Below are 144,179 nucleotides of genomic sequence, written 5' to 3' on the forward strand. Positions count from 1 at the left end.
TTGTGACTGAAAATTTGCAATTTATGTAGAAGCTATATATTGTTTTGTATAAGGTTTTATTTACCGTATGCAGATTTAATGTGAGATGTAAATAAATTTTTCCGATGCACTAAATTGTTTTTAATGCTTATTTAAAAATCAGTGGTAGCTAAGTAAAGATCTTCCTATTGCCTTTCAAACAAGAATTTTAAAAATTCGCTAACGTTCATTTATGAATACGGAAGGGAAAAACCTTGAAGTGCATTAATGAAATTCTTCTCGAATTCTCACATTCAGTTTTATCTCTCTTTTTACAGACGCTATGAGAGTTTTCTTCCAGTCATCTGGAATTCGACTTTATGAGCAAGCACTTTGAATTATGCAGACTAAAATCACTGTCAAACTTTTATACTTTCATATCTTCCATCTACCTTTCCACATTTCCGAATTCCATCTCCAGTACTGATACTTATTCATAACGACATCTCTCCTTCATATTTTCTGCAACTGCCAATCTTATCCTATTTAATAATATTCCAAAATAATTACTCCAGACATTTAGCATATCTTATTCTTCATTTTCGTGTCACCTTTATCATCTTTGATTCCTTTTTACAGTCTTCCAAAGTCTTCTTATGAGTTTTGTTTAGTAACTTAGCTTTTTTTCTCCTCTGCATTCTCTCAAGAACACATAGTATCTTGCCAAGAACTTACGATATGCTTTCTTCTTTTCCTTGACTGCCTCTTTAACTTCCTGTGTCAACCACGGAGTTCTGATTTTTCTATCCTTGCAGACAACCTCACCACATGCTTCTCTGGCTGAATCAATCCATGTTTTCTTTAGGATTTGCCACTGAATCTGAAAGATTTAATTCTTTTTTCAAACTCATTCCTTCAATGATGTTCGTGTATTTGAGGCGACGTTCACCTCTGAAAGCTGCTCAACTTTCATTCGCTTAATACCCTTCTTTTTAATATGAAATTCAATTTTATTCTGCTCCAAACTAAACAGTGATCACTTCCTATTTCAAATCCTCTGTATACGCTCGTGTCCTGACATAGCCGCTGAGACTTTTCTTATTTCTTGCATCTTCTCTCCACGTAAAACTGTACGCATCTATGTTGGAACATATTAAGAATGACTAGGTCCTTGTGCTGAACAGAAATCCAATACTTACATACCGGTATTGTTCGCTTTTCTTTTGCTCCACATCTTCCCAATCCATTTCCTACCCCGTTGTGATTAGATCTCCAACAATATCCGTCTTTTCCTTTGTCAACTGTCCTCTAATGACTTCAAAAATTCCTCAAATGCTTGTTTAGTTGATCCTTCTGTGGGACGATGGACAGAAATAAGTTTCATCCCATTTTGATGTCTGCCCACATCACTCTGCTTGAAATGTTCTGCCAAAACAATTTTATCTTCAGGGAAAAACCTTAACACTGACATACGAGACAAGCTCACAATTAGCTTTTTTTCATTAATATTTTTAATCATGTCACTTAAGAAATCTCGTAGCTCATTTAGGTTGGCTAATAGTAAGATAATCTGGAAACACTGCTGTAGCAAAGTCGAACTTTTTCAAACCACTTCATGTACGACTAGATTTAATATTTTCCAACTTTCCAATTATTGATAAGTGTTTCGAATAGTGAATAGTGAATCTTGTCCGTAATTTTTCACTCATTAATTTTAACCCTGTATACAGTTTACCAGAATGCAAGTTTCAACAAAAAGCCTCCTGAATAGAACCACAATAACAGCTGGGACTATATATAAACACAGAAAAATAAGTGGATTATTCTCTTTCGTTCGGTTAATTATACGGACGGCGTCACCATTTACTAAATAAGTCCCTGATAATAACATCTGTTTTGACTCAGTGCAGTCGAATATTTTCCACAGACAAACATCCTGGAAGGGTTAGTTAGCTGCATACAAATTGGTGTGTTATTAAGTGTTTGCTAGATTTATCTCCTATTCACCTGTTCAAGTCGGTTCTCTTTCAAGCCATCTGCTGGCATCGTTGCTTTCATATTCACCTCATTACTTATTCTGAAATGGGGTAAAACACCATTTGTTTATTTGAACTGTTCCGGTTATATTTCGTTATAACCAGGATAGTGTTAAAACGATTAATTTGAATTTGGGGAGGGAATGAAATCATTTTGATAAACTTAAGACTTACAGCCTGCTTAGAAATCTAACAAGTATATATATATTCTTTTAAATATAAGAATTGATTCGATCTATGCAGGGGCGGTTGACGAAGAGGTTTCGAAGGAAATAGCTGTGTTTGAATCCAGCCGTGATTCCGTTAGCATTTGGCCTTCTCTTTCACGCATGCGTGAAACCTTTCTAGCTACGGCCCATCGACAACTTAGCCACCAAAAAAAAATTTTTTTTCCCCCAACAAATGGTCTTTCCACGACAACCGTAACCGGGGCTTAGTGTTGAAAGAGACGCTAGAGGTCAAAGGTTATAAAGTGGTACACGCATTCTTGCACCTGTTTCACTGGAAACTGGAGTTTTGCTTTTGTTACTAATCCCCCCCTCCATTCACCTCCGTAAAGGGACCGACGTTGACTGGAAAAAGGGAGTACGGCGTTCACGCTATTAACGTTCTGAAGTTTGGGATTGTGTTACATTGGAGAAAGCGTCGGATGTTGAAGTGTGTAACAGAGTTTCTTTGTAACGAAAATCACGTGATGGAGCAATAGAAAAGGTGAAGTTTTCAAATATGCACATCTACCGATTGCTGAGAATAATTATTATTCTAATTTATGATGGTTGTTCTGGGCTATTTAATCAATGCTTCGTCAATTTAACGAATTATACATTCAGTAACTTGCTTTACCCAATTTAGACCATTGCAATGTCACCTGACTAATGGTTGTGAATTTCTTGCTTGAATTATACTGTTTTAGCATTGTGTTGATTGCTTTGTTGTTCGTATCATGCCTTGTTTTGCATTTAATGCCATATCAATCGAGAGATTCGTGCCGAGTTGGAAATGAGAGTTGAGACAAATCACCGATCGGTGAATTTCGTTTAATTTGGATAATATTTTCTGGTTCATTCATTGTGCACCTAGTTGAATGTGTAGTTCTATGATTGTAAACGCAGCACTCTCTGATTGGGTTTAGGTGAAAGTTGCTATGTTATAAACATCCACAGGTAATTTACAATAAGACAATGTCTTGACTAGCATTCAAGACTTCATACACACAATTAGTTTTTTTTACCCCCTTGAATGTTAGTGATCGTAATTATTAATTGGTAGAGTACAAATTCGTCGTAATCCGAAGCTTATGAGTATTAACGTAAATGTAATCTCTTCAGATGATGAAACAACTCAGTTAGTATGATAAATTCTACCTATGAACGAAATATAACAGTTACCCGCATATCTTACTTCATAATGTGTGTATATAATCTTACGTCATGGGTATTCTGTGATATTTAACAGGTCTTTATTTCCAAGAAAATATCATTTATTACGTGTACAGTATTAAAAAATAAAATCGATTAACTCCTGATTTTTTTAAACAAAGAAATAACATTCATTGAACCATTGTTATATCCTTAGTATAATTAACATATCAAGGGATCACGTGTGACCTCTAACTAATTACATCACAAACTTTGTTTATTGCTGAAAAATTGCTGATTTCAATATATTAATACGAAGGCTAACAATAGTGAAATAAAAGCTTAAAGACAGTCACGTGGGATCTCTAACCAATTGCGTGAATGCAATTGGTTAGAGCTGTCTTTATTGTTGAAAAACTGCTTATTTCAATAATTATATTGAAAGCTTAATGTACGAAGGCTTAATGTACGCTTCAATAATATAGATATTGTTTGTATAAGAAAAAAATACCTGAATGAAAAAAAAAACTTTTTTTTTATTGTAATTTCATTGCAATTTTTTTCATTTTAACTTTGTTCTTCTGACGGACGTTATATGATCCTTTCTTCTTTCCAAACATGTTATACTTCTCATCAGTAACTACATATCTTGCGTTACTTTTTTGTATATCCCGCTGTCTGTTGTCGCAATTAACTACGCGACACTGGCGGTGTAAATTGCATCTGCCGTTCTTTGAATTTGTTGAGAAGCTTGCTGCACAAAATACCTTCATGAATAATGCAAAACATGCATCCGTGCTAACTTCGTTCCAAAACCCCTTTGCGATTTGAAGGAGAACCCTCCGTAACTATCACACTTACTTCGAAGAAGTCGAGTGCATGTTTGCCTTGAAAAATCACTTCACTTACAGAGTTTTTTTTTTTCTTTTTTTCAGAAGAATTAATGTTAAATAAATGGTTAAATATCTGTCAACCGGTAATTTTTTTTGGTGAATTTTCTGAAGGGTTTTAAGAAATGCACTTCTTTCGGCCAGTGTTTGTGAATCAGTCGTTGGAGGAATACGATCTCCACCCGGGCTCTTTCGCGGGCCGAATACGGCCTTCGAATGGGGGAGCTTTGCTGAGTTTTATTCGAGATTACATTCTGAGCCTATGAGTGTGACGTAGTTTGTATATTTATTCTTGTTTTCCTTTTTTAGATAAATGTGTTAATATTATGATATAAACTGTATGCACCAATCAAAAGACGACGTTTTAATTTAGGTACTGTTTTTTTCTTTCTTGTTCTTATTCAGAAATATAGTATAATATGTTCAAAAGTGATGAAAATCCCGTTTCATACAGGTAGGTAGTGGCAAGTGGTAAAAGTGTCTGCAATGCTGCTTTTGCCAGCTGTGGATAAGGTTCTAACTGTGTACACCAGAATTGTTCTAAGTCCAGTTGTTCAATTTCCACTTGAATGCGTGCATTGGTTCGTATTTCAATAAGATCGTCTTTTATTAAATAGCTGTCGTCCATCGAATCTGGATCAAAATTTAGAAACTTCTCTCGCATTCCTGGAAATACTTTCTCGCACCCCCAGGGGTGCACAAACCCCAGGTTAAGAACCACTGTTCTAAACAAATGTTCAATATTCTTATAAAAATTTAAGCACTGTCTATTTAGATTTCTGTATGTGTTTATGTTGTTTTCTCCTTTCGTATTAAGAACGGTAAGCCATCGAAAATTTTTAGAGCCAAAGAGATGTAGGGTTTGTGTATTATTTCTTTAACATTGCGCTTTAGTGATAAAATATTTTAAGCCCGGTTTTCGGCAGAAGTATCTCTTCTAATGCTTACTACTGATTATCAATCTGTAGGAAAAGTAGCATCCTGTAAATATATAGTTGTCTAAGTGGTAGGATATTCAATATAGTATATTTATCGTTCACTGTAGTGTTTCTATGTTTAATGTTGTTTAAAATGCGTGTTAATTTATTTTGTAAAGAGATTAATGGTGCCAGTGTGGTGTGATATGTTCCTCCCCAGCTTAGTAGACCATGCTGTATAACAGTTTCTATCCAGATGAAATATAATGTTCTTAACATTGTCAGAGTTAAGAATCTCTTGAAGAAAAAAACTCGAGATAGCATAAATCTTATTTTGTTGCATACTTCTGTAATATATGGTTTCCAGCTTAAGTTGCTGTCTATTTTTAGTCCTAAATAGATTCGATTACAGTATTCACGTTTTCTATCTCCATAGTTATAATTTTGGTTAATTTTACAATTCCAGTTATGTAGGAAATATATGGATTAAAAACTTGGTTTTACTATTAGGTGTATTTTTGAGTTTAAAAATTATTAATTTTGTTTTTACAGCATTGAGAGTGAGTTTGTTCAGATAAAACCAATATTTGTCATTATTTACAAATCTGTGTTGACCATATTTGACATTTCATTTACAGAATTTGCAGTGAATATCAATATCACAGAAGTCGTTGATGTAGATTACAAATAGTACCGGCCCAAGCCCAGATGGCTTGGGGAACTCCACATTTTACTTGAACGAAATTTCTATAACTTTTGTAGATTTTTACTGCTTGTGATATAGACGTTAAATAACTACTAAACCAGTTATGTGCACAGCCTATAATTCCTATATTCTCCAGTTTTTGTTTTTGCTTTTTTTTTAAATAAAATATCGTGGGGTACTGTCAAAAAGTTTGTGTTAGTCATGTGATGAATAAATCAAGTTTGTGAAGTTCAGCAGTGCGTGCTCAGCATTTAGTTTCTGTTTAAACCTATATTGGTTCTTAGAGAAGTGTTTTTTTTTCTAAAAAAAAGTTACTAATCTATTTTTTACTAATTTCTCTACTATTTTGGAGAAAACCGGGAGTAGGGAGATTGGCCTGTAGTATTTAAGATCATTTTTGCATCCTTGTTTATATATTGGTATTGCCACAGCTTTCGTAAATTCTGTTGGACCAGTCATCAGTGATAAATTGAAGACAGTCATCAAAGGAGATAGTCATGAATCAGATATTCCTGACACTCCCACACAATTCTGACATTAATACTATCGTGATCCGGAGCAGAAGAGTTTTTAAGTTTCATACGTCGTAATAATATTTTTGATTTCATTCTCACAGGAGGGGAAAATGTACATTAAATTCTCATTTAAGTCTACAATTTACTGATGGATTATTAGGACCATTTACAAGTTTTTCATTGACTGTTACGAAGTAATTATTAAATCTGTCTGCTAATGTTCTTTCACTGTTTAAATCTATATGATTGCTGTCCTCATTACTAAGTCTTGGAAGTGTTGGTTCTCGCATATTGTTGCCCAGTATATTGTTAACACAAAAGACAAATTGAAAACTAAACACAAAGGATATCTTACAGAAGCTACAGACATCAAAGAAAGATAGAAAGAGTATACAGAAGCCCTTTACAGAAAGGACTCGAAAATTACTGACAAATTTGAAGAGCAGGATTATACACAGGAGCCAGTACCACTGGAGAGTGAAGTGAGGTGAGCACTGCAACAGCTATCCAGTAAGAAAGCACCAGGAGGAGATGGAATACCTTTTGAGCTGCTCAAAGCCCTGGGAGAAGAGACAGTTAAAATTTTAACAGCTCTATGTCAGCGAATTTGGATCACAACTACATGGCCCAGGGAATGGAAAAAATCAGTTTATATACCTTTATTGAAGAAAGGCGATGCAAGTGAGAGAGTGCGAAAATTACAGAACTATAGCACTGATTTCTCATGCAAGTAAAGTCTTACTTAAGATCATTCAGAAAAAATGGAACCATTCATGAAGAGAGAAATGCCAGATGAACAGGCAGGATTTCGGAAAGGCAGAGGAGCAAGAGATCAAATCGCCAATGTGAGATGGATAATAGAAAGAGCACATGAATATCACAAGAATGTCTACCTTTATTTCCTTGACTATAGCAAGGCTTTTGACGCTGTAGATCACGTGAAACTGTGGAATGTGTTAAGAACAATGGGAGTACAAGAGCATTTCATTATCCTTCTGAGGAATCTTTATTATGAACAAGACGCTACTGTCCGAACAGATCTTGGATAAACTGAGTATTTCACAATGGGTAAAGGGGTGCGACAAGGATGTATTTTATCTCCGTGCCTGTTTAACTCGTACAGCGAATACATTTTAAGAATGGCAGGGCTGGAGGAGTCTCCAGTTGGAATTAAAATTGGTGGAAAAAAATATTAATAATTTGACGTATGCAGATCATACCACCTTGCTATCAGAATGCAAAGAAGATTTAAAAGAACTTATGAAAGTTAAAGAAGAAAGTGCTAAATATGGTCTTAACTTAACCTCAAAAAGACAAGTTATGGCAACATGTGAACTTAATGATTCTGAAGTAGATGGGGAGAAAATAGAAGCAGTTAATAATTTTGTGTTCCTAAGTTCCAGAATTGATAAAGATGGTTATTGTACTGAAGAAGTTAGAAGAAGATTATTACTCGGAAAAAAAATCAATGACTAATTTAAGCAAAGATCTTTAAAGATATTAGCCTCACAACAAAAATCAGAATCGTGAAAGCAATGATATTCCCTGTGGTGCTGTATGGATGTGAAAGAGTGAAAGAAGGAAGATAGATGCATTTGAATTATGGGTTTGGAGATGCTTACTAAGAATACCATGGGCTGCAAAGCAGACCAAGAAATCAGTGACAGACAGCATAAAGCCAGATTGCCCCCTTGAAGTTATGATCATCAAGCAAAAATTGTCATACTTCGGACATATTATGCGAGCAAATGACAGTCTGGAGAAGATGACGATGCTTGCTAAAGTTGAGGGAAGCAGGAGGAGAGAGAGAGAGAGACCAAGAATTAGATGGGTGAATGGAGTTAAAGAAGCAACTGGAGTGCGCTTGGAGGTTCTGAAAGACATGGTCAGGGACAGATCGGAATGGCGAGTGTATGTTCGTGGAGTCGGCAGCAGTCGGAAACGACTCGATGGATCATAACACACACACAACAACGAATTTCCATTGTTTTTTTTTTGGCACAACCTTCACATTTCAAAAATTCACTACGGTAATACTCGTTTTTTCCTTCTTTCCATTATTGGCTTACTTGGTTCCTATAATATGTGAAGCTATTCTCATAGTATTCATTGTGAGGGTATTTTGTGTGTTTTTTAATTCATCTTATCTCTGAGTTTTACACATTGTTTTATGTCTTGCGTTGTCCATGACTTCGCCAGTTTCCTTGGAGTATGACAGTGGCGTGTTTTGTTTCAGTATCTAATAAATTGATGAATTTGCAGTAAGCATCGTCAACATTTTCAGATTTTATTTGTTCCGAGGATATGGCTCCAGGATTTATGTTTTAGCACACTCTAGTTTATTCTAGGATACTGAATGCTGACGTATTTTGTGTCTGTAGATGCTGACGGTAGATCGATTCTCACGGCTTTCGGAAAGTGATATGTGATTGGCTGTTTTAACACGTGATTTTAGTCAGACTTTGTGTTCCCACAAAGACATAGTCCAAACACGAAGCACAGCCATTGAAATTCCTCGTCGGGGACATTTACATGTTGCTCAAAGCCATACATGGCTAATAAATCCATAAAATCGAGAGAATAACGGCTGTCGCTTAGCAGATCAATTGTAGTTCTCCAAGTAAATGGTAACATTCTCGGCTGTTTCCATTTTTGTACTGCTAATGTGTTTAATAGTTAAATGTCTTCGAGCAAAGAGCATTAAATCCGCAGATCTGTTATAATCCCTACAGTGATAGTATTTAGTAAACCCTTCTAAATAGGGCTAGCTTCATGCTCCTTTATTCATATTTCTGTTAGTATTAAAATATCCAGGGGTGGCTCGTGCATAGGCACTACAGAACTCCCAATTTTTCTCGATATATATGTGACCGCTAAAGTGCGGAAATCAGTTATTCTGCAGATTATCTAGGTATTGTGCAGATTAACTACGGTGATCCGTTAATGTGCGGAAAATTGTTTCATTTCTCAAATTACCTAGGTAATCTGCACATTACCTACTAGGCACTCGTTAAAGTGAAAATAAGATCTTTGCTGGAACAACAGCAACGTTTCTGTATGTTTAAATTAAGATAATGTTATTTATTTATTTTTTGATATCTAAAGAATCAAGTTAATACAATCAAACAATCAACAAATTAGTTGATAGAATCAATCATCAATCAATTAATATAATACAAGGAATCAAACGGTTTAAAATATTATTACAATTAAGAAAAAAAAACATGATAAAATTATGTTCACTTATTAAAAAACCAAACTAAAAGTGGAGGGAGAGGGGGGAAGGAGTAGGGAAAGGAAATGAGAGAAACAAACTTTTGAACTTTAACGATACGGAAGCCGTTAATGTGCACATTACCTGGGTAAAATGCGGAAAACTCTTGATTCCGCACGTTAACGGAGCAAATCAGTTAATCTTCAGATTAGCTAGGTAATGTGCACATTAATGGTTTTCGCACTTTAGCGGTAACATATATACTGTATTTATTAATTTATTTCTATTTGCTTGTAATATTTAATTTTATCATCAATAATCCTATACAATTCTCTTATTTTGTATAAAAAATAATAAAAATCCATCTTGTAGCACTTAGGAGGGCGAAGCACGCTAGCAGCACTGTGTTTACCACAGTGCCATATTGCTACGCGCGCAAGCATATGCACGTCATAGTGAGATGCGAGCTATTAGCTTAATGCGGCACTGTCCGTCGCGCAGTTCCACTGTCGTTTATATGCAGTTTGTGCCAGTAGTCAAGTGTTCGTAGTGCTTATCGTGTTTACTCCGTCTCTTTAAATATTTGGACATTACAATTAAAGACATAACATTTGTTATAGTTTTTATTTTAGAACATTATTGGGGTTATGATAATGGATTTTATTTTTAAGTAATTTTGAATTATACCAAACTGTATAATTTTATCGATAATAAACAATATTTTTTATGTTTAATTTTTTTTAAATGTTTACCATAATTTTGACATTTTATCCAATACTTACAGTGTGTATGTATATTTCGAAAGTTGCAGCACCCCAACGATTTCAAGCCACGAGCCGCCAATGAAAATATCTATATTATAATCTAGGTCATTAAATATTAGTTTTAGTTCTGGATGTTCCATTTTATCTCTTATACTTGTAATGTTTAAATGCCATATTTTAGAATAGACTCATTATCGAAGTATAAAAATATTCCAAATTCTCTTGTGTCATTGCAAATTATACAATTTTCAAAAGCAGTTATACTAATATCTGTTCTCATTATCCGTCGCAAAGTAATCAAGGATTCTTTCGTTAATTTTAAAGTTTATGGAAGTTATCTTCACACTTTAACCTCCTTGTATGCGAACTGTCATCTTTTCTTATGAAGAGTTTACCGTCCTTGATCTAGAGATACTTACAGTGTTTTTATCTTGTTTATATTTTTTTACTAATTTCTCCAAATCATTGGAGAAATTAGTAAAAAAACAGATTAGTAACTTTTTTAGAAGAAAGGATAAACACTAAGTTTTATCCTATATAAGTAGATGCTTATATCTACTATATAAGTAGATGTTTCATGTTCGCAGCCAAATGTTCATTTAAGTGTATTTTGCCGTCTTTAAAATTATTACTTATATCTCTAGTACTTATTTCGTATTTTATGTTCTTATGTCCTTCTGGTCATCTTCGTCTCCTTAGACCTGAATTTTATAATAATATGTTTTGGCTTTTTTTTTGTGTGTGTGTGTGTGTGGCGGGACTGCTTCGATGTCATTCTTATCAAAATCTGCTTGATATTTTTATGAAATCTTTTTTTTATTATTTCATACACACTTTCATGGGGCTCTTGAGGGACACCTACTATTTCCAAATTTCTGTTGATAGCTTGTTGACTGAGATCATCAACGGTTTGATTAATAAATTTAAGATCGCGTCGTACCTGTAAATTGGTACTTTCCAGTTCTCTATTCTTAGATTTAATTTCTTTGATTTCCTCTGTTAGCCCGACTATCGTGAATAGAAACTCGTCTATTTTTGGTAGATGAATATTCAGGAAGTTTTCAGTGCACTTACCTCCTTCTTTAAGTCGCAGATCACACTCCTTAAGTTAGCAATGGATGTAGCGCAGTGGCATCGGGGCTCAGTGACTCATTTGCCTGCTGGCATTAGTCAGCACTGGAATGCCTACCACAATAGCCTTTATAATATGCCGGATCGCATGATGCTGATTGTCTTTCATTATTTATCAGTTTTTTGTTTGGCATGCTACGCGCACGGCAGCTCTAGTCAAATTTCATACGTTCATAACACTTTCTGACTTAGTGGTAGTATTTACTCTTAATAGTGACGTCACAATGCCCGAAAACATATCATACTATTATTGGCGGAGCGAGTGGTAAACTAATATTCAGAAGATGTAGAGGATTTTTTGAAGGGAGTCGCGAGATAAATATACGGTTCTATTTCTTTATGCGCATTTACAAACACAATTTTACAGTAATCTTAAATAGAGACTAAAACTATTTGAAGTAATTTAAAACACTAAAGACTGAAGGGTAAGACGATTTTTCTGCTGTTTCTACCTTTCTTTCTATCTTTTTTCTCATAACATTCAGAGATATTTTTGAGTAATTTCTGACTTGGGTAGTTCACGCAGCGCGTAAAGTTTATCCAGGTTATCATAATGAATAAAATTATTAAAGCAGAACAGTTTAAACAAGGCTTAATTGAAGTGACTTGGATATCGTGCCATTTTAATGTCTTGGAGAGAGAGAGGGGGGGTATGCTTGGGGGAAATTCTTCCACTATATAATTGATCAATTAACATTGGCCGTTGTTTAAAAAAAATTAAAAAGAAATTAACGTAAATGGTATCATATTTCTTCGGATGTGTCGGCGTGGTTAGGTTGGTGTGTGTCGCCCATCTGCACGTTTTCCCATAACAACCATCACAGTTGCTATCTTTTGAAAGAAGGCAAGGGTACGCTCACCACAAATTGATTAAAATACTTAGCCGGCCACTAATTTACTTAGTGAAATAAAAGAAATGTGATCATTAATTATTGGTTTCGGTAGATGGAGTTAAGAAGATATTTTTATCTTTGAGCGATGGCTTCTTACGCAAAAATGCTTCGTAGATTCTCTATAATTATCATATAGAAGTTGCCTGGAACGGCAAATCCACTTAATTACTTGTCAAAAGTGTGAGGAAAAAAAGAAACCCTGATGATAATGTTAAGCTGGTGATGGACTTGGAGGCCATTCAGTTCGCACGAGCAGCTATTGACACTTCTCTACCGAATAGCAGCTAAGAGGTTTAAATTTGCCGATTCTTGGAATTTGTAAGTAGATTCTTTTGAACCTGCGTACAAATTCCAAACTCCCCAATGAAGCAATTTGAATTATGGACAGCAATTTTCTCCTCCGAATAACCACTTGAATTTTGCGTCCTTATAAGGACTGGCTTAAAGGGGCGAAGCAAAAATGCTTTTTATCTTCCCCATTATCTGTAGAGGACAGTGTAGGGATAAGGTTTTATTCAGCTATTAAAGCTCTGATCATGGCAGGAGGGTAATAGCAATAGCTGAGCTTCAGTCAGAACTTCACTGGCTACAGCATTGCCATCCATTACTCTCCAAGGGTATTAATCACCGCATCTTGCCATACATTTGTTATAATATTATGATATGGAATATTGAAAGGTGTTTACTTTTGTCTTCGAAATTTCAGAAATTGCTGTAAATTACTTAAAAATTTAACTTAATTTAAAATATAAATATTAGTTACATTCTAATATCTAACAAGAAATAAAAATATTACATTGATAAACCATTAAAATATTATGCATTATATCATATACTTCTCAAATAACATGTATTGAGACAAAAAATAACTTTTTTTGTCTCAATATATTATTTTCAACTTTTTTTTGGCAGTACCAATACTGCCAAAAAAAAGTTGAAAATAATTTTGCATTGTTGGGGTTCACCAATGCTGATCAGTTACGATCTGACATCGTGTTCAACGAAAGATAATCATGGATACGATAGAAATATTAATATCACCATCGGGATGAGAAGTTTAGAATTTTTCTGACTATAGAAACTTCCATAGGGTGTTTGAACTAAATGCAGCGTATGAAAAACAAAACAAAAAAGGCAATAAATACCCCAATTCGTATTACTTGACTTATTTAGTACTTCAGTATTAGGTAAGAAAAATTGGTAATTAATCTATAAGAAGATAGTTTTAAATCGTTTTAATTATGAGCTACTGTACGCTATGTGATCCAGAGCTGAGCCGTGTTGTTCGACTGAAAATCCGCACTGCGAATATTATTAATCATTGCCTTTTTTCTTTTTTTTTTTTGTCACAATGTTTGAAAATCAGTGAAAGCCAAAAGTCACTGCTGAACATCCGATGTTAACAAATGCTTAAAATGCTGCCATTACTAACAATATAATCAGGCATCAACGGATATTTGGCGGCGAACAACAACAAAACACTGTAGTGAAATATCACGTGAAACAGATGTTCAATAGCAGTTGAATGCAGGTCTAGTTTATGTGTTAAAACATAGTACTGTACTGTACTGTACTGGCTGCAGGCAGGCAGGCACTAACAATGCAAACTTCAATATGCCTTTATTCGATCTATCACACGCAACACATTGTCTTATTATTTTTGCAGGGGAAAAAAACCTTACTTTTCTTCGCAAAATATCCATCCGATTTTTATAATACACCAAAGAAGCGTAGTAATCGCTTCAGTTTTAAAATAAGGCCAAAGATTTTATGACCAATTTTCCACTACGTATATTAAAATCGCATCTAGATCGCTATTGTGACTGAACAGCAGTTACCTTTTTTTAAATATATATATATTAACTTTAATTATTCATATAAGTTTTTTCGTCATTATTATAAAATATTAGGTAGCATGACAAACTCCGGTTAGAAGTTTCAACCATACTCCCATATATAATCTCGGGATATTTCCTATGCAAAACGCAACTCCAATTATGGTTATAATCCCTCCATTACCCGACATTATACAAATGAAAGCCGGTACAGTAGAATCAAAATTGCTGATCTATAATTACGACATTGTAACCATCTTGTGACTTCTACCAATAAATAACGCACATATGTAGCTCCGGTTTTTAGCTATCAATAAGTAGACATTATCCTGCGGTGAACAACAACAAAATTGTAGTGAAATATCACGCGAAACAGATGTACAGTAGCAGTTGAATGCAGGTCTAGTTTATGTGTGTTAAAACATAGTATTGGCTACAGGCAGGCACTAACAAAGCAAACTTCAATATGCCTTTATTCGATTTATCATACGCAACACATTTGTCTTATTATCCTTGCAAGAGAAAGGCATATTTCCTTTACAGTGAAAGGAAGGGGGGGGGGGCGAACACTTCTTAGTGTTTATTTAGTAGTGTACAACTGTTTAAAACACTCTCAAGGTCTCATCCGTCATAAATTTTGACACCATTCCTAATGTTAGTTGTCTTTTTAAATGGATGGTCGCAATTATCTGCCACGTTAGTCAGCGATGTACCTTTATTAATACAGTTGACTGCAGAGATTTCTGTTAATGGTTTAAAAGTTAAATGATTGTGGTTATAGGATCATGTCCTCCCCCCCCCCCACCCTCTCAGGCTACCATTGAGAACATTGTTCTCATGAAACTGGAGCAACAAATTTGAAACCTTTTTTTTTAAAAAAAAATCGTATATAAGGATAACATATGTACATGTGGACTAATTGGATACAACATTTTAGTAACTCGTTACTAAAATTATCTAAAAATCAAATGTTTTATTTTGAATTTGTCGTGAATTTAAATTTATATATATGTAGCTAAATTAGCATTTACGACAGTTAAGTCATATATGTCGCAACTGAGACAGACGTTTATGTTAAAACAAATGGAACTCGTAGAATCCCGGATGTGCTATAGAAATTGCTTTGTATAGTTGGATAAGCCGTTTAAAAATAATGCATTTAATTTTAAAAAGTGACCTTAAAAGTTAGAAGAGTATCCCGTATTTTTTTCTTTTTCTGAAGAGTACTTGAAAATATATATTACCATATATTACCTTGCAAAAGAAGAAAAACAGTATAAAAATTCAAAAATTAACCATAATATATATAGACGGACCCAAATATCACTTATTAGTATATTGAATTAATAAGGGATGGAGCAACGTTTTTCTTTTCTTTTCTTTTTTTTTTTTTTTGGTCATGTCTTGTATAAATACTTTACTCGCATTAGGAGCGAGTCAAATCCGGATCTTTCCATCCAAAGGACGTCGCTGTTACCCATTGCGCTACTGTAGTTCTATAGCCCAATTACAAAATTCAGATATTATCATTATTTCTAATTGCAATCTCTTACTTATGCTTGACTTAAAAATAAATAAATAAAATTATATTAAACTTGTTTTATTTTTTGAAAATTAATAGGGAGAAAATCGTTATTTAGATAACAGTGTTTTATTGGTCTAAACTATCGCAAAAATGGAAATAAAAAAATAATAAAAAAAAAATTGGGGCTATTCTAACATAGTATTGGCAAGACAATCTCATATTTCTTTACACATACAGAGTGGCTGTTCAATACGTAAAACTTATAAGGCTGCAGTCACATCGCATACATCAGCAACGTACATCATCCTCTCATTTCTTCGGCCGCGGAGACAGCACTGGTGGGTGGTAAGGAAACAAGTCAAGTTCCCTTTCAGTAGTCATTTGTTTAAATATCTGGAATTCACAGGGAGAGAGACCACCCTCATTCTAGCCACACATGGAGCTGTTAAAATGAAGGAAATACGGTTGAATATTAGCTTAACATTCTCTTTTTTAGTTAACGCTTTCAACTGTGTTGCTTCTTGAGGGCAGACCCCTGGGAGATGATAAAGTAGGCATAAGAAAAGAGTTATTGAAGTATGTAACAGAGGAATGTCTTAAGTAAGAGCCTTTATACGAGAATAAACGAGTGCAGTGGGTAAGAACGTGTGCATAGGAATAGAGTGAAGAGTGTAAAGTGTAATAAAAATAAATGACTTAATTGCTGGTACATAGGTTTCTAATAACTTTAAAGGCAACAATGAAAACACTCAGAAACTTCAATCATTGTTATACGCATGCGTCATTAGTATTGTTACGTTTATAACGTCTCCAATGGAAATAAGTATTCATTGTTTCATATAAAATACAATTGGCATTGTTTTAGCAATTAACGCCAAATGAATTGATTAGACTGTAAAAACAGTAGCGGAAATAAATAATAAAAAAACGAATTCTTTAACCTGCAATGGCATTTAACTTATGTTTAATGGGACTTTTCAAAAAAGCTCCAAACTCACTTAATTACCGTCAATTCTCTAAGCTTATTTACTTACTCCAGTCTTTGGCTTCCACTCCGATTACAGTCAGATTTTAAGGTTTCCTTCCTATCTGATTATCTCTCCATGCATATGTCATCGCCATCTTCTCTTTCATCCTTACTATCGCTCTTCAAACTACACGTGAACTCCGGCAGCAAACTTAGCTTTCATTCCCTCCCTTAATGACTTGATGGGGTCGTGCGATAAGGGCCTTACACATGATCACTTGCGCAGGAAAACTAAGAGGAAAAAAAAAAGGGGGGGGGGGAATACGCCTCGTTATATACGTGTGGGCAACACATGAAATCTTCCTCTACGCTATGAGTTATTCTCTTTGTATTATAATATCGTTTTCTGTATTTAAGACAGGATCTTCCGTTTTTTTCCTGAAAGGAGGAACAAAGAATACGTTGTTTCTTATCCGCTATTCTTGGTTGTGACTATTTATCACTTTCTTTTAGTTCCTGTAAGAGATCTGGGTCATATTTAAAAGGAATAGTACTTTCTCATACCCCCCCCCCTACATAATAAGAAAATTGTGAAGTTAGCGTTACACAAATTAATGAAACATAAATCTAGTTTAGCTCTGTATATACGCATATTTTAGGAATTCAACAACTCATTCCTCAAATACCCCCCCCCCTTTTTTTTGTAATTTTTTTATTTTGCTTTTATATAATGAAAAAAAGTCGTTTGGGGTGTCCAGTTTCCTAGTATCTACAACGAAAGGAGAGAGATTGAGAGAGAGAGGCATAAAATTGTAAGAGAAAATAGAACATAGGCGTCCTGATTGGATATAAGAAATTTCATTGTTGTTGCTATGACAACTTTCAGAATAAAACTTGTTCCTAGCTACAAAAAAAAAATCTGCAGTAGAATGACAATGAATTTGAACAATACATAATTTTGATCAGATGTTTTAATACAAAATTAGTTTTTTGTTTTGTTAAACAATAACGTAGAACTGATGAATGTTTATATTGCCGAAATGGGTGAAAAATATATGCGATTTTCAACGACTTTTATCAGTATTCCTGATTCTTTTAAAGTTTACTTACTAGGACATATCCACATGATTCCAATCCCATTGGAAATGTGTTCATTTAAATTAAAAACCAATTAAAAAAAAAAGTTTTTAATTCATTTTTATCGCGAGCTTTTTTTCTGATCCCATGATACCAAGAAAGTGTGTAGATGAAACAAAAAGCCTATATTTTAATACGCGCATGAGAAATAGCCGTTGCTAAGCAACAACTTTCTGTTTCAAAAGTTTCACGAGAAGTTAAAAAAAAAAAAAAAACATATCCTGGAAACTAACATAATTGGACAATTGAAGTCTGTAATGTCTTTCATATATGAATTAATACACTACCACAAAATTGTAGATATTGTAACAAATAATAACTAATCTAGTAAATAATTCAAACCATCATAGATCTCAGAGAATGGATTTTAATATCACTACTTCCAACCTATATTTATAAGCTAGTTTTCGAAGTCTCCGAAACGTATTCATTTTGAGCCACATGCGGTTTTATTGTGAATATCGACAGAATGGATTGGAGTAGGGAAGAGTTGTGACGCTATCCTCACCGTAAACACAGGTATGCCTTACAGCGATGTCACTGTAGACAAATTAATGCCAATTCTTTCGTGGATTGATGTTTTATCCTGCTTTTCCTCTACATCAGAGCAAAGAACATTGAGCATTTAATGATAATCATTACAAGTACCATTATAGAGGAAGATTGCCGAAATACTTGGGCGAATATGTATAGTAGGCAACCGATAAAATATTCAAATGGCGTGGGAATTGGAAAGCGATCAGCTGCAACACGAACCAAGCATTAAATAACCACTTTGGTAACCACTGTAGTGGCACAAATGATATTATTGCTATCACTTACTCTTACATGAAATTACTCGTACATGGAAAACGAATTTGTGACCATAAGTTCTTCCTCTATAATAAGGCATTCAAAATTAAACTATTCGTTCACTAATATACAGAATTGCAGGAGATATTGAGTTTGGTTTTACGGTAATATGGCTAAGCATTAAATGCCGTAGAAATCCTGAGCAACGTCATGAAATCTTAATGGTAACGTGGGCTACATTAGCATACACGTAGGCTTTGTCAGCTTCAAAAGTCTTCTTTCAACCTTGTCTCGGCTGTTTTTTTTTTTCTTCTTCCAAACAAGAGGAAAGTACTATGCTTGTTAATTTCGAATGTTTTGAAGACAGCTAATTTTGTTGATTTGTGATTTTTTTTTAATGTATTGTCTTCATTATATTAAATATGTATTATCAGCTGAATCATGATCTAGGAAAGAACGACCTTGCAAAGAAAGTTTTTTTTATATATGCTTCCCACCCACGTAAGGTATTTTGTGTGGGCAAAGTTTTTCTTTTCTATTTTTAATAATGTTATATATTTTTATTTATTTTTTATGTAGTTAGTCCGATAATTTTGCCTCTAGAAACCAAACATGAAACTTTTTTTCAAGCCACTCTCAGGCCTCCGATAAGCGGAGAAGTGGTATCACACCGGGCGATGAAACTCATCTGTTTCATCGCCCGTCTTGGTTTTAAGTCCAACAGCCACAAAATTTGTTCTTTTATGTAATTCTTGAATGTTCTTTAATCTTATGATTAAAATAAGAGATTCTGCTTTTTTAATTACATTTTGTTATAACGTGATTAACGATACATTTCATACATTATTTCAAACCTGCTGCAGCATTAAATGCCACTAGTTATTGATTGTATAAAATGGCGAATTGTTCAGTTGCTATAGCAAACAAAACTATTACTATGACGACAGATTGAACATTTTTAAATAATCTGTTTTGTATTGTTATACCAATTTTTAAGAGCACGACTACGACCGTAGGATGGAACAGCTATTATTCACCACTATATCCCCATCTACCTTCATGCTGTTTTGCTTAAATACTTCCAGAATGATTGGCAACCAGCTACTATATGTCATCTTCTCCCTCCTAAGAAATCACGTTACGAAACCTTAAAGGAGAGAATTTCTTACCTCGGAGTCAAAATAATTAGATCATCTTTTAAATGCAAATTGTGTCTCTCCCAAACAATTTTTTTTTAATTGTATACCAGAGATAAATACACCACGTTCCCACTATAAAAACTAAGCGAATTGATAACAGCAAACGATTCTTGAATTTTATTTCGTCATTTATTTTTGCTTCACTGTGAAACCGAATTCTTCAATAGATTGACAATACAATCCGATCAGTAATCATTAATTAATTATTTTTGTTTATTGGTCTGTTTCGTTATGTACAGTACTTAATAATTATAAGTCAGAATATTAATCTAACTCCGCTAGCTCGAACACAATCCCATAAGGGAGTTTACATCATCCATTCCATCTTTCATATCCCGCGAAGAACGAAAACCCAAAATAGAATTGTGAACTTGCAACAAGTTTGTACTTGCTCATGACGAGCAAAAAATGTAAACGTATTCGATGTGTGGCTCCGTAAAAGAAAAAAAAAATGCAAGCAAGCCATTTGTATCTGGTACATATTTCACCGTTTTTCTATATTCTACATCGGCTGTCAGCACCTCTGAAAATATCCTGCGCCTGGGATAAAGGTGGCCAACCCCACTTTATAACAATCGCTTACAGACCACGTGACCTATTGTAAAAACGCGATATGACTATTCATATGTTTTCAATTTTGCATTTATTTCCCTATAGCAGCACCTGTGAATGCATATCATCGCTTGAACTTGTAACGGGGGGTTGGGGGAAGAGAGTGAGGGAGGAAGAAGAGAGCGAGGCAATGGAAAGATTTTCCAATCCACTATAATCTTTGATGGTAAAGCAATAAAAAATTGATAACTTGCAAGTCACTACCAAAGTTTACAAAACGTGACATACGTCTGGATTGTATTAAGTCAACTCTAGCGAGATGAGATTCCCTCTCTTTTCCCCATCGTTTTTTCCCCCGTACATGGAAGGACCAAAGAAACAAGGGTGGTCATTTCTATCTTGTAATGACTTAAAATCGGCCTCACACGTCTTATAAGTATATTTTCGGATGATATGTCTGCGCACACACGAACGTACAGGTTTATCCACATCACCTCCTAACTTTAGCAGAGGTTTGACGTAAGGGGGAGGCAGAGAGGGGAAAGACAAAAAAGAAGGCAGGGGGTTAGGAAAATTCAATAAAAAAAAACTTCCAGTCGCTGTATGGGAAAAGTTTAGGGTGTCGGATTCTGTTTTTATGACTTACTATAAATGGTGCTCGATAAAAGCCAAAACTTCATATTCTTCTTCTGTCTAAGCTCGTGCATCGGGAAAGGACTAACCCCCCCCCCCCCATCGCAACTCTGTGTGTGTGTGAGTCTTGCTACGTGAAAAAGCGGCTTATGTTTTTAGAGGTCAACACTTAATGACCGCCATCCATTGTCACGTGGTCCAGCGTGACGCTGTTGGTTGAATCCGGTGGCTTCTGCTTTTTAAGACGAGAAAGAGAGATTCAGGGGATGAGAGAGCGCCATGCAAGAAACGACCCGCATGCAATGACGGGGAGCGGCGAACCGCAAAAATATTCGCATGAATTTTTTACGGGCGTGAAGTAGGCACATCCATCAGTAAGTTCGGTGGAGAATCAATTATTCACAACCGAATGTAAATTGCTCCGAATCTTGTGGGGGTAATCTCTCAACGTTCTCGGCACTACACCTTCTCTCCGGGAAAGGCTCCGGCGGGAACGGTCGTCGTTATGGCTCGCCGTCTACCACCGTTCGGCTCTTCCCCCGTTGAATTTTACATTTTCACCAAAATTTTGCCATCATAACGCAATAAAACAGTCAGTAAAAAACGTGAATCACTTCGGTAAATGTCCGTCAAGGCACGTTCTCCCGCCACCTCTCTCCTGGCTACGGCTTTGCCGTTAATGTCATATCGCCAAGGCACGTGGTCCAGTGAATGCAAAATTTTAGTACGTGCTGAAGCTTACGGCCCACATACAATTGTATTCCCCATTCTACCGCGGGCTTTTACCAAGATGAAACCTGTGCAGCTTCGGCAGAATGATATTCTTTTAAGAAAGAGACGCATTCTTCCGGATAGCTTGTGGCTCCTCCAGTGGTTGAAAGTGTCTAGAGGACGCTCCAGTGTTTAGCGAACGCTTCTGCAAGGTCCACCTTCTTTCTTGGTTTTAGCACGACTGCATTTTATGTAGAAGCGAAGCAGATTTCATTGTTTTGGCACTCAGTTGACGATTGTAAAGCAAGCCCTAACTAGACGGATGAAGCCTAAATGTTGGGCGTATTTGTTAAGTCTCATTCGCAACTAATCTAAAAGATGACTCGTCGTTAGGCTTATGACATACTCGGAGAATTGGAGCAGTTCACAAATTAAAATATAAAACCTTCTTATGGAAAAAATAAATAAATATGGTTAAATCGAAAGATGTATAGACTTAAAAGCCGAAACAGTTAACATTTCAAATACACATTCCTTTAAGTATATTTATATATTTTATTTATTTAGGTGTATTTCGTTTTCATTTTATTTTATAATTTCATTTAGTGGAATTGTTAATTTCTTTTATTTTACTTTAGTTTATTTACTTTACTTTATGTTTGTATTATTTCACATATTTAATTCTTTTTTTTTTTTAAGTTCAATAATGAAAAGAACATTAGTAAGCCAATGATACATTTTCCCATTAATCTTAGAATTTCTCCATTGTTATTGTTAAATTTTATTTATTTATTTTTATTTAAAAAAAAAAAAAAAGGCTTATCGGAACACCACGTGTGTTTTTCTCGAAAAACCTTTGAACTGAAAATACATGCAGAAGTTACTTATCAAAACGAATGATCGTAAAATGACCAGAGTCTAAATGAACAGCCAAATAAATAAACTTTAAAAAGTCAAATTGTAACGGTTTGTTTGCCATTATTTTTCCACTCAATATTCAAGAATACCTTTTTAAACAATCGAAAAGTGTTCGGAAACAATGGAAATTATTATTACTTTCAACAAATGAAATTTCAACAATGTAACATGTATTTTAGATTGTTTTTATTTACACGTACAATCAGCAACTGTCTAATTACCGTTGAGCTTTTAATGTCATTTTACATGGAAGGTCTGCGCTACAATTCTTCTTTGCCGAAATATGTCTGCGAATGCCGACTCCATTCCGTATCAGAACGAAACTTCCAAAGATCATTCAGAATAGGAGGAATCAGGAATCGATAAAGGATTCAGCAAAGGATCATCTATACTTCATTTCAATTAAAAGTTTTTGTAGCTTCGGTAGCAATGATGTCCTTTGGTTGGATTCGGGTTCGACACTCATCATAGCATACAAGAAAGCTATTCGCGCGCACACATTCGATAAAAATCACTTATTTAATTATTTTAATAAATCAATCGTATTTAGTTATTTAATGAATATAGCTTCTTGTCCTCTGACACGCGTAGCATCCCCTCCTAAGCTTTGGAAAACACTATTAGGCTCGATGAAGGCTTTTAACGTGAAAAGTAGATATAAAATTAGCGAACAAAATTATTTAAATAAGTATTAATAATGTTTATTATTTACTTAATCACGCTTTTGACAATGCTAGAATATTCTTCAAGAAGTTTAATAAATGAAGTTCATTTCACTCAATACTGTTTCCAAACAGTGGTTTTTCTCATGATATTTTATGTTATGTAACGAAATTTAAATGATAATTCTTTGGCAGGTAATTCAATAAAGAGTAACTTAAAATTAAAATACGTTGTGTAGTTTACGGGTACATTCTTTCGGGTTTATTATAAACACAGTTGTACGACGTGGTTACTATTTCAATTGAAAATAAAGTTTCACATTTTTGGCTTTAAAGTGTCTCATTTCAGAGAGTTTGATGCGATCCGTTGTTAATGAGAGGAAGAAGAGGAAAAAAGCAAAGAAAGTAAGCGAGAGAGAGAGAGAGAGAGGTGAGAACCTTTAAGTGAAGGGAGAAAAATCCCTTATTAAGACAACCCTGGCGGCTGTTTTTAATTAGTATCAAATTTAGCCCACACACATGGATTCTGTCATCTCGAATGAGATCACGTGATACATGCGTCCTGTCCGATGTGAGCTTAATAAACACGGAGCTTATTTTATGAGTTCTATTTATAGAATCCAAAGTCCTTATTAAACAAGGTCGAAGAATAAGAGATACTTCAGCTTAAACCGATTTTTTGTTTCATTCGATGTGTCAAAAAATTGTACAGTTAAAAAAATGTGATGAACAATTTTTTTTTTTTTATTTGCGAAGCCATTGTTGTGTCAATAGACTTGGGAGATTTCTTCATTTGTTTACACTTTCCTTTCTCGCTGCCTCCCCCTTACAACATTGACGCATTAATATATGAAAATTTTGCACAAATGTTTTCTGTATCCTCCCACAGCGTTAATGTGTCTCTTGAATACCAAAACTACTCATTAATATCATTCTAAACTTGTTTGGAAATAGCTGATGCATGATATGACTTTGTGAAAATCGGACGATTTTTCAACCACATCTATTCCATGCAGAAAAAAAATTCTGAAGTGGTTGAGTCAACAGCTTCAGTTTCTGTAAAAGGGATTTCTTTGGCTGGCATGCATGCCACTGTATTTCACTCGCTGTCTTCTTGTGCTCCCCTCCCCCCCACCACCTTTTAATGTAATGAAGAAATCTACAGACAGTTTAAACTTTCACCTTACCTGAAATCCTATCCAGTTCTGGAATAGCTAAAACTGATGACGTAATATGTGGAAGAAAAAAAAAGGCCTCTGCCTGAATTTCTGCTAAACATCAATAATAGAATATTATTTAAGAGTTTAGCAGAAATTCAGGCAGAAGCCTTTTTTTTTTAATATTAAAATAAAATTGGATTAGAATTGGAATACAAGCATAGGCCTTAAGCAATGTCAGTATCAATTTGTTGCTTTTTTGTCTTTGAAATTTATTAAAAAAAAAAAGAAAGAAAGAAAAATCGAAAATACAAAAAATGCACTTTATCATAACTTAGTCCCACCACTTCGATTCTCTTTCACTCTGGGTGTTTAAAAACCATGCATAGATTTGAAGATACAATTATTGAATCCAGTAACTTTCGAAGGTTCGAGTGTATATCATGGAAATATGGCCTCACTTTCGTCTTAGTCAACAACAAACAAACAAATGCGTTTTATTAGTAAATCAGATATGCGTTTTCGTGTACAGTGATTCGAATTCCCATCTTTTTAATTTAATCATTGTATTTTATCATTTTATTCTGATACACTTAGCCCAGTAGGCTGTAGAATTGCCATTATATATATATAAAGTCCAGTTTAATCAAGATAATCCCAAAACAATATAAGATCTAAAAGCATCAATAATTTAATATCAATTTCTTAAAATAATATTTGGCTAGGGAAAAACGATATATAAAAATAGTTTTAAAAATGTTTACACAAATAGAAATATTTAGATAAGATCAAATTAAAATTTTTAACATATCGCATCCATCATATTTTTTAAAAGAGAATTTAAAAAATTTTTTAAAGAATTTTTTAAAAATTCTGTACATATCGTACAGAATTTACATATTTGAGCTCTTTTTCACAATAAATAATTTGATTTCATGGCAACAATTTATAAAAAATAATAAATTAAAAAATCAACAATAGATTCCAAAAGATATCAACAATGGAGACAAAGCATTATTGCAAACGATGAAAGCCACTTGTTATTACAGAAGTCAGAACAAACAATATTATGTATATATACATATATTTTTTTTCTTAGTTTTGATTTTTATGGCTAAATAGCACTTGAATCAGGAATGATTACAAATCTATCACTTATCTCTTAATAAAATCATCTAAAATTGACCCTTTCAGTTACTCTACGAAGTGATCGCTTTACTATTAAGGCTTACCAAAGGATAATTTTCATAATTTTACTAGCAATTAGAAATATTTTTTTTTTTTTTTATGTACGATGTAAAGTGGATATTGCCAGCTTGCAAAAAATACTGTAATGGATTGATTCATTATTAATAACTGCTAGAAAAAGCGTCAATATAAACATAATACGGTTATCTTTGTTTTTATTGCATACGGCAATATTCTAAACATTAGAATGGCTTACGAGACACCAAAGCAGTTTCGTCTAAATGTGCGTAATATGATTGGTAAACACGGCTGGTTTTTATGTCCGCCATTTAATTGCCGTAGTAAAAAAAAAAAAAAAAAAAAAAAAAAAAAAAAAAAAAAAAATCCTTCGTAAGCGGTACGGATTATAAAGAGCTCATCACCGTACTGCTAGATATACTAACTGGTGAAGTGGCTTGCGTTAAATAAAGAAATAAAAGGATCGTGCCCAACATACATCTCTTCTAATGACGCACCTAATAGGCACATCCGAATGAATAAATAATCATCTTTGTATGTCTGATGCTTTAATAAGCAAAAAGATCCGTAAAAAAAAAAAAAAAATTCCTGGGCTCAAGTATGATGGCGAACATGGTTTACGATACAATTAAAAAAAAAAAAAAAGCCTTTTTAAGAGGCTTCAGAATCCGTGACGTACTAAAAGTAGAGTCTGCGTATACCCTACGAGACTGACTAATAATTTGTTAAATAAGTTTTCTCCGATGAGGCTCGAGTTGATTTTTTTTTATTTATTTCATACCGAGTTCTGGTGATAGTTATTGTGTGTTTTTGTGACAAACTGATAAAACTTATAAAACTTTAAAAAAATTGTTTGCAAAAAATATTTGCTAACGTAATATGTTTTAGTAGATTTACTAAAAAAAATAAAGGAAAAAACGAGATAAAAAAATAATAATAGACACCAGTGATAACGTAACAATTGCACTGATCAACTTTATTTTTATTTTATTTTTTCTTTGTTTTGGTATCCTAATGATTCTAAAGTATTCTGAGATATCACCTAAGGATTAAACAAAAACATATCTACACTTTTGATGGATTTATTTTTGTACTATATCACAATTAATCAATAATAATACAAAAAATTTTATATAAAAAATTTTGATACAAAATTTTTATTCTCTATGCAGATATCATAAGATATCTGAAATTTCTCTTGAAATTTACCGAAAAGCTTGTGACAATATAACTTTCGCCATTCAAGAAGATTATATTAGCATAAGCTTTCGGGTAAATTTCGGAAATTTTAATTTTTTTTTTCTTTATTTGACTATAAAATATGAATGGATCTATAATATCCTTCATTTCACTATCTGAAATTTTAAATGATCACTTAATTATCCTCTTATAGTTATGTGTCTAAAAGACATTTACAAGTAATTTGCAAATGAATGGAGAAATGGTCGGAACATGTCTGAACACGTCTGGAACTGTTTTCACTTGATCTCACACGTCTTTGATTTTCTGATTTATTTATTTGATCAATTTTTGACTCTATGGATTCAGATATTTACCTCCAATGGGATCCTTTTAGTTTCAAAGAACCAAAGGATCTTGTAACACATCCTTATTTCAATTTAACTACGATATTTTGATTTTCTATGAAAAAATATACCCAACCGAATCTTCGATAAGAACAGTGTCTCAATCTTTAGATCTTCCATCATTATCATCAATGCTAGATATTGCGGTAATAACGGATGATGAACCTGCTCCGCTTTTGCTGTGGAAGAAGTCATCTTCATCAGATGAAAGCATTTATGGAAGCTCATCTGATTGACTAGAAGTTAAACGATTCTGTTAGAGGTTGGAACAACTAGGGAGGATAGAATGATGATATGATAGCAGATAACTGATTTTTTGTCATTGAACGATACTTAGCTAAGCCTAAGTTTTGGCATGTTTGGAACAAAGAATTCTAACATGCCGGGAAAAAAAAAAAGTTATTAAAATTTACTTCCTGAACTACAGATATCGTACTTATTACCAAATCCTTGTTGACTTCGTGTTATTAAATATTCATTAATACTTCAAGAATACAATTATATTTGTTTAACTGCATGCATTTATCACCTGGTTTTTCTATTTTTAAAGTTGGAAGTACAGAATACTGAGACTGGTCAACCAAGATTCATTAAGGGGGGTGGGTATTTATATCGGAGTAGACATTTACTGTTGGGATTCTTAAATTCATACGTAAAACTTAATATAACTGAAATGAAATGGATTGAAAGTAAACATTTCCATTTTCTTTTTCCACCTCTTTGAATATTTCGAAAGTAGGGTCGGGGGGAGGGGGGGAATGAACTAACGGATTTTTGAAGGTGAATAAGAATTCGGTAGGGTAGGCCGAATGGTTCTAGTGAAAACAGTTACGTGTTACTGGCAGTTGTAGATGTTCGAAACCATTTTTTATTTCTTGGCTGCTGAAGAAATAGCGTCTTTATAGGTTTGCTGTTTGACGATTATAATTATCATAACCATTGCCATTGAAAAAAAAAAAAAAAAAGGAAAGCCGTTTAGGCAAAATAAAATTTATAATCTGACGTTCGACATTTAGCCCATAGGCGGCGTTGTTGTTCTAGATGCTGTAATGGCATTTAGTTATTTTGTAATAATTGTAGAAGTTGACTGTCTTTTCTCTCCCATTTATCACGAACTACTACGAAGTAAGTGTCCTGGAAAGAGAGAGCGAGACTAAAGTGCATTTTTCTCTCCACATCATCATCTAATCTCGTAAACGTCTGAAGAAATTCGTTCATCGCAATGACAAGTTGATCTTCAACAATACGACAAAACATGGCAGTCCGACCATTCACACAGAAGTATCTTTGCAGACGTAGCGAGAGAGACAGAAAGAAACAGAGAAGAACAGGATGTGGGAGCTTTCCGTAGACAGAAATTAGCGACATGACAGAGGGCGACTGACATCTCTCTGGAACTCCGCCACCCACGGACATAGTTGTGACACTGTGAAAGCCTACCATCGACGGGGAATGAGGTGAACTGCTTGGTGACGGATGGGATGGAATATGAGACGGCAGGATGTCTCCATGCCGCTTCGATTTGGAATGTGTGCTGTTAGGAACAACGTCCGGGTGCTTACTATACTCGTTTCAATGCAATAAAAAAAAAAAAAAAAAAAAAAAGACTTTTCTTGTATGGAAGGTTAAAATACATTTGCGGTGTGGACATTGCTGTCCCATCCAAGGAATCCGTTCTAGATGACTTGAGTAGGTAATAACGTAGAATAAGGGTGAATACCCTTAGGGAATTCACCTTACGTTACCTACTAAAATGAAGTTCACAAACGAAGTAGTCCCCCTAAAGGGGGAGGCTTCATTTGGGGTTAGTCTACAGTGGTATAAAACCTCTCAAAAACATGGCGACTTCAAACAGGAATTTTTCTTTTTGTTCCTCTAAACTACGACTTTCTGTTATGTATTGTTTTAGATTCTTCCTTTCCTTATCTCCCTACCCCTTCGCTCAAAAAAAACAAAGAAAGAAAAAAAAAGAGATACGGATCTGTAAAGAGCCATAACCAGATTTCTTACATTCTACATACACCGCTTCTATTGGCTAAATATTATTCATTTATGCAGACACAACGGACACCAGATGTTTTGGGCCTGAGGATTTCAAGGACAGCTACCAATTTCCACATGTACTGACAGCATGTCGAGGATGTTTGGGGTGTTATCCGTGGATCTAGTCTGATTTGCAAGTGTGTGGTGACACCTCCAGGTCGATTTCTTGTTGTGTTCGCAGACGTGTGTCTAGCGGTAAAACGCTAATATAACAAAAATGCTTATCGAAAGACAGAAGAGTAAAGAAAAGCATTGGGGTATCGTTGTTGATCAGTTTAGTGTTGATAATCACAAGATAATGATGAAGTTTAGAGATATCTGTGTTGATCACATCGTATCAGAATCACAAATAAGGTTAACTCGATCCATTGGATATCATCTGGGAGAAAATTGGTTTAGTAAAGCATATCCCAATCTATTTTTCCAACACAATTTAAAAAAAAAAAAAAAAAAAAAAAAAAAAAAAAAAGACGTCACAGATATCGGTTCTCTGATTGGCTTAAACAGCCACTGATAAAAGGTAATCCTAACAATTGAGTTTTTCTTATGCGAAAGGCAGAAGGAATAAAGTAAAGAAGAAAAGAAAAAAAAAAAGAAGCTGAACATGATTTTAAAAAGAGGGAAGATTAACAGAAAAAGGAGAAAGAGAGAGACGTAGAAAGATTGTCACTCCGGGACTGAAGCTACAGGAAGAAATAACTACTCCATACTGTAGGTGGCAGCAGTAGCCTATGGAGATTGTACGCGTGTGAGTGTGCGTGCGCGCAGTTAGTTGCTATATTCTTCTATGAAAGTTTATTGATCTATAAATTTAACTCTCCGACCTTGTGCATCTGCGACCGACCGTTACAACTATTGTGGTAGTCGAAGTAAATGTTACACTCTCGGAGAGGCGGCACTTCTGCTTCACAGTCGTACGGACTGAATGAGGGAAAATAAAACTTTACTGCCGCACGCGTCACTCAAGCACACACACACACACACACACACACACACACTGAACCCGAGAAAACTGGTTTCCTTAGTATTGTGGCAGATATTGCTAGGTGGCTCCGAAGATGTTGGACCGTTAGCTGCGGGAATGGGTACCAATTCTCGTTTGCATGACACGAATCTCGAGCAAGAAGGGGGCCGTAACTGCTACTTTGCTACTGTAAAAAACAAGTGGCCGTATCGACGGTAAGGCGAGGATGAGCGAGACCTACTCTGCACCCATACTTATGGGAACGTTTATTTGCATCTTAAACATTTATCGTCTCGTGTGAAAGGATGCTGGGGGGGGGGAATATGTTATATGATAGGCATTTTTTTTTCGCCGAAAATTTCAGAAGATACTTAACTCCTATGGCGTTGCAGCCTCTCACCATTAAACTTTAAATTCCCCATATGTTAACATTCAAATACCTGCACTTCGCTAGCTCACATACTGCCTTATTGACAAAACCTTTAGCTCCGGATATATACGCTATCTGTCATATCACGAAAGGGGGGGGGGATAAAAAAAACGGAAATAAAGAACAGAAAAGTTAAATAAATAGCCATACAGACATGCATTACTTGTCTGAACCCACGAATTCCATCGAACCCCATTGTCTAAATTCAGTTATATGTCTATTCATGTGTACAACTTTATTTTTATGCATATATCATGTACATGTTGCTTTGTGTCACTCCACCAATAGGAGACAATGTAGATCGCGAAGTTTCTGATAATGATTCGTGAAAATCTGTTACACACCCTTTAAATATTCTACATTTATTCTCCATTCTTTATTTTTTACATAATAGATTTCTGGATAAAATAGGTTTGTACGAATTGTTGATTAGAAACGATACGAATTGACTTCCTTGTTTCCATGGTGACGGTAGGTTCTGCTGGTGTATACCATGCAGTAACAATAGGTGAAATAGAAACTGTCCCCGTTTTAAGAATAAAATATGAAATATTTTAGCGTGATAGAAACTTGTAAATGCGCTTTTCAATAACACTTAGAGAAAGGATTATTCTTAAAGATAAAAGAGCGAGTTACCTATGACCAATTAAATAGAAACAGTTTGAAGTTTAATTTGATACTATTTTAGCCTTGCTTTTTAATAATACTTGATGCTTTTCTGACTAATCCGACTTGTATTTATTTCCCATTTAAAATAATATAACGTTCTTTTTTTGAAATTTAATTATGTTCCAGTTTTAATCTCACAATAAACAATGCAGTATTCCCAAATAAAAGAGTTAATTGTTAAACAGAAAATCAGAATGAGCTTTCATTTTTAAAACAATGTTTCTTCAACAATAAAAACCACCTTAGTTTGGGTAATTGTTGAAACATTCAATTGTTTGAATAGCGAGATATTACATTATTTTTCCATTGTTTTTCTTTTAATTAAAATAATAAAAATAATTTTATTATTTTAATTAAAAAATACTTGAATTATTACACTAACTTTATATACATATGAATCAATTCCGTGCAGTCTGTAGCGGTGTTCTTTTTTATATACTGTAGATACGGACGATGGAATTAAAAACTATGACCTTTTCGGTTGTGGAGCAGTCTTCTTAATCGGTACTTACCCGCGACGGCTCTGTTTACGGGGTTCATGGATACTTTTTTTTTTTTTTAATTTTTATTTTTACTTGCAGCACGAGATTTCTTCTTTAATGCCTTTGCCGATCTGTTTTTATGGCACAAACAAAGTCTTTGAGGCATCCTACCTCCCTCACACTCAACGATACCAATAGAAATGTTTGTCTTAAGCAAATATTTCGAAAGTAGTAATGAAAACCAGCGCAGAAAATTGTGGCTCGCGTTAATGGAGCGTATGATATCTAAGACAATGTTGATCGCCCAAGTGCTAGATGGAGTGCTTGGCAAAATCGTAAGGGATTGTTTGTTCAGGTAAAGTCAAAGAACGCTGCTAGTTGTAAAAAAAATACTATTCGCTTTGGAAAGAGCGGGGTTGGGGGTGGGAGGAAAAGGGGAAGGTAAGAACACAGATACGATAACTGGAGATTTGGTGGTTTCGGCGTTTACCTATATATCAAAGAGTTGGGAAAAGTAAGAGAGAATAAATATGTTGGGACGGTAATCGCAAGAAGAATAAAATAAAAATAAAGATGATTGTTAAAACAGAGAACAAACATTGAAGTCTGTAATGAATAAACTCCGTCTGTAAAAATGGACTTGGCAGGGAGGGTTTTATGCATATTAAGTATCTCTTTCTCTCTCTCTGTCGCTATGACTCGCTCTTTCTCACTTTTAACTTCATATACCCCCCCCCCCCCGAGTTCAATTCCGGTCATGGATGAGATGATTTTTTTTTTTTTTTTTTTTAGCTCCAGGAAACTCTGTTTTCCTTCAGTTAAAGAAACAAGTTAGTATGGTACATGCACGGTGTATACTAGTGATTAATAGGAGATGAAAAACATCGAGAAACTATACTAAGAAATGATATCCTAAGAACAGATTGAGTTGCATACATAATTGCTTCATAGTGTAGACTGTTCCTTGTTTATTAGTTCGTGAACATTAATGTACCTGTAAACACTTATTATTTTTGTGGTTCTTTACCAAAATTTCATTAACATAAGTTCTGAAATAACACGTATCTTATTTTAGATCCTGGGTATTCATAATATTTAGAGAAAGCGTACACGAGCATCCAGAAATTTTTCCAACGTTTCTGGATCTTCCTGTAATATTTTTATTTTTTTCTTCAAGACTTTAAAATTGGTTGTTACGGTCAAAGCAACTAAAGCTTGGGAGATCAGTGTATTCTGTGTCTGTTAATTGTACTGATGTGATCTTTGGCTGGTTTGTCAGGGGAAAAATGCGTGTCCAGTTAGGAAAAAATCGTCATTTCCGTTTAAGACCAGATATATCACTTTTAATTGGAGAAAAAAAGATAAGAAATTATAGAAATGCCAGTTAAGTTCGAAAACGACGTCCCTCAGAAAAGAGAGAAGGTTTTTGTTTCTTGTTCGGGAGTGAAGCTTTTAACTCCCGTAGCGAGTAGAATATTCACTTTGTTATATCGTCCTTAAAGGAATGTTAATAAATGTTTTTCGGCTTATATTATTAGGGATAAACATTATTAACTTGACGATATTGGATTTGATTACATTCGATTGAGAAATCTTTTCTGAATTACAATTAAAGAAAAACTTATAATGTTACGTAGCTACATTACGAGATTTAATCAAGTAAACGTCCGCGAAGTTAGCTAGGCTATGCGCTTCGCAACCATATGCCTGGTGAAGGAGTGTCCTAGGTTCGATTCCCGTCGCCGGCGTGAGATGCTGAAGGATCTTTCTCAGCCATAGCCAAGTTAGCCGGTCTTGGGCGTGGACAGCAGGGTTTTTCATCCCGCAAGCAGACAAACCGTCTCCGTGAACACACGCATCTACAGGCGTAGGACACACCGAGAGGCATAGGGCTAGCCACCTTATCCTCGGGACGGGTACTCCTCAGAAGGGCTAAAGATAGCTCAGTAACAGGCCACTAGGCCTAATACGTGAAGGGAAGAAGAAGATCAAGTAAACTTGAAAGGAGTTTAGTACAAGTTACAAAATCATCTTCTAATAGGATTCCTTTACCAACTGCCATAGACGTGAAGAAAAAAAAAAACTTCACCCTAATGGCAATCTATAAGAAACAGCATGGTCCTGATTAAATTTTAGTGCTCACGTGAAAAAAGTCCATTAAGATGGATCTTGGCATTATGGACTAATTTTTGTATTAAAATTTAACCACTGATCACTTTGATTATATAGTTTGCTTGGCCGTATATCATACAATCCTTTATATGCAGTCCCGATCATATTTTATGGCTTAGAAGTGAAAATAGACAAATACCTGTAATCGGTTTCTTGTTTTAAAGTAACACTGTTGAGGGGGGGTCACTTTCAGTTACAACCGAGGCTATTAATTTCTGCCTATTTCGTAGAATGATGCATGTAAGCAGACATAATTAGTGGCTGTATAATTTATATTCGTTAAATATTTAGGAATTTATAAGTCGTACGTGTAACTTATGTAAATATCTGACCTCCAGACATCCGAATACTTATTATATCTTATAGCTGTGCTATGCGGGGTCTGGGAGATCAGAGGACCCTATGGCATCTTTCAATAGGAACTAAAAACATTTCAAAAATTTCTTGTGAAGAAATCAAAAACTTGTAATTATCTCGTTTCAGTCTTTGAAACTAGTCACATGACTACTAGGTCTAAAATTAGTGGTTTCGAATTTTGAAATATGATGACCCTGGAAGTCGATATTCAACCTTCCTATCGCTTTATATCAAGTACTGTTGAGTCGCTTACAGTTACACGTTTTACTTTCTAGAAAACAATTTTTTTTTTTTTTTAAAGAAGGAATAAAAAGCAGTTATTGGTTTTCTTTGTTTAATCCAAATTTCATTTGGCAGTCTGGTTAGCGAGAGTGTTTTCTTTCAAACTAAACAGACTGCGGGTTTGAATCCCGCGTGAGTGGGATTCGAACGTTGAAAACGTTTCATGTTTAATCTCTAGAGAAGGGTTTCTGGATTATTTAAAATAAATAAAATCCTCTGCTCATCCGTTGTACTAATGTACAATAGGCTTACGACCTTTTGTAGGTGGGAGTTACATTTAAAAAAATGAATTAGCTCCTTATGGGTCACAAAACATGACAGCATTCTTTGCAAAGGAACACCAGTCTTTTTTCTTTTCTTTTTTTCCAGAATTAAATTCAGTAACTTTAATGACAATTCGTTGTAAAATATGAATGAAATCAATCCCTATTTCATAATTTAAATTACTGCATAAATGAGAATGTATGCAGTAATATCAGATCAATACCTGGACAAATATGCCTAAATATATATTCTACTATATTCTTGTGTTTTAGCTTAGAAACGCTGCAAAACCTCTCAATAGAAACAGGATCCACTTATGGATATATCTTAGAGAATGTCCACACTATAATAGTTTGAAATAAGTCAGAATAGCTCGTGATTGAAGACGAAATTGAGCAGTTAGGTTACTTAATAAAAATTGTAGAGGGACTTGTAGAAGAGGAAGGTCTAAACCGGCTGGTAATTCGTGAAAGAGTAAAGGGAGAGATTTCAAAAATATCCTTAAAAATAAAACATTTAAGAATAATCCCTAAATTCAAATCAAAATTTTGTCATTTTATGGTTCAAAACCCTTTTTTTTTATTTAACTGCAATTAATAGTAAAAAAAAGGTTTTTGATTGCATCGTACACCATATTACTTATTTCATATGTTTATGATGTATTGCTGCAAAACAAACTTCATGATCTAGCAGAAACGTTCTTCACCAAGACAAGCAAGCTTCAGATTACAATGAAGCAGAATTCTACATATACAAAAGACCCCAGTCAATTCTATGCTCAGTTGAACACAGCTAATCTCACTGCCCTTCCAGGGCGAGCTTAAAGCTCAATAACTCTCCACTCAAAGAACTTTCCTCTCAGACAAAGGGAAATATGAAAAGCATTTATGCTTCACCCATCAAATCAGTAACTTTCTGCGTTGAGTGTTATTACCAAAATCAAATTGCTCTTCTACCAGTTGATGATTCGTCCCATTATTACTTACGCGTCCCCCACCTAGAGCCACACTTCAAGCACAAATATCCTTAAACTACAGAGAGTGTAAAACAAATGCTTACGCATGATTCTAAATGCGCCATGGTATATCAGAGCTGTTCAACTGCATCGGGACACAAATATCCCTTATATCTACTCTTTCCTGCAATCTTTAGCAGTAAAGTTCTTCCCCAAATCGTCCTCGCATCCAAATGAATTAGTTCAACAAGCAGAAAACTATGATGAATCCAACTATAGGAGACCGAAGCCCATCCTAGTTCCTAACAACGATCTATAACTCGCACCCACTCAGAGCACTTAGCTCATAAACTTTCCCCTACACAGAAACTTGATCAGATAGCAGGGATTATAAAAGCATTAGGCTTCACCCTTATAGACATTAATGTTCTGCGTGAGTGTTATTATTATTAAGTATTGTTTTAACTGTACATGACGAGTATTTCATTTCAATAGGTTCAAAATGACAATAATTGTTATGAATCGTGTAATATTGAATATTTTAAAGAACTCAATAAACCAATTCCGTATCATCGAAGTCACCCATTTATTTTTATTGAATATTTTTCGGTATTTTACACAGAACGCTACTTAGAATAATAATATACAAGACTTTTGTTTTACAGAGTGTCGTCTGCACTAGATTTGGAAACATGTATTTGCACCTGAAACATTAAATGCATAATAACGCATGTTCTTCTACGAGAATAAAATAGAGAATATCACATTACAACTATACTTTCATCTTTTTTTTTTTTTTAGGAAACACAAACCGGAAATAACACAGGGAATAGGACTGACCAGACAATGATGTCATCATTTGTTTTTCCCTCATCAACCAGGACATCATTATCCCTGTTATTTTTCGAGGAATAAAAAAAATCAAAAAAATTCAAAAACAAAAAAAGTCGTAGGAATATTTAGTTCGAACTCGTAAGAGTTGAATCAATGACATCACAGGTTAAAGCAATTCTTCACTCTTTTAAATCTGAACAAAGAATGTGTATATATGTACATCTCAAGTTTAAGGTAATTTTCTTAGAAATATTTCTTCCCATCAATTTTTTTTTTCTTTTTCGGGAGGTCCATTAGTTTGTAGGAGTTCCTATCCCGGGAAAAGGTTGGGATTCAAGAACATCTATAAACAGTATTCTTTGGGCCACGGAGATATTTCTACTAGAGGAATCTTTGGTTGTTATTGTCTCAGAATACTGGAGACCGGGAGAGAAAAAAATCACACAGAACCCATTGGCCATTTCTGGAGGACTTGCGGTGTCCATTGTCTAGTTGCACCTGGTTGACGAATTTCACCTGAGGGAACTAGATGAGAGTTCGCTGCCTATGTCCATCCCGTTACTATCTTTCTTAGGATAGAAGTAAGGCATGTATCTATGGAGTCCTCCAAAACTTTGGGAGTTATCACTGGCGCTCATGACTGGCCGTAGAGATCCAATGGGTGGTGGACACGAGCTGCTGGAAGTGACATTGTTCATGAGCATAGTGTACTGACTTAGACTCGGCAGTCCTGTTGGGTTTGAAGCCCACTGTTGCCACAAGTGAGGGGAGATTACCACCGAGGGGTGGTTGTTAGATCGAGATGCGTTCACTGAATATAACGATGGAGGCAGACAGTTAGTCTGAGGTGATAGCATCGAAGAATAACCGTCGTTTTGAGAAAAGATCGGAGGAAGTCCACTTGATGGTCTCCATAGAAACGGAGGTCGGGGAGGAAATCCAAACAGTTCGGCTTTTTCCCTCAGAAGTGCACAGTTTAGTTCGTCTCTCTCGATGTCCAAGAATGGCCTTAAAGGAGATCTTGCGTAGGTGTGCTCGGAAATGAGCGTCTCCATGGTTTCCCTGGTAATGAAAATAAGAGGATTAATATTCATGCTGAGAAAAACAACCAAAATGGTGTTAAATTACAAGTGGTTATTGAAGAGTTCTATACCTTTTAGTACTGAAGTGTGGGAAAAGGATTGATAAACTAAGATAAAAAGAAAGCACAAGTAAGTAATTCTAAGAAAAAAGTAAGATGGTTTTCTTAGAACTACTTATTCTCATGCATTTTGGTTCAGTTAAGTTTCTATCAGTTTATATAAAATGAAATAAAATTTAATAATAATATAGTAAATCTAATCTATTATGCAAATGACGTTGTGTGTGTGAGAGAGAGAAAGAGAGAGCCGTTACAACCCCTTCTATCGAAGCGAAGTTCCTGTTTACAATAAGAGACATCATTATAATAAAGTTTTTAGAATGACCACCATTTGACAATATGAGTTAACTAGAGCTTCGGCACACACCACGTCTAAAACATCATTGTTTCCTTCCCTATGATAAAGCATTTATTTTACTGCTGATAGTAGAAACATACGATATGTACTCAGCTACGTAATATATGCAAGCATAAACGGTATTGTTGCCATGGGAACTATGTTGAGAAATATCTCGCATCCGTCTTTTTCTTTTTACGTTGCTTCCACCCACGAATGGTTATTTTACAACCCTTAGTACATTGGTATACCTGGGTGGGCTAAGGATTTGTTTATTATCAATTATATATATTTTTAATTTTTTTTTAATTTATTTTTTACATAGTCCGTAAACCCTGTTCTAGAGACCAAACATGAAACTTTTTCAAGTCATTTTGGCCCCCAATAAGTGGGGCGGTGGTGGTCTCACACCGGGCGTTGAAATTCATCTCCCAGCTAATTTCCTTCGTAGTATGTTAGATGCGAAGTGAGGAAGTAACGTTTTCAGACACCTTATCCCCCCCCCCCCATCTATATAGAAAAGTAATTACAGTTGGTGGTATCCAAATGCTGTTTACAGCGTAATTATAATGGTGGAATTCTTGCTCATACCGAGATATTAAGCTGAAGGATGCAAATACAAGTAACACTCGTATAACGCGGATGTTAGGTTCCATAGAAATGCCGCGTTATATAAATCGCGTTATGCGAGACTCACATCACATAGAAAAAGTAGGGTTAGGTTCCGAAATCGTTTCTTTTTTTTTTTTTAAATTATATAAACAACAATGACATATCCAACAAAAATATATTTTTATTTAATTCAGGTAATTCATGCAAGCTATGAAAATATATAAATTATGAAACAAATACATAGTATAAATTAAGTTAAGGGGATAATAAATCCCTCATTATTTTAAAACTGGATACGAAACTCGGAGATCGAAATCTATCAATCGAAATCGAAATGCATAGTATAAAAGTATAAAAATTACAAGTTGTAATTAAGCTTCATTGCACGTAATGCATAAATGTTTTAGGAAAAATAAAACAGTGTATATTTTAATCTTTCATAGCACGAGGATTTGAAGATCGGTTAATAAACATTGGTTTTGTCATGTGATCACCTGATGCATTACTACAAACCGGTAGAGTAATTCTATCTTTAGAAACTTTGAATCCAGGAGCTCACTTTCATTTTTCGAAATATAGGTGCATTTTTGCATCCCCCCCTCCCCAATATAACCCGGATTCATCCGCATTGAAAAATAGAGATTTCTCTATTTTTCCAATTAGAATATCGCGTACACAAGCAACGTGCTTTGCACTTACCATTAACCCAGCAATAGACACTTTCTCGGATTTTTTGTTCGAATTGTTGATTCGTTTAAATTCAAAGTCCTTGCAACAGCTCCTGGTTTTTCTCCATTTTTCAACCGATCCAAGATTTTAATTTTTTCTTCGAGCGAAATAAATTTTCTTTTCCATGTTGGTTTTACCCTTTCGTTGCAGTTTGTGGCCATTACTATCAAAAAATTTTTTTACATAAAAAAAATCATTACATATTGTACGTAACTCACCAGAAAATGAAATGCTCAGCTTGAGATTAACACACTTATGATTTTTAATGCGCTTTCCTGGCATAAAACGAAGACAATTTTCAACAATAAACACTTTATGCGGTAAACAATTGACGTACATACGTGCTGAAGGGAATTTTCCCCTAATATAAATTCGCTACTTATTTACTACATGCGCGACGCAAATTTAACGAAGAAAAAATTTGATTTTTAAGTCCCACGGTGAAAAATATATGAAAAGATAAAGGGTTACTACAATTTGTAGACCGTCTTATATCGAAACCGCATTGTATAAGGCGTTATACGAGGGTAGCCTCTATTGCATATCAGATAAGAATTTAAGGAATGTATGAAGAAATAAATATGATCGAAAAATTATAGTAATAACTGTCACTATCATCATACTTAACTTCGTAATAACTAACATCTGGACTGTTGTCGCGCAACAAACACCTTGCATGTTGAAGGGGAACAAAACAATACATGCAATAACTCGAAGATTTTGCCAGCTCATCCGGCTTGCAACATATCCTCGATCGTATAAAACTCTAAGACAAAGTCAATTAACACCAATGATTTTCTCTTGCAGATTACTTGACGCTTTCTTATCCCAATGGTAAGGACGATGATGATGCGATATTTACTTCTTACTAGGAAATCGAATTTTGTCTTAGATTCAACAACCTTTGTGGGGATTTTCCACTCTTCCACTCACGAGGAATCCTTCCCCTATCTCCAACACCACGTGTTATTTCTACAGTTTAGGAAACATCCAGGTGTTTCATATACATAATCAATTTTATCATTTCACGAAACACCCCCGAAAAAAAAATCAAAATGCAAGCTTTCTATAAGTATTAACTTCACTAGAAGGATGAGGGACTGCAGGCTTCTGTGTCGCAAGTGGAAGAACACGATAAATGTCCTCTGATCGAAAAGACGGGTTCGTATTTTGTTAAAAACACCCTTAACCCTTTTTTAAGGGCTTTTCAACTGTAAGTTAGTCTGGAACTCGGATTTTCGTAAAAACAAATCTTAGTAAAACCTCTCCGTATACAAATTTTCATCAAAATTTGTCAAATGGTACTTTATACCGACAGTGAAATAATGGCATTTATATAACTGCATACTCAGCATACCCTGTTGATCTTAAAACATATTATAAATAATCGGCTGAGTTTTGACATTGTACAAAAGTTAATACTAATATGATTATATTAAGGCCACAGGGAGAGGATGTTATATCTCAGACTGTTTTTTTTCTCTTCTGAGGAAAAACCGGTTTATTACTATCCGAGACAAGATAAGTCGACATTTAAAAATGAACAACAAAAAAGATGCTTCCTTAAATCACAGAATTTGAACCCAGGTCTTTTTTCTTTTTCTGAATGCTTAGATTATTATTATTATTACAACGAGTGAAGAACAAAGGACGTTGTCATCTTTACAATCACGCCATATTGCTCTAGGGAAGAAAGGTGAGTCATGAAGTGTATCAAATGCCTGGAGGATTTATCGTCCGACGGAAATCAAATAACCTGTACGAAACGCAGTAGGATTCTACACTTAAAATGCTTTTCAGAAACAACCTGGCAACATAAAACCAATGCAACACGCGAGGAATGGAAGTGTGTAATCTGCAGGAGGAACAAAGAAACGCACCTAAGGCAGCCGATTATACCGGAGGCAAAATCAGATGACGAACCGAACAGACAAAAAAATGCAGGTGAGTCCTATAATTTCAACTCTTTAAATATACTAATAGGAAACGGTCTAGAGACCATAAAAGCCAGCTTAGTAGATTTTGTGCTAGAACTCTTCGACAAACAGAACGAACAAGTAACAAAAAATCTAGCGAATATGAAGATTTGGTCAAACATAATAATTTAGCAGTTCTAGAAGTGTTGCAAACGGTAAACGACATCAAAATCAGCATTAACGCACTAAATGACAAGCAACACAATTTGATGAAAGAAACATCCGAAATCCGTCAAGAACTTCATTCTCTAAAACTACAATACGAAGGTTTAAATCTGCAACAACATAAAGAAGATCTTATCATAAACGGTCTTCCCGAAACTGTACCTACAGAAAACCTCAGAGACGTAGTTTTAAAATAAGGCCATGCAATTGACACCCCCCCCTACAATTGAACGACATTCAGACCGTAAATCGGATTCCTAGGAAGAGCAAAAAACAAGCCTTGCCATGACCTGCACCAGTCATAGTTCGTCTTACAAGCAAGTCCACAAGAGACAATCTCATAAAAGCCAGCAGACAGAAAAAAACCAGTTGCCAAGGACTTGAACGCATTGCAAGACAACACACCCATCTTCCTATCCGAATATTTAACACCATTCAACCAGAATCTGTTGCACCAAGCAAGAAAAGCAAAAACAGAAAAAAATTACCAATTTTTGTGGATCAGAGATGCCAAGATATTCTTCAGGAAGTCACAAACTTCAAAACCGATACAAATTAAAAGCTCAGAAGACAAAGAAAGGCTGCCACAGTGAAATAAAAAGTCACCTAATTAGTTTAAAAAGAAGACCACAATAAAAATGAATGTCAACCATCAAGACAGATGCAATAACACCAGAACATACCGGCAATTTCACTTTGATCAGACCTTTCAGATCATTCATTTGACCTCCCAAACATCAGCCTACTTCCAACACAGCAATCAAATCAATAAAATAAAAAATATATACATATATCTAACCAGTGTCATCCTCAGATAAGCTCATTAAAAAGCTTCAAGGATGCAAGCTAAGACATTACATCTCAATCAAGATCAACAACAACAACAAAAAAAAATAATCATTTATTATATTGAAGTGGTGTAGTTACAGCGGTTAAAAACATTAAAAAGCAAAAATTGTAAAAAATATATAACTTACTGTTATACTATAATTGCTGTTAAAAATGTAACCTTATCCAATTGCAAACTATAAATTACCATCCTTAGTAACTATTAGTAACGCATTTTAGAATAAAAAAAACGGAATAAATTGTATGAAATTCACTGTAAAAAAAAATGTAATATGTAAATATGTACATATATGTAAATGCTCTGTAAGATGATAAATCAAATATTATTACAGGAAAAAAATTATTATTATTATTATTATTATTATTACGTAGCACCTCTAAGAAGTCCAAGGATTCATCTCTGGATGGTGCTCTACCCAGTACGCCCCCCCCCCCACACACACACAAAATGCACCGTTTACACTATTTCATTCTCCATCTAATGCTACAGTCTCCCACCTGTACCTACTAAATAGTATTTTATTTGTTAATTGAGTGTGTTCTCTGGCCGATTCTTGCCTGTATGCGAGATGAAAAACCTCAAGTTCAACGAAAATAAAACTCTATTCCCATATGAGGCCGACCATAGTTAGAACAGTCACCCACAATTAGAAAAATCGTAGCAATCACTCATAATTATAACAATCAGTGACATTGTTATGATCGTGTTCGTTACGACGTGATTGATATCTGTGGGAATTTTTATGTTTCTTTGAGATATTCAACATGCATCGTAGAGAAATCATATGAATTCAAAATAATATGAATAACGTCCATTATTATTGCTCTGATTTTCCCGAAAGTTGCAGTTTGTTTTTTTTTCCAGCTATAAAATCGAATGATTTAAAATGTTATTTTGATATAGAAATTCTTCGTGTTATTAAGTAGATGACTGATTTGAAGTAATACTTTTAATATCTTCTTCCAATCCTTAGTGTGTTAGCTTCAATTGCCTGCTACGGCGAAAGTAACTTGGCATCACAGAAACCTAATTAACAATGCGATAAGGGGAGGGCACTTAGTCCTGTGTGCAAAGTCTGTTTGCATGTATGCTTGCCGATTTATCTGTTTTTCCCGGAGACCAAAGACTCCGGCATTCTATTATAAAGGTACTTTACCCTGTAGACGGGATTTGAACCCAAGTATTTCCAAGTTTTTGATCCTGCATATTTTGCAAGAGGATTCGAGGGGGGATGATAACTATAAATTTACTAATAATATTTATTACCATATATGAAAGGCTTAAGTATGGCTTTGACATTGTTTCAGTTGCACTTAAAAACCTGATTAAAACTGAGGGGGGGGGGAGACGCCATATCTCTTGCGTTAATGGAAGACAATTTGGAATTTTTAATTTTTTTCCCCGTTTTAAATAAGAGTCTTCTCTCATTGCACGAGAAGGTCAAGTGATTGGTGTGTGTTGACGCCAGCTAACATACCGCAGGCCCATCACGTTCGCATTTACCAGGTGTAGATAAGGGTCGAGGGGGGGGAGGTAATCGACAGCCCTCTCCGTACAGCACCTCGGCCGTGCAGATTGAATTTAGTCATCAATCACACGTGACAAACGTTTAGCGCCAAACCATCGGACCTTGCGTCCACAACAGGCGGCGGCATCGAGATTAGAGACCCCCTGAAATGGATAATGCCTTGGCGTTTGTCCCTTTCTGGAGGGAGATCTCCGCCACTGCTATTATGTCACGATAGCGACGGGTCAAGACGGAGCTCGAGAGACCACAGATTACATTCTACACTAAAACTGACCCCTCCGTCTTCCCCGAGTCTTGAAGGTCTGTACGGAAGAGGCGATCTAATAATCACTTAGTGGAGGCTGCTTAGTGGAAGAGCGGTCATTAAATCGCTACACGAACCGACTAGGCAGCCCCTCGAACAAGAGCCGGAGTTCAACATAAGAGGCGGTGCGCTGCCAGAAACAAGTATACAACGACGCCAAAACATTCTGGCAGTGACGTTACAAAGACTATTGTACCAGTGACGTCAACAATGAAAATAGCGGAAATACGTGGAGATGTTGGTTAAAATAATAGAACGAAGTATTGAAGAAAAGCACAAAATGTCGTAATCACAACAAAGGCAAACATTCAAACTATTAAGCTATAAAGATGGGATTCGAACCCAAGTCTTTCCAAACGAAGGACCCCCCCCCCAGACACCAAGCTACGGATGACTTCATAACGAACTGCTGTTAGCAAATATTATTTTAACCATTATAATTATGCTTACAAAATATAGATTTTTATTCTATAATAGAATAAACGACTTCAGTCGAGATTTGTGTTTAACGAAATACCGTTAGTGGGTTTTAACGAAACCCACTAACGGTATTAAAGGCTAATAGCCTTTAATTCAGAGTTTACTTGCAGTACCAAAGGCTAATAGCCTTTAATACCCTTAGTACTGTGAGTAAACTAAAGATTAGGTAGACTGGGAAGAATGTCTGCTCTAGAGATCAAGCCGTTTCTGATCTCCAGATAATAGTTGCGCTATCGTCTTCTCACAGTCTTGGAGCTACTCGGCTAAGACGATAAGAAATAGACGCTCTAAACTCAAAAGAACACAAGAAAAATACATGTGCATAAACACAAAATCTACACCGAAGCAATACGAGAATTATTATGAAGTCGCGATGGTGCAAAATAAACAACCCCAATAAAAGAGGCCAATTGAGTAGGGTGTTGCCGCCCTCAGTGGTCACGCTAAGCAGCGCTGATTTCTTCTACGACTTCCATCTGTTCTGTAGATTCTCATAAAGAGCTGACATACTCTCTTAAAAAGGGAACTGTGTGTGTGTGTGTTTTTTTGTAGGATCATGTACAAGCGTGCGGCCGGTATTTACGGTATGTTAAAAAAGTTCCACGGAGGTCGAGGCGGGGTAGTGGCGTTCGGGCTTGGGTAAGGGGGGGGGATCCATTCGGCAAAGTTAACAGGGGAAAACTCTGTCCCCGTTTCGGTAGAGAAGCGTTTGGGTACTGTTTAAAGTGTCACATTTCGTAGAGCGGTGAGAGTAGTCCCTTGTTGCTGTCAGCGGGCCTTCACCGAGACCGTGCTCTTGCCAGGACCTCCCGCGTCGACATGGGACGCCTGGGATGTTAGGATTGGGAGTAAGTTCGCCTGGTCTCGGTGGCAAAACCTCCCTTCGCTGTGAGCACACTAAAGTCATTACCGACTCCTGCTAATTGCTGCCTTCGACCCGGGCGGTAACAGATACTGTTACACCCCTTCTTGATGAAAATCGGCAATAGTGCGTATCGTGTCATATGGCGTTCTGCCACGGGCTTCCTAGGCGACCTCCGCCACCCACATACCGGAAAGCAGTCAGTCATATTGCTTTAGCTACCATGTCCACACTTTTAGGCTACTGCAAGTATCTCAAGTTCTCTTTGTTCGACTTTTGAAAATAATTAAACTACTTAATTTGGGAAATCCTGGAAGGAAAATGTGAGACTGGATGGCCACCCCTTTTTCCATCAACTGGGCGCTTTTTTTTTTTTTTTTTTCCAACTTCGACGGCAAGAGTAATGGAAAAAGGGCAAAATAAACATATGTCAAGTGTTAGATGACAGTAATGATGTGTTGGGAGTATTTCATGGTATAATTAGCCGGGTGTGAGGTTTGCTAATAACGATATCAGACTTCTTGTTTTTCCTTTTAATCTTCTTGCTACTTCTTTCTTTAATATGGTAGCGTGGCTATCATCGGACCAAAGCTTTCTTTGAACAATGAAGTCTTAGACGCAATCCTTAAATACACTAAAAAAAATAGAAGAAAAACATGAAACTAAATGTATTAAGGCCAACAAAGATTGAACGACTTTTGTAAACAAATCCTGAGTGGTTTCAATGATAATGATAGGGTTTATCTTTCCTTTTCTATTGCGGTTCCATTCCCGTACAAGATAACCCCTGAGTTTTCCATTCCTGTACAGTACACCTCCTAATGATGACAAAGAATCTAAATTGCTATATTTTTGTGTATAATATAATATAATATAATAAAAAAAAAGCTTTCAGACGTGTACAAATCTCATGTTTTTTTTTTGTTTTGGAATCGATCAATCCCAACTTACCGTTCAAGTTCTGTGAGACGGGATGAATCTCTAAAACCTTTGGCGAAAGGATTGCTGTCTATTTTGAGTTTGGTAATCTAAAGAAAGACAAACAGGAAAAAAAGTATCTTTTAATCAATTAGCTCAAAACACCTCATCCTTGTTAGATTGTTAGATTTGCTTCTACAAGAGTCAATTCTATATAATAACTACATATTATAAGAGTAGGTGTATGAACAAACAATGTTTTTATAAATAATTAATATGCGTTTCTAATACGAAATTGACGACATAAAATGTCATAATTAATTTTCCATATAATAATATAGAAATTAATGCTTTTCTTTGTTTATTTGTTAAAACAAACCATTTGATTATATACAGAATTATAAACTACATACCTTTAAAAAAATGAAATTCATAAATATGTCATTTTCCAGTTCACCAATAGATGGCCTCTTTAATATTCTGATTTAGAATAGATTATCGTAAATGCAAACGGTCGACATCACATTTTATATGGCATAGATGGGTTTTAAATGATGTTGTTGTTGCAATAATCTTGGACAAAAGAACAATTTTTTATTCTGTATTCAGATAAGGAATAGAAATATTAAAGGAAAAAACGATGGGAGAAACTCATGATTGCCACAACCTGTAACAATTGATTCTCTCGTTTACGGTGTTATCATATATTTAATTTGACAGGTGGATGATTACATACGCTCCGTAGTAATATTAAGCATGAGTCTAGTCATGTTAATATATACAATACATTTCTACCGCATAAAAAATCAATATTTATATAAAAATGCATTATTTATATAACTCGCGCCTATTTTTTTCAAACATAGATTAAGTTCTGCCTTGCATTTATTTCTGCAATATATAATAAATATTTATTTATTAAAAATATTGTTTATGTCAAAAACTGTTCTGTTTTTTGTCTAACTCTACTTGAAATATCTGTTGCGATCAAATTCCAATCATTATAAGAGTACCGCCACCTATTGCTTTTAATCATAATACATACCGTCCTTCAATATGTACAGAGCTTGGGTATTACATGGTAGATGAACATGAATCAATCGACCGTGAGATGCGATGATTGATTGATTCAATCCAAATACCCTTGGAGGGTAATGGATGGCAATGCTGTAGCCAATGAAGTTCTAACTGAGGCTCGGCTATTGCTGTTACTCTCCTGCCATGATCAGAGCTTTAATTTAATTTAATAGATCAATAACACCTTATCCCTACACTGTCCTCTACAGATAACGGGGAAGATGAAAAGCATTCTTGTTTCGCCCCTTTAAGCTAGTCCTTATAAGGACTTGCGTATTATATGGAAATACTGCACAGCTATTTTTATTCCTTCTAGGACCGGCCATTAAAGATCAAATACGCACTCTCAAAAGCTTCGTATCTATCATAAATTTCAATGTAATATCGATGGTATTACAATTTTAATATGCTTACTATGCACTTCGCATCCATGGAAATGTGGACGTATATATATATATGTACGTCCTTGCCGGTAGCGTAATTAAGACCTGACCTGAATTAAATTTTAAATTGTAAAAAAACTCAATTTTCATTAACCTTATGCAAATCTTAAATCTAGTTAAACCATAGAATTTCAATCTCACATTTTTGGTGATTCCTCTAATATTTCCTACAGAATTTTTACCTTCTTGCACACAGAAAACGACAATTATGTTGATTATTGATCTCTCTCTCTCTAGCAATATCTCGTTGCTCATCTGAATTACCATCTAGACTGTCCTTTCTAATTAACATTTCCGGAATATTTCCTTCGTGTATATTTGTTTGTTTTCCCAACCTTCTCTCATTCAGGAAGATTGGAGGATTCCAGTCGGATTGGGAAGTGAAAGGAGAACATACCTTTTTTTTTTTAAACGAATCGTTCAGTTACATTAATGTCAGCCCTAATCGATTTTTAATAATATAAACAAAATTCACTGCATATATATTTTCAAATTTATAATTGTTTCTCAATTACTGAATAGGAATAGTAACAATTAAATTTTTTTCTCCACATCTTAAAAAGAAACAGCACACACAGATCTGATATAACGCCAACAGACACGCATGCGGATGCAATGCCTAATACATCTCATAATAGAAATTTCTGTGGTTTTTAATGTTTGAAAAACAGAAGTAAACTATGTTAACCAAACTCCGTTAGTTTATCCATTCTCCCTTTTCTTGATGTCTACGGGAGGGCAGGGAGGGAGTTAAAAAACTTATTCCGCTTTGTTTGCGTCTCCGAGTGTTAAAGGTACGCATCGTATCCTACGTATTTGCAAATTTTCTGCAACTTTTTTTAATGTCTGATAAACACAGAAACCTTAGTTAATCTCCTGACTTCTTAATATAAAAGTCCTGTGGGTATATTTGAAGAAAACGAATTTGGAAAAGGCCTTTCTGTACCGCAAGGTGGCATAAATAATATAAAACAGTGGACCGCTGGCTAAATGTCACAAAAAAAAAGTGATCATCTCGCTCCATTTTGAACAGTACGTAATTTATATACGACCCCTAATTTGGGAATAATAAATAAAAACAGAGAAATCTATAGTTGATATTACGAATATTGGTTGAAAAGTTAGTAGATTTTCTTCCTACTCATGCTACGATGTCCCTAACTTATTTTATAGGGGAATTAAGGGCAATCTTTAAACTACTTACTCCCTACTATGTGAAGGGGTATATTGTTTCTCTAAACTACTACTAGCGAAGTATTAAAAAAATAATAAGCAAATGCGTCCGTAGCACTTGTAGAAGAACAACACATACATCTGGCTAAAAGGATATAGGTTCAAGTCTGTCCTGGGACTCTCGAATAACATTTTAAGGGTTGGTTTATTTCGGCAAAATAGACACTCAATTATATCAAGGGAAAAAATGCTTGACAGAACTGAGATGGGAGAGCGATGTCCAAAACATATGCTTATATTTATCTGCGTAAGTTGAAAGCCTTTGAGAAGTCCTTCAATTATGTTACATAAATAATACACATGACAGTATCGAATTAATAAATTCTTAATATTAAAACATTTCCTTACTAATTGGTTCTGGTAGGCCGTTACAGCAGTAAAGACAGTCTCTGGAAACACGTATGTCCTGAATTCTTCGGACTCAAGATCCGTCACAGACATTGTCGGAGAGTTGCCAGATTTCCTCACCAGGTGGATACGAGGCTGATACCTGTGCATTGAATTTAGAACAATCTGAAAAAAAAAAAAATACTATATTTAAGATGCTAAATGCTACTAAAATACATAAATTAATTAATATATCCTATTCATTCTATTGTTACTAATCAAGTTAAAAGTTGGCAAGAAAGATTCGCACATGATCGTGTGATCAATAGCAACCATGTTGGCCAACAGTGTCGGGAGATATGGATTTCCCAGAAAGTTAACGTCTTCCAGTCATCGTCTGTTCTTTCCCATTATAGCTACCCAATTCATCACCCTTGTGTTGTGCTGTCGGCAATCCCAATAAACCACGCCAACATACGAGGCACAACGGATTTCAGCAAGTACTGCCCACAACCATCCCCAACCCCCCCTTTATAGAAGTGGTATGTCCTCAATGTACCTCTTGTCAACCATTCTAATGTCTGTAGATAAATCATAAGTCCTAAGTCTCGGCTTTAGCTCAGCTACGCGAGTGTTAACAGATCTGTAAGCTACCGGCTGGAGGCGTGTCGACAGTAGTAGCCAAGTTTTGCGTGACTTGAGCTAATTTTTCACCTTTGCCTGTGCATTGTCGGAGTCCAGTGTGTGTGCGTGACGAAGCAGTACTTGCTCAAGGACAATTAGGGTTAATTTTTTTTTCTTTCTTGCTATGCATTCTAAGTTACAGACACCTTTCTATAAGTAAGAGTTGTGTTCAACATCATTTGCGCTATCCCCTTAAACAACCCTTTAAGACTACACACGAACAGTTTACACGCGTGGATACAATGAAATTAATTTCTTTTTTTTTTATATTTCCGAGGTTTCTTGATAAGTGATTGGCTGTTCATCCAAATATCGAAATGTCTTCAGCGGTCAAAAACACTGGCTTGCGTGAGACACACAAGATTGCTGATGACATGTTTAAAATAGCTACCAGGAGCAAGGACAGATTGCAAAAAGGGTAATAAACCTTGTAAAGGGGGATGTTCACCCCCTTTTCAACATGATTAGAACAACTAATGAAAAATAAGCCGAAAACTACAAAAGAAGTGAAAATTAAAAAAAATAATAATAATATAAAATATCGTTAGATGGCGCTGCGACGCGATCTAAAAAAAGTCTAACTTATTTAGCAAATCAGTTTCTGAAACATCATACTTTCCGTGCAGCACTGCTCATAACGTGAACCTATTTAAGGGGAGATTTAAATGCTACATGCGAGATCCGTCCTATTGTCGACGCCTTTTTAGACGTCTGGCTGTGCGCTGGCGGTGGAGACAGTACGCTGTCGTAGAAACTTCCGAAATTGTTCTAACGTTACGTTGTCATTAAAGTCGGAAACAACTTGCTTATTTCCATAATCACAATGTCGGAAGAACAACAATTCCAATATTTTTCTACAGATCAATAAACTGGTAATGATCCATGTGTCGCTTAATACAATACTTGAATAAACGATTAAATAAGAATATAATTTCTTAGCAACTATAATTAACTTTGTAATTAAGTGAAAAACACTTTCTATTACTAATTACAGTCCAAAATGTTTTAACATCGCATAAAACACCTTTTTGTAACTAGTATATAAAAGCTACATGAATCTGCATACTCTTTTTTGTTGAGATAATGTGAATGGAATGAAGCATAATTGACCATGAGATGCAGTGATTAATGATTAATACCCTTGGAGGGTAATGAATGAAGTTCTAACTGAGGCTCAGCTATTGTGTTTACCCTCCTGCCGTGATCAGAGCTTTAATTTAATAGCTCAATAACACCTTATCCCTATACTGTCCTCTACAGATAACGGGGAAGATGAAAAGCATTCTTGCTTCTCCCCATTAAGCCAGTCCTTATAAGGACTTGTTGAGATAATTCGAAGTTAAATTATGTACTTCGTTTTAATAACGTGAATTCAATACTTACGTGTCCTTGTTTGTCCATTTCGTTGTTGGTTAACTTGACCTTCTCAAAAGAAACCACCTGTTTTTTGAGCTGCTCTCCAGTGAATGGAGAATCTGGGTGGAGATAAAGTCTAGCTGGTGAGGGCGGATCAGCCTTGCCGGCTACTAGCCACGAAGATCGGTGATATGCATAGCGATATCGTTTGTTGTCCACGGGTACAATGTCCATTAAAACAGAATACTTGGTTTGGTGTTCAGCTCCAGTAAAAGAAACCCGAACAGTAGGAAACATTCTCCTGAAATAAGATAAAAAAAAATAAAGCATTTCTATTACGAGCACAATATTATTTTCATATTTATTATGTTTTGCTCAGAAACTAAATTTAAATATATTTTTTGTATACTTTTAAAAACACACAAGAAGTATTTTAATTTCGTTTGAGATGTTTTTATAATAATTAATTTCAATCAAATATTTATATATGAAATGCTCTGTTAGGACAACGAAAAAAATTTGAGAAAATAGTTGACAGAAGAGGGGGATAAATACAGCGATTCTTTGCATATAGTTTAACCTCCTGATCGAGACTATCGGCAAGGTTAGGTTTCCTATTCCTGCTTCATATTTGAATGTTTTCCAAATGTCAATTGAATCTGTATTTACATTACTTCTACTATAACAATATGTACAAACGGATTAAATGTTCATTTAAATAACCTCTTTGCCCCAAACACACCCAAATATATGGCTTTACTTTTAAGCTACGAAACTAAAAATGAATGACTGTTGACTAAAAGTCAGACCACACGCGGTAGCTAAGATTAGCTCCCGACATGACTATTCCATTATCTTGAACATTATTTCTGTTTCTATGTACAAGCAGACATGGTAGTTGAGTCACGGTGTCTAGCAGATAACAAATTGCCTTCTCTCATTCCAGAACTAGACTTAGCCATTACATCGAGGGCCTTGGGTGAGTCTAAAGATTAAGGAAAAAAGACATGAGATGGCTGTCTATCCAATCTCACACTATAAGGTGGGTCTGTTGACAGCACACGGATGTATAGACACACAGACAGTCGTTATTTCCTGAACACCGCAGTTAACAAACATTACCAATACTAGGGATGGCTATCTTAGTGTCTCCGGTTCTTGGTGACAGGCGTCTAGATAGATATTAAGAGAAAGGTAGGGATGTCATGCAAGAGCTATTTGGCTCATTGGTTATCATCGTTTTGTTTTATCTTTTTATTAGTGTTTTTTCCATTGCGTGATTTTATCTAAATTGTTCATATGAACAATTTAAAATCAACTTTGTCACAAACGCTGTTTTATTTCAGTATGATCAATATCCCGTTTCCATGACAACCTCCTTTTTCCGTAATCATATAAATATACGCCTGTAATAACCACTTGAATTTTAAAGGATAACAATTTCTAAGAAATATTCGACAAATAGTTTTTATATCGAAAGAATCCCCCCCCCCTACACACACTGTTGCTGCTGTGCAACGAATTATGTTAATTCTCCCAATAAATTAAGATTGTCATAGCAACAAACACATTATAATTGTTCTTCCCTTCGTGTGAAGGCATTGTTTACAGATCCCTATTCTTGATCGCTTTCAAAGCTGTTCAACATTCAAATAATCATATCAGACTGTTGAGGGGTTATAATGCTTTACCTCTGTTTATATTCCCGTGTGTGCATTTGAAAACACATCCCTTCTCACAACAATTCCATTTTTATCCTGTTGAAAATGTCCACTGATTATTTTCATAAGCCTTTCGTTTCGCTCCGATCCAAAAAGTAAGATTCATATTCAGCTCTCCATATATATAAGTTAAATATTAGAATTCCGATACTTCTCCGAGCATTGCTATTGATTTCAGATTAATTATTTTGACTCCATTTCATTGGGAATATTACACCCTAACAGATGTTCGTACATTCCCATAATTCCAAGCTCAAACCGACACTAAACTCATGGTATTCTATAAACCAAAAACTGAAGTTCTAGGATTAACCGTATTGGAATTGACTTGATCGATTTCAGTGTCATGAAATAGCCATTGAAGATAGACAGTTGTTCCATGCCACCCCTTACCAGTTCTTTTTTTTTTAGATGTCCTCAGTTTTCATTGATTTTTCAATATTTTATTTCGCTGGGATATATTTAATTTCATGTTTTTTTTTTTTAAATTTGATTTCAGATTCATAAAGCACGACTTCCTTACAAATGTCACAAAGAACTGCATCTAATTAATCGATTTGGTTCCACATCATTCTATAAAACGTTCATCACTGTGTTATTGGCTGGTGAAGGTCCCAGAATATTAGTGAACAGGAGGAGTAGAATTCCGATCTTTAAATTACTAAAACACAATCACCTCTTGATGCATTTAAAAGACAGAACTTTTCTACCGTTCTGTCTCTTCATTGGAAGCTAACAAAGATGAAAAACTTCCCCGAATATTCTTCTATCTATTCCTAAATGAAATCAAAGATCGGTTCCCGAACCCAACAGATTAATACGTAATGTAGGAAGAGTAGACAGATATTAATAAGAGAGATATTTCACTGGCCAATCCCCCGGACAGCAATCAATCTGTCGGTTAATTTCTCATGCATATTTTATTATCCGAAGCATCTCACATTTTAATGCAATATTTTTAAGGCAACGTTGTGTCGCAGCAAACAAAATAAATGGATTAACGGTGTCAGCGTCTCCACTTGTGCCTTCGTCGTATTCAAAGATAAACGACACAGAGGGAGGGATAAGGGGAGAAAAGGAACGCTAAGAGAACTTTTAGGAACTCATCAATAAGTTAAGGAGGAAGTTTAAAAGTAGGTTAAACACAAACAAGAAAAGCAGCCTTGGGTTCTATTATATGATATGGATAATCATTTATCTTCGTATTTCATCATTTTGTAAATGATTGTGAGGGAACAAATCATGTTAAGTCAGTGTTGTTCATTAACATGTACTAAAACTTAAGTCCGAGTCCGGGTTTATTCGTTGAAAAAAAAAATGAATGAAATTACTATTATACAAATATTGTCGTAACACATTTTTATCAATTTATAATAAATGTTATTCGATAAATGCCACTATTTTAACATTTATTATAGATTTATAACGGGTTTAAATTATAGTATATAAGTTTAAAATATTAACCTGTTTCTTTATTATAAAATATTAAAAATTCTAAAATTATTTTTACACCAAAATAAATTTTTAATTGACAATGTATTAATAACACACTATAAAACTGAAAGAATTAATCGACCGTGAGATGCTGTGATTAATGATTAATATCCTTGGAGGGTAATGGACGGCAATGCTGTAGCCAATGAAGTTGTAACTGAGGCTCGGCTGTTGCTGTTACCCCCTTGGGGCGATGAGAATCGAGAGTTTTGAGCTCGTTCTCTTAAGGTTTTTGCCTTAAGGGAACAATTTGAGTCTCTGGGGAAAGTGTTCTCCGGCACGGCCCGCTGAGGGGCTTTGTCGGTGAATGCTTTTCTTCGGAATTTGAGCGGTTCTGCTCGGAGGTTGCATGTGGGTGGAAGGTCTTTCGCCCACGATTGAGTGGCCTAGGGATCGTCCGAATTTTTAGGGACGGGTTTACATTTACATATAGTAATGGAGGGCAGTGCTGTAGCCAATGAAGTTCTAGCTGAGGCTCGGCTATTGCTGTTATCTCTTGCCATGATCAGAGCTTTAATAGCTCAATAACACCTTATCCCTACACTGTCCTCTACAGATAACGGAGAAGATGAAAAGCATTCTTGCTTCGCCCCTTTAAGCCAGTCCTTATAAGGACTATGATATGACATGCGTTATTCAAACAATGTTGTTTATAAAGTTAAAAGTCTTAAACGTTGTGTTCCGACTGATGTCCAAAGTAAGGTTTGCAACAATGGATCCATTTGTTTCTAGGTTGACAACGTTGCTACAGCCTTACATCGAAGTCTGCGATAGCCATAGCTGACATATGAATGGTTAAAACTGGCGACTTTAAATATTCAGAGATCGTACTTCCCATTTAATTAAGTGGTTTTCACAGCAGATCCGATATATAAAGACATCCATACTTAACCGCATTGCCCCAAAGCTATAAGAACACGGCCAATTAAGATAATAATAAGTAGCAAAGTTATACGAGTAGTAATTATCACCTGCACCCTGTCTACACAATACGATGTTTGTGTGAAAGGAAAATTTCACCTGCCTCACGTGGTAGTGTGATAACAAGAATAGTAATTTTTAAAAAATTGCCTTTGGCTGTAATGGATGTGTGTTTACAATTAGGCGAATGGATTTTCATTCCCCCCCCCCCCCAATATTAATGTTGTCGAAAGAGTGTATCATTTTTGTATTAGAGAATAGAAGACAATCCTGCACAGTTGTTGCCGTTTAACATTTTACTGTTCGGCTAAGCATTTGACAGCCTCTCCGTAGAGTGTAGTTCATTTATTATCTCTCAGCAGCTAGAAGACAACAGACTAAATTGATAAATCTTTGTAGCCTCGGCGCTCGTAAAGTAATTGGCTACATTGCAGTTCTCGTGACCGGCCAGAGTCGCAACTCATTTTTTAAACAAATTGACTGCAAGGCTCAAAGTACACTATACACGTTCTGAGGCCTGCTAACAATTGCACAAAATGGGAACATTGTTACCATAGAGAGGCGTGCTTTTATTTTTTCCTTTTTTTTTTTTTTAGTAAGATTAACAATAAGAGCACAAAGTAGACTTGTTAGAAGCGACAAATGAAATGCAATTTAAAATCCGTTCGTTTCTAAAAGGATTCTGTTGAAACAATGTTAAAACATTTAGGTATTAATGGTGGTCATAAAAAATAAATGTAAAAGTTGTTTTAACAAACCACGTTTAGTCACAATTACATTGACGCTTTACACATATACTAGCTACCAGAACCAACTCTTTACTTTCATAAGAAATAAGTAAATTTACAAACCTTATTTGTCACAAAGTTCAATAAAGTGAGGCTAGTTATGTTCTGCTATACGTAAGTTAATGTTTTAGATTTTCCAATGTCCCGGATGTCCGAGGGCCCTTTGAGTGTTTTGTAGTACTTGAACTAGTTTAGAGTTGGTGGTCTGAGTTAGTTAGTGACAGCCTCGTGATTTAGGGGGTTAATCTCCACATGGCCCCACGCTATCTTGGTATTTACAGAACACCCTAATGAACCAGCTTAGCCTGAAGCTTCAATTTCATCTTCCTACGCTTCCACAACTTAAATTTATTCTTTTAAACGTTAGCTTCCAAGCCAATTAAAGCCAGATTACCTTTTAACACCGGCAGATTTATTAGAAGTGGAAAAAAGGGGGAGGATAAATCCCTGGGAAAAAAAAAATGGTAACGATTCGCATACAGTGTTCACACAAGAGTCGAACTACCTTCCCTTGAAAAACCAGTTTAAGATTTGAATTGAAAAAGCCGGAAAAAAATCAGGATATTTGTCTGATAAACAGGCAAATCTCCTGATGAACGCATTCAATTTACAGACATAATACACGCCAAACCTTCCTCCATATCGCTTATAATTATTTAATCCAAATGGATACGCGTATGATGACCTTAGAGTAGTGCTAACAAACATTTAAGGCCTCTGAACTGTTTTTTTCCTCAGGATCTAGTAAAGCAATGAGATGCAAATAAATATGGGGAGTTCGCTAAAGGGTATTCTCCATTCCTAGCTCTATTACACCTGAAAAAAAATCTTATCTCCGTTTGTAAATAATCTTCCAAGTTCTTTGCTAAGTCGCCAATCTTTTTATACTTGCGACATTCAGCGCGATACAGAAGATTCGCCAACACACTCTCCTATAACTTAAGGATCTATTTACGCAGAGGAAAAAAAAAAAGGGAGAAGCGAGTATGGGGGAGAAGGGGGTGTTTGGACGTCTGTGTCTTATGACAGCTTGTTCCTATTATGCTTGCATCATTTTACCACCTTCGCTGGCGCCAAACAAAACAGTAACTTTGCCTATCGTAAGTGTGCCGTGACATCTCCCCCTCCTTTGCCCTTCAGATTTGACGGGAGACTCGTCGAAATTCAGGCGACATCTGTTGAAGCGGTACGCGTTAGTGAAATGAAGACTTTATACGACTGTTTGGGTTCCTTATTTTTGGCTTTAGTCGGCGTTTGCCGATTCCCCCCATCTGTTGTGAATTTTATATTTGTGTGCTGAAGTGAAAAGAATTGACAGATGGAGTGTATTCTGATGATTAAAGACAAATGTGAATTAATAGGGAATTGATTTATTTTCTAATAAAAACTCTTTACTTAATTGGTATTTTTCCAATAACAATTTTGATTTTTTTTTCATATATATAAACGCTTACAACAGTTGTAGCAAAAGGGGAAAAAAAAAGGGAAAAAAAGATATTTTAGAGGGAAGGAATACTAATTCATCAGAGGGCCTTTGGTACAAGCCTCAAGACTTCGGCAACCTTGATTTATCCAACAGCAAATGACTCTACATATTTCTCTACTTAGTTCATTGTTGAAGCCCCACACGTGCTAGTATGTGGTAAATATGCAAGTAGCGTGTGCTGATTGTTGATGATGTATGTACAATAACGTCATATAAGAGTAATATTCTAAATCTTGAGTTAATGAATATTCAATCCTTAACCGGCTCTATTTTTATTTATTTTGTTAAGGAATAGTTTACGACTGAAAATAGAACACCGCATACTTATGTTTCTATTTTCCTGTACTTGTACGCAATCGAGCTGAATGTTAATAGCAATTTAAACTTGAATGTTCAGATTTAAGGGACAGTCGGGGGATGGGGACTGCAACCATTCCATTTTTCAGAAACATTGTTGGGTAGTCCTCTCACGGCTGTGATTCTTATAGCTCCCAGACATAAGTTGTTTTTCTTTTCGTAATTATCGTTAATTAGGTTCCATGTTGATGTCTAATTAGAGGTCGCTGAAAGGCTTACTGTTGATAACAGCTATATTCATATCCTGTAGTCATCTGTTACAGCTGTCTACGTTTGATGGAGAATTTTAACACCTTTCACGTAATCCACGACATAAAATCTTTTGGTTAAATAATAGAAAAAGTGTGGTAATCTTTATAGGAGGAAAAAATGGGGTAAAGTGGAAGGCGCCTTTAATTTTATTTTAAAAAATGGGTCTATTTAAGTCAGAACGCGGCCTTTTTAAATATCAAGTCTATGGATAACTATGCATGACATAACACAGGAGTTGTTTTTTTTAAGGGGGGGTGGGGAGATGGACCGAGTCATTGACTCTTTATCCCTTCATCTGATTGAAAAAAAATCTGTGTGGATGAGGTGTTATTGAGCTAAAGGCTCTAGTCATGGCTGGGTAACGGCAATAACCGAGCCTCAGTTAAAACTTCATTGGCTTCAGCATTGCCATATTTAAAGGTAAAGCCGTCTCTAAAAATTCGGACGATCCCTAGGCCACTCAATTGTGGGCGAAAGACCGTTCATCTCAGCGTTGGCCTTCCACCCACACGCCACCACCGAGCAGAACCGCTCATATTCCGAAGAAAAGCATTCACCGACAAAACCCCTCACCGGGCCGTGCCGGAGAACACTTTCCCCGGAGACTCAAATTGCTCCCTTAAGGCAAAAACCTTAAGAGAGCGAACTCAAACTCTCGAATCTCTGCGCCCCAGGGGTAACAGCAACAGCCGAATCTCAGTTAAACTTCATTGGTACAGCATTACCATCCTTACCCTGGATGGATTTGTTATCCTCCATAACACAGGAGTCCTTATCCTTATAAGGACTTGCTTAAAGGGGCGAAGGAAGAATGCTTTTCATCTTCCCCGTTATCTGTCGAGGACAGTGTAGGGATGAAGTGTTATTGAGCTATTAAAGCTCTGATCACGGCAGGAGGGTAACGGCAATAGCCTAGCCTCAGTTAGAACTTCATTGGCTACAGCATTGCCATCCATTACCCTCCAAGGGTATTGGACTGAATGAATCAATCCACTTCCTTTAATTCCCATTTTGTTCCTAAATTATAAACGGCAATATATTTAAAAAGTTAAAAGGTGTGAGATTTCATATTTGGTAATAACTTGTTTTTTTCAAACGTTACAAGAGATTGTTTTAGATCAAATGTTAAGAATAGTTTTTAAAGAAAAAAACTACGTCATATGAAGTGTCATTTTTTTATGTAATATTTAGTTAAGTATTTTTACATTAAGTTATTTCTTAAGACACAGTGCTGCACCCTACTGGACTACTTCCGCTGAATACTAGAACTGTTCAAAAACCACCAAAAATTGCGACTACTTCTTATCTTTCTTTTACCTGTTTTGCGCAAACGATACTTCTTGTACGCAACCTGGATTCAATAGATCAAAATGGCATCGTTTTGTAGATAAACTCAGCTTAGATTCCTTCAGGGGAATCGGCTAAAATCATCGATAAAAAGGAAAAACCGATTAGCGAGCAACCAGTAGCAAGACGTGACGAACTGTTAAGGATCAACGCTTGAAATGCATGACAAGTAACACCTGCCCATGTCACGTGATCAGTTTAAATCCAATGAAAATTTGCTTTCGGGAATTCGGTATGAAAGTCTATTTCTCTAAGTACATAAACTATATTAATCAGCCTGTAATGAGAAAATACGAGTAATTAATTTACCTTTGTGCGAAAACAAAGGATCCATGCGTTTTAAAATGGAGATATATTAAATGCATTTTAAAAACGTCAACATATTTAAGGAATTTCTACTTTTTCCTGTTTAGGAGTAATTTTTAGTATTTTTAAGCTTTTGTTTCAGAGTAATGTTTACGAAATTATTGCAAACAGAAGAAGAAAGAGACACGTGATTCTATTTGGATTTTGTTTTTGACGTGGGTGTGTGTGTGTGTGTGTGTGTGTGTTTAAGGAATTTAAGTATCTTCATAGAAATTAACCAAGTACTTTTTGAAGTTATACACCTTCGTGATTTATTTTCTGCTAATCGGTATTTCATAATATTTCCAAGGACAACTGTTTAAAACACCGTATGAAAATAAGCAGCATATTTACAAGTATTGGTAATTTTTTGTACGTTGTGTGTACGTGAGCGTGTGTGTGCATTTCCGTCAAAAGGGACATTTTAAAGTAATAAAAATGCTCAAGGACACGAATTGTGGAATTGTAACTCATGTAGAACTCTTAGTCAGGAAATTCTGCTATTACATGCAGAATACACTTTACATGTTAATCGATCCGTAGTCGAAAATATGACTAATATTGTACGTTATTGTTAGCATACAGATGTGTCTCCATGGATTGCTTCCTTTTTAAGGAATTTATAAGGCCTTGTTTTGAACATGAGGGAATCACAAGACCCGTTTTACCCAAGTAGGAATTAGCAACATTTTTTTTTTAACAATCAGGAAATCGACAAGACTGTTTTTAACATGTGTGAATCTGTTCGGAGAGCCTTCGTAGCTCAGTCAGTACAGACGAAGCCCTTTGGTCGGAAAGACCTGGGTTCGATTCCTGTCAGTGACGTGAGGAACCTTTATCATGTCTCTTTCGACGCAAGGTTAGTTAGCCCGTCTCCTACGGAGGTAGGGGGGTGTTTTCACCCGGTAACTGGGATTTTTCGTCCCCCAGAACAGGCAAACCGGCCGCGTGAACGCACATGGATTACATGTCATGAATACGTCCCAGTCTGTCCCGAGCCCGTATAAAATTGGAGGGTTATGGAAAGCAATGGTGAACTATCCTGTAAAAGTCTCACCAGGAATACTTTGTGGGCAATGCCTACAAAGCCACCTACGGATTGAAAGGGAAAACCAGGCAGGCAATCTGTTCGATTGTGCAAGATTTATTATTATTTATTTATTTATTTATTTATTGGTCTTTCAGATTTTGCAACACGTTTTTGAATCTTTTGGGACTTTGAGACTCTGCAAGACTTTTTTTTATTATTATTATTGAGTGTTGGTTGAGCGGTTGACTCTACAAAAGCTTTTTTGAGTTTTTAAGATTTCTGTAATTAAATACAGATCTCTTTTTTTTTTTTTTTTTTTTTTTTTCAAAAAAAAATATTGCACATCAAAAACAGTTGGCCTGGCACTGTAAGGATTACTATATTCAGTAACTTACACATCTAGCATTTGATCAAACGCATCTACTTCTAACTGTACGGTAACAAACACCTGTGGAAGTCCATTATGTATATATTATGCTCCAATAGCTTTGAGCAATATATGTGGTTGCTATTGTGAGACAGTCGTATCAGTTGCGAACTTATGTCGTTTTAATATCACGCACAACACACACACACACACATCCTTGTTTTTGCACTTGCGTTAAATGCTTCATCTTTTATGGTAACAGCCGGTGAATAGAGTGCAATGTTCTTTGAAGCCGGTTCATAATCTTATCACGTACGTTTTCACAGTTCACCTCCAATGTGGATCCGGAAAAAAAAAAAAAATGCACACAGACACCACGTGTCATTCGATATTCCGCCACCTATCGCTAAACACGGTCAATCAGAATATTTAAACGGATCTATATTTTGATACATCACCAGGACATATGCATGTGTTTGATAAGTGATAAAGTCTTCAACATGCTTCAGTCTTTATTCGACGGCTTCTCGTGCATAACGAAAAAGAATTTCCGATTCATGTCAAACAGGATGTCGAAACTAATAAACTTATTCAAGGCCGGTAACTGTCGAATAGCGATACACAATAAACAATATATAGAACGCTTCGTCAGGAAATGCAACACTGGGCAGATTTTTATCGCTCGCAGCGTGTATGTTTATTTAAATAAAAGAAAGGTAGCCCAGTATTCGGTAGAAGATCACATAGCAACACATCAAAATGAACAGTAGTTTTAAAATATGACTGTTGCAGAAGTCTTCTATTTACACAGATGACTCGTGCCGGAACTAAACTATTCACTGTTTTAATAATTAAAAATAAATAAATTTTAAATAAAAAAGTTTATTGTTGTCATTTGATTACAGTAAAATATTTCAAAATTTTAACAACAGAGTGCGCCCCTGTGATGAAATATATATAATTATTTATGATTTTTTTCCCAAAAATCCTGATTTATATTGACATTTACGTAGCTAATTTTATATAATTTATATATGAAATCGTACAAGATATTGTTATATAAAACTTATTATTGATTCGACTAGATATTGTCAAATCTGATCCTTTCTCTGAATATACGTAATATTAATGATATTAACGTTATTACAACAATTATTATTTTTTCAAAAGAATGTTTATTAATATTCATGCTACAGTAAGAATTAAATTCACAGATTATGCGATAAAACTAAAGTGATCTTTCCTAATACATAAGCACAAATGCATCTAATATGACACTAGAATAATTTTCATTCCCTCTTCGTTTCTTGTTTTTGAACCAATTTCTTTTTATAAAGGTATATCTGTATTTTTTATCCTATTTCCTTCTTTTCTGCACTCCTCCTCTCGGGTTTTCCTTATTTTAATTTCCTCTATTTATTCATACCGACCATCACTCATAGTCCAGAGCTGAAGGGTGTTTTTCATATTCTCTGTCTCTCGCCCCCATCCTCCACATTTTCATTTTGAATGGACTGTCAAGATTTAGATTAAATTGCAGAAGGATAAAAGAAAATACAACCGAACTCGTCCATAATGTTCCTTATCACAGCGAACTTCCATTCACTCTGTTTTTATTCTAGTGATCTTTTCCGTCCATGTTTTCGCAGCTGCTAAAATGTTTTGCCGATGTCGAATGACGATACCATCAACACAACACACCTCTAAGATACTATCTGAGATCAAGAAACGCACCTACTTCAGATGGCGTCGCCTATTCTACTTTTCTTTGTAAATGAGAAATATCTGATGGTGGACTCTCCTAGACATTACTATTACCCGCAGGTGTTCTCGCAGTACATGTAGGCGCCTTTTTTTTTTTTTTTTTTTTTTTTTTTTAAAATCTCCGTTCGCATCTATTTAATATGCTTCATCCTAACCCTTATTGATCTATTTCTCCCTCCTCAAGAGTGTGTTTTATTTAACACTGTTAACATTTCAGCACCAAATTCAGACTACAACGGCACTTGTTAAGATTCGGCTCAGGTAATAGCGGTATGTTCCTCGTTAAGAGCGGGCGGATGTTGATTTATATCAGTTGAAAATTGACGTAACATGTTAGACTGTTGTAGCAAATGGAGTATTACGGTAAATAAAATAGTTACTGTTGCATAATGCATGGTTGAAATATAATTATATATTAATACGAGACTTCTTCAACAATTTCTTAATATTTAAACCATTCAGAATATTTACTAAAAGATGAAAGGATTGATAAGGAGAGTCTGTTCGTGTCATCGAATGATGCACATCAGAATTCAGTTTAAATTTGCCTAAAAGAATAATCGTCAGTTATAAACGATGTAATAGGGTAAATGCAATGTAAAATATGTAAATACCAATAGAAAACAGTAAAAAAAAAAATTAATGTTCGTTAAGAATGCTATCACAGATAATACTTGCTCTTCAAGTACTATTCATTTCACTCTTTTTTTAATTGCAATTCATGTAGCAGTAATAGATGTTTTAGGCCTAAAGAAAGGCCTAAAACTTACTACCATTCATATTCAAAAATTCTCGATCTCGGATCTGTCCTTAAGACAAATGTTTTTAAGCTAAACTGCTCGGTCACAGAAGCATATCAAAGATTTTTAAATATTTCAAATAATAGTAATAAATCAATCTCACTGTTCTTTTGTATGTTTTGAAATGTAGAAAAGGTTAATTATTTTTTATAGTTAATTATTTTACTCATTGGGTATTTTCGACTTTCAGAAGTATTCTTCTATCTTATTCATACATTTCGTTATAAAATATCTTTTAAAAGAAGGATGGTGGAATATTTGAAATTGAAGATGAAGATTGCTTCAAAGTGAAATGATGGCATTTCATTCGGAGCTTATATGAACTTCGGCATAGGTTATTTTGAAAATACCAGATCAGCGGAAGGAGCAGTGATAGTGAAAATACCAAAAAAAGGAGACCAAACAAAATGGGAACACTGGAGAGGAATTAGCTTTCTATCTGTGCCAAGAAAGGTATTTAGCAGAATATTAATGGAGAGAATGAAAAATGAAATCCAAGCTATGCTGAGGAAAGAACAAGCATTCTTCAGAACCGGAACTGGAACAAAACAACAGATCTTCATTTTGAGATACATTATAGAACAAACTCCAGAATTTAGTGTCTCCGAATTGTACTCGAATTTTATAGATTTTGCCAAAGCCTTCGATTGCATTAACAGAGAAATCCTCTGGAAAATCTTAAGCATCTGTGGTATACAAGATCATTAATGTTATCAAATAAATGTATGAAAACAGTAGATCCTGAGTTTTGGTGCAGAACTCTGAGAGAGAAGCCTTCCCCATCGTAACTGGAGTTCAACAGGGATGTGTACAGTCCGCCCTACTTTTCAATATAGTGATAGACTATGTTATGACTAAAAAAACCTCGAAAAGCAAATCTGGCTTGTACACATCTGGCTTGGAATTTCACAACATGTCTTGAAGACCTAGATTATGCAGATGACATTGTTTCGATTTCACCTCGTTTCATTGATTTGCAACAGAAAACAGAAAGATTAAGAGAAAATGCATTTTCAGCAGGCTTAAAAGTAAGATAAAACAAAAGTAATAGGGATTAATAATAAAAATAAAGAAACTCTTTCAATATCTTGGAACAATAGTCAGCCAAAATGGTGTCACAGATGAAGATATTAAACAGAGAATAACCAAGGCATGCAATGCTTTCACACATTTACAGCCGATATGGACATCTGCAGCATACAAGATTAAAACAAAACGGAAAATCTTTTTAAGTAATGTTAGATCCATCCTACTCTATGGAGCAGAAACTTCGAAAATAAGTACAAAAGTTGAACAGTTTCCAAACCAAATGTCTTAGAAAATTCTAAAAATGTATTGGCCAAAACAAATATCAAAGAAAGAATTATATAAAATAAGTAACACGAAAAGTATTCAAGAGGAAATCAAACTGCGTGGATGGAAATGGGCAGGACTGTACTCAGGATGAACCACGATGACATCCCAAGGGTGGTTCTGACTTGGATCCCTGAAGGAAGGCCTATGAGAAGAAGACCAAAGCTCACATGAAGGAGAGAAATGAAGCTGGATAGAAGCGAGAACACTGGCTCTGGACAGACAGGATCTTAGCCTTATGTGGCACGGGGCACGAAAAGGATAAATAAGTAACCATCTCTTTTAAAGTTAATCCTGTCCCGAAAGGTTGTAAGCCTATTAGATTAATACTGTGAGTGGACAACCGGAAAGTCTCCTCTAGAAACCAAACATAATTTTTTTTTTTTTAAACCACTTCAAGCTTTTGACTTACAAGATTGTTCGAAACAATATCATCATGTAGCCAAAGCTTCAATTAGACGCCCTCAATGAGGGGATAGCCATACAGGCACTTCACAGTTCATATCTTTTAAGTATCTCAATATCAAGGCAACTCATACCAAACATCGTGTAAAGATAAGCAACGAGTATATCATTATCTACGAAACAGTTTTCAATTTCTTCGCGACAATTTGTCTATGTAGCAAGAATTCGTTTTCCTTTTTTTTTTAATTAAGTTCATTTTATATAAAAAAATTGGTTAGTCTTATGACGAGGTTGATCTGTGATGTTCAGCCAGACTCCATATCTGTTTGGTCTTACGAATGGGAACATTCTGTGTTATCTATCTTTGACCGATGTAAGATGCTTTTCCAAACACCTTCCTTCTAAACAAATACATCTTCTTCTTTCCTCTTTCCTTGGCACTCAGATCATTCTTTTAAGCCCTTAATAGGCCCATTTGTAATTCTTTTACTTGCCAAACACACCCTTGCCTGAATTTTTTTCTTGTTTCATTGTGTTGTTGTTGTTCTTGGGAATTCTCAAATTCAGGATATTTCGCCACCCACCATTTGTCTCTGTCATGTCACTATCTTCATCAATTAGAACCTCTGGAGCTTTCCTATAAGCCCACCCACCCCCCTCGTACTCCCCTTTCTCTTGTCAACTGCCAATTGATGTTAGCTAGTTTAACTCCGATCTCTCTCGAGAACTGGGCTAGTGCTCTGCGTCCATTCCTTGTTTACGGTTCCCCACTGAGATCGGTTGAGGTTCATTAGCAACCATTGTGGGGAAAGTGTCGTCGGCAACCGACACGTTTCTCAAGGCACGCTGCTATCGAGAATATACACTGAAAAATGAGCTGACAGACTAAGCAGACATGGTCAGAGTGAAGCACATCTGTCTCCCGATAGTTGGGTTGCATCAGTGTAGCGAGGCTCCAATCCATTTCTGTTGGAGGTGTATTTGGGTGTATATGTAAATGAGTCAAGACACACGTGTGCAGAGAGAGAAAGGATGAATACAAAACCAAATAGGCCTTATTATAAAAGGGTGGGATAATTGGATGAAGAGAAATAACGAATGAAAGAATATATTTAAAAATGCATGAAAAAATAGGATTCTTATCTCATACATAGGTATTCCGGATGTCTAGTTAGATGAATTTTGGGATATTTCCTAAAATTTTTCGAGTTGTCTCAAGTTTGTTTTCAGTAGGCCATTTTTAGTGGCAAGTTTGAATTATAAAAAAATAAAAATAAATGAAAAAAAAAAAAACCTCTGCAATGATAGTTTAGCTTTGGCTGGATTGAATTTGTCAAGAATGTCGGCTAAAATATCGTTTCATACAATTTTGATTTCAGTTGATCTATTTTTAGTAGTAAAATTAATTTTTTTAAAAAAAAAAGTATTACGTATAAATACTACAAATTATGATTATAAGTTTACTTGTTGTAATGATGATTTCTCTATGCAAGCATGTAATTATTCAATACACCTTTTGCTTATTTTATTTAGTTCCTTATTTAATTTGGGTAATCAGATTAAACCAAAATTAAGTTTTATGGATACGTTAAGTTACTGAATGATTATATATATCAGTGGAAAGAATCCGAACTTAACCATTCGTGTTAGGCTAAAAGAGAAAAACACATGACGTGTGAATTTACAGATCTGTGTGCAATATTTCAGATTTTCGATGAGTATCAAATTGAGTTCAGTACTAATAGATGGACACTAAAATGAACGCATTATATGATATTTTAACCAGAATATGGATGCAGATTTAGTGTCATAAATTAATTTTTTTCTGATGTTAACCCAGTTCAGATAATTGGTAGTTTATGTTCTCATATAACATAGTTTTATTTCATCCCTAGCAGAGATTTTAATTTATGTTCTTTCTGAAATGGAACTCCCACATCAGAAAAAATTACTTTGAGTTTCGTAATTAACAGAATATATTATGTTAAAACATTTGTAAATATAGCATTCTTAAGCTTATACTATTCTTGGGTAAATTCCTCACTGCAAGTGGAGATTACTACAACAATCTGCTTCCATTGATACGAATAGAAAACATAATAATTAGAGCTGCAGCCATTACTGACTTCGCAAATTCAACCAACAATCTGTTTGTCATGCATAATATTCTATCACTACAGAAACTATATCTCTATGGTTGCCTATTACACGTAAAAATGAACGCTGACAGTATATAATGTAGACTATGGTTTACGCTGTGGTGGGAACTTGCTGGTAGTTCCCAAGGCAAACAAAGAAATTTTTCATAAATCCTTTGAATACCAAACAACAAACAGCTACAATAAACTCCCAAATGAAATAAAATCAATGACCTCAGAATGTGCTTTCAGAAAAAGATTGAGAGACTACCTCATGGAACTAAATAATGTTGACCTTTATTTTGAACATATTATTATAAGAGATCGCTATAACCCACATACCATGTCCAATTATGATTCTAATATGTTAACAAGTATATACCGTGTTCTGTGAGCCCTAATAGATACAGTCACTGGATTTTGAGTGACTGCATCGTGTGGCTACGGCCTTGGTTACACATATAAAAAAATATTGCAAAACTCACTAACTTATTCTAAACATGTTTATTAACTACGAAAACTATCTGATAATGTATTTTCCTCTATTTGTATATATAAGGAAAATAATCGGCCAAAAATAAATGTAAAAACCAACAGGAAATACGATAGTAATACTTGAATTGTATATTTATGAATATTATGTATACGTGATGAGAATAATAAACTTTGTATTGTATTGTGTTGATGAATAATAAAATATAAAAAAAGGAAAAGTGATTCTCTCTCTCTCTCTCTCTCTCTCTCTCTCTCTGTGATGTGTTTGCTGTCTCACGTATACATAATATTCATAAATATATAATTATGCAAAAGTGGCCATAATAGATCACTTGGTCATAAAATAGAAACCTGGTTTTAAAAAGTCTGATGTTACGATAAGACGAGTGATTTTATATCACAGCTATTTTGTTAGTAAGTTCTCCGGCTGGTTTGTCTGTTTTTGTAGTAAATTGGAGAGGAACCCCAAATTTTCTTGAATTCAAAACCCTGACCCTGTGAGACCATTTAAGTCAACTTCTGCTGAAAAGCTTTTATAAAGGTGAATAACCTCCTAGACGAGAGTCGAACAGGAGACAAGAGTCCTCCCAGCTGAAGTGCATTGTCACTAGCGACTTCGCTACTGAAACATAACTAAGAAAACACACCCACCCTATTTTTTGGAAAAAAAGAGTGCACATAGCCCAAGATGTTTGTTTTATCTTAACGGATTTTGTAATAAACAAAAATGAAAAATAATTTGCAAATTTTTGTTCCAAATATTCTATCATTGTTGGATAATGTACTTATGATAAACAACAATATGAACAACGATTGACAACAATAAGAACACAGCAACACTTAGTTAATAAGTAACAATGCAATATAGACAACAATAAGAACACATTGGTTCAACAATGTATGTTGGGACGAAATGTTTTTGTCACTAACAGTTGCTTTCTCTAGAATACGGTAGTGACAATAAGCCACAATAGAAAAATATTATTTCGCAGTGTCGTATTCCAAGCAGTCCAGTTTAATCCAAAATTGAATATGATCCATTAGTTTTAGTGACTGTATCGAATAATGGAATTTTAAAATCGGCTCCTGCCATTTGATCGCTGAATATGTGCGCGAACAGGGGGGGGGTATACATTTGATGCTAACGAGGGTGGAGTATAGATTTCAAAACTTTAAAGTTTAGAAATTTAAAAGGTCACACCTCCATTGGATTCTTTTTTGCTCTAGAATACTTTAACTTTGTAGGAAAGAACAAACAAACTTTTCCAGAGAATACTTGTAGTGAGATAAGTGTGACCAATATGTCCAATAGGATCTATTTCTTCCTAATTTTTTTATTTCAAATCCCAGCATTTGTTAGCACCCTAAAACGAATATATTTAAATAATCAAAATCTGTATTGTTGCCATATTTTATTATATCCTTTCATTGTTAATTCACCAATAATGAATGTTTGATTATTGTTGTCATTGACGCTCAACCCAATCTGCCAGGTTGATACAATATATCTGAAAAGTCTTAATTCCATTAATAATATGTGAATTGATTTCCTAGTTAAATGCTTTCCTGTTCTAAACTAAATACATATTTATGACGTCAAAGGCCTATTTGAATGTTAATGTGATTTTTCAAAGATTCTTATTTTTATTCTATTTTATCATTTCAATTAGTCTTTCAAGCAAGCGACACCGAGCCATGCATCCATCTCGCAAACCAGACATTTTTAAATGCAACAAAGAAGTGCTTGTCATCGTATTTTGAATTCACACTGCAATTCTATTTGTCTCTACAGGAAATTAAGTTAAAACTGTTTTTCTTTGCACCGATGAATACGATAAATGCACCATGTAACTCAACATCTGTTTTTTTTTTATTTATTTATTGATATGAACCTTATTCTTTAATAAGTTCGTGGACGTTTCTTTCTGCTAATCTGCAGAACAGGCAACGAAAGTAGAATACATACAGAGTTAAAGAATAGTGCGTCTTTTTTTTTTTTTTTTCCATACAAGAACGCTGTTGCCGAAGCCATTCATACATCAACAGTGATAAGACATTACATACATAGTTTTCTCTGTGTGCGCGAGACTCGTCTACACACACACACACACACACGCGAAGCGCTTGGCCTTTCAAATATAAATATTCAGTACACGTTTTAGCACATTCGACCAAAAGTCTCTTTTAAGTTAACTGAGGGATTAGTATGCATGTTCTGATGTCGTTTGGGAACGTGGAGTTTTGTTGATTACTTCGCCTTCTTTTTTTTTTTTTCGGTCGATAGCATACGGTCATTGTTAGGGAATGACACAAGATTTTTCGCGCTGGTACAACACTATATGGACGAAGTCACATAGAAAATAAACAGTTCGGGTAGATTGAGACCGCAATACATCTCTATAGTTGTTTTGACCAGTGAGAAGAAAAAAAGGGGCCACCGTGTCCATTAAATTAACCATATTCATATATGTTCATAAAATGTTTTGTAAATAAAATATTAATGTACATTATGAAATATTTTTTAAAAATTATGTATTAGTTTTTAATAAAATATTGTAAAGTTCATACACCAAAATTCTTTTTTGATTGCTTTTTTTTAAGTCAAAGAAAAATAAAATTGAATGAATTTGACATGCATAGCTTGATTTGAATGAGTTTGAGGTAAACAAGCTTAAAAGTTAAACATGCATTTATTTTCAAGTGTATGTATGTATATTTATAATAGTTTTATTCTCTCCACGAAAAATATTCTAAAAAAGAGCTCTTACTTGCATTCATAGCCTTTATGATTTCCTGAATGAATTGTGTCTTAGCAAGTTTATAAAATCGCACGCAGTTAATGAAATCTCTAATTAATCTAAAAAAGTAACTAATTATGCACGTGGAGATCTTAATTCTAACTAGTTTTACCACTAACCGAAAATCATTTAAGATTTGTTTTTTTTTTTTAATGATCACGGTTGTTATTGTATTGGCAAGGGTTCTGAATTGGGGAGGAAGACAGCGCTTAATTGTCATATACAGTAAAATTAAAAATACAATAAAAAAATTAAAAAAACGAGAGGCAACAGAAAAGTAGGGTATTCGGTACTCCACACAGAGGAGCACGGACCAACATCCAGTTCTTCAAAACTTTTCCACGGTATCCGTCCAAAGGAGGATGGCAACGCAACAATGGAGATATACCGTCAGAATCAAGGCAGCTTCGATCTACTTTTGCGGTGCATTTTTCTAACACTCTATAGAATGTACATTAAAATAGTACCATATTTCGAAACAAAACCTAAATTACATTTCAGTAGAGTGTGGGGCAAACCCCTTGGCGCAAACTCTATCGAGACGTCACTCGTGTAAGCATATTTCCGATAGGAAGACGCATTTAGAATCTGTTTATGTGCATTCTTCTAGGCACTAAATCAAACGATTGGCTATTAATAAGACATGTACTTCACCTCCCTGCCATCCTCTTTCTAAGTCCGTATGTTCTCCGAGTACCATTTAAGAGTTTGCCGATGTACAGTTGACTTTCCAGCGGTATATCTGCCTTATGTGGCGGTAAAAGCCACGCTTAACGACATACATACATATCAGTCTGTTCTTTTATATCCCAACTTATTTTAATATAGTATTGTAATATAGTAATATAATATGTATATCTTGAGACAAACCAGAGTGTTGAATCTGAAGTAATTGAAATGATAGGAGGACCCTCTCGGATCAATACAGTAGTGTGAAAAGAAGTATGCTGGTATTAAGACAGCTTTATCTGCAGGACCTAGGATTACGTTGTAGCTAATGGGTTCGGTAAGGACTGGAAATTCTGATTATTATTTGAACCTTCATCAAGTTTATCACCTTTGAACTCCGTATGCACTTGAATTCATTGATGACTAGTTTTCATCTATTAGCAAAACGGGATAATACGCATGGATCGAGATCAACAATCGCATGTAAAAAGTCTATTCAGGAAAAGAAAGAGTGAAAGTTACAGAGAAAATGTAAATTTAATTTCTTATAATGCCTAACAACTCGAAACTGAGAAATGATGTCCGAAAATTTTCATAGAGAAGACAAAATATGATTTCAAGATTTTATGTGGGACTTTGGAATTTTAAGTCCCACATGTCTTATAGACCTTTAAAATTTTTATTAAAATTAATCAGATACTAAGAAGTACTTATAAGATTCAAAATGTCCGGAAACGTGGTTATGTTATAATCACGTGATTCCACAAATTAGGAAGACCGTATTCATAAATTCGCATACGATTTAGAGACAAGAAGGTTAATTCTTGGAAAATTGGATCAACTTTGGTATTAGAAAGAAGTTAAGGATTTTTCTTGTTCCATTCAGCTTATTTGGAGGAAATGAGAAAATCAATTAGCCAAGTAGCCGCTTCTAAATTGCAACGAACCGCTTACTTCCTGAGTACTTGGCTCACTTTTTTTTAGCATATGAGATGTCTTTTTTACTATACAATTCATTCCTTCCATTCTCTCTTCGTCCATGTTTTTACTGCCAAGTCTTGCCTTATGCTGATCTATTCAACCCACCTGTGAGTTCTCTACTTATATAGCTGTTATCATTCGAAGTGCAGTCAAGCATTGTGTTGCTTGGTTCTTTCTCTTCTTTATGTAAAGGCGTAGTGGATTATGCCTCGTACGCATTTCACAGTATTACAAAGATCCCCTAGTATCGCTTAAAGGACACATTCTAGCTTTTAAAGTTTTCGCTGACCCAAAAGCACTTTATACATCAGCCATATATCAGACTTTGCAAATAATTTGAGATATAATCGGATACTCTTCCTGGCCGACGATGATGTGTAGTAAACATGAGTAATTTTAGAGATATGGAAGCGAGCTAGAAGTGCAATGAGAAATATCTTAAAAAAAAAAAAAAAAAAAACGCTGTACAGACAGCTTCTATAAAACATGAAATGTAAAGTAAAATGGAAGTGGGATCCAAATAATATAGAAATGAGAAGTTTAGAAAGTTGAATGAGAGAGAGAGAGAGAGAATATTTCAGAAACTAAATTTTATCTTGTGCATACACAGGAAGATGAGAAAACGAGTGAGTAATCAGAAAGACGATGGGAAATATATGGTAGATTGAATAGCCTAGATATTAAGTTCATCAATGCGGATGAAATGAAAAAAATAAATAATAAATAAAGATCTGAACAATGGCAAGGAACGAACTGGGAATATCAATACAAAAATGAATAAAAAAATTCAAGAAAGAAATACTGAAAGAAACGTTTTTTAAATCAGAAGATAAATGACAAATTCATATTTTAAGATAAGAATAAGACACGAGGCTACAGTGTTAATAATCATAATAGATAAAACTGCAATGAAATCTTATGCAAGGATACAAATACAATACTGCAGACAACCTTCTGCAAGCGAAATATGCAAATTAAAAAGCAACTATTGCATTTGGGGATAATAATAATTATTACTTATTGATAAGATCAAGATATTGTTCTTTCCTTATTATTTCCTATTTTCCTATTTCTTATCCTTGTTATTTACTTATTAATGAGATCAAGATATTGTTCTTTCCATGATAAATAGCATGGCAGAAGAGCTATCATAAATGAACGAAGGAATTAAAAGTATACGAGGAGAGAATAGCGAGAAATAATATGTAAACTGGCTAGCAAAATACGATGAGAAATGATAAAATTAGCACCGTTTAGAAACGTTAATGCAATTTGTGGTTAGAAGGGCAGCTGCGTAACAGCATCTCAAGGTCTCTATGACATTTCTCCTTTCGATGGAAAAATCTGGGTTCAAGTCCCGTGTAGCGATCATTACAAGGTTATAATGACATGAGAGACCGGTGAGGGAAGATACTTATAATGTTATAGCAGTTAGCCACTCTCATATGGAAGTGAAAGGTGTTGTCTTTCGGAAACTCCAACTCCCCCTCCCCCCCCCCCAAAAAAAATGTAGGAGAACATATGCAATAACGGACCTAATACTGACCTCATAGCTTCTTCCGTAATCAAAACGAAACCTTGTCGTCATTTGGTTTCAAATTCATACTTGGAGAACAAGCATCAGTTTTGGAAATTGAACATAAAATACTCCGCTTTTTTTTTTTTTTTTTTGTTATACAAAGGTACGCTAGGATATTACATTTTTTTTCGTTGATATTCTTAAAAGAAAGAGAATCCAGAAAAACAATAAGAATAATAAAACGACAGGAAAAACTAAGATTAAAATAACAGAATACTTTGGCATCCTGGTTGAACTCTGCTTGGGATCAACACTGCGCTCATTTGGATCCGTCAACATAATTGATGAGTTTAGTGAGAAAGAGAAGACAAGAGAAAAAAAAACATCTTTTAGGATGCTATTTGTAGATAAATTTACCACATAGGCAATAAGGGGCACTAGAAAGGGGGGGGGGGGGGAAGGGAAAGACTTGAAAAGAAGAGGGCTTAAGATTAATATACGAAAAGTGCTGTTGCTGTCAGTAGGAAAAGGAAACAGGAGATTATGACTTTGATGGATATAATGAAATAGAGACTAAACAGTTTAAATACTTAAATGTTATGGAAACGATAATAAAGAGGGATAAACAGACTATGAGATACAGTAGACAGGAGTTGAATATCAAAGCATTTATAGACTAGAGAAAGATGAGTTGAAATTAAGGACAATGCGTAAGATAGTAGAGGAACAAGAGATAAGAAAGAGAGCAGAAGGAGAAAATTTTCAGATACTTGAAGAAGAATTGAAGACATTGAATAACGTTTCGTTAACAAACTATGAGCTAACTCTCAGATGAGTAAGAAATATTAATCCAGTATTAATGAAGGGATTTACTGAAGTCTTGCCTTCCTTTCTGTTTTAATAACGATAGTTAGTGAGACCTTTTTTTTTTTCTTCAGTACTATGTTACAGTTTCACTCACAGAGAGTTTGTTTCTTCGTTCAATATTAACTAGTGTTGGTTTGTTCATCCTCTCATTGTTAATTAAACATAATTGCCCGTAACACTGAAAATTGAATTCTAGAAAAAAAGTATCACCATTTTGAATTTCACTTTAAGAGAAAATAAATAATTTGGTAGTTGTACCAGCCGTGACTTGGAATCTTGCGAATCGCCATTTACGCCAGTCACGTACAAATACAAAACATGACCATGCCAGAAGATAAGAGGAAAAACAAAGAAAAGAGGGAAAAAAAAGAAAAGAAAGAAAAAAAAAGAAAAAGAAATCGGATTATAGTAAGCCACTGTCGCCTGCAACAACAAATTATCTTCACATATATAAACACACCATTTTAAAGTTTACATAATTTTACTTAAAAAGAGAGATTTCATAGATTCAATTCATTTCCATGGTAGTTTAGAACGCAATTGATTTCTGTTGTCTCCAATAGCGCATCCTTCTTAACCAGTTTCAACTCTGTTTATCCGTTTTTTAGCAGAGGCAAATAAATCCTGACTAGCAGAAGCTAATTATTTCTGATAGCACCACAATTATTACCAGCAATTTTAATGTTAGAGGCGATGGTGCACACGCCTTTAATGCGGACGTAATTGATTTGATAGCCGTGCTCGGAATACAGAATTGTGGCTACCCGGAATTAAGTATACGTAAGTAAAAAAGAGAAAAAGGTGTGTGTGTGATGTTTAAATAAATACGAACTTTCCGTGAAAATTCAATTTAGGGTTACTCTTTGCAGTAACTGAATGTGTTGTGCGTTTTAAAATGTTCACTGAAATGGCATCTTCCATTTGAAGGTGAAACGCAAACCCGATGCGATCGTATCGAACCGAACTTTTGAATAATTTTAATGGATTCTTTGTATTATTACTTTTTTTAATTTTAAACAATGGTAGATGCTTTTACGAAATGTTTGACTCGTTTTTCAAACAATAAAACGTTAAATTATTCCCCAACAGCGATATAATTAAACACAAACATTGAGCTTATTGTTATTCCAAATAATGGTTTGCTATATTTCATTTAACAATGCAAAAAAACGGAAAGGTGAGATTCATTGTCAATAATTGCTATAAATAAAATTTATATAGTTTAATGCATAATTATTTAATTGATAAACAACTTCAGGCTTCTGTTTATTGGATGTTGAATGTCATATCATATCTCTAGAGCAGAGTTCTCCCATTATGTAAAAAAATAAATAAACATCCAAATAATAATAAAAGTTAAAAAAAAAAAAACTTAGTCTATCTACGATACTAATGTCCTATAGGTTTACAGCTTTTCATGAGATGGGAGTCAAATAAAAAAGTAAAACTCAACAAAAAATAAAGATGAATTTTAGCCATCGCTTTCTATCAGATCAATAAACATATAAATGCTATCGTTTTGTAGTTGCCGACCCTGTTTGTAAAGCTTCTCTTTTAAATTGATACATCTCATATATCGTAATGGCTTCCATTCTCTCTCTTACACTAAATAACTCTTCATTCCTAATGCTTTTCAAGCAGTCTTTCAGCAATTACATACGAGGATAAATGAAAGGACCGGGAACCGAGAATAAAAGAAAACTTGAGTGTACATATTGTAGAACAATCTATCAATGTCACAGACTGGCCATACAATAGATATATAGACAGCCTAACGTACCGCTCTGTTTCAGTCTAAACTTACTATTAAATCAAGCAAGATGTCGTTCACCATAGGCGCTATGACAGGAAAATTATGGACCTTTTAACTAAAGTCGAACTGTTTATTTCAATTACGTTCAATATTCTTTCTGACTAAGGATCTGGAATGGCTTTCAGTGGAATGTAAGGCCAGGAAAGAGCACTGACTACGGATTTATAGTTAATTGAGTTAATGCTAAATATAGGTTTAACATAACATAGAATATTATTTGAGTTTATAATTAGTAATAACTTTATTTCATTGTCGGAGGATAATGGATTTTAAAACGCATTAATATTGTTCCGTCATTGGAGGACAACAATCTATTTTAGAGTGACTAGTGACTTTTCATTATTGGAGGATAACAATGGATTTTAGAATGATTTAAATAATTCATTTTGTTATTGGAGGACAACAATGTATTTTTAGAATCCTCCAATAATTATTTTTCCTCGATGGAGGACTGCAATAAATTATTTCCATTAACGGAGGACAATCTTTGACTCGAGATATTTGCTATTATTGGCCGTTGTGGTTCGTCAAATGTGACTGCATTCACTGACTTTGTCCAAGCATTGTTCGCCCAGCAGATTTTGCATTAACCGCCCGCCTTGCCTTACATAGCTCATTTCTATCCCCCTTATAATGAGTTTGCAAACGTCATTTGCCCCTTTTCCAATCCCTTGGGAATATTGTTGCATGCCTTGTGTATAGCAACATTTTACCAACAGTTGCAACAGACCTCCTCTCAGCCAATGAAGCGAGTAAATGGCATCTGTCTGATTAGCGCACTACAGTGTACGGTTTGTGAGCGGTGAGGGAATTGCCGCGTGCGGAGTTCGCCGAAACGGGAGCACACCGTGGATTTGTATTCGATGTCAAGAATAGGGAGGAGGGGGGGAGTTCCGAGTTAAGTTAGCGTCAAGTGTGCTACTTTTGGCCAATACCTTACGGAAGAAATCCGTCATTTGGGTTTGTTTGGCACTTCTAAACCCCGTGGAGCTTTGAAATCTAGGTGGGGAAGGTGAGAGAGTCAGGTTCCCGTATTAATGTTTAATTTTCCGGGTTTGTTTAGTACTTCAAGTTTTTATGTCAACCCAAAGAAAGACCGATTGGTGTCGGACATTGGCAAAATGGGAGAAGGGATATGACCCACGTGCAGGAAACAAGTCGGTGTGAGTACAGAAGGGCGATGGAGTGAGAGAAAGAGAGAGCTCAATCTATAATGTCCTGTCTCCGAAGAATGGCTCTCCTGTCATGCACCAATGGGTCTTGTTCGGGTATAATGGCCTGTCGACTCCCCGAAGATACGGTTGGGTTGAATTGGTGGGTTTGAGTCTCACGGGTGCTTTGACGCTAAGGACGGGTTAGAAGAAAGGGACCGTATGTGAGTTGCAATTCGTTATCTTTATTAGAAAGAAGACATCTACTCCGTCCTGCGTGTTTCTCTGTAGAAGTGCTAACTTTACGCACTGAATTGTATATCACAGCAATAATTATTATTCAGAAGTCGTAAACAGCCTTCATAAAATAGAAATTAGTATCGTATACATTATCCTTGAAATAGTGTAAAATATCATTGACGAGGCTAACAAGAAATGTTTCCATGTTAAACGCATCAACGGTTGACTTCTTTAGATGTTCTAATATAAGTCAACTCTTCTTGATCTTTTACTGTACATTGAGGCATTGTCGAGAAATCTATTAAGATCCATTAGGATAAAATCAAGCAATGTGTCATCATACAAGTGGATGCTTCTTTGTATATTTAGCAACGAAACAGTTACTTATATTAATAATGAAGTTGATTTATTCCTGAAGAAGTAGCAGAAATATGTTTCTCGATTATTTTTACCATTTCTAGATCAATTCCAGCTCTTTTATTTCCCTAAATGTTATTTGTTTTGTATTTCAGTCTGTCTTTTATCGAATGCCTTTCTTCCAAACGTAGATAAGCCCACAATATGCGTATAAACCGAAAATTTACTCATTTATGCGCATAAAAAAAAAAAAAAAAAAAAAAAAAAAACGGACTCAGTTTGGTGTTAGTGGTGCCACCTGGTGTCCTCAGCTGTTAACAGTCGAAACTGCTACCAACTGTCAGGTATCCGACACATCTGCATGCTGAATAATGAGACTCACTAGGCGAGTGAGACAACATACGCGTGCCATGCTCCAAGCCCCAGCTGAGTACTGACAAGAAGGGTGTAGCATAGCTTCAAAGATTTCCGCCCGGTCGTAACCGGTGATACATGAAGCTTTGGGAGAGGCGAGGAGGTCGCCTGTCAACTATGTTACTTCATTTCATGCGCCGTCAGCTCTTGGCTCTATCTCACATCGCACACAGTCTGTGAAACTCGGAATAAAAAAAAACAATTAGACTCGTAATTATTAATGATACATCCTTCTTTAGGAGGCGAAGACTCGCTAAAGATAACTTCAACAACTGCAGTAATTGGTCAGGCAATATCTTTGTGATAGGAATAGCCTTACAGATGACTTGGAATAATTAATTGGGCTAAACAAATGCCCTTATTTGACCTGTACGCTACTATTGCAGCACCTTTTCAACTGATGGTCATTGACCTGAGTATTGCTTATATTTACTTAAAATATAAAATGTTATTATTCTAGGTTCATCAAATATGCTGATATCGTTATTGGCTAGCTTAAATCGCGACCCTAGTTCCAGAAGTTCTACAGGAGTTCACATATTGGGGATATCATTGTTAGCTGACTATATTTTGTGACAAGTTAATAATTCTAGACTTCCCAAAAAATTATATGACATTTATAATATAATTTCTTGGCAAATTTAATTTACTTTGTAACTTGGGAAAAATATTTTTTACAATTTTCTCTTATCCAGAGTATTTTAATAATAAGTTAATACACCGTTTATTCATTTTTTTAAGAGAAAATTATATGAATCTTGTGTGAACCAAACCTTTTATTAGGGAGAAAAGAAACATAATAAGTCATTTTTAGGAGTTCTAGGGTAACAATTAGCAATGCTGAACCGAGGAAGTAAACTGAGGTTCGGCTGTTGCTGTTATCCTGGGTGTGAGTTTTTGAGTTCGCTCCCTTAGGGTTTTTGCCTTAAGGGAGCACCTTGAGTCTCCGGGGAAGGTGTTCTCCGGCAGGGCCCGCTGAGGGGTTCTTGTCGGTGAATTATTTCCTCGGAATTTGAGCGGTTCTGCTCAGGAGTCGGGGAGCCCATCGGGGTGCTAGGATGGGGCGGCCGACACTGAGTGGAACCAACGCTGAGCGGTTCTGCTTAAACGGGGTGCTAGGACAGGGCGGCCGTCACTGAGTGGAACCAACGCTGAGACATGGACGGTCTTTCGCCCACTATGGAGTGGCCTAGAGATCGTCCGATTTTTTTTGAGATTTTACCCTTTACTTACTAACCAGGAGTTCTAGGGTAACAATTAGCAATGCTGAACCAAGGAAGTTAACTGAGGTTCGGCTGTTGCTGTTATCCTGGGTGATGAGTTTTTGAGTTCGCTCCTTAGGGTTTTTGCCTTAAGGGAGCACTTTGAGTCTCCGGGGAAGGTGTTCTCCGGCACGGCCCGCTGAGGGGTTCTTGTCGGTGAATTATTTTCCTTGGAATTTGTGCGGTTCTGCTCAGTGGGCGGGGTGCTAGGACGGGGCGGCCGTCACTGAGTGGAACCAACGCTGAGCGGTTCTGCCAGAACGGGGGAGCCCGACTGGGTGCTAGGTCGGGGAGCCCGTTACTGAGTGGAACCAACGCTGAGATATGGACGGTCTTTCGCCCACTAGGGAGTGGCCTAGAGATCGTCCGATTTTTTGAGATTTTACCCTTTACTTACTAATCAGGAGTTCTAGGGTTACGAATGGCAATGCTGTACCAATGAAGTTTAACTGAGGTTCGGCTGTTGCTGTTACCCTGATGAGTTTCGAGAGTTCGCTCCTTAGGGTTTTTGCCTTAAGGGAGCAATTTGAGTCTCCGGGGAAAGTGTTCTCCATCACGGCCCGCTGAGGGGTTCTTGTCGGTGAATTATTTTCTTCGGAATGAGCGGTTCTTCTCGGTGGTCAGTTTCACTGAGTGGAACCAACGCGGAGATTTAGACGGTCTTTCGCCCACGAATGAGTGGCCTAGAGATCGTCTGATTTTTTGAGATTTTACCCCTTTACTTAAACAGAGGGTTACGAATGGCAATGCTGTAGCCAATGAAGTTTTAACTGAGGCTCGGCTATTGCTTACCCAGTCATGACTAGAGCTTTTAGCTCAATAACATCTCATCCACGCAGATTTTTTTCATTCAGATGACGGGATAAAGAGTCAAGGACTCAGTCCATCTCCCAGTTCTTTTAAGAACTTGAGAACCTTTTAATTTAGTTGGGTTTGAATTTAAGTCTTTTCCCATGACGATCAGCCATTTTCCCATAGCAATCAGCCATATTCGAGTCTTTTCGTATAATGCTTAGCAATATACTTCCGAAAGGAAGTGCACCTCGTATTATGAGCTACTGAGGCAATCGATACGATGTCAACAGTTTCTATCTGCAAGTAATCTACTCGTCCCCCTATTTTTAAATCGTCATCTAGAAATTAAATAATCGCTTTTTAACATAGTTTCATTTGCCTCCATAAATAAGGAAAAAAAATATTGTTTTTACGCTTATTTCATGTCAGTCACGATTTGCAATTACTGTTCATACCTTGTATTAGGAAGATAAATGTGACATGCATTTTCACCGTATTAGGACACGCCAAACGGCGTCTTCATTATTGTTTATGTTTCATATTCAATAATTATCATTTTTAAAAAGGGATACATGAGTTTTTACAAGAACGTGTTCTGAATGTTCATCAACGATCTATGTAACTCAAGGTAAAGGAGGAAATAAATCCAAGTGTCGCAATTTCTATTGTGCTATTGTAAGCAAGGAACAAAAAAGTGGTGATAATGTTTGTCTCTGCATATTAGATTTTACATCCATGCAATAATAATATTCGATCCATTTTTTACTAACTTTATATGTAGACATCAGTTTAAATACTCGTCGTTAATAAGTTTTGCATGAACTAACAACACAAAAAAAAACGCTTTTTATTTATGTAAATGACAGACACTGCATAGCATATTGAGCTTTATGATTTCCGCTTCATTTACAGGTGCATTTAAAGAACCCTAGTGTCGTAGAAAGTTTACTAAAGCCGTATGACAAAAGTACTTAGTTTGAATGACAGTCACGTCTTCTGTGCTAGGTTAGATGACAGCTGGAAGTACCAATATTAACAGGTGGCGCTGATGATGGTTCGTACGATGTGTTTGCAGACTTGTTGACCGGGTAGTAATAAGCAGCCATTGTAAGACAGTAATATTAAACGTTTGGTTGTGAGAAAAGATACATTACATCAGCTTAGAGTAAATGGCTGGTTGATTTTTCAGAAAGTCATCTAGATTATTGACTTACAGTTTTACGAATATAAAAATAAGGGGGTGGTGAATGTATATCAATTTGAACATGTCGCAACCTTTCCTGTATAGCAGCGTTTCTCAATTTTTCTAAGCCCAAGGACCAGTAAAATGCCTAAAACAGTTCTACGGACTATTAAGTTACAGAAGCGTAACTGGGGGGGGATTGCCATACTGTCTATGGCAATAAAGGTATATTGTTGTTCACCCCTCTTTTATTATTCGTAATTTTGCGCTACAAATTTACGGCAGAATGACGAATAATAAAAGAGAGCTGAAGTGAACCACAATATAGTTTTATTGCCTCTGCCTTGGAACACTCTGACGCTATTCGATTTTTTTTTTAAAAGTTACCATTTGATTTCAATAATTTTTACTTATTCAATTTTAATTTGTTTTGTTTGGATAATTAAAAATATATATTTATTTAATTAATTTAAGTCTGCCTGCGGACCACAGGTTGAGAAACACTGCTGTATAGGATCCAGGATTTTGGGCGGGGGGGGTTGATAGGGTAGGGAATAATTGAGATATTACGTATCACCTGCTTATTATTTTAAATTTATTTTTCATGTCTGTTAATTATTTTAATACAAAACTAACAAATTTTTCTTATAATTGATATACATACATATAATGACTGGATTCTTTTTTTATTATTAGAATGAAAGAAATCTAATTTTTTCCGCTCCAATTTCTTAAGGGTGTGGCGATCCCTTGTAGTTCCTCACCTACTGGATTGGTCACTGCACAAGTTTATGCTATCGTCTCTAATGAATTTGTTCTGTTTTTTTTATGTGAATCTTTTCCTGCTCTAGATACACAAATGGAAGATTTGAATGGGATATTGCTATGGATGAGTGTACGCAAAGGGGAAGACATCTAGGAATCCCCCCCCCACCTACTATCGCAGCATAACTCAAATTTTCCTTCCTAAATTGTTATTTGCGTATCCTCCAAAGTAAATTCGTGTGGTGCAATGCCATTCTTACAGCTGTAAGTTTATTGACTACCCATCTCTTCAAAGAGGAGAACAAGACTGCGAAAAATCTGTAAGAGCCGATGGTATTCGTCAGCTGCTGAGATACTTAAACCGTCTGATTTTCAGAGGGCTGTCACAAGAAAAACATCCAGAGGAAGAAAACTTTGATCTCTCTTCTTTACATCTATATATTTCGCCCTTTCAGATATCTCTTTTCTCTCTGTTTGGATAGAAAAGATGCTATAAAAATCTGTAAAAGACTCAGAAGATTGGCACTTTGGAGAAGACATTGAGGTTGAGTTTAAATTCCATATTTCTTCTCCTTATCACACTTCCTGTCGGTCAAGACACGGCACTGTGCACCACCAAACAGCAACATTTCCTTGTTCCGCTTATTATCTCCAAGCCAGTAATAGGAGATGTTGGTATCCCCATTTTCTAAAACAACCCTTGCACCATGTAATTAAAGTGTAAATAAAATTTTGTGGTACGGAACGAAGGCCAGTAAGGGACCACCCAGGTGAGAAACGTGATGCAGAACATGCACCGAAATAGAATTCAGACCACCTGAAAGAAAACTTTTTCAGCGAGGTTGACCTCCAGAAAGTTCTGTTTTATATACTATAACATAAAAGGAAGATGAAATTGATGGTTATACACAGAAAGGCTGGTTAAGCTAAGCCGCATGCAACATATACGATACGATACTAATAAAAAAGAGAAAAACGGGAATTGGTTTAGCCTTATTATGAGTTCAGAACTTTAATTTGGAATCGGATAAACTAATGATCCAGATCGTTACGCGGAATTCGCTTGATAAATGGGGACATCATATAAGTATTATCCACATATAAGCGTCTAAGAGGTGTGTAAGGATTTCTCGCTTTTTCATTTGCAAAATTAATCCTTATTAATAATTCTAACACGTTTATTCGAGTAAATATTTTTGCATTCAGATTTTTTACTTTCTGATAAAATATGTGGTTTGAAAGTGAAAACAGATAGTATTGAACATTGAAGACTGCTTAAACTTTTTTGCAACAACCCTGCATAAAAATATTTATTTTTTTCCCGCAACCCCTACGAAACTTGAACTTCATAATTTAAATTGTGCTATAATTATAAACTACATACAGATATCTAAAACGAACATGCTCCAAAACAGCACGCGAAATGAAACACGCATGCGTCACTTCACCTAACATTTACATGCTTTCAAATCCTGTTTTTTTTTTTTTTTTTTCGTTATTTTCACAAAACTGCATCGAAAAACACACCAAGCTTCAACATGAAGTCAACCCCACTTACACGCCGAGTACAATACGAGCTCGCGCACAGACTGATGTAAAATGCATGCAAGTCTCACGCGAAATACGTGAACAGATAACCGCAACAGCGACAAAAGTTCCATACCCTTTACACTTGATGCATGCTAGCGATGAGTCTTCAAAACGATATGCATGTCCATATTACACGCAAAAGGCATCTTAATTGGAAGTTAAAATTAAGTACTTTTTGTATTGCGTTGAGATAGGTCCTTGTGAAATAAAAGAGCGTGAATATGGCACGAAATAAAACATCATTAATGATCGCTATCCGTGTTTTTAGAGAGCAAAAGTTTTTAACAGTTATTACCAGTCATCTAACAAGTCTAATTTGCTAGGGAAAAACTAAATTTATGTCCGTGAAATAAAAGTACGCAAAGCAATGAAGAAAGTTATCACAAAAGACTCAGAGAAAAAAATCACTGCCTTTTTAGTAAAAAAAGGCAGTAGAAAAGATTCTCAGAAAGCTATTTCTATTGGCTATTTGAGTTTTTTTTTTTTTTTTTTTTTTTTTTTGGTTGGTGTTCAGAGAGATGTTAAAACTCCCGAAAGCAACCTTCCACTAGCAACGAGATAATAGTAATCCTTGGCAGATGCAAAAGGAACAACAAATCGACTCCTACTCTACATGCATTTCTCTGGTAGTAGGGAGGAATGACTCCCATCGGATTTCTTAGTGTTTGTTTGGAGATGTCTACATCAAGATCTGCTCGTTATGTTTGGAAAAGCGCTATTTGAATGCATTCTCCAATGACATCGGAGAAAAGATAATGCAGATATTCAAAGAGCTTACTGGATTAAACAAGAGAGTTTAGAATGCTTAGTATGCAAGAGTTGGTGTAAAGATATTGTAATGGCAAATACGAGATGGGTGAAGGGAGCGTTTTGGATTCACCTGCCGGTTTCAACGATAAGCCTTTGTCAATTTATTTGCGCGTGTTGTATGGAGATCGCGCGCTTTCAGAACAGGCTTTAAGCTGGTGCTGTTTTTAGCGTACTTTGTAAAGTGTAGAAGTCATGTAGGGCTGGCAATACCATTGCTTAATTTCTCTAAAACTTGATATCTTCAAGCCAAACTTTGTAAGTGGGTCTGAATGTAGTAATAATCACTTCTTTTGCTCCGCATCTAAGTGAGGGGTTGCCTTTTCCACTCGGAAATATCGTCGAGTGTTGGCATGCGTCACGATTGTTCTTGTGGTATCAAATGCCAAACTTTCTTAGATCAAATCTGTTTCGAAACAAAATTGATTGGAATACCAAATACTTACGAAACATTTAGAAAAAGTGTTTTTAACTTATTAGAATCATTCTGAGTAACCGCTTTAAGATGTTTGAAAACAGGATTGTGAGCGGGGATTTTTTACGATTATCCCACTAACTAAAGTACCGTGAGTGAGAGATTTCATAAACTGAGTATCATGCTCTATAGAGACCGAATATTCTGGCTTCCATTGAACAGGGTGCTGATCTCATACCGGGTGATAAAAATCAGTACCAATGTTACAGAGGAATTCACGACCCCCCCCCCCCCCAACACGTCGTATTCTGTTGAATTCCTGATCCTTCTTGACGTGCCTGATATCCCCCAGGTATTTAGATACATTAAAAGACGAATAATAAGCCTAATTGTAATAGAGGCATGTTTTCTTGTTTACTCTCCTACATTCGCTTTCATTGGGGTAGACTGACTTTGAATGTGTAGGGTGTAGAAGTGAAGAAGGAAGGTTAAACATCTATGTAACACACACACACGCACGTATTATGGTTAAATAATTATCTGCTTTTTTTAAACCCCTTGATCTAAACCTATTCACTCAGCAGTTGTAGAGAAACAAAAAATTTGAGATAGGCAGAGATTTGGGTTGTCAACTGCCTGAAGCGAGCGTATTGCGTCTGTTAATTACGTCTTTTTTTTTTTTTTTCAGGGGAGGGGGGGGGAGAGCCATTAGAAAAAAGAAAACCAGGACGTCCTCTTAAAAGATTCAACGATGACTTCTAAGGCCGGAACGGGCCACTCTAGGCCTAAATCCTTGATAGGCATGATGATGATGATAATGGGGGGGGGGGGAGGAACTGGTTTATCTGTTTTGCCGGATAGAAAATCTGAGCTGCGGAGGTTTTTTTTTTCTTCTTGATCAACTTCAGATGAATAAAAAATAAATTTATGTTTTAGACAAGATTCGGACGAGGTTATTTCAACCATAGGGCAAATGTCACAACTGCACTAAGAAAAATCGCACACTTAAAACTCAAAAATCAACCCCCCCCCCCTTCATATGAATATTGGTCCGTGGATTACATCAGTATAAAACTCTTTCCCTTAAGTATATTTTTTTTCTGAATAAACATTAATCAAAGAAATCTGTAATTAATTAACCTACAGATATCAGAGGATCTTATACGAACGGCGGATAATCAGATTAAAGAAATCCTCGAGAATCTGCTGTGAACGATCGGACGCGTGAGGCTTTACGAAGCTCCCGAAACCAGTTGAACCTTCTCAGTAACGTATGATACTAACGGATGTCCATCCTCCCAAGTTACGGTAGCGAAAATGATAAGAACATAATCAGTGCTTTGGTCGGTCAATGGAAAATGCTTTCTCCTACTTTTTGAATCGCAGCACGCGCTTGCCAAATGTACTATTTGTATTCCGAAATATCATTATGAGAAGATTATAGCCCTGATGACATGAAACTCGTATCTGCAAACGATAACATTGTATACGAATGAGCCGGTATTTACCTGCATGTTATAACAGTATAGAACGGATCATGTACACGGTTTTGTTCTTAAACCCGTAATACTGTCTGTGATTATACTGATGTAGCAAAGCACACAGCAATGGAAAATACAGACAGTTGTTAAGTCCTTGTCACGCAAAAACGACTATCTAGTTTCTACCAGTTGCCAAACAGGTGTCTGACTACATGGCGTGCGCTATTCCATCTGTAATAGACTTCGGTCAAATGTTTCTCTTTCTCTCTCTCTCTGTTTCACAAACAAAAGAATATGTTGAGAAATGAATACAGATTTGGTGGAAATCAACTCGAGTTCAAAATCTGTAGAATTTAAACTTACAAAACGAAAAAAAAAAAAATTGAATGTAACGAAACAAGTACTTTATATAGTAATTTAGGGATCTGTTTTACAGCCCCTCCATCTTTCTGTCTCTTTCTGTTCCACAATCAGTCAATCAATCTAACAACGACCTAAGTCAGTAAAGGAAATCACGCATAAAATATTTCAAGTCTGCTTGCAGACAGAGGAGTCATTGGGAGCATCTTTAATGCCAGAGTGAATCGGGACAAATGGGTAGTGTGACCTGTTACGACTCCGTAGTGAAATAACGGCGTCAAAGCGATTATGAAAGGGCCATGCAAAGGGGAGGACAATCCGTGAGGGCACATAGCGTTCATTGGAGGGAGATAAAATGAATCCTTTGACATTCCCACAATGTAACGTGTTTTATCCTTACAAGAGACACTTATCTTCAGCATTTGCCCACCCAACAAGTTAAGTTACCCTTCGCTCTATGTAGCGTTCAACCTTCATTTTCTGAAAAGAACGGTTGGCAGCTATTCGCGCTTGCATGCGGATATAAGGGCCATTGGAAACGTCAGGTAGTTCGTAACAATTTGTGGTCTGCAATCAAATGTGAGTTGAAGATGTCAGTCATCCTTTTTGGGGAATTTTCAGACCATGAGATAAGACAGGAAATGTTCACTGTGCAAAGCAACACTAATTAACTAAATTTAGAGAACTAAAATTGTCTTCTTTTTTTTGGGGGGGAGGTATTTCATAATTGTTATATTGCAAACGTGTTCGTTCTATGATTTTTACAGAAAGTTGATTGAATAAAACTGAATACAATATAAACATAACTATCGTAACAAAATCAAGAAAATGTAATTTTATTGTAAGAATATTTTTTATCCTTTGAAAAAATACTTGTTTAAATAATGTTACCAAAAAATCTATATTCTAGTTTTCTGCTACACACAAAATGATATGCACAAGTACTTGAATGCTTGTTAGTCAAGTGGGGTACGCATAAAATCATTTCTATAATTAACCCTTGAGACTTCATTTAGACAAATGTGCAAAAGTAGTAAAAACAGTGGCATGAAGCGAAGATTATGGATGATAAAACTCCCCTAACTAGACATGCAGCTATAATATATGCGGCAGTTATGTTTTTAGAAACTTAACCAACGTAGTTTTTTTTTTAATTTATCTGAAAAACAATGCTTAAACTGTGACCATAGTAACTATGAAGTCAAAATATTGGAAGCATTTCTTGGTGTCTATGAACAATAAAGCTTTACAAATTGTGTTTTAATTTTAATATTTAAATCGGCTGGTTTTATAATGTCGAAATATTGGAAATATTTGATGTTGTCTTAACAGTAAAACCTAGCCAATGAAAGTTTCTTACCTAAATTGAATATGTGAACATAATATAATATAATATAACAGTCGCAGTATAGTTATATAAATAGAAATCATCGTCCGGTATACTTGTATAAGGAATTTGTAGCACTCCTACGCAATTTATGCAATTAGAATTAAACATTTACGCTTACGCTTTGCAGTTTCAATGTCTTAAAGGCATAGTCTATACTTTTATTAAAAGGGTGTACTTAATAATATTATAATTACTTTATAATAATAAGCTTTTGAATAAGTATTCGGGCATTGAAAGGTCGATTATATAACTCAAATAATTATATTATAACTAACAACTTTTTTTTCCAGTTATAACGCATTCTATTTTCTAACGTATACCAGTCTAAGATTTACTAACATAGAATGATACATGATATTCTGATGCTAAATCAAATTATTCCATTTCAACACCACAATAAATATTCTAATATTTGTTTTCCTCTGATATTTATCCTGTAAACAGTGACGTAATCTTGTCAGCGGGACGTAGGTCAGTGGGGGTCACTTACATAAGCGACTGCATACAAATACATTTCCTTCTTTTTTTGTAAGTGACGTTGTGTCGCTAAATCCACATACGCTTGTATACGACAGTTCTTGGAAAGAAAATAAATAATAAAAAAAAAAAGACTTGCGCGCTACAGAAGCCCGCGGTAGTATTTAAACTTTCAACTCACCTGCCAGTCTTGGTGATGATCATCTCGGTGCCGAGTTCGTGAAACTTGTCCCACAAGTCCTTGTTCTCCAGATGACAGTCCACGGTGAGAAGCTCATCACAGTTGCATCGGGGTTTCAACCCACTGGCGAATGGATTTACGGAAGTTTTGCTGGCCGATGATCCCGTCGATGCTAGCGGAGATTCGTTGTCCTCCCTAGCTGCTGTGCTGTCTGAAGTGTCTTCGCTGACCGCTACAGGCTGGCACTCCTCGTCCGTACCGTCCTTCCCACTGGCATGCAGCGGAAGAGGCGGATCAAGAGGCGATGGAGAATGCCCAGGAGATACACTTTCCGTGTCCGATACGATGGGAGATGAAGGCGGCGGCGGCTTGAAGGAGGGAACATCGTCTCGTTTCATCTGCCTCTCTGCGGGGTTGTCAATCAAATTGTCTATTGCTGGAAGGGAAGAGAAAGAGATAATTGTAAAGAGTGGTGGCCATTCTTATAACGTACTGTTGGCATTACCATTGAAATAATTGTTATGAACAGTAAGCTAGTTAATATTTAATGATAATATTTACCTTCGTAAATGGGATGAGTAATTGACAAAAAGTGGCAGAAAAAAGGACCATCTTTTGTAGCATAAACTTTATGAAGTTTCAGGTTAAAACGATAACCCAAAATGAAGCCTTTCGATAATCAGTACTTTAGGGATGTTTCATGACTTGCGGTAAGGATGAAGGGGGATGAACAAACCGTTTATTAAATTCGTAAGTTTTATGCAATAAACATGGGATTGTATCGTATTAAGAAAATAGGTTTTATTCTGTCGTCTGCTTTGGTTTGATCGCTGATAAAATCCATAGTTCGAAGCAGCTGCTTGTCAGGCCAATGAATATTTTAATCAAAGGCAATAATGTAAAAGCAGAATCATTAACAGTATTCTTCGTCTTTTATGGAATTCAATACCAAGGCAACTCTCATGTTGCAGTTTGTATTCTCGTAAGAAGTCACTTTAGAAACTAAGATCTAAAGGCAAATCATTTTTTTTTTATGTGAATTACTTCAAAAGGCGGAGGACATTCAGATATTTCACTTTTGCGATGTTATCGTAACAAATAAGTTTCATTATGCACTTCACTAACTGTTTGCCAAGTAAAGAGCTTTAGTAAAATAAAAATAACGAAACCAATATATGATTAAGCGTGTGTGTGTTATCTGGCTGGTTTGCCTATTTTGCGGGATTAAAAGGCGAAGTATCCTTCAGAAAATGTTCTGCCACCTTCATATGAGAGTGGCTAATTCACTTTCATTTGAAAAGCCTTATCGAACTTCTTCGAATCTTTAGTCGGCATTCGAATCTGCATCTTTCTCACCGAAGGAGAAATGTCGGGATGTCTTCGCGATGGATTTACGGAGATGCATGTGAATGTTGGTGAATTTGCATCTGTTAAAATAGTAAAGAGTTCTAGAGTAATCTTTGGTTTATGTGACGTAATATAAAGTTTTAATTACTGTGGAGTTCATCCACTCCCAGATGCTTGAGTATTTCGTATCTCAATTCCAATAGGTATATTTTGTCAACCAAAGTAATGAGAAAAAATAGGTCATTTATAAGTAAAACAATACGTCATTTATTCAAAATTATATATATATATTTTAGCGAATTTCTATCAAAATCTTATAGTACACTGAGTAAACAATAGTAATCAAACGTGGTTCGACATAATCAAGATCATTGCAGAACATTTTGCAGTATTTGCGTTTACAAAACAGACCGAAATATGACGGAAGATTCTGAGTAGTTAATCAAAATGAATGCAACCCATGGGAATATAAATAAGCTCATTACATTGATCGTCCTTGCAAGCAGAGGTGCCGCGTGTACTCTTTTCTAGTGCGTTTTTATTTTATCGTTAATCACAGTGATATAAAATTGTTATTACGGTAACTAATATCATTGGTCACTAGAGATTATATACGAAGTCACTTAACTTGTAGAAACTTACTTAATATCGAAGATAATTTTTTTTTAAATGTAATAGTGGGTACTACATAGTTACCAATCTGTATTTGTTAAACTGACAAGTAGGTAATTATTAATAAAAGAGTCAGAGGCCTGAAAAAAAGTGTGTATTCGTTTTCGGCGGATAAACACTTAAGCTAGCCGTAGTGCAATCATCATAACATTTGAACTCCCCCCCCTCCATTACCTTCTAAGTCTGTGTTTCTTTTGAATGTCGTTAAATGTGTGTTTTCTTTTAGATGCGTTTCAGTTTTGGAACTAGTTCGTCACATTCTTCCAACAAAGGCTTCGAGTAAATTTAGATTTTAGATTGGATTTTAATCCTGGAGTTTGATAGTTATCTTAAATTATCGAACATGTCTTTGTAACAGAAATTCCTAGTCCGATTTGGTTACGGAACAGGTAAAAGTCTCTTCTATCCCCCTAGCAATTGTTACTTCACAGCATGAAGTGATTGTAGATTTAGTTTCGAAGAACTCTGTCAGAAGTTCAATGAATTGAACTTTTGACATCGATGAATAGTAATACAATTTGTACTGTGAAATACCTTCAAACACAGCTTGTTTTAAAACAGTACATTCATAATGAAAGTCTCGATAAAATGGTGTATATATATATATATAAATCATATTAATAATTTATTACCTTAATATGAAAAAAAAAAGATACCCATTCAAATTATAGACATGAAATAAATATTGTATTGGGAGGTTACCAATGTGGACAATTGGATCCTAGTGATCACGTTAGAGCCAGTATCAATAATTTAACTTCTGTGTTCGGAAAGATGTTTGTTTGAAATCTAGATTTTTTTCTCTTCTCACTGCAAACAAATTGACTTAACAATGCACCCATATAGAGTCTAAATTACTTTGCGCATTAATCTAAGACAGCTTCCTTATCAATAAGATGTGCATTTGGCTCCGACGATATTCCTTGTTTTTTCCACCGTGTTGAGCGGTTTGTAAAACAGAGTCTAATTCTCTTATATATTAACATGACGTCATTAATATGGCTATTAACATTACATTAATATCCCAGTGTACCATGCTCTGGCAATTACCAGATGATACACTCGGAAAGCTAAAAAGACCAGGATAGCAAAGGGGAGGAATAGGGTGGGGGGAAGCGAGAGAGAGATAAATAAAGCCTGTATGTACTCAGACCATTACATCTACTGGTAGTGTTACAGAGAATAGAGATAAAAAGTCTCAGACAGCAAAGATATCCACATAACTGTCTGGCGACGTTTCCTATCATTTTGTTCTCCTTACTCGTCGCTGACAAGTATTTTTGTAGACGGTGAAAGAGGCGTCTTCTAGTGGAGGAAACAGCACAAACCCCCTGTCAGTTAAAACGCCATGCTAGGCAAAGGCCTTTAGGGAATAGAAGACGCCATAATGCGCACTAAGTATTTGCCATTCTCGCATTCCTGGATGGAGAGTTGTTTGGGGATGGAGGCAGCAGCAGCAGCATCCATATTCCTGGTTGGCCACCATCCCTTGTTTCGAAATCAAATTAGGTTAATCGCGGATGCGGTGCTTGTCCGTCACTTAATGTAGTGGAACAGATGGCTTCTTCATTAACGTCAGCTCTTTGGAATGGGAGACTTCCATGAAGACAGGTGCTGTCATCTCCAACCCCCCCCCCCCCCCGTCTTCCTAGCGTCCGGAACACCTCGTTCACACTGCTGTGATAAAAGATAATATGCCCTATTGGGATAACATTACATTCGCGCCACTCATCTTACGTACTAGCTGGTATTTCAATTAAAGTCCATCGAGGAACATTCGAAGCCAGTTATGTTTACCTATGTGCATCATTTACCAAGGATTCTGTTGTCTATCTGTATGTCTACCTATCTATTAGTTATATTACGCCCTATTGATACGTTTCTTCAGTATTCGTATATGGTACAGTCAAGTATTCGATTCATATTGCGCTTAAAACGGAGCCTTATGAACACTGCTCATACTGTCGCGATTGTTCCAGTATTCGATGCAATGCTGGAAAAATATATTTCACATTTAACTTTTTGTGCTAATTTGTTTCAGCAGTAGATCGGTACTGAATTAAATGCTTCTGATATTAAGTATTTGCTGGAAAATCTAATATTACAGTATCAAAATACTGTCCAGTTAGATTTCAGCGCAAATACTGAAAAGTTAAATTTCAGCTAGAAAAAATGCTGAAAGGTTAGATTTCAGCTAGAGAATGACTAAAGCTTAGATTTCAGCTAGAGCAAATGCCAAAAAGTTAGATTTCGGCTGGAACAGCAAATGCTTTAACATTAGATTTCTGCTGTAGCAAATGTTCAATCTGAATTTGGCATTAGATTTATTTGAAATATTAGTGTTTGTATTTCCATTCACTTTTATCTTAACCCATAAATAAATTTTTGTTTAAAAATTGATTAAACAGTTTATTTGATATTTTCTGTTTTAAAACATCAACTATGTTCGATTCCTAACGTTCAAAAAAAAAAAAAAAAAAAAAAACTCCACCGTAATACTGAAAAGCAAAAACACAACAGTACCAAACTTTGCATATTTCATTCACCAAAAACTCTGCAATATGTTTCCATGCAGGTGAATTTTATGAAGCCCAAGTAATAGAATTACTTACACGTCACGTTTCAATCTGGAAGAGTGGGGAGGCCATTTGGATGAATTATTTGGTACAAAAGATGTACACTATTCGGATGGGTTATTTGTCATAAAAATACCAGAAGTACATCTTGTCCCAAGAAACAATCGCATCACTTGTTAGATTTTGTAATTCTCGCACGTGATTGATTACTTACGGATACAACTTTTAAAAGTATACCTCGTTAAGACAGGTGTATACAGCTATTTGAACTAAGTACCAGTGATTTTAAAGTATTGGTATCCACTAGGATGTCGCTAACTACTTATTAAAATCTTATAAACTTCCCAAAACATCGGATAAGTGTTTTTAGGCGAAATGGAAAGCGCGTCGTCATGGCAACCGTGATATATTATCGAAGTTCCATTCTTATTTAATTACTATTTTGAATTTTTTTTTATAATATCGAATTATTATTCAATTAAAAATAGTCCTTATTTTCTGAGATGGTAATCGTTATGACAATTGCATTTTTAGTTTTCGAATTAAGGTAATAGCTGATTATTTCGTTTAGCGAAAATAATATTAATGGCGATAGTTATTCCATACATGTCTAATTTTAGTCATGGCTTTGGTGAACGTTTCGCATTGTTCCGAGTATTTTAAAAAAATGATTGGGATCCAGATAGGAGTTTAAGATATCTGCGGATAGAGAAATGCCTTCTTTTTTTGGTATCCAATGTTAATGAACCTAACACTGATTAGTTCATAAGAGTGTAAGTTTTACTTGCAACCGACTTAAAGTAAGTGACAATCTCAAGTATTTCCATTGTCATTTGTGTGCATCGGCAAGGCCTAAAAATTCTCTTGTCATTAAATGAGATTTCAACACAGATTTTTTAACTCAAACGGCTTTTACCTAACCTCGTACAACCACTACAGAGGTGTATTCAATAAGAGACACGCCTCTAACTAAACTATACGGAGGTCATTCAATGATGCTGTGGAAATAGGTCTATCTCGCTCCTCCCACTTTTTTAGATTGACAATAGACGAATGACATGACATATTTGACAAACTTTTTCCGAGTTTCCGAATAGTTTTATTTCAAAACCATTTCCTGTGTTAAATTGTTCCACTGCCACTGCTTTTATATTTCTTTCCACCCCATCGATACCTCCACTGTTGAATGGAACTAAAATGTACCAGTTGACTAACACTAATGATGACGCATCTGCACAGGAAGTTTCAGCCCACAATATTACAAACTAGCATTTTACATAATCCTCTGATCGATATTTAGATACATGTAGAAAATTCGAAGCTCATTACTAAGTTTGATGCTCAGATTTCATATGATTTATTTTGTTTTAGAGCATAATAGTATAGATCAGTACGAAATTGGAGGTTCTAAGATTTCATACAGCGAAGAATAAATGGAACAGCGAATAAGAGTGATGGTGGATTCTTAACTAAATTTGACAAGAGATGGAGATATACAACGCTATTTCACAACTAGAAAGACTTTTTTTCTCACTCACTCGCCCACTACCGATCATTAACTAATGCTGTTATGAAAGAAAGGAGGGAACTATCTCTGTACGATCAACATTTTACTTGGCATATTGCGATTTATTTCCTTTTATTTATGACTTTGCAGTTTAGGTGTGTATCTGCCATTAGGAGTGTGTTTATTAATAGTGACAGACACTTGGATACAGCATGGCTTTGGACACCTCGTCAGCTCATTTGTTTTGTGAAGTGGCTTTTAAAATCAGTTTCTCTGACTTCCGATAATCTTTCTTAGTTGCTTAAGGCAACTTGGGAAATGTGAGTGATTGGTCCTTTTTTCGTTGTTAAGTAACTTCTATTTTTTCACCAGCCTCGCGTTGGTCACGTGAGCAGCTCTCGACAGACAAAGAAGGCGAAAATTGAAGACATGAGGAGTGACAGAGAATACTTTCCAGAAAGAATTGTACTGGAGTTCAGAGGTTTTTTTTTTTTTTTTCTCTTCTCTCTTTCCTAATGAGAGAGAACCAGATTGTTCCTTGGAAATTGCTTTACAATAAAAGTCTTACGGTAGCTTCTAAATACTAAATCATTTAAATGATAGTAAATTGCGTCGACAAAATCAAATCGATCGATTAAGTCATTAGTTTAAAATATTTTTAAGGTCTCAAATCAAATTCGAGTCCTTACTTGTCCTGCGTTGAATACCTCTAGTTTACAACTGGCACAAAGTTTGTTCACATACAGTATCATTACTATCCATATTGGCCTCTTTTTTTTTTTTTTTTTCATCTATGGTATTAGCAGTTGATTTTTTAATATCATTTCGGCCATTGCTAAAAGTTTCTGGACGGGTATGAAGTCTCAATCAAATAAATAATAGACAATTATCACAGGACCAATTAACTTATGAACTAATAAAATAGTGGAATCAACAGAATTTGTTTTTAAAACTATTTTCACCTTTAAAAAATACAGTTTCCATTAGAAATTCAAGTTTTTTGTGAAGGTCTCTTTTTTGTCCTCATACGGTTTTGAAATAACTATCAGACCAGTGAAATTCTGAATAATAAAGGGCTCTTAACCGGGTTCGTGGACAGGAGTTTGCCGACATTTAAACACTGCAATACCAAAGGGACTCCGATGCCAAAGAATTTTCTGAGTTTTAAAGGCAAACATTGTTTTTATAATTCTTGCCTATAAAATAATATAAACAGTTTAATCCTTTCTTTTAATGGCTTCAAAATTAAATTTTTCCGTCACAAATTTTCTCTAATTTATTTCACAAATTAGTAATAATATTCTTTCTTATGCTTAGGAACGTATTTAATATTGTCCTTCATCCCTTTAAGGACTGGCTTAAAGGGACGAAGCAAGAATGCTTTTCACCTTCCCCGTTATCTGTAGAGGACAATGTAAGGATAAGGTGTTATTGAGCTATTAAAGCTCTGATCATGGCAGGAGGGTAACAGCAATAGCCGAGCCTCAGTTAGAACTTCATTGGCTACAGCATTGCCATCCATTACTCTCCCTGCCACATCATTATTTATACAAACTACATTTAAAATGGTTTTCTTATTTCATTGCTGTCTAAAACTGGAAAATATCATCTGTCAGAGATATGAGTTTAAAAGCGATAAAATAATAATGTGTAATTTTTGATTGTATAAAAGTTGTTTACGATTCATCAGTTAATGACACTTAATTTCTGCTCTTATTTTTCGATAATTAAAGTTGGAATTTCCGTTTTTCAGCAAACAGAAGTTTTAATATCTTAAATCTGTCTTTAATTTCAATGATATTCGTGAATTGTGATCAGAGAGAGAGAGAGAGAGAGAGAGAGAGAGATGCAGCAAGTAATGTGCCTTGTATTGGCAGTATATACTAACAAAGTTCAGTATACTGCCCTGAAAATTATGTGATTCAAGCTACTGGACAGTACTGCGCAAGCACGTTCCATGCAAAGTCTCGCGCTTCCTTCTTACAGTTTCGGGGGGAAAATTAATATAAAATACTTAGAAATCAGTTAGCCATCCGTATACAAAGATGGAAGCTCACCTTCCCCGGAAACCGGGATCTTTTTTTTTTCTCCTCAAATAGAAAAACTGGCCAAAGAACACACCAAATTGAATAGACATAATACACCCATCTCATGACATTAGATGTTAGTTGTCTAAAAAAAATAACCGCTTTCTAAAAGTGCATGAGGTCAGGCCTTCATCAACTTTTAGTTTTCGTTATATATCCATATAATCCATCTTCCGCCTGTTGCGGATGATTCTAAGAATGTATTGTTAGTATTTGAATACTTGTATGAAGGTTTAAGATAACAACTTGTAAGTGTTCCTTCCTTGGCCATTACATTCGAACGAAAAAAGTTTCTAACCCATATCAATGGCAGCATCATTAAGGTCTATTTGTATATAGTATAGTGTTTTCCTGTTCTTTCTATTCCCAATAAAACCATTAATCTTATTTATTGATCAGAGATCACATATATAATAATCTGCAGTTGAACTTTGTCAATTTATTACTCCTAATATCTGTTGGGCGATCAGCGATGCTCAATTTTTTACGTTTTTCTTTGCTCAGTTTTTTAACACGAGTTCGATCACGATACGAACTTTGACGTCTAAAGACATTAGGAAAAAATACACAATATACACTTAGTAATTTTAAGAGCGTTGTATTACCCTCGGTAGATTTAGACTAGTTTTGGTATTGGCAAATAAAATTTGAAAAAACTCTTGAAACAAAATGTTTTGGATGTTTATATATTTTCAAGTTAATGGTTTTATACTTGCGGTTACAGTTTTTTTTTTGTTGTTTTTTTTAACAACATCCCTAAAAATAAAACAGAATGTATAACATTTACGAGACCCGTCTCATGCATGTAGTGCATCCTTTGTCTTGAAACCATCACCCATTTCTGAGAAAATCTAGGGTTCGGTAATTTGTGCTATTATTTTATGTTTGATCACTGAGGAGTAGTTAAGGTTGTTTACTGTACAACTGTTGACTGGAAAATTTAGATGGGTCAGAGAGGAAGTATACGTAACTATGACCTTCCAAAATAGATACTGCAGCCAAATATACTCAGCGACACACTCATAAGTATTACATTACTGACAGTTTTAATTACGGGGCAACATCGTTATTTTCTTCGTGTGTATTGGCAAATAGTTGTGATGAGAAAACTGTCGGTTTTTATATCTCCACGATTTGTTTTTCCGACATTAAATGCATATTTATGTGCTGACACGTTTAACCTGATCGTTTTCAATGATTCGAGACTTACTTATGCTGGGAATATCCCTTATATCATCTGAATGAAAGAAATATGTCATTTTATACGTTTCAGCCTGTTCGATTTTGTAATAAATGTCCAACATATCATTTTTCTCCAGCCATAGAGTTGCTCCTTTGAACAGTAATGGACAACAGAAAAACTCGTTCTGTACTGAAAATTGTCCAAGAATCTGTAATTTAAGTTTCAGTAATGAGAATGTTAGCAGACGCGTGAGCAGTGAATCTTTACATTTGAACGGACATAAACATCAGTGCGAAATATTGCATGTTGCTACAGAAGTATGAGGAATTTCTTTCGACTATTAAAATCATCATAGGACACATTTTGGAGTGATTTTCCTCATTCATCGAGACGTGTAATATTGATGAAGATATTTCAGAAAGAAATAAAACATAATTCATTCTCTAAAGCCTTTAGTCTTTTATTCAGAAAGTATTTTAATAAAATGAAATTATTTTTAAATTGTTATATGATGACTCATACGTGCATGATGAATTACGTTTTCATATGATGAACTCATGAAATCTTTCATGAAACAATAAGTGGAATATTTATTTCATTTCATTAGAGTAAGTGGAATATTTTGTTCAGAGTAAGTGGAATATTTTGTTCAGAGTTAGTGAAATATTTTATTTAGAGTAAGTGGAATATTTTGTTCAGAGTAAGTGGAATATTTTGTTCAGAGTAAGTGAAATATTTTATTTAGAGCAAGTGGAATATTTTGTTCAGAGTTAGTGAAATATTTTATTTAGAGTAAGTGGAATATTTTGTTCAGAGTAAGTGGAATATTTTGTTCAGAGTAAGTGGAATATTTTGTTCAGAGTAAGTGAAATATTTTATTTAGAGCAAGTGGAATATTTTGCTCAGAGTAAGTGAGAAATATTTTATTTAGAGTAAGTGGAATATTTTGCTCAGAGTAATTGGAATATTTGGTTGCACTTATTCCTCCTTAGATTTGCATGCAATAACAACCTAAACATGGCCTAATAGCAATTGTCCCTTTCCAACTACATTAACGATAGCATTAAATTATGGCCTCGTTAAGTTTGCATGTTATCGAATCCGCCTACTGAAGTGATGACAAACTTGCGTATTTAAGTGATTTTTCTTTTATTTCATTTCATTTTGTTATTTCCCCCTTTCTCTCCCCGTCTGGGATAACAACTACACTCGACCGCCGACGACACTCAGCGAAACGAGAAAAACTGAAGTGTCGGCGTCTACACTCTGTCCAAATTCGCCGACCGCTTTTCGCCTCGCGATTGTTTCGTGAGCACGAGTCCGCTGTTAAAGCTACGGTTAAAGGAATACGGCAAAAACACCAAACTAGGCTTAGAGCTGATGTATTTCCGGAGAGACTTTAAGATATGGAAATTGTCTTTGGTTCAGTTATTTTGTGTATGACGTCACTAGTTCAAAATATGTGTGCTAGGAAATGGACAATGTATTCTGGAAATATATATATCGCCCTCTGTGAACTAAAAATAAATACACATTTTATTCCTATTAATAACTCAGACATTATCCTACTACGAGGATATCAGTTTTATATAATCTCTACCTAATTAATTTTTGAGTTCATAAAGAGCGAAATTAAAAAAAAAAAAAAAATTGAAGCATCCTAAGAACATTAAAAAAAAAAGTTATGGCGTACGTTAGCCAGGAAACAGAGTCCATCTGTTGGCCGGACGTAGCACGCAATGTCTCCGAGCCCTTATCTCCCGGCATCGCTAGCTGGCCACTCAACGGGGCTTGATACGCTTCGGGGATGAAATGAAACGTGAAAGAAATTATAGAGCGGGTCTAAATGGAGAAAGAAAGAAAAAAAAACATAGGGAGGAGAAGCGGAGGTTGGGAAAATAATCTGGCGTTTAACGGAATAATGCTACCTGGTGGCGTAAACATGAAAGGGAAAAAAATAATTCGGGTTTGTTTTTTAAGAGAGAATTGCGTGGTTGAAGTTTGATCATATAAAACACAACAATATAAAACAACGTATTTATTGATGAATATAGATGATTGTGACACAACAATGAACAGTACGTCAGCTCGCGAGATGACGTGGTGTTCAGTCATTCCATTTGTAGGTTTCCAAAAAGAGTGATATTTGAGCAGCCGATATGTTTTTCAAATAAATAAATTCCTTTTTTTTTCTTTTTTATTTCTTTCTTTTCGGCATTTTGAAGGCCTACTGGAAGAACTAACAAGCAACTGAGAAGATGTAATAGTCACTCAACTCCTTTGTCGGATTTTGGTATTAAAGGAGAGTCTTTGTGTAGCTGTCAGATGGTTACATTTTCTCCCTCTTTACCCTTCTTTCCTGCCGCCCTGCCTCAAGGCACGAAATGAATGGACCTTATATGTTAAATGGCCTAAATAGCATATAACGTCTTAAGTCATGTGACAATTTGTCACTCGTGCAGAGCTAGTGGAAGTCAGAATTCATACTAACCATGTGATTTACGTGCAAAAACTGGCAGAGATCACAATGTTATAATAATAAATAGAAAAACAGAACTGCTTTGAAGATCGTTAAGTCTCAAGTCTTAGATTTATTCAAGTCTATACGTTTTAGTCTTATGTCTAGACAAAATAATATTTTAATTAAAAATATTGTCTCTTTAAGGATAAATCCGTATTTAACTTAATAGGTCCAAATATGTATGGCTACCTGTAAATCTGATGAAAGCTGCTATAGATCACGCGAAACGTCTTGTGAATCAAATATTGCCACCTAACAGTGGAGATTCTTTAATAATTCATATTAGCATTGATTTTTCTTCCTACAATATTGATTTTGTTCAGCACGTTTTTTTTTTTTTTATAATGAAGGTATTTTTCTTAGAAAGTGTAGTTGAATTAAACACCATATTTGTTGTTCTGTAATAACCACGTTATTCAATGTGGTTACTGTGAGAATAACAAATGAAATCGATTACATCATAATCTTATTGATAAGGGGAGTCTGTCATAACCACCGAGTAGATGGAAACATGAAAAATGAAACTGTTGTAGAATTATTAAAAATGGTTACGTTGTGGAAAACTAATCACTTATTGGTATCGTACTTAGCTGTCATCATACTTGCCAAAATGTTTACGATCTTCCACCTCCTGTTCCAAAGTGCACTCTCCTCCCCCCGTGAAATTCAGACTTAATGAAAATATACGGTATAGCCAAGCTATAAACTATTATGGCTCTTTGGACCAACCCACTATGTGACCTTTACGAGTTTTAAAAGCAGAAGTAGCCATCGATTTATACCTGATATCATTATGGGGTATTACCTCCCCCAAAAAAGCGGGAACCGGGCCATTAGAAACGACAATCGTAAAGGAAAATGTATCTAAAATCCTCCCATCGTCTATTATGGCTTCTCCTCTTAGGGTGACCACCAAAGACTCCTGAAACTTTCGCCAATAGACGAGGTTAGCATGGTAGGTTATCTTCCCAATCTGGATAAGTGACGTCCACCTCAGATAACATTGTTACTTAAGCTAAATAAGAAGGGGAGATAATTAAAAAGATTCCCCCGATAAAGATCTAAACAGTTGCTATTTAAAAGGGAAAAAAATAATAATAAACGAACCGCTAGTGAAATAAACGAATGTTCTTTGGCTCCGACAGAACCTACTCTTTCACCTTTACTAACACTGCAGATGGAAACGAGCCCTGGCACTTAAAGAAACGCCCTGTACATTAGTTATCATTACGGATAATGGTTTTATTTAATAGGTTTTCAGTTGCATAGACACGATTCTAAAGAAACCTTATTTTGACACCCTGTAGAAATGATTTATTGATTTCTAAAACCATTTCCGGTAATCAAAAAAAAAGCAAAATAAAAATGAAATGAGGATTGTTAGAAGGGGAGGATGAATAAACAAAGTTTGGGTTGCAGTAGATCAGATTTAACTAAGAGTTTTCAAGTGGAACTCTAAGCTTTACTTGCTTAAATGCAAGAGGAACATACGAAGCACCTCGGGGCAGCCTTATCGATTTACATCGGAGGCTAACCGACTGCTTTCCGTGTCTTCTGATACTTCTTGAACTGTCTTAAACAGATCCTCAAAACCTTACGAATAAATTCTTCTGTCTTTATTAACTCTCATCGTATTTCCTCTAGTGAGATAAACTATTAGAAAACAATACAGGCAATATTTTTTTCAGTTTTTCGGTCTCCCAAAATATCATTCGTCAACATTGTTTCAATTACGGTTGTCATGACCTTACAATGTTGGGTTTTTTTTCGTGTCACAACTTCATTCAACTCATTATCTTCATCTCAAGACTGTCTAGAGATGGCTTTCCTAATTTTATTTATTTTTTAATTATTTTTGGAATAAACAAAATTAATTATTAGTATTCTCGTATCCTATGCTAATAGCCAGATGTGCTTGAAATTTTACGTTTTTTTTTTTTTGTTATTGTTTTGTTTGTTTCTTTAGCTTAGCTGGTAATAACAATACCCTTAATTCGAACCCAGGAAAGACATGGGTTCGGATTCCGTCTAGGACACGAAGAATCTGTAATAGAGGCTTTTCCTCGTGTAAAGATGAGTTAGTAGATCTCATAAAAAGATGGTAAAGTATCTGCAAACCCTTCTACAAACCCTCCAGCAATAGAACTCAAACACTGACACTGATATACATAACAGTAGAAGCTGATACGATTAGCTACTCTCTCATAGCATTAAGTTTCAATGTAGCGAAATTACTTGGTCACCACACACCATGGAGTTAAACACTTTTAAGGGGAAGATTACATGCCATGAGATACGCGACAGTATACGCCATATAAGTATGCAGATATAATGACAAGTTGAAAGGGAAATATGCTTCAATTTACTGTTATTAACTAAGTAAAGATGACGAACGAACTGTATTTTGAAAGAATATAAGTAGAAATATTAAATCAGCAGTTGTTGCTTTGTGTGTGTGTGTGTGTGTAGAATTCATATGTGAATGAATGGTGTCTGAGCATATGCTGTTAAAGTGATATCATTTATAAGTATGAATCCAGTTGAAAAATGCTTCTGAAACATGGTATATTTTAAACAAACCCGTGACTTTGTCATAGGTCGTAACGCCATGGTTATAAGCCATTTGTGCATTTCATGCATAGCTTGATGTTTATACAAATATTACACCACCTTTAAATATCACTTATCTAAATATGATTTATAAATAGCTGCCTGACAAAAAAAATTTAAAACAATCAAATTATTAATAGAATATTGGAAAATATTAGATACGTCATTCATAGAGACAACAATGATGTTTTTCTATTATTGTAGAGATCATTGTTTCAATTAGTATAGATTTCAATCAGTGTACATTGTAGAAATCTATACCATTAAATACAATTGATACAGCAACTATAATTTCGTTATTCATCTATTATTATTTTTAATGCGTTATTTACCTTGCTCAAAAGCTTACGTATTGTTCAAATCTTATCCAATTAATGCTCGACAACAATGATTTGAAAAACTGATTTAAAATTCTACTTTAATAGTTCGTATTCAGAAGACTTAGTTTAACAATCATTTAGTTCTCATCACCATTTCAATTAAATCTTTGCAAGTCTTAGATTCCTATTTCAAAAATTCTATTCGTAATGCCGAATAATGTGTGGTTTTAGTAAATACTTTCAACATTCCTTGCAAAGTATATATTAGTTATTCCTTTGTCACACTAACAAACACTTTATCCAATGCCCAAAAGGAACTTGTCCCATTGCCTTTATGAGCTAGCTGCAGAAATAAAATAAATTCCTAACACGTAGAGCATTGTCGATACGTGTCCTTATCCGCTTCAAGATCGCTTTCCTCATATCCTACAGAAAATTATACAGTGGTAATAAAAGCTGTATCATCCCTTATTAAATGCAGTAATAGCTCAGCTTTTTATTATTCGTAATTGTAGTATTATTTTTATTTCTATTTATGCAACATTTTTCTAAGAAACAATTAAAACTCTGAATAATTTGCCCTCCGATGGGACAACAATGTCGTTTTACTGCTCTAAGTATAATAATAGATCTTACATTCCTCTTTTCACTCACTCACCCCCATTTTTTGATCACTTTTGAGTATCATAACGAAACATCATTCTAAAACTCTTCTTTGATAGCAAGACACCGCCATAATCCCAGAAAACCAATTCCAGTATTGAGTTCCAATGAGAAACAGAAGAAATTGCCTGTAAAAATCATCTGAAATTCTGTTCCAGTAAAAATAAATTTCTACCAAATGCCTTTTATTGTAAGTTATCACAATAACAATCCATAGGTTTCCATTGTAGTAATAAAAGCTATTGTTGCCAACAATGGGTCCAATGCTGATTTCTCAATAATTAAACTTGTCATTTTTATGCGCTGACAATGAAAATCGTATAGTTGTCTATTCTTGAGTATAGGATGACGTTTTTCTCCAAAATTTAATCACATGGGTTTTAAACCATTTTCTTATACAATTATAAGCTTGAAGTTTTATTTACGTACGTACCTACGATTGTATGAAAAAAAATTACAGGAAATCTGATATGTGCAGACGAACTATATTGTAGATTATATGTTGATGCTCGTTGAATGGAGATTTCGTATAGAGGTTAAGTCTAGATTGTAGATTTCGAATAGACGCTGTGTACATTGTCGATTTCGAACAAGCGTTGTGCACATTTTAGATTTCGCACAAACTCTGCGTACATTGTTAATTTTTAATAAACGCTGTGTACATTGTCGATTTCGAACAAGCGTTGTGCACATTTTAGATTTCGCACAAACTCTGCGTACATTGTTAATTTTTAATAAACGCTAAGTATACATTGTAGATTTCATATAGAGGCTGGGTCTAGATTGTCGATTTCGTACAGAAGCTAAGTGTAGATTGAGACTTCTATAGAGGCTAAATGTATGTTGTAGATTTCGTATAGAGGCTAGGTGTAGATTGTAGATTTTTTTAGAGGCCAAATGTATGTTGTAGATTTCGAATAGACGCTAAGTGTAAATTGCAGACTTCGTATAGATCCAAAAGGGAGATTCTAGATTTCATGTAGAAACTAAGTGTTGATTGTAGGCTTCGTACAGAGGCTAAATATTGATTGTAAATTCTTTGCAGATGTTATTGTAGTTGCTAAAATGTGCGTAGTTTCTTAGCCGATTAAAATTTTGTCGCTTTTTTAACAGACAAGTAGTTTAAACAAATCATTTCTGCCTACATTTTAACTTTTACACGTTTTTGATTTTCACATTTTAATGTCTTTAAAACGTGTTATAAAATCTCAAACACACGCTCGCCATCGAAATGGTTAATAATAACTGACAGGCAGTCAAAATTCAATTAACTTCTCATCTCCACCAGTGATAACAAGCTTCATGAGCAAGATACTATTGCGCCGAAAGCTACTGATTGCGAAGTTATGGATTTCATTGTAGTTTTTATATATAGAACCTCGTTCTGTCTTCGTGCTAGTTCATCTCCTATCTCACGCTATCTACACATACTAAATTCGTGACCAAGTTCTTAAATCGTATTCTTCATTTCTTACTAGAATTTTTAGTTAATTTTATTTTTGTCCCAAATCTCTTACTCAGACTAAGCTAAGCCGGACTGAAACCGGGTTGCTAGATTAGGATTCGGTGAAGAATGAGAATCATTCTCCACCCACCAGTAATTTTCATCTACCAAGCACAACCACCATGTAGATTATTACCGAATTTCTTTTGTGATCTCAGATATAGATTTAATACTTAAAATTTCTCAATCCTCTTGGAATAAATGTTCATTTACTGATACGCCTCACAATATAATTTATATTTTATGGCATCCATTAGACATATATTAATGTTATATCAATGCATATTTTTAATCTCTCCTGAAATACCGACATTTATATATAGTAATAAAGATTACAATATTATATTATAATACTGTAAAGTATATAATATTGCAATGCATTACAGTATTCGTTATTTTCTTGTGTCAAAAACTTGGTTAATTCCGTGATAAGCAAACAAAGATATTTAAAATTTAAATATTGTCCAGCAGTGAGTTTGGTAGCCTGATCCTAGTAGAATTTACCTTTGAATGTTCTGTTATAAATTATCAAAAATTCAAAATATTTTCCTTTTTTAATATTTAATTTTATGTTCTTTCTCAATATTTTCAAATTAGCAGGCTTTTCCGAATTTAGTGTGACTTAATCTGTAATAAAGATAATGTTTTATATATTACAATATTTTTCGGAATAAAAAAATCTAGTTTTAAGCTAGATAAAAATTTTTAACAATTAGTCATCTCAAGAGAGGAAAAAAATCTAAAAGAAAAGTTCAATGTCAGTTTCCGTACAAAATCAACAATGCCTCTATGTTAAACACTAAAAGCTATGAAATTTATCCATCATGCTTGTTGCGCATGCGAACAATGTAAACTATCGCGAGTAAAACTTTTTTTTTTTTTGCCCATTGTCTCCAATTGTACATTTCTTTTATTGACTGCAATAAATAATGACAGCAAAAAAGTGTTAATTATTATCGTATACTTCATTAATAACAACCTTTCCCTTGAGTTATTGTACCCCGAGGCTAGCCAATATAAAAGTAACACAGTACTTTTATAGTAAGACCTCGCTAAAAATAAATAGTTGTCATCAGTAGCATCTAAAGGTTAATGCACTTTGTCCTTAGTTTGTTTAGACTTACTATAACTGTAGGCGTACACACTATTCATATATATAATAAATACTTCAAAAAACACCAAGTAAAGAAAATTAGCGTAATGACTTTTTACGAGAATTTTATTTTCGATTTACTTTTACTGACTTTAAATTTAAGATGTTTCTTACAGGTATGGTCATCTATATAACTTTATTAGTATTAATAAAAAAAAGGGACAATTTTTTTTCACTTTCTCCTAAGTGACTGCAATATAAATGGATTTCCCCTTTGCCTCCTGTTTAAGAGCTTTAAAAACGTTAATTACAACCGATGTGCGATTTACATTTCTGTGTGTAACTACACAGAATTTACAATCTACGCTTAGCATCTATACGGAATCTGCAATCTACAATCAGCATCTGCAGATAACCTGCAACTTACATTTGCACATAATCTACAATCTGCATCTAGCAACTCAACATAATCTACAATCCATCGTTAGCATATACACATCATTTACAATATGCTGCTAGCATCTGCGCGTTACCTATAACCAAAGTTAGTATCTAAATATATTTGTTTGCAAAGTATCTAAATGTAATTATAAACATGCGTTTAGATATTTGCTTTATGAGCGAAGGGAGGATGATATTAATGGATCTACTTTTACTTAATTGTTTCGACTGCAGGTGATTATACATATCAAGGTGCTGGCAGACGTCCGAATTTTTTTTTTTTTTTTTTTTTTATGCTTGTTCTTTCCAGGCTTTAAAAATAATGAAAACATTGAGACAAATGATATCTATGAGGTACTGAAGATTATCATACTTTTTTTTTATGGGGATCGTGTTGCCTTTTTGAAGTATTGACGACTTTGCTGAGGTGGCTAAAACAATGTTTTAAATTGCTGTCAACGGGTGATGTCACTCTGCATCAGTTCCATTTGAAGAGAGATTAATATAAAGATTCCGTTGACTATCTCTGTTCTTTATAAGTTTTCTGAAATTGTATGTCGCGAATGATTTGGTCTTATTTATTTCATTATAAATTTGTAGGCGCATAGGAATTGTTTCTCGTTGTCCAAAAAGTAATTTTCCTAAAGAAAAGGGAACATGTAGGAGTAAGAAAGTTTGATGTAAGCTTTCCATATTCCTTTGCTTTGACATTTGCATGCGGTAGGTGGAAGTTGATTTCTTCGTTGTGAGATCGCTCATAAAGAGGCCTTCAATAGCTTGAAAAAAGTTCCTATTGGTCACTAGATTATACTTTTCGCATTATTTAAGCCTTTGTTCATACCTGCTCTGAATGTACGATAGATTGACAACCTTTTGTGGATGGAATTCACATAAAAATAAACGAGTAAAATAAACCACGATAAAAAAATCGAAATTTAACAAGAAAAAAACGTGTAGAAATTAATTTCAAATGTTATTTCAAATAAACGGTGTGCGTATTTCATGTAACCTAAAATAATACATAATTATTATTAATAGATAGATGGTGTGATTGATTAATTTTGTTAGAACCCTATTAGTACAATATATCATTGTTAGTAGGCAATAGTGTTTGTTCTTATAATTTTTTTTTAATCTAGCGATATATTATTGCCTTTGTGACGTCATAGAAACTATAGCATTGTGGATTATTAACAATGAACTAGTATATTTTCCTAATTATATGATTGACAATAGGTATAAAAATTACACACCGTTGTTTTCCAATGGTTGCTTCTAAGACAGCTAGAAAACTATTGAATTGGATCCATTTCAAAATTTAATTCCAGAAATCATACGACACTCAACAGGATGATACTTCATCTCATGAAACGTCCCCAGTCTCGCACATTAATTTCTTCCCACAGTTCCGAAGCATCTATCACTTCAAATGAAAAGTAACAAGCCAGTATATTTCTGATGGCTTCCAAGCCATCATAATTGCAATGGGCCAACTATTCACATGGTCCAAACTCCACGGGGGAAAATCTGGTTATCTTTGATCATCCCCTTTTCAATCAAACAGAATTAACCCTCCCTTGAGGAATATGAGAAACGATGGTCTGAATTGCCCCGCTAGTCTCGGATGTCTCCGTACAGGTCGATGCACTTTATGAAGCCAAGGGCAGGCCAGAGAACTATTGGCCACAGCAATAACTAACTTTTCCCATGTTTATTAGGGAAATAAATCGGGTCGTGATGCAAGTTTTGCGTATACAAGAATGATCTCTTTGTTTGTAACAGGCGTAGGTAAATGTGTGCACATCACACAAATTTTAGAGGTAAGATTAACATTAAAAAAACTCCACCAAGATGCCACAATGTATACAGCAAATCTTCGTTAAACCGCGATATGCCCAAACGAGAAAGAACAGGCTCAATACACGTATTTCTTCCAGAATTCTGAGCATATTTTCCTGAGTTAGATGTGGGATAAGTATATTATAAGTTTACTTTTGTGTCCCCCCCCCTCTAACAAATAGCTTCTGATGAACGCTAAAATTTCAGCTATATATCTTAAAGACATTCCACGCAGTATACGGTTTAAATTATTGCTCGTCAGGACCAATTACAGTATTTATATCCTGCAGCGCACGTTGGAGCAATGTTACAGTCCTGTTTCCCAGTGACATACAAGACTATTTTTTCACTGCCTTCTGATCTCCATCTTTCTTATGGCGAAAGAGATGTGTAACCTCATTTCTCACCCGCATACACAAACTTACAATGTAACTCCTTCCGAACATGAGGTTATTGCAGTAATAGAACGTAAATAGCAAGCTAATTTTTTGTATCTGTTATAACTTTCCGATATAATACACATCCGCCATATTTTCATTCAAGGAGTCATATTTATTATGACTACAATGCATTTGTTAATAATAGATGATATTTAGTTTTACAATGAAGCGATTACTGTATTAAGTGAAGATGGTCAGATAAAGTGAAAACTTGAATAAGAATTCTTATCATCATCTCCTTTTTCATTAGAAATTTTTTTCCCCTAATTCCTTAAGATTTTATTCGTGTCTTCTAGTATACAATACTATAGAAAGAAGAACATTAGAAGTAAAGAAACGCAAACTTGCTAAAGCTCGCCATCTATTTATATCCCAGTAATCTTAATCACATGTTCAAGATCGTACTGGACTTCGGAGAACCAGTAAAAAGAAACGAAAATGATGAAGCCTCTGCAGTTATGTAATCTCCTACTTTTATTCTATCCTGTGAAGTTCTAATAGCTTTTTGCTCATTAAAAAATTCATGGTGTCCTATTTTTTCAAGAAGGAACAGAAATATTTGATCACCTTCATGCACTTCTGCAGTGTTAATATCGACAAAACATAGCGCTTGCAAGAAACAAATTGAATCGATGATCAAAGTTCCTCTTTCCCCCATCACCACCCCACCTATCCCTGAGCCTTAGTGTATTAAAACGTCTTAAGAAACAGAAAAAAAAAAAAAAAGGACAAACTTTATTTTTCCAGATGGCCAGCTTTCTTTCAAACTGTCCATCATCCGTCAGTAAGCTAAAGCGAACTACCCCCCCTTCTTCCGACCCCCCTTACTCCATCATCTATTTCCCTTTTCACTAGCAACACCATAAGCGCACCTACACTCCCGTGCATATCACTACCCTCAACACGGGATATGAAGAACTATAGAAGAACGTGATGATTATTGGAAACAACTATAGATGAAAACCAAAGGCTATTCTTGTCTGTTGGCTGTTCACTTTCTGCCCAAAACCTCGAGATATTTTTATAGCTAAAGGTGCACTATATTTTCAAATCGCCAAAAATTATTCATAAAGAAAGAATATGCTAGATCGTGACCGCCAACTCGGCCATGGGCTATCACATATAGTATAACCACCACGGCATACGTGATCCCATCCCCCCCTCCCCCTCTCTGCTTTTTAAGTGATCATCTGATCGGAGCATTGGGATATGCTCTGCATGGCTAAGGTCGCCAAGATATTTTGCTTGCATAGCCGTCAAGAACAACAACATTTTTAGTGCGTGTGTGTGGTTTGGGCAATACTTTCTTTTGCTAACCTGTAAAGGGTATCTCGTCTTTTTCTTATGACCATTTTGTGACCACATATTAATATTTTTTTCTCCACATAACGCTTGAGTTATAGTTAAAATTGTTGCACATTTAAAAATAATCATGTTACGATTTTTTTTTTACATTTTTATTAAACGGATCTTTAGGTTTCTTTTTAAAGGTTATATATTAGGCCTAATGAACATTCGTATAATAGTTTACGTATGCAAAGTGGAGCGAAGAATTGACTGCAAATATTCATTGTGTTAGATAACAGTCGCTATTTATGTATTGGAGTCGTTGTCAGATTTTATGATGTCCGTCGTTTTGAATCACCGTAAAGAATGACTCGAATACATTCCGATTTGTCTCTTCACTTTATCGTGAAATTTCGGCGAATTCTACAATAAAAAAAAAGGAAAAAAGAGAATCCTCCAGTTTGCTTAGATATGCATATCTACGGATCTGTATGTGCATAGCAAATAGAACTAGGCGAGTTCTTTCAAATATCCTTTTATCAGGCACTTTCAAAAGAATGTAGAAAGTTGTAGGAACATTGGAAAATCCAATAAGAATTCTGACAGTTATACGTTATCTGAATGTACCCATATCGAGTTGATTTTAAACAATCGAATGTATTAGACACACGTGGTTCTTATGACGTGTACAGTATTGTTAACTTCCAATAGATTTTAATTGTTGTTTCCAGCGTTAGCATCCGGGGACTGCTTCTGAAACTTATGTTTCTATAAATATTAGCGCCTTCATTTCATAGCATTATACACAAGTACGTGTCATGTTGATGGTACAAAACGTATTGTGCCATCAACATGACATTATTATTGTTAAAATAGTTTAGAAGTATAACAGACGTCGTAGGCCAGTCTTTATCAATAGTATTCAGAGTGGAAAACATGTTTACAACTAAGTTGAATATATGAACGAATGTTAAAAAGAAACAGGAGGAGAAATGAATGGATGAATGACAACAAGAATAATGTTGTTGCCTTGTTTGTGTCTGCGTGAGTGTGTTGCACTATACCAAGTCGTCATTCCTTATTTTTCTTTTATTTTTTACGAATAATATACCAACACGTGGCAAAAATGTACACTAGGGTATAGAATAAAAAATTCTGTAGCACCAGAGACTGTATACCTCTCATTATTGTTGTGTAATTAACTGGCAAATTGTTTCTGTAGTTATGTGTTACTAAATCTGTTGTTTTTTATCAAAATTGCGATGGATTTTTTTCAGAATAGAAAATCGACACTGAATTGGATTCTTCACAAGCTATCAATCTGATTCCCCACCCCTACACACACAAGATAATCTTTGGCCGAATAAGGTACCAATTCATCATATAAAAAAACTTCGTTTCCCAACAAGATAATTTTAAGCCAAAAGAACAATATATTTTCCTGTTTCCAAAAGTGAAAAAAAAAAAAAAAAAGAAGGAATCCGAATTTGGATCTGTTAAAAATATTGTAATTTTTCCGTACTCCCGCTTCCTCCCCTCCCCTCCCCAAAAAAAACACTACCAGAAATGTGGCTAATTTAAAAATTAGGCCTCACATTCTTGTGCTAATGATAATAAGCTATTAATGGCAATAAATATGATTTTTTTTTCACACTAACATTCTACATTTGTTCGATGATATTTCAATACTAAAAATAATTTGAAATTATTTACAACTAAAAGCCGGTACGCAATAAGCTCAATATAGTTTGGTTTTATAAAGGAAGAAGCTACAAAACCGTAGGGTTTATTCGGGACAGCAAGCATTGTTTGGGTGACACCAATGATGTCTTCATTCTCTGATTCATACAGACGTACATTCAATGCATTCTGTTTGCATTGTACCGCATATTACTTTTATATTCATAAATTAAGTAATTGATTTGTTAACCTCTATTTTGTGGGGGAGTATTATTAAGAAAAATACTGAACTTTTTGTGAAGAGTGGATAACAAAAGTGAAGCCGATACAAGCTTCATCGCATACAAAACTTCTCCTGACCCCTCTCCTTCTTTATCCCTTCAAACAGGCAGGCGGGTCGAAAAAATCACTTGTAATTAACTGACATAATACTTAGCCTTGGTTAACTTGGGTTGAAATATCGAACAGCAACAAAAAATAAGAGCAGTCATAGTAATAACATTTGGAATCATTTCAGAAAATTCTAAATATATTTTCCTGATGACCCTTCTATGCAATACTATATATATATATATATATATATATATATATATATATATATATATATATATATATATATTTAATGAGTAAGTTTTTCGGAACCGCTTCGCAAAATGTTCAATGGTTGTTTCCTTCTTCTGTGTAGCGAAATAGCTAACTGAATATACGTGTGGATGGAACGATTGATGAGAAGAATTCCACTGTTGTATTTATGGTAAGACGAAATTATCATTGTTGAGTTAATCAGGACATTGTTGGGTGAAATTGACGCGAAAATGGCAGACGACAAGAATATATTGGCACTAGAAAGTAGATACCATCGCACTAACCTGATTATTTTAAAATAACACGTGCTATTTAGTAAGTACAAGAATTGAAAGAAGGAATCATCGCAAAATGAAAACTTACCCAGCGGACCGCTCCTCGTCTGTCGATTTCCCGGTCCTTGCTTTGCCATGATCGCCGCGATAGAGAAGTCGGTAGCTCGGTGACCAACGGTCGGCTTTGTGGCCGAGCTCGGGGAATGAGGAGACTGCATCGTTTCTTCGGAGATCAGCATGAGTGGCGGCAGTTGCAGCCCAGGCTCAACGAAAAGAGATCAACTTTCTTACGAGGGTCAGTCTGGACGTGTCAACTGCTGTCACCCCCCTTTTTCTCTGAAAGCTCGGAGATTGACTAGTAGCCTCTAGTCGCGGTGATGGAACGAGATCACTGCGTCAGTTTTTCTAGGCGGACAGTTCTGACGGGAGATTTTTCTTTTTTCGTCGGGGGGGGGGAAGGATGCGGGAAAAGGGGGTTCTTAAGCAAAGACCCTTTTGCAATGTTTCGGTCACATTGTCAGTACGAGAGGCCTTGTCTTGTTAGATGCACGGAACCACGATTTGCCGGAATGATGGTCGCAGTCGCTACTGAAGTTGCTGTGCTGTGCTAACAGGGGTGCTTTCGGGTTGGCGACGGCTTCCGTCACCTGTCGCCGACGAAACTTACGAAGATCAGCTGGAAAAAGTTTTTATTGTTTTGTTTTTGTTTCGACTGTTTAACTAGTTCGGGTGTCGCAGATGAAAAATCGACAGCTGTTGACGGGCGACAGGTCATGCAGACACACCCTTTCCCAGGACAGAGTTAGCTGTGACGTCGACGGAAATGGCACCTGTACATGGTGGTTACCTGGCGTCCGAGTCGAGGAGTTGTACGGGCTCGGATACTAAGCGGACGTCCGAATCTTGAATTCCGAAGGATTTTTTTTTTTTTTTCTTTTACCACTGTTTGTTAATCTATCTACGGAACGTCAGGGGCTCGGCCCAGAGAAACTGACGAGAGACGCGCAGAGTTCAAACCAATAGCAGTCCGTCAGCCGGCGAACGCTAGGAATGAAAGGCAACTAACTAAGCGAAGCAACTCCACGTCGTGTCTCACAGGGGGCGCTCGAAGCAGGCGACCGGGGATGGCTTGCGAGTGTGTAGTGGAACAAGGCGGTGACTAGACCCGACCTCCGCGTCGAATTGATGGGCGGGACTACGGCAGTCTGACAGCAAATATGCGGCGAATAAGTGGATTGCGGCAAGAGGGACGGAGACGCCCCAAAGGGACGGCAACCTGAGCGCAGAGAAATTTGCTGGCGTCTGTTTCCCCAAATGTGTGACTGTGACTGGTTGTGTGACACCACGACAGCTCAGCAGGTGACATGTGTGTGATCGTTTAGCTCCTCTTTCACGTGGGAGGTGAGGCAGACTGACACTCGCCAGAGCGCGGGGCTTTGACAGTGTCCGTATCGATACTCTGTGTGCGACAGAACGATCGCCTTTTTTTCCCCCGTATCCTCTCATACGGGAGTTCAGCTAACTGTCGGCGAGTGTCGTAGTTGTGCCGAAATGACAGAAGTAGGCGAAAATGTCACACACACTAAGTCTATTGGGACACGTTCCGCTCCTAACATTTGTTCCCTTTTACCGGAAGTGTGGCCTAAACAGAGACTCAACTTCCGGTGCTCTTAAATGAAAGAGGTGGCTCTTTAAAAGAAGGGCTGGTCACTGATATGCAATCCCCATTCGTTAAAACAGTCTATGCATCCATGAAAAATACTCCTTGAGATTAACTCAGCTTGACAATCCCACTCCGCAACTACAGAAATGTGTCATCTGTGGAACGATGAGATAGGAAAGACCTGGGTTCAAATCCCGTCTAAGCCTCGAAGAACGTTAGCCAGTCTCATAGAGTTCCATCTTGAAACTCCGGATTTTCACCTGAAAAATAGCACATGCAGTTAACAAACCTAACACTGGCCCGACTTACTTCCGCAGATAATTCAAAGGCACATCAAAATTTCCCCATTCATACGGACATTCATTCTTTTCTTCCCATCATTTCATTCATTCAATCTACGCATTTTTCCCCTTTACTTTCTGGTATTTTATTTTAAAAATATCCATTATTATAAACATCTCCAAATATTCGACACACTGTCCATTAATAGTACTGGCAGCAGCCATCACTGATACATACAGAAGAATAGAAGACTTTTTTGATTTCTACATTTTCCTATGACTGACTTGAAAATGTACATCAGTAATAATATATATACAGTATATATATATATATATATATACAGTATATATATATATATATATATAATATAACGGAGTTTCTCTTTCTCTCCATTCGCGAAAGATCATGCACCTTTTGGGTAATTATCGATGCAAATATTTTATTTTAAGGATTCTAATCATTGCCAAGTAATTTTAACGCAGTTTTTTTTTTTATCATATTTATAGATTGGATATGTAAATTTCTATTTGGTGTTATGTATTTGTTTATAAAAAAATACGAAGATGGAATGATTTTTACATTTTTTTAAATAAAACATTAACACATATATCGCTATTTTAAATTTCAAAGTTTCTAATAAAATAGCGATAACAGTACTTGAAAAGAAATCAACAATAGTTTATTGTTAATATAACTCTATGGCATTAGACCAGTATGATTATATCTGTAGGTTGATTTTCTTCAGGCCTGTTTGAATGAAAAAGTTTATGTTAGGCAAAACTTTGTCATATTCATTAGTAATCTTATAAACACTATTTTTTTTTTTAAATTGAATTTTAAATTCGTCAGCATTATAACATAAAAACTGAACTCTCTCTCTCTCTCTCTCTCTCTCTCTCTCTCTATATATATATATATATATATATATATATATTTTTTTTTTTTTTTTTTAATTTTTATATTTTTATATTTTATATATATACACACACACACACACACACACAGAAAATTTTCATTAGATCTGTGTATTTGCACTGGTCGGGAGGTAGTCATGTAATGAATAAAAATATATTATTAAATCCGTCTACCGTAACAAAATGGAACTCCATGAATTATCCGAGTACATATTCATAACAGAATGTAACATATCTACTGCCAAATGTGTTAAAGATCAAAAGGGACAACCGGAGCGCCCGGAGGAAACCACACATCAGAGACTAATTAACTCAATGTTAAAAAAAATTAAAATAATGAAATAAAACACGAACTGTAGGTAAATAACTGTTGTTCATTCATTTTAAGGGAGGACGCAGTATAAAAGCTCGGGTTTGAACTTTTATAAACGCTCAGTTCTGAGTTTTTTTTTTTGTTAAAAACGTTAATTATAAAGTGAAATAAGAATACCATTATTGTAAAATTTTACATTTACATTTTTACAAATCGTAAATTTCTAATTTACTGTAAAATTTGTTTTCTTAAGGATTACATCACATATTTTATATTTAATGTAGAAATAATAAATAAATAATGGTAAATAACTAATATGTGAATAAATAATCTAATTTAGATTTTCGACCAACATAATTTGCATTTTTTTTTTTTACTTTATGCAAGTAGAATTGAACCGTTTTCGGAAGTAATCTTAGCTATTCGTATACTGTACACTTTGGCTTCTATTGCTGCCTAAAGATTAAACCATACCCCACACGATCGTTTTTTTTTTTTTTTTTTTTTTTTTTTTTTTTTTTTTTTTTTATAAAGGTTAATCTTAATCTTGGGGGAAAAAATTTGCACATTGCCCTGTCTACTTGGCATTTAGTGTTAAATTCTACACATTGCTAAAGACGTCAGTGATGGGACGATACATCCGGGTCACACCCCATTTGTTTGTGAACAAACCGGAAGTCAGCAGTTCTAAATGCAGCCATGCTCAACTCTTCCCTTGAACCTCTGCAGAGAAATTCTTTTTATGTTTTGGATAAATACGTATCCGTTTGATGTTCATATCCTACTTCGTTTGTTATAGCTGGTCCGTCAGACCAAAGCAAAAACAGGAGTGTGTTTCTAAAACATCTACGAGAGAGAGAGAGTGGGTTGAACGGAAGGCTGTGTGCAGTGTAATATTAGGGAGAGGTCCGATGGGTGTGAGAGAGAAATCCCAAGACGTAGACATCCTCTGTAGAACAGTGATCCTGGTTACTGTGATTAATGTTTTCATTTGCATAAATACGTTATATTTTCCTTCTTTCTCGGAACCTCCCTGTTCTTTATTTCAATGTCACTTTGTTAATTACGCCTATCCACACAAATCTTGTCATACTATCTTTCTTCTTAATAGAGCGATAGAACAATATTTTCATTAAGTTTTCCTATAATTATTGGAGTTTTAATATTTTAAAACTACATTGAAAATCAATTAAACATTCTTTTTGTTCTATTTAACTAATTATAAAAATTTAAAGTTAAGCTCAGATGTTATCTGATTCAATAATGCTGTTTCTGAATTAGCTAACTGGGGGTGTTTTTTAGGCCAGAAGCATTCACTTGTGAATATCCAACGTACTAATGATTTATTATACATTTTAAAAAATACATTAAAATAACATTAGAGAATCTAATCGAAAGTGGACTTTTAAAATTTTTCAGAGTTGATGCAACCAACTTTTTTTTTTCCCCCTCACTGATAGTCGACCTTATTTTTATTCAGAATAAACAGTTCACTTACACGATATATGAAAGAGCATATTTAATTCATTCGTCTTATGATTGCGCAACTCCAGTTTTAAAGGAATTATGTCACCAGTAAAATACAAGCAAAGCGTGGAGCAGTCTCCAGATATTTCATTAGCAGCTAGGATTCAAATTTTTGGTCTCTTTTAAAGTGCTTATTTCTTGAATGGAATGTTTGAGATTTTTGTTATCCGATTAGGTTAGTGTCAGATTTTTATTATTTTATTTTAAAAAATAATAAAATTATAAATCTGATCCATAAATATAGGTCACAAGACCTATATATTAGTGTCAAGTGTGGATAATACGACTTCGTTTCTATGTGCTTAACATGGTGAACAAGTTACAGTTTAATGTTGTTGTTTTTTTTTAGTGAGCACATTATACGAGATTTTCGCTATAAATATAAATTTGACCTAGAGATCAAATAAATTGATAATATCCTCAATTTAAGAAAAATGGTATCTTAGGATACAAATCATTCAGTCAATGAAGTTAGAACTTCGCCCATTTAAGCCAGTCCTTATAAGGACTGGCTTAAATGGGCGAAGCAAGAATGCTTTTCATCTTCCCCGTTATCTGTAGAGCACAGTGTAGGGATAAGGTGTTATTGAGCTCTGATCATGGCAGTAGGGTAACAGCAATAGCAGAGCCTCAGTTAGAACTTCATTGGCTACAGCATTGCCATATTTAAAGGTAAAGCCGTCTCTAAAAATTCGGACGATCCCTAGGCCACTCAGTCGTGGGCGAAAGACCGTCCATCTCAGCGGTGGCTCCACTCAATGATGGCCTTCCACCAAGCAGAACCGCTCATATTCTGACGAAAAGCATTCACCGACAAAGCCCTCAACGGGCCGTGCCGGAGAACACTTTCCGCGGAGACTCAAAATGCTCCCTTAAGGCAAAAACCTTAAGAGAGCGAACTCAAACTCTCGAATCTCAGCGCCCCAGGGGGTAACAGCCGAGCCTCAGATAAACTTCATTGGTACAGCATTGCCATCCATTACCCTCCAAGGGTATTAATCACCGCATCTCACGGTCGATTCTCCTCTTACTCTGAATCTAAATCCCACCAACCTAGTCCTTATAAGGACTGGCTTAAAGCGGTGAAACTAGAATGCTTTTCATCTTCCTCGTTATCTGTAGAGGACAGTGTAGGGATAAGGTGTTATTGAGGTATTAAAGCTCTGATCATGGCAAGAGGGTAACAGCAATAGCCAAGCCTCAGTTAGAACTTCATTGGCTACAGCATTGCCATCCATTACCTTCCAAGGGTATTAATCACCGCATCTCACGGTCGATTCCACCTACCGCCAACCTAGTGAACTTTGAACTTTGAACTTAATTGGTTGATGGACTGAGTCCTTGACTCTTCATCCCTTCATCTGGATTTTAGATTGTGGGTGATGAGATTATTGTGGGTAATGTATCCGATCATTGTGAGCATTGAGGCTGTATCAGCTTTCTCTTGCGATGGAGGATTTCGGTTTTTTATGTTTGAAACGATCTGAGGGTGATCCGCTGCCTGTCGATCTAGCTGATTTGGGTGATTATCCGTGATTATGAAGAATTTCTCCGCAATGCCTGTCATGTAGGTCTTAATATCTGGAAGATTGGCTTCTTGATGTAACTGGATGTTTCTGACGAACCATGGGGCATTAAATGCCATTCTTAGGCATTTATTCTGTATTATCTGAAGTCTGTTGGTGTTGCTTTTAGTCGTGTGACCCCAGGTTGGAGAGGCATAAGTTAGTTGCGGTCTGATTATCGATTTGAAAGGAGGATTTTGTTGTTTATGCTTAGGAAGCTGTTCTTATTCAAAAGTGGATATAGCTGTGCTATAGTCTGACGTGCCTTTGTGGCGACAGTATCCATATATGACTTGAAGTTTAGACGTCTATCAAGATGAACTCCCAGATATTTGGTAGAATTGCGCCAAGGGATGATTTTACCAAACATTTGTATGCTTGTATTCGGTTCTGCTTTACGTCTGGTGAAAAGTACTGCAGAGCTTTTGTTTGGATTAATTGCAATACGCCACTTGGTGTACCAATCCTCCAATTCATTGACTGTTCTCTGCAGCTTAATTGTGGCCAGGTGTGGACGGAGGGATCTGGCTATAATGATTGTGTCGTCGGCATGTAGAGCGGTGATAGCTGGGGACAGTTTGGGGAGATCTGCCATGTATATGGAGAAGAGTAGGGGAGATAGCAGAGCGCCTTGAGGGACTCCGGCCGTGATTCTCCTCTCTGTGGATCTGATACCGTTGAGTTTTATTTTAAATTTTCTGTTATTTAGATATGATTTGATAAGACCTAGTGGTAATGGAATACCAACTTCGTGTAGTTTAAAAATTAGTCCGTGATGCCACACTCTCTCAAATGCCTGAGTGATGTCCAGGAAAACTGCGCCAGAGTGTTGGTGCGATTCATACCCTTGGGTTATATGTTCGATAACTCTGTAAATTTGTAGCGTTGTGGAGTGATATTTCCTAAAGCCGAATTGTTCATCTTGAATGACATGGTTGAAATCTGTTGCCTCTTGAACCCGTGTGAGAATAGCACGTTCGGCTATCTTACCTATGCATGAAAAAAGGCTGATCGGTCTGTAATTTTCAGGAAACTGTGTATTTTTTCCAGGTTTGGGAATTAGGAAAACGTTGGCAATTTTCCATCGCTCTGGGAAATAATTTAGCCTGAGGATGGCATTAATGGTGGCTACCAGATGCATAACCCCTTTGCGTGGAAGTAACTTGAGTATCTTGTTTGTTATTCCATCTGGACCCGGAGCCTTTTTGTTATCTAGTTTTCTTAAAATCTCTCTCTCTCTCTCTCTCTCTCTATATATATATATATATATATATATATATATATATGTGTAGAAAGTATTTTACCTTGGGTATAATAAATGTTAAGAATACCAAGTAAATTTAAACCTGGTTTTACTCCATTTCCCAAGTAAGCAAACAGACAAATAAGTCAAGTTTGCGCCTGCAAGTGATGCAAGTCTAGCTGATCCTACAGGAGTGCAAGACCAAGGCAACTCGTGGTAAAGGTGGCATGAGCTCTGATCACTAATCTTTATATTTACCCTTAATGCCAAAAACACATCTCCAAAATCATGCCACCTTTACCACGAGTTGCCCTGGTCTTGCACTGCCTGTAGGATCAGCTAGACTTGCATCACTTGCAGGCGCAAACTTGACTTATTTGTCTGTTTGCTTACTTGGGAAATGGAGTAAAACCAGGTTTAAAAAATTGCTTGGTATTCTTAACATATATATATATATATATATATATATATATATATATATATATATATATAATTTCTGTTGGTGACACGACCACCAACCTAGTCCTTATAAGGACTGGCTTAAAGGGGCGAAGCAAGAATGCTTGCCATTTTCCCTGTTATCTGTAGAGGACAGTGTAGGGATAAGGTGTTATTGAGCTATTAAAGCTCTGATCATGGCAGGAGGGTAACAGCAATAGCCGAGCCCAGTCTTATTTACTATTATATTTTATTTATTACTGGGAATATCGAAATTAGTTTGACAGTAACGTCAGTTTAGAATTTAACAAGAATAATAATAATAATAAAAAAACTCAAAACATCACTATTACCAACAATGTTTATCCCTAAAGTGTATAATAGGAATCCATGCAACTTAACCTATCTTCGTTTCCTTCTACTTTCTTTTGTCTTTTTTCCTTATTCGTTCTATCAAAATGTTTAATAATTTCACGTCAACACTTAAAAATGACTAATTTGCATTCCACTGGCGCCTATCTGTCTATGAGAACAGTAATAATCGCAGAAACACTTGGGGAAAAAAACAAAAAAAAAAACAGTTCTGAATCTCTGTCATCTTAAGAAGAAAGACCAAAAAAGAAAAAGAAAGAAATCGCTAATTAAAGATAGTAAGTAGTTGATCTGGCTAATTCAATTGTGTAACGAAATTTTGATTAGACGTGTAATACGAGAATATTCTAAGGGGATAAAAAATGGCCATTGTTATATTTCTATTGAAATCTTACGTAAAAAGCTTTATGAAAAAGATATTTGAACACAAAAAACATATTTACTGAGCTTAAAAAGGAGTGTCCAACTTCAAGAAAGCACTTTAATCCCTAAGGCTTGCATTAGCACATGCGCAAAAGAGCAACCAAGCGTCACATGACAGACAGCTTTGCGACCCGTGACAATATAATCACGATATTCCTACCGTGTTTTCACTCTTTGTAATATAAGCCACGATAATGTTACTATGGTCAACTCAACGTTTACCATTGCTTATTTAAGGATATTTAACCTAAAAACTAACCGAAATACGCATTATGTTGGGGACAAAAAAAGATAAAATGTTATCAGTTTATAGTGGTGATTTTTCAATTTTAATGCTTAATATATTTTAAAAATAGTTTAAAAAAACTTGAGTATAGTATTGAGTAATCTACTGTTATCGGTGCATTTATTAATATTTCTTTCTCTTGTCATTCGGGAAAGAGAGAAGAGATAATTACAAATTCAACCTCATTTTCGTCAGCACCCAAGACAACTTCCAGATGTTGGCTAGTATTGCAAAGATTGACACAAATCCGCTTATTAATATTAAAATGACACATCGGATAGTTCTAATAAATTTTTTGAATAGCAAATATTATCCAATAAATTATACTTTATAAGATTGACATCTTATGTAAAAAGTTTTATGAAAAATATATCCCGTGCCGACTTCCGAGACTTTTTTTTTTTCACTTTAAACACGTCGGCCCCAAAAGGGGGAGACACTTTTTCCTCGCCGCTAATAAACAGACGGTAAATATTCTTAATCATCCAATCTAGAGATTCATTTGCTGGAATGAATGGGAATAGGAGAAGCTGATCTAAACAGCGATAGTAAGATCGGTTCAACCCCCGTAGAAGTGTACAAAAACAGCAACCGTACCGATCCAAAAAGACAGGAAGTCTTGTCGCGCATTAGTCTCGAGTGGCAGCACCAACTGGGTGGGCGACGGACGCAGGAGTAGAACGCTAAAGCTTCAGGCAGAGAACCCCGAGCATACTTGAGTTCCCCTCGTGGCATCCCGGTGTTCGATTTTTCCCGACAAGGTTTTCTCGGATTGGCTTCCTCACTTGCAGCCGCTAATTAAACTTCATTGTTAGAGTACGTCGTCTGCTAACACTTACCCCCAAGCGGATGACACTGGTGTATCAAAAAAAAAAAAAAAAAAAGGAAGGAAAAAGAAAAAAGGGAAAAAAAAAAGCGCCCGCTGAAACACTACACCTGCACGCGAGTTGGATACACTCTTTCGTCTGTAAAGAAGCCATTGGCATGTTTACCTTTGAGAAGGGAACTTGTTCTACGGCTCAGTAGGGGATCTGTTGTGTACAGTTCCTTCTCTAATGTGGACCTTCCCATTTCCCTCAGGTCCACTACTTTAAGTTATTGGAAGTATGAACATTATCTTCTCGGTTTTACGTAACAGGGTGAATGGCATTTGACCTAATATGGAAGATTACAAAATTATTCTTTACAAATGTGGTTTTCCAGGATGCAAAACGGGGGAGAGAAAAATAGAAAGAGGGATATGGCCAACATTTGTGAAGAAAACGGGGAAACCACATGTAGAAATATTTCTTAGAAAGAGTGCTAATGGTTAAAAAAAAAAAAAAAAACATAAGGAAGCCCGGAAAGAAAGAAAAAATATTACCAGCATCGTTTTCCTTCCCTCATTGTATTCTAAACCAGCTTTTCGGACAGTAATGGGATTAAAAGATAGCCATAACCGTCAAAAGTATTTTTTCCCCTGTTATTATTTATTATGGGTAATGGATAAATAATTTCAGTGGAAACCAACCAGAGATTCATGTTGTTGTTGTTTTAATTGTTGGTTCCTCCAATTTTTTTATACGGATACGTATTGTGATATCTAATTAAAAAGTGAATGGACAAAACAAATTAATGGAATTGACAGAATTAATTTGTTTAAAATAAATCAACAATGAAATTTACGATTTTCGAGAACAGCTGAGCACGCGCAATCGCGGTAAAAAAAAAAAAAAAAGAAAGAAAGAAAGAAAATGAGGCTAGAAATTAACAATTCAAAAGAATAGTTGAGAACGCGCTCACTTATTCAAAAGAAATGGGACTCGAAATTTACAGTTAAAGAAAAGAGTTGAGCACGCGCGGAAAAAAAAAAAAAAGAGGCAAAATAACAATTAAAAAGAACAGTTGAGAACGCACTCTCGCGATCAAAAGATTAAAAAAAAAACCCGCAAAGCTTGAGATATGTTGTCAAATACAATAATGAAACTGACAACAATAGCCGGTGACGTCACAGGATGTCACGTGTAGCATTGTACGTGATTGTCATATGTATGAATTAGTAAAAATGAACAACAAAGAAGAATAATTGAAAACATATTAGAAAGCTTAAACAAAATATTACGATTTGAATGTAATTGTAAATGTTTGTAATCTTTCATCCTTTAACATACCAAGGTAATATTCTCATGGAAGAACATTTTATGATGAAAATTCATGAATAAATTCGAAAAATGCATTATTAAAAGGGGGAAAATAGGTTCAGTTTCGAGTTCAGATTTAGGAGCATTCAATTTAAAGTCAGTGTAAAACATATGCGACTTAGAAAAAGAAAACCGTCAAAGTTAAAAGAGAATCACACTACTCTAACTTAATTTAAACATTTTAAGTAACTCCCCACTTTATTTCCGTTAATTCTGCCCACTTTTATACATATCGTTCTGAAAATAACCGGTTTGTTGGCAGCATTTTATGGAGTTGCTTGGGGTGAAAAAGATAAAAAAAAAATCGAGTTCAGAATTGCAGTTAATTTTTTTTTTTTTCCTCACTGTTACGAATAGTTTATCGGGAATAAACATATAATCTTTAATTATCTACTGAATGACAGTTTAAACTGTAAGATATTATTCAGATCGAGAAAGGCAATTGCTGTCATAAATTTGTGCATGAGTGTTCCCTATGGAACAAAGAATATCTTAAAGAGACAATGCACAAAAAAACATAATGTGTTCATCTTCTGGCCGCTAGGTAACTCTTAATGGGAAGTCGGGTAAAAGAAATAAAAAAAGACAGATGGCATTCGATATTTTTCAGAAAAAAAGACTCGTATTTTTTGATATTTGGGATAAACAAATCCAGAAATGATGTTGAACTCTGTTCCTTACTTTTAGAATAATGAAAAACCAGACTGACTACCTATCATTCCTTGTGTATCCGCCATTAATGGCCAATATTAGAGGGGAAACTAGTAATTTTGGGTGAAAAATGTGACTCCGCCTCTGTTGTAGGTAGATGAGAGTTGAGTAGGGTGTCTATGAGAGATAAGTGCACTGCTGGTCCCGCCTTAAGTCATTAACAGGTGCTGGATATGGGGCAACACCTGCACAACATTTAATTATCCATCCGCTGGAGGCAGTGGTTTAAGCTTACGCCATAATAGACCCAACAGTATCTCCTTTTATCAGACACAGTGACAAATACAGATGACTCAGTCTACATGGAACAACACATGGTATCATCGCCTTCCAGGAACCTTAAAGCCAAAAAGTGGACCGAAACTTCGTGACAATTGATAAAGAATGGGGTCAACAATCTAAGAAGGAACAAAAAAAATGCTTCTGTTATATGGCCTAAATGTAAGAAAGGATCCGTAGATGGGACGTCGATTACGATATCAGGATTCACAGTTTAGATTATCGCAGAAAAAGTGAAGAAATATCTGGAATGAAGTCCTGAAGAGTTAGAATGTTGAAGCAATGTCTGCTCAAAAAGTTGGACATTTGTTCAGATTTTTTTAGCAGCTGTATGAAGAATTGAAAGTGATAGAATACTAATTACACTTTCTCTCATTACCATACATTTGTTTTAAGCATATCATGTATAAGTAGTACTTTACAAGTGTACAAGACAAGGCCATGTGGTCTTAATGTATCCAACAGGTTCTCAGCACTTCAAGATAAATGAATTCAAATGACATTGTCTAAATTGGTAATTATCCCTCAGCATGCTTCAGGGGATCTCGTAATTGGAGTTTGCATGAAACAAAGTTTTTAGTTGCGTTCACCACAACAGGCCAAAGTTTGAATGTTTGACCCTGACGGAAGGAGTCAGGTTAGCCCACCAACATTGCATTAATGGTCGTTCTCTTAACATTATGGACTGATGTTTTTTCTCGATGGTCAAAGGCTGATGATCATTAAATTAATGGTGTGTGGTTTTGTATAGGTGTTCGTAGTACAAGGAAAAAAGGGAAAATTTGCTAGCAGTAATGATAGACAGGAATTTTCTCCATTAGTTCTTTAATTAGTGTGTCTGCCTGATTTCTTATAATGTTGTGGTGATGCCGAGCACATTAGCAGACCATTAAAGAAAGCATAAGCGATGGAAATGCCCTCTATACATCCTTGAAGTAGGACAGGATAATATTGTGTAAATTGCTCTGTCGACAACATATTGTTGACGTTTTTGGGGGGTTTTTTCGTGCGTTAATGATAAACTACTTGCAATATTGTTTCAGGTTCTGAATATCAGCTCCTTTAGTAGTTAACATTAATACTGAAATTTGCTTAAAAGTCGAAAAGATTCTTCACAAAAAATGGTGAAGTGCTTGGAAGAAAATATAACCAGACATTATGTACAAAACAGCTGTTATTGACATTAATATCGCTCAAGATGACTTCAAAGTCTTCGAACCTGAAAGAAGGAAAGCGTCATTAAATCATGACGATGATTGATAAAATTATAAAATTTCAAACACAGAATTATCCTAGAAAAAATAATATCAAAGAAAATATTGCTAACTTCTGAAGAAAACGTGATTGAGGATCCCCCCGGATTTAATGAGTATCTAATTTCTTTTTTTTCCCTTCAAGGATTTACTTTTCATCTACTAAAAGGAACAAGAAAAGACATAAATTTATAAGTAGGAAGATGTTTGTCGGAAAAGACATCGGAATGAATGGATCATCAGCTATCAATGTCAATTTTATGTGATACCCATCCAAAAGTTTTTTATAAGCCTAGAGTACATTCTTACCTTCTTCACTAAATATTTTTCTATTTGTTTTTAAATTAAATTATATATTTTTGTCTTTTTTTAATTTTGAAAGAGAACATTTTTTGATTTATTATTCTCCATAAGCAATACAGACATGGATCGCGAATAGGTAATTTTTAGTCAATTCATTACTAATCTAAACTCAAGCCATCGTTGACTTTTACTTAGAGCAGAATCAATCCTACGACATATTTGAGCAAACAAATCCATAACTGACATTTTTGAAACATCCCCATCATACATTAACTCAAGGATATGTGTCTGTAATGTCATTTATGATTCGTTTTTTGGTATCAAAGGTACGAAATACTCTCATTAATTACGAACAACAGCTCCCGAACTAGGTCCAAAACATTTCACTCATCGGCTCTTAGAAAATAACTCAAAGATGAAAATTAGAACCAGACGTGCACTTTCTGAGGACAGTAAAAAATCTAATCATGTCTTTCTAACTTGAACAGTGACACTACCAGCGGTTATAGTTAGTTAACTCCCTTTCGTACGGAGGTTGAAGGGGTTTTGTATAATTTACAAACATAATTGCACCAACCTTATAGCCTTGGTTGCTCGGGTCGAAATTTGAAAACAACCCAGCCACGCCTACAGTTTCTTGGAACAAGATGCGCTCTATCACTAGACTATCGACAATTAAATGACACTAAACCCCTCATAATGTCTCTGCGGTGATTAAAAACAAACAAGAAAAATATTTAGATTGATCTTGACATCATAAATATTATGATCTGCTAATTAACCGTGACTAGAGTCAACAAAAGAATATTCTTGGGCATCTGCTCCGATGTTTAGCTGACATGAAAATAACGCAATGAACGTAGAACTGTTTAAATGTCTAAAATATTAGGTTTATGGCATTAGTAGCTTTCTGTGTGTGTGTGTGTGTGTGTGTGTGTGTGTGTGTGTGTGTGTGTGTGTGTGTGTGTGTGTGTGTGTGTGTGTGTGTGTGTGTGTGTGTGCTTTGCCTATTAAACTTTAAATAATAACATGGACATCATACCTGGAAGTCACCGTCTGGTTAGGTGAACCAGTCAGCGACATGAAGAATTCTTCTGCTAGAACACACCTGTGCTATCCGGATAGACAGTGTTCATTAAGAACTGTACAGTACTTGATTAGCCATAACGGATAAGTATATTGTAGCATACACAATATACCTATCCATTTTTTCCCCCAGTAGCATCTTGTCTTGGATGCAAACAGTAGATGTAAGCATAGTTGATTAGGCATATACATTATTTTGATTGCTATTTTGGCTTGTTCCACTCATTGAGCACCTTAATTAGAGCATTCCATGAGCAGCCAGAATATCAGTAATTTTCTTGATACCTCCGTTCAACCGATATGCTACAGTCGTGCCTGTTTAACGTCCCTCATATCACCTCTCCTGCCGATATCAATGGGCATCGTCGAATGAATAGTGCGTCAACATTTCCAGTATAATATATACTAGCTTTCCACCGGTGATGTGAACATCATCTGGCGAAATGGATCGCGTTTGTGAGGATTTCTTTCCTAACGTGTCTCCCATTTCACTACAGGAAGTGTTGGACGTGTTCGAGTTTGCGCAAATAAACTGTTTCTCTGAAACAATTAGTTGTCTGTGGAAGTACGAAGAAAGATTGGAATCAATTTTTCACTTTTTTTTTTTTTTAATTTGATCTCGTATCAGGAACATGTCATAATACCTAAATGAAAGAGGAATCCTTAAACTGTTTGGTAACGCAAAATATCTTTGATGTGACATTCTGGACCCACAAAAATGACACAACGCGAAATAAAAGAGAAAAAAGAATTCCATGGGCGCCTTGCTTTTTTTGGATATTGAAGAGTCAACCGATGTCACGTGTTTATTCCAGGAAAAACTTGATCTGTAAGTTCTATTTTTTTTTGCGAGTAATAAAGACTAGACTATGCTTTGATAGCAATGACGGCGAGTAAGTTGTTGTCAGAGGCGTAGTAGGGAGATTGGTGTTTAAGCGAGAGAGAGAGAGAGAGAGTAGAAGCCATTTGTACAAGAAGCCCATTTCCTGCATTTGTCTGTTTTAAAGACAGATATGGATTTTTTTTTTTAATGGTCGCTTTGCTATTGTTTCTCTTTGCAGCATCACCAAAAGTTTATTAGTAGTCCGAGTAGTACATAATGTTAATGTAATAATTTTATTCCCCATTCGATTTGGATGCCTCCCAAACTGCTAATAAGAGGTTGGCCTACGAAACAGTTTTGCTGCTGTACTTCGAATGGAGGAGGTGCTAGAGGAGCCGTCAACAAGGTCAAGGAGTACCCGCAGATCTGGAAGAAAGGTGAGGGACAGAAACTTCGATGAAAGTCGTCCACCGACTACAGGTCTAGCTGGCATTTCTTCTTCTAACTGGAGAAGACGTGCGGCGAGTATGGTCTCATGTATTCCTAAAGAATGACCTGTTCTCGCTTGTGGAAACAGGCCATAAAGGGAAAGTGGGAATGACTTGACTGGGAGGAGCTATATTGCGCACATTAATCCACTGATATCACAATTGCATGCTTTTTTTTTTTTATTTCCTAATCGTCAACCATACATATTTTGTCTTAGAAGTAAAAGAGTTTGTGGAAATCGTCCAAAGTTATGCTCAAGTTATTATTAAATTGCATGTCTCTGCTAAGCCAGTAGCTGTACCAAGCAGTTTCCTGAAGTTTTTTTTTTTTATCAATCTAAGGTTGAAAAAAAAAACCTAAGGTTTTTTTTTCAACCTCACGTCTCAAAGTTACGTCATGTACCTATTTTTTCAATTATTCTTATTTGAATCTTGGAGATCCCGGAGTATTTTATGCATATTGGTCGTTATATTTTGTTGTGTAAGTGGTTTTTTATATGAAAGGTTTGATCAAATGAACAACAAAATAGCATTCTCTTCTCTAAATGGTTCCGTGGCTACCTTTGTTAGACGGTTATTGGGGGGGGGGACAAGGCAAACTCAATTCAATTAGAAAAAGTTAAGTGAAACATGGATCTAAACCTGTTTGTGTGATGATCCGAAAAACAAGGTGATCATACTCGAACGAATTAGGAGAAAGATTTCCTCTAAGTTGAACATAAACCTATGTTTGGTGATAATCCTATTGGCGGTATTGATTGGGGGGGTGATATTTTAAATTTCCCCTAGTTGCGCAGAAATCGAACGCGAAACGCAATAAACGAACTCTCCTTCCCCCCCCTCCCCTCGTATTTTTTAGGGATGTAAATACATGGAAATAGAGCTTTCCCCTTTTAATCAGTTGTTGGCGGTATTCTTTGACGCCATGGTTACTCAGACAATATTAAATTTTAACGGCGAAGCCAGAAAACCCTAAATCGACAACCACCCCACACTTGAGACAGACTTCCTCGGTGTTCAAGCAGGCTTGTGGCTGTTTACGCATGTTGTACAAATGGCATATGGATGTGTCAACGTCTTGTGGGTGATTTGCAGAATCGTGTGAAAAAGCCGACTAAAGCGACATCCGCAAACAGACGCCTCCTTTTATCTGAGTGTTCGGACAACATCGTAGAGTTTTACTGTATTTTCTTACTCGTAGCTCCGACTGTATTCGGTGAGGAACCTTCCCGCCCGCTTTTATTCACGGTCTATTGTTTCGGGCTCGACACTGCAGGCTGGTGTTTGTCTTCATTTCAGACGATACGAAAATTGTGTTTATTGAGCCTTTTTATATCAAAGATACCTAAAACACTGGAGAAAGGCACACGAAGGCAAAACCGGAGGTTTTATCTATTCTCTCTCTCTCTCTCTCTCTCCTTTTTTTTTTTTTTTTTGGTAGAGAGGCATTTATATGCACACATCCATTGTATGTGTTTGAAGAGGTGGTTTTGGGATCCGCAAGCCATTTTAACATAATTTTTCTCGCATCTTAGAATTTACCTCCAGACCCTCCCCCCCTCCCGCGTATAAAAGAATGGTTGATTCTTTTTTTAGTTGCTTGGTATACAGCTACTGGCTCCACAGAGAGAGAGAGAGATGTAATTTAATAATAACTTGAGCATAACTTTGGACGATTTCCAAAAACTCTTTTACTTCTAAGACAAAATGTGCATGGTTGACGATTAGTTTGGTATTGATTCCCCTACTTAATTTCTTTTTTTTTAATCTGAGTACATTGTTAAGCATTTAAACTATGCTAATACTAATCATGTTTTTTAATAACATATTAAAAAACATTGCCTTTTATTATCTTTTTCTAGCCAATATTTTGTCTTCTAAGGCCTTCTTTTTATCCACGCTTTCTTTATATATTACTAGACTGAAGCCATTGGCAACAACGCGAATGCCAAATTTAGGTTTAAGACTTCTTCCTATACACAAATGACTGGAAAATTTTCCTTTAGGGGGTCTAAACTTTTCTCCGGAACCGTTGCTAGTAACCCTAAAGAGAGTCTGTTTGTAATGTTAAATATAGATTTGAATCCCACTATCCCAATAGCCTTCACTGCAATTCATCCAACCACCCATTATGATCCTACTATTAATTGATCCTAATAGTAAGGGATAAGAAAATGATAGATGATCCCACATCCATTTGGGAATTTTACGTCAAACCACACGCGATGTGCCATACCCAAATTTTGGATTCTTTGGTGCAAAACTCCGATTCATCCAACCAAATAAAAGAGGGTGGACTCTACCAAGAGAAATGCATTTGGCTAATTCTGATTAAATTATATTAATTTAATTAATATTAAATTATATTAACTGAATAGCAATATTAAGTTTAATTTTTACTAGGAATTCGGTCCTGCAGAAAATATGTGCAAATATGGTATACAAATATCATCGTAAAGCAAAAATTGAGAACAAAAATATCATATTCATCAGAACACCCATGAAATCCACTCGACATAAACCGAAAAGGATACTACAGTTCACGGAACAAATTTGGCACTAATCAAGAGGTATTACTATGATTATTAATTAACTTTAATTAGTACTAAACTTGACATATCAGATTCAATTAATGAAAAAGTGAGATTGTTTTGTTAAACACACCTAAATTTTTTTTCTACTTCTTCTATGACTTTGCCTCTTCTGGTTTTAATGGTCTCTGTAAAATTCGGTTCATTGAACTAAAATATTAAAAAAAAGTCTCATTTTTTATTAAAAAAACAGCTAATTGTGAAGAAGACTTCTTTGGAACTACGGCAAAAGCAACTAAGGGTAATATATAAAATCTTCGTTATCAGCTATAACTGCTATGTCATCCACAAACCGTAGCCAGTGAATCAATTCCGTTTATCTTAATTCCTGTTTCTATTTGTTCATTCGATTTATTTATTGCATCTTCAATGTACAGATTAAACAACATGGGTGAAAGAGAGCAACCCTGTCTTTCATCTCTGCATATTCTTTCAATTGCAGGTTCTGTTTTATTGCTGGCTGTTTCTAGTAGGGCTTTTTGGTGCTGGTAAAGATTAAATATGAGCCTTCTATCTCTCCAATCTACGTTTATTGTTTTTAGGAGGTGAAACATTTGATTCTAGTCAATACTATCGAAGGCTTTCTCCAAACCAAGAAAGACTATCAGAGTATTTTGATTCTTCTCCAATCTTCTTTCGATAACTGTTCTTAGAACTTGGATTGCTTCCCTTGTCCCCTGAATCCAAACGGATCATTTTCGCACTTGTTTGCATTATATACTTTAGGAATGGGTATGATAGGGCATTGCGTAAAGTGTTTGGGAATGATCCCCGTTTCATAAACATCCTTTATGATCTTGAAAAGGTATGACTTAGTTATGTTTCCTGAGTATTTTATTAATTCTGAGGGGATGTTATCAATGCCTGGTGGCTTGTTAGCCAACTCTTCATTTAGTTCCTCTTATAGTTGGACCCATTTCTTCCGCATCAAGTCTTGTTTCATCTTCTATAGCCTTGGCTAGATCTTTTCCACTATATAGATCTTCTAATTACTCCTTCCATCTTTTCGGAATTTGTTCCTTATCTATAAGTATGTTCCCCTGTTTATTTTTGATAATTGTACTTCTTGTCTTGTTTTGCTGGCTTATTCCTTTTATAATATTATAAGCTTTATCGATTCTTCCAGTCTTTGTTAGATCTTCTATTTCTTTACATTTCTCTGTATACCATTGTTCTTTTGCTTCTTTACACTTTCTATTTATCATATTTTTTATATGTTTATATTTGTCTTTGCTTTCTTCTTTAGGGAGGTTTTGTTTGTATTTCTTTCTTTCATCTATTAGATCTAGAATGTCTTGGGTGATCCATGGCTTTTTTATTTGCTTGTTCCTTAATCCTATGGAGTCATTGTCAGCCTTGATGATTGTATCCTTCAAATGAGTCCATTTTTCCTCTTATGTTTCTCTTTTCCCTCTCTCCAGTTGTAATGCTTTCATTAGTGTGTTGTTTATAGTTTCTATGTTTTCCTGTTTTCCTCTGTTTTCAGGTTATCTATTTTCCATTTGGGCCTTTTCCTTGGTTGTGACAGCTTTTTAAATTTCAGATTACATTTCAATAAAACCGAATTGTGGTCACTGTCACATCAGCTCCCGGGTAACTTTTGCATGATTTTACATCATCATCATCATCATCATCAAATTCCTGCCATGTACCCTCAAGGGGTGTACAGGATATGACAGTACTACATGAAAAAACTACATCATTACTAACTTCCTATCTACAATTTTCCTCCAAATCAGTCTGTTACTTGTCAAGACTCCAACATTATCAAATCTTATATTTCTATCGTCTAAGGCACTTTGTACTGTATCAATCCACCTATATCTTGGCCTTCCTCTGGGTCGTTTTCCTGCCAACTTGGCAGAGAACACTTGTTTTGCTAATCTTTCCTCTCCCATTCTATTTAAGTGATCATACCATCTGAGATTAGCTCTGCTAACGCATTCCTGGATGCTGACAATGTCAAGTTCTTTCCTAATATCCTCGTTTTTAATATGATATTGCCATTGATGCCATCTATTCACGCCTGTAATCTTTCTCAGGACTCTCATATCTGTGGTCTCTAGTCTTTGGTCAAGTGTTTTACTTCTGACCCAGCTCTCAGATCCATAAGTTAAAATTGGTTTGAACACAGTCTTGTATACAGCTAATTTAGTGTTCCGACTAATTTCTTTCTTATTCCATATGAATTTATTCAATTGACTTCCCACGATACCAGCTTTGCTGATTCTGTTGTCTATTTCTATATTTAGTTTACCATCTTCAGTAAAACTTGTGCCTAAGTAGCTGAAATGTTTTACTTGTTCCACAGGTTCTCCATTCACAACACAGTTGACATTTTCAATGATTCTGCCTATTTTCATTGTCTTTGTCTTTTTATTGCTGACCTTCATACCATATCTATTACAACAGCTATTCAATTTAGTCAGAGAGCATGATTTTACTTGATTTTTAAATCTATTTCTTGTCATAATATAATCTATTTAGTACCTTCCTATATCTCCTGGCATTTTTCAAGTATACCTTCTTCTTTTTGGTACCTCATACCAGGTATTAGTGACGATCAGATTGAATTGATGGCAGAACTCCAAACGTCTTTCTCCTCTTTCAAGGTTTTCGTTTTTGGTGAGTACGCAATCGCGCTGCGTAATGTACAATATAGTAAATATGTAACTTGCAGGACGTTGGGTTACTAAAAGTTGGAAAAATATATATATATTTGTAGCAGTAAGTTCCTCCTTACGTGAGTTCACATTCTGTCTACAAACATAGTTGGTGACGTTGCTTTCGTTTTTTTTTTTTCTTTAAATTTGGGCGGATTTTCCATGATTAATTTTTCATGTTTATATAGGATTATCCAAAAAATAATTCGTTAATTGTAAAACATAATATTTATTCAGAGTTACTTATGGTAGGGGAGGGTTTGTTTTAAAAGCTTGTACACCACTTATATGCTGGCTTGACACTCCTTTATTAGTTGAACGAATTGGGTGGCGTAGAAGATGGGAGAGGTTGGTTGTTGCAAAAATCCTGGGAGGGTGATGGATGGCAATGCTGTAGCCGATGAAGTTCTAACCGAGGCTCGGCTATTGCTGTTACCCTCCTGCCATGATCAGAGCTTTAATAGCTCAATAACACCTTATCCCTACACTGTCCTCTACAGATAACGGGGAAGATGAAAGCATTCTTTCTTCGCTCCTTTAAGCCAGTCCTTTTAAGAATGGCGTAGAAGATAAAAACATACGTCGGTGGTGTCGATGCTCGACAGCAGCTGAGTAGGAACGGCGGAAATTTACCGAAAACTGTTAATCGAAAGATATTTTGTCGAACAATTACCGAAAGATAGTTTATTGAAAAAGGATTGGGTAATTGAGACCTAAAATATGAAGTAACTTATATGAAATTAATAACCGCGATGTACGGTGCTGCAACTTCGCCTAAAAATTTCCTTGGTTGGATGTGGTCCTTGGTGGTGGTGTAAAGGCCAGTAACATTGGATATAAAAACGACTTCATCGAAGATTATCATGATTTTTTTTCTCGACGAATTAAGATTCAGCGAAATGTTATTAACACAGTGAACTGCTTTTACGAGTTAAATAACAATGAATTCTTTTCCCGGTTTATGTTCTTTCGAAGAATTTGCTATTACAATCAAATATTTTTCGATGAACTATTTCTTATTAATTTTCGTTAAAAAATTCAGTAGGAAGGGGCGGTTGTTATAGTTCGCAGGGCTTAATTTTAGATGTGGTACAGTCGGCTGTTTTCAAGAGATAAACTTATTATTAATATGTTGATCAGTGGATCTTTTCCGCCGACGTTATGATCTCTCTCTCTCTGTCTCTATCTATCGCCTGTAATGGAACTTCGGACCGCTGGTCTACATTATCTATCATGCGTATTCAGCTGCAGCTACAATTAATGTGAACTAAACCACCCCGTACTGTAAGAATAGCTTTTATTATTAAAACAGGCGTCCAGGCCATCCATGTGTACGCTGTTGAGTAAAAACAGAACTAAACAAGCCATGCTCTTTCGACCCTCCCTTACTTTCCTATCGTCCATTTCAACAGGAGAATTCTACACGCCCCCCCCCCCACTCAAGTGACGATAAATCTCTCCTAATAGATATGACAATGTGCATTACATGATTGTGTTTATGCCCTCTATCACACACCAGACACCGACGCGACCTGCGGTAGCAGTTACTATGGTTTGGAGAGAGAGAGAGATGGCGACGATGTCTACTGTCGACCCTCAGTCGTGTAGAACCGCGTCTGTCCCTTCTCAGAGAATACAACTCTTTAATGGTCCCACCACTATAGGTCGCACGATAAGCAAAGTTTCCCAGACTTTAATAGCACGCCCTGGTTACAATTAAAGGCGGCGCTGAGGAGTCTGCTGACAGATGAGATAGCCTTGTCGACTCCTGCTTTTATTGAGATGCAGTCTGGTTAGCAGTCGTCGAGTTATCGGCCCGTTTGCACCCTCGGAATACGAGGCGGCTAAAGTATCCGAGATATGTGACCCACGTGCACGGGGCACAATGGCTACATGAACTTGTGTAGAGAAAGAAGGATAAAAAAGATCACATTTTTGAACTTTGATACCAAAAATATAGAGACGAAATAGTCCTTAAACGGTTATTTTTAAAGAAGAGAATCCGGGGTCTGTTTGCCAATAGAAATCTAGCAAAGAAAACATCAACAGAACTCATTTTGGTTAGACATTATATTAAGCCTAAACTGAAATGGATCCATTAGTATTATCTTCATATGTTCTTCATCTAAGATGTCCGTTTTAAGTTGTGTTTATTGTTTGTCCATTTCCTTAATGGTAGTTTTACGGGTTTTTGTTAAGATTCATTTTCTTATCTAGGAAGGTCGGTTGTCTTACATTCTTCCATAAAGTCACTTTGTTTCTGGGAGGTGGTGGTTACTTGAGCACTGCTTTCCTTTCTGTTTATTTGGCAGTGAACCTGATCGTTGACCACCCACGTTATATGAAAGACGTATTCATTGAACGCAGAAAAAGGATGTCAGCATTCTCTGCTGTGGTCCGTACGTGGGAAGAAAGTATTAGGGATTCATCATAACGAATTCTTAATAATGAATGAATTTGAGTAACTTGAACGAAGGAACGAAGAACAATATACAGCATATAGAGACTTCAACATGATAGAGACTAAGATGCATAAAAAGACTTCAACAAGGTATTTAGAAACTGCATTAATGTTTAGAGAACCTTGAACAAGACAATTTCGAAGTCTGGACAATGCATTTGGACTTGAACAACATGATTAAACACTTGAACAATGTTTATGGACGTGAACAAGGTAGTTTAGAGACCTGAATTGGTGTTCATAAAGTTGAATAAGGTAGAAACAATCCGATTATCTAAAACAATTCTAAGACAGTAAATTGTTTTAGATAATCCACCCAGTAACAACTATAAATCTCTACTTGAAACACTGTGAGTGGGCTGTGCGCTAGATAAGGCGAAGCCCTGCTTCTCCTCATCCTTCTCCAATAAGAGGGAGATGGTCTCACGCCGAGTGAAGCAAATCATTATCAACATCCATGCATAGGGATTAGAAAACTCCACATTTAGATTGAAAAGTAAAACACTACTTACTCTGCTTGCAAGGTGTTTGGGAACTCGAAGAATGTATAAGAAATCTCCGAGTGTAGACTTTAACCACAATGATAATACTGCAGATTGATTAAGTTTTTATTTTGAGGGACAAGATGCAATCTAAGGTGTTCCTACAAGCATTTGTATTTTACATTTTTTTAAGTGATGGCTCATTTAGGAATTCGCTGGAGAAACCTAATTGCTATTATTTTCATTTTAAGTTGAAATTACTCTTTTATCGCCCTATTCATTCTGGTGAATGTACGAGAGAGAGAGAGAGAGAGAGAGAGGTACTCATTGCAAACAAAAGGAAGTGTAAAACCATCCCAAACTGCTTTCCTAATTTTCCCATATTCTTCAACTATATCGAAAACAACTCAGTGCATATTTATTTCCAATGCTTAAACAAACCACAGCTTACAGCTCATTTTTTCTTCTTCTTCCAAACCCATCTGTAACACATTTGCAAAATTCATTTCAATTGCACCATAAAGACATTTGGATTTTAGAGTAAATTAAGCTCAATTTCGTATTCTTAAAAAAAAAAAAAAAAAAAGCATATTTACGTTAATGTATTTCAGTCGTAAGGACTCCACAGTTGTGCCTCCATATTTGAAATTGAATTATTGAAAAATAGATGTACAATGAATCAAAAACTGAGGGGGGAAATGTTTTAAAGGACTGCAATGAGCAAAAGGGCTATTTAGTAAAGAATATGGGCAATTTAAATGCACATGGTAAATTTACAAACTACCATGTGCCATTACTCTATTTAGGATGTGATATTTTATTGATGGACATTGGAGTTTTACAAATGCTATTTAAATAACTACAGCCGTCTGATGCATATATATATATATAAAGCGGAGCCAATAATTTGCTTGTAATAATGGGGCTCCCAAGAGGGATATTATGTGAACGACTTTAACTCATCTGTTTCTGGCAGCGAGCCAAAATAGAAAAGGGGAGACATGTTAATCTTACATAATGTTAAATGAAATAATATCAAAAGACGCATTCTCTTATTTAAATCCATTCCCTTAACCATTCGCTATTCAATGTTTGCTATCAGCAATCAATTCTCTGGTTATTATTTGCGAAATTTAATGCAGTCAGTGCGCGCGCCCACTCATATTTGTGTCCCTATTAATAAGTAAAACAGCCATTGTTGGATATTGAGAAATAACTGGAATTTAATTTGGGTAGCTACATACAGTATATATTTCTATGTAATCAGTGACTTGCTGTTTGATCCCATCTTTCTCATTGTGCCATATTAAGCATCAACATAATGTTAATTAATAGGATTCAATGAGGTCCGGAACTACTGCAATGAGCAAAAGGTAGTAGTAGTAATTTCTATAGTTATTCTATAGTAATTTCTATAGAATCTCCGTGAATGTCAGAGGACTGACAGCTGATGATTGAGAGGATCGTGAGAGAGAATACTTGGTACTAATTAGAATTATTCTAAATTAGAATATCTGATATTAGAATTTTAAACAATGAGAATAATTTTAGACGACTACATACTTAATATACTAATTAGCGTTGTTCTGAAATTAGAATGATCAAAATTAGAAAGATTAGAATTATTTTTAAATGACAATATCTGTTGTTGGAATAAATTTGAACTTCTAATTAGAATTATTCCGGAATTTTCAAAGCCACACCATTTCAAATAGCAATTAAATGTGGATAAAATTGTAAGGTGTTTTTATTGTAATATTATTATTAAGAGAGACCTCCAGGGAATCATGGACTCATTGAGGACTACATACCACACCACACATACTACGCACCAGGTGTCATACTTATTCTTGAATTCATTAACACTGCTCGCAATCACAACATACAATGGAGCTCCATTCCAACCACGCACCACCCTCTGAGAGAAACATCTTGCCCTCACCTTCCCCCCCCCGTCTTAGCGGCATTCATTCTCAGCTTCCAAGGATACCCTCTTGTCCTTTCCCCACCCTCCATAAAATGAAAAATTTCCTCAACTGAAATCCTGTATAACCCTTTCAGGAGTTTGTAAGTCTCAATCATATCACCCCTCTTTCTCCTGTTTGCTAGTGTCTGCAGTTTACAAATTCTCAATCTGTCTTCATAATCTACAATAATCCACAATCCTGATATCATTTTTAACACTCTCCTTTGCACTCTCTCCAATATATCAGAATCACAACGGAAACCAGGAAACCAGACCTGCGCACAATAGTTCAAGTGAGGTCTTATCAAGGCCTTGTAAAGAGACAAAATGACATCCTTATCTTTACATGTGAAAGTCTGTTTCACTACTGCAATTATCTTTTGAGTTGTACTTACAATCTTTGCTACATGGTCTCTGAATTTCAATTGATATCTACTAACACTCCAAGATCCCTAGCTTCATCAGTTTCTTCAAGCATAATCTCACCACTATAATACGACATTGGATATCTAATCACGCTAAAGTGCATGACTTTACATTTATTAACATTGAACTGACATCCCTTTTCTCATGCCCACAATTCCAGTCTATTCAAATCACTCTGCAAGTGCTGCATATCAGTAGCGCTCCTGATGACCCTACCGACCTATCTTTGCATACAGCTGTGCGTCACATGTCAAATCCTTCTCAGTGTCATTAACATACAGATTGAAGAACAATGGACCGATCCTTAAGGCACACCACTATTTACCTTGAATCTTGAAGATTCACACCCCCATACGCCACTTTTTGATATCTGTCAATCAGCCATCCTCTTATCCAAGCTAATATTTTCTAATCCAAACACATATTCTCCAATTTATGCAACAGTCTTCCATGCTGTATTCTTTCAAAACCCTTAGCAAAATCCAAAAGTGTCACAATGTGTCCATTCCCCTTGTCTAGTTATATTATTTTCATTTGTATTTTATTGCGTGTCTGTAATGCATTTTACACCTCCTATAATTTTTATAACGGTTTCTGGTACGCTGTTTAAACGTTGTCGTGTTTGTTTTTGTCCATTACTTGGACAGTTTTGTCCAAGTAATGGACAGTACTGTCCAAGGTAAACCCCAGCAGCACAGGATGTATTCCTGTTTGAAAAAAATTCTAAGAAATATAGAATTATTTAAATACGCTGGCTTAAAGCTACACAGACGATTACTAAATCTATTAAATAGATTTCTTTCAGTTATCCTGAGCTGTTCGTGATTTCAAAAGCAAGCAACCGGCAATGCATGTGAATATAATAGCATAACAGTCAAAACCGGTGATGTTATTACCACTGAATGGATAAAAATAAATGGAGGAGTAATACAGACGTAGATTGTCTCTACTCCATTTTTAATATGTATTATCGATATATTAATAGAATGGTAGTGTGTAAATAACATAGAAATACAATTAAAATCAAGTTGCCGACTGAATACGTTATTATATGCAAATGATCAATTTCCAGTTAATCTCCAAACAAGAATGTGAAAGACGCTAATTAAAAACAAAATAGTTCCAAATAATAAACTAACTGAACAATTGCCGTAGTAGTTAACGCTCCAGCTATCCAGCCGACAAGCTGTAAATTATATCTCAAAATGTCTCAGAATTGGAAGCAGAACGCGGAAAGTTACTGGTTTGATGGGTGAAGCATAAATGCTTTTCACATTTCCCTTTGTCTGAGAGGAAAGTTCTTTGAGTGGAGAATTATTGAGCTTTTAAGCTCGCCCTGGAAGGGCAGTGAGATTAGCTGTGTTCAGCTGACCATAGGATTGACTTGGGTCTTTTGTATTTGCAGAATTCTGCTTCATTATAGTCTGAAGCTTGCTTATTCAGCAGGTTTGGATGATTAATTGTCTTGATGAAGAACTTTTCTGCTAGGTCCTGAAGGAGGGATGTGCTGTAGGGAATGTTGACTTCTCTGTGAATCTGGGAGTTTCTGATAAACTATGGGGCATCCAGAATCATTCTCAGACATTTATTCTGTATCCTCTGCAGCTTTCGAATGTTTGTATCCGAGGTATGGCTCCATGCAGGAGATGCGTAAGTGATGACTGAGCGTATTACTATCCTGTATATGAGTAGTTTGTTCCGAGTATCCAGTTTGTTTCTTCTGTTGATCATGGGATAGAGTTGTCCATTACTTTGGATGTCTTCGAGCTTATGTGTTTTATATGACTGGTGAATTGGAGTTTTTTTTCGAGCATCACGCCAAGATATTTGACTTCGCTCTGCCATGGAATCTTGACTCCTAGCAGATGTATGTCTTCCTTGGTCTGAAACTTCTTTTTGGAGAACAGTATGGCTGAACTCTTCTGTGGATTTGCTTGGATTCTCAAGCCCATCAGTCACTTCTCCAGGGTATGAATACTGCTTTGGAGTCTTCTGATAGCTAGTTTGGGGCTGAGAGCTCTCTTGCTAATAAAGCAGTATCATCTGCATATAACGCAGTGATTGTTGAACTTGGGTTTTGAGATCAGCTATGTAGATAGAAAATATGGGGGGGGGGAGGACAGAAGTGAGCCCTGCGGCACACCTGCCTGGATCTTGCGTCTGGTTCACACAGTTTCATTTATTTTTACTTGCATGAATCTGTCTTTGAGGTATGTGTCGATTATTTTTACTAGATTAATTGGTATATTGAATTTGAAGTTTGTAGAGAAGACCTGATGAAGACCTTATCAAAAGCTTTCGGAGCATCTATAAAGACCGCAGCTGTGTGGAGGTTCCAGTTGAAACCTTTTGTGATATATTCGACCAGTCGGTGTATCTGTTGTACGGTGTTATGGTTTTTTCTAAATCCGAACTGCTCATTAGGAATAATACCTAATTTATTCGTTGCTGATTGAAGCCTTGTAAGGACGACTTTTTCCACAACCTTTCCAAGGCT

General features: G+C 35.5%; 1 protein-coding gene across 1 annotated transcript; it reads right to left on the reverse strand.

Moving 5' to 3' along the window:
- Positions 1 to 36,505: 36,505 nt before the first annotated feature.
- On the reverse strand, positions 36,506 to 115,910 carry LOC150096636 (uncharacterized). The gene is made up of 6 exons (XM_090408051.1): positions 115,033 to 115,910; positions 90,315 to 90,750; positions 51,764 to 52,037; positions 49,718 to 49,882; positions 46,650 to 46,726; positions 36,506 to 37,776 (listed from the first exon to the last, which is right to left on the reverse strand). The coding sequence occupies exons 1-6, from the start codon at positions 115,181 to 115,183 to the stop codon at positions 37,227 to 37,229; spliced, it is 1,653 nt and encodes a 550-aa protein (XP_090264177.1). The 5' UTR covers positions 115,184 to 115,910; the 3' UTR covers positions 36,506 to 37,226.
- Positions 115,911 to 144,179: the final 28,269 nt, after the last annotated feature.

This window comes from Typopeltis vanoorti, chromosome 18 (assembly GCF_054136105.1).
Source record: "Typopeltis vanoorti isolate ZY-2024b chromosome 18, IOZ_Tvanoo_1.0, whole genome shotgun sequence".
Lineage (NCBI taxonomy): Eukaryota > Metazoa > Arthropoda > Arachnida > Uropygi > Thelyphonidae > Typopeltis > Typopeltis vanoorti.

Coding starts and splice junctions, on each gene's coding strand:
- LOC150096636 (XM_090408051.1), bottom strand. CDS start 115,183: ATGCTGATCTCCGAAGAAACGATGCAGTCTCCTCATTCCCCGAGCTCG. Junction 52,038..90,314: donor ATCATCACCAAGACTGGCAG/GTGAGTTGAAAG, acceptor ATCTTATTTCAG/GAGAATGTTTCCTACTGTTC. Junction 49,883..51,763: donor AAATGGACAAACAAGGACAC/GTAAGTATTGAA, acceptor TTTTTTTTTCAG/ATTGTTCTAAATTCAATGCA.